Below are 141,142 nucleotides of genomic sequence, written 5' to 3' on the forward strand. Positions count from 1 at the left end.
AACCTTAATTTATATTTTTTTGTTTTTTGATAAATTTTTTTAACAAACTGAATTTAATTATATCAATTTTAAAATCTTAATTTATTGTTTATTTTCTAACAGTTTTTTTGGGTAATATATTAGATAATTACTTTAATTTGATATGCTCTATTGGATAATAAGTACGGATAATCCTTACCACATACGGATTTAAAACGTTAGAGGTTTGACACGCGCCTTATAAATACGACCTCTCTATTCGTCCACCCTTCACTCACACTACTGGCTAGCTAGCTCTACATTGCTTATCTTTCTTCCCCCTCTGCACACTGCCCTCATTGACTCGTACATTTTGTTGGAGTTGTGTGATCTGAAGGAGAAGCACCATGGCTGGCGGAGGTTTCGTTAAAGGAGGCGGCGGCGGCGATTTTGAAGCCAAGATCACTCCGCTCGTTATTATTTCATGCATAATGGCAGCCACCGGAGGCCTTATGTTTGGATACGACGTCGGAGTTTCAGGTAATTTCCCTCTCTTCAACACTTCTTTCCTTTTTCACTATCCCCACACTCCTTTTTTGTTTCGCTGAGACTGAGATGATGACGATTGATAAGAACTCTTCTTTCACTGTGACTGTAAAACTGATTGCCTTTTATTCCTGCGAACGCTAATTGCTATATTGAAGTTTGAAACAGAAAAACCTTTTACATTCAGCTTTATTCTTCTATGAAAATAAGAACGTCTGTTAAGATAAACCTCTACGGTCACTGTGTTGGCAAAACGGTCATCGTACCCCAGACCTGATTGCAAGTTATAACTTGCAACTAACTATGTACTTTATCTGTTATGGTGGAATGGATCAGGTGGAGTGACGTCCATGCCACCGTTCCTGAGGAAATTCTTTCCGGTGGTGTACAGAAGGACGGTGGAGGAGAAAGGGCTGGACAGTAATTATTGCAAGTACGACAACCAAGGGTTGCAATTATTCACGTCGTCTCTGTACGTGGCGGGTTTGACAGCGACCTTCTTCGCTTCCTATACGACGAGAAAGTTGGGACGGAGGCTAACCATGTTGATCGCCGGCCTCTTCTTTATCGCGGGAACCGTGTTCAACGCCGCTGCTCAAAACCTTGCCATGCTCATCATCGGTAGACTCCTTCTCGGATGCGGTGTTGGTTTCGCTAACCAGGTCCGTCTATCAAACATAATCTTCTTTCCTTCTTACAGTTAGACGAGGTTGCATGTGGAGCCCAAAAAAGCCATACACAGTTCATGGCTCTGCGGGCATTCTGGCTTCCTTTAATTAAAATATATATTGCTGATGATGATAACTATGTTATATTCAAGGGCTAACTATACATATATGGCAGAATTACAATTTAACAATATAGTAATATATATATATATATAAAAGCAAAATAGATATTTGATAACATCGTTTATTAGTGTTTGGCTAAGACCAAGACTTAGCGATCTTTGTACTCTTTGACTAGACAAACACCTGGTGACCTTTTAAGGGTTTTTGGGTCCATGTGTGGAGTTAACCATTTGATTAGTGTTTTTGAACCCGTTAAATCAAGTGCAAATGAGTGGAGCATTTTAAACCTACTGTAATATGTAGCTAACTCGTACTGCTCCGTGACTTCGAATACAGGCTGTGCCGGTTTTTCTTTCTGAGATCGCACCTACAAGAATACGTGGAGGATTGAATATACTGTTCCAGCTTAATGTCACTATTGGCATTCTCTTTGCTAATCTGGTCAACTATGGCACCAACAAGTAAGTCCTTTCCTTGTCTGTTTTATTACTTCAATTTTCCTAGCTATTTTAATTTCTTACGCAAGATTGGTTGAATCCTGGTGCTGACCTCGCTCCATATTCGGCAATAATGCAACCACAGAATCGAAGGTGGATGGGGTTGGAGGCTATCTCTGGGGTTGGCTGGCATCCCTGCGGGGCTCCTAACCTTAGGGGCTCTCTTGGTAGTGGACACTCCCAATAGTCTCATCGAGCGTGGTCGCTTGGAAGAAGGCAAAGCTGTGCTTAAAAGGATAAGGGGCACCGACAACGTCGAGCCTGAGTTCTTAGAACTCGTGGAGGCAAGCCGTATCGCTCAAGAGGTCAAGCACCCTTTCAGGAATCTTCTTCATCGGAGCAATCGACCCCAAGTGGTCATTGCCATCGCCTTGCAGGTCAGTGCCTCTTTTAATCTTTTACCCTCTTGGTGCTCTGTTTTGCTGAAGCTTGCTTTTCAATTTGTTTCCTTTATTCGCTTTCTTACATTTGGGTGCTGAAATCGAACACAGGTCTTCCAACAATTCACTGGTATAAACGCTATCATGTTCTATGCTCCGGTGCTGTTCAACACACTGGGATTCAAAAATGATGCTTCCCTTTACTCTGCTGTGATCACTGGGGCTGTTAATGTCCTCTCCACTATTGTGTCCGTCTATTCAGTGGACAAAGTTGGACGGCGCATGCTCTTATTGGAAGCTGGAGTTCAGATGTTTTTGTCCCAAGTGGTAATTGCTGTGATCCTAGGAATCAAGGTGACGGACCACTCTGATGACCTTTCAAAAGGATTAGCTGTCTTAGTGGTGGTTATGGTGTGCACATTTGTATCTTCCTTCGCTTGGTCCTGGGGGCCTCTTGGGTGGCTCATTCCCAGTGAGACATTCCCTCTGGAGACTCGCTCGGCTGGGCAGAGTGTGACTGTTTGTGTCAACTTGTTCTTCACCTTCCTCATTGCACAGGCATTCCTCTCCATGTTGTGTCACTTCAAGTTTGGGATCTTCCTGTTCTTCTCCGGATGGGTCTTAATCATGACCCTCTTCGTCCTTTTCTTGCTCCCTGAGACCAAGAATGTTCCCATAGAAGAGATGTCACAGAGAGTATGGAAGCAGCATTGGTTCTGGAAGAGGTTTATGGAAGATGATGATGTTGCGGAGGACAAAGTAGCCAAAGGAATAGATGGGCATGCTAGTGGATTTGATCCTGCTTCTCAATTGTAAATAAGAGGCCTGCCGCTCCATTTGGGTTTTGTTATACTGATAATTTAGCCTTAGGCATTACTTTAAATGCTTTAAAAACGTTGAACCTAGTATTATCGTCTGCATGTGTTAGGTTCTTAAGGATTCAATATAATAGGCTATCTCAATTGTTTCGTGGTCTTTTTTGTTCTGGTTACTGTAGGTTAATATAATGGGTTAGTTTCAAAGTATGCTAGTTCTGTTGGCTTCCATGTTCGAGAGACAAATTTGACTATGAATAAAACAAGAAGTCAATATAACATATTTCAGATAATTTTCTTTTGTTTTATTTTGTCTTTTCTTCCTTATATTCAATGATATAATGTCATTCCAATAGATATTTAAAATTTATTTATAGTTGAAAAAAGGTTTATAGTTCAGATCACAAATTGTTTGCAGACAGAATTTGCATGCTTATGCCTTCACTGCATTGGCAGACGCCCAATACATGTGAAACACCCAACAATCAGGCATAACATCATGTAACACATTACCTGCTTTTTGTTAACTATCACTGTTCAGACATATAATTTATACTTCGAGAACCCATTTAATTTAATGTATTCCTAAACTTTCTGTCCAAAATTTGCTTGGAAGACAGTTTTTAACCTTTTGCGGGTAGGTCTGATAGCCTACCCCTGGCATTGCCTTTAACCCCTTGCAATGTCCTTAGACTGAAACCCACTAATATTTGGGTTTAGGCCTAATTTCTAAAACTATTTTCAGCTCTGAAGACTCTTTGAAAATTGATGACATACCTTAGATAGGGACAGACACTGGATCAAACAAACCTTTATCCGCATGATTGCTTGGAACGAGGATTTGAAACGCGTATGCTTAATGATGGATATTTAATTGTAGCTTTGAAACAGATGCTGTCTAAAAGCAATTAAGTGTTGTGCTTAATGCTTGCGTCTCATGTAACCACCAAATGGGAACAACCTACGGTGGTTGCCCATAATGATGAAGCTTACCAATACCTTACAATTTCCAAATAGTAAATAGCAAAGATGGAGTGCAGTAGCAGCACGCACAACCACACCGCATTCCTGACATTCTTTCCTTGCAAGTCTGACAATTCACCAGAATAGCATACTTTGATAGGGAGTTAGATAAGCCAACTAATATATCTAATCTAATTATTCATAAAAAGTTGATTCAAGATTAAGTTTAACTTCAAGCAAGTCCTTTCCCTCAATTTTAACATAAAAATTGAACACGATCATTGATCTCATACATGCGATTGTGATTGTTTTATAAAGAAATTCTTGGACCCACAGAGCCCATCGAATCTGCCGATGCAATGAGAACAAGGGACCCACTTGTTCTTTGTTCTCATTGGGAAAAGGGACCAAACTCATTAACTTTTCCAACCTCAACCTTCAAAAGCTATATAAAACTCCAAAGAGGAAATAAAAGCCTTCATAACCCACAAAACTGAACTGAGCAAAGCTGAAGACAACACAGAAATAGGTATTGCAGACCTTAGAGGTACAGAGATGGGTATGGCAGAGAGATGTTTGGTTGTTTTATTGATGGTGGTAGCTATGGCGGCTGTGGAGGTGTCATATGGAGCAGTTTACAAGGTTGGGGACTCTGCTGGTTGGACCACCATTGGCAATATAAACTACAAGAACTGGTCTGCTACCAAGAACTTCCAAGTTGGCGACGTTATCAGTAAGTCCTCACACCTATTCCATTTATATACACAATTTCGTGACTGTTAATTTATGAGAAGAAGGGTTCAGAGTTTCCCAGAAAACGGGGTTTCCATTTTCAGAGTCAAAGGAGATATCAACCTAACCACTATTTTACAATTCTCGGTCTTAGTTTCTAAGACAGAATAAGAATACCCTGTTTTGAGGAGAAAAATTGATTAACGGGGAAAGATTTGGGCTAGCTGCTGCACTCTGTATGAATTTCCCTTCCTGTTTTACGAGAAGGAAGCTTCTGGAGTTAATTTCTCTGTTAAGCAAGCAAGTCCTGTTTAAATTATTAGAAAATGTGTGCCAAGGGCCCTACATAAGTGTTTAGTATCTTTCTCTCTTGAAAGTTTTTGTTCTTTTAGAACCAGCATGATGATAGTGTTCACTCGCGTGACCTACCCACTTCCATTGGCATTCATTTTTTCCCCAGTACTGTTATTAGTGCACCCACTTTTTCTGGAAGGGAATAAACTCATCAAAATGCAATGAGAATGTTGGGTTGGTCTCACAAAACACTATATCACGTGAATCTTTTTAGATACATCCCATTTTGATAAATAAATTCAATCAATAAACTTTGAGCATGGTTATTTATAGTTAATTCGCCAATATGTTTTATTTTGAATCGGCTCACGATACCCTATCCATTTTTCATAAACATGTAATATTCTAATTCAGCCTCATTTTAGAAAATACATAGGCGAAATTATTAACCGTGTGTTTGTTTTGGCCTTTGCACGAGTTCCAATGCATAGAAATGCTAAAAATGATTTCTAATAGCTTTTGAATAAGCACTTGTTTTTTGGGGGAGGAAAATGGTAATGCCATGCTTTTAAGGACTAAACAATACATTCATATATCCAGAATCACAAGGGAAAAAAAAGGGCATCCTTCTCTCTTTCTTTACTAAAAAACATTCAAGATTACGTGAGACTTAATGTTCGTAATCTTTTAACTCCATTATCCATGAAAGCTGATCATTAATGAAAGAAGAAAAGAGCTAAGAAATTGATGGCAATGAATTAATTCATGTTGTGGCCCTGATATCAGTTTTTGAGTACAACTCGCAATTCCATAATGTGATGAGAGTGACGCATGAGATGTACAAGGCATGCAATGCTTCGGCCCCATTGGAGACCTTCAACACAGGGAATGATTCCATAGTGATACAGAATCACGGCCACCACTTCTTCTTCTGCGGCGTGCCTGGTCACTGCAAAGCGGGCCAGAAGGTTGACATCAACGTCCCCAGGGTGTCTGCAACTTCTTCAGAAGCTCCCTCTCCTTCTGCTTTGGCCTCTCCTGCCGTTCCCGTACCAAACAACGGGCCTGCGCCTTCTCCTAATCAAGCTGCTTCACTGTTCTTTGCTTTCAAGGGAGGTTTTGCATTTCTGGGTTTGTCCATTGCATTCCTCTTGGCATGCACTTAATTGTTGCTTATCTTTCTCGCTGGACATGCTCAATGAGCATGCGCTTTTGTGATGAGAATCAAACTCAAGGTAATGGTGAACCAGTTAGATGTATAAAGACTTAATAAAAGTTCATATTTGAGTACGGGTGTTTTAGAACGAGTGTTTTAGATGATAAAATGTCTGGTCAGGTTCATTGTAATTTGTTGGAAATGGTCCGGCAAGCTTCTCCAAAGGATCAGTGTCAACATCATTTGCCGAGATCATTATAGGCATGCTTGCAAACCTTTTTGCTTAACAAGATTATGGGCATGTACTTGAAGGGCATTATCCATATCAAAAGCAGGATCATGGAAGAGGATGATTGCAATCTAAAATAAAAAGAAAAGTCATTATATAGTACTTTACGCTAGCCTTCCTAGTTTTGCTGATTTAATCTTACTTACTTTATGTTTCCTTTTCCATCTCACTTGGGTCAATCATCTTGATATCTGTGTATACGTTGGATTTATTCAAACAAAAATAATAAAAAGCATATTGGAGGATACGCGGCGTTCATATTTTTAAAAGGGGAATAAGAAAAATGGATTGATGGACGAACTTCGATAAAGAAACATAAAACCCTTCCAAAAATTAAAACCACGATGATGACTGCATGAATTGAATATGAACCCGAAATGACAAGCACATAAATACTCCTTTGCGGCCTCCAGTAGACATGGGGCAGCAAAGCATGCTCATTGTATTATTTGCTTATAACGAGACTTCGAAAATTTGAAGGGAACAAAGGGATCACAATAGGATTTTCAAGTGTGCGGATTCTCTTATCACATGGGAATTCTATACAGAGAGGCAAAATGAGAACAAGAGACAAATTTTATAAGATTTATTTACAACCGATGCCTACTTTTTGAATGTACTAGGAAAATAAAGCGAAGTGCCTTAACGTGGCGCCAAGGGAGTTTGGACCCAAAAAAACGAAAGGAGTCTGGACACAGGTTTCACGAATGATTTGACTGTAGGGGGACTACGCGATGGTAACTCTCTCACTCGATTTTCATAATGAAAGTTGCTGTGCACGGTCGAGAAATTGAAAAAACAACGTCGGCCATTTAAAAGTTATTATGTGATTTCGTGATACTCCGCATTTTTGAGATTTTCCAAAAACATGCACAGCTAAGACCCAAGTTTGTTTTATTTTCTCGATTTGTCATCATTCTTGCGCAGGGACCCAGCTTATTTTAGAGAAATTATAATAAAGTTCCACCTAACAAAATTAAATACAAAAAATCCTTTAAAATAATTAAATTATTTTGAAGCTCCAAAAGGCCTCAATGCAATATATTTTATTTATTTAATTATCAAATTGTTTATTTTTAAGTATGTATTGATAACTGAAAGAACAATCGTTAACAACTATTACAACATGTATTAACAATACGCTTTCTCAACATATCACAAAAATATAATGTATGAGTTATCAATATTTATTACAATAGTTGTTAATCTTTACGCCTTAAGTTGTTAACGAATATATTTTCAGTTGTCAATACGTATTTTTAAAAAAATAAAAGTAATTAGATAATTTAGCAAATATAGTTCCTTACAATGAGATTTCTCATGACTTCAAAATAATTTAATAATTTCAAGAAATTTTTTTGTATTTAACTTTCTTGGGAGAATCTTATTGCAATTTTATTTTAACTTAACTTAATTTTTCGAGCACAGATGAACACTGCGTGACGGAACATCCCAGTAAAAGCCAGTACGAAGCAAGGATTTCTACTGTTGGGGCAAAAAATATGATTTTCTAACAAAAATCTATAAGAAAATAGAAGCCAGTTAATTAAGCGCGTTCGCCTCTATATTAAAAAATGGAGACCATTGTCATTACACCTGTGTCCTTTCCGAAGCTACCTACACAATGCCAATAGGCGTATAATTGGAGGGGAGGGGAGCCCGGGGGGGGGGGGGGGAGAATATGCTATGATGTAATTAAAAAAAAATTTGAAAAAGGATATACGAATCCATCCCCCATCATATAGCTTGAGCTTGCCACTAAGAAAAGTAATCTCATGAATCAATAAACCAGCATGATAGAAAAAAATATTCACACATTTCCATTCGGATGCTAAATTCTGAGAACTTCGTCTTATCTATAGTCTATGATAAATTGCTAAACCACATTTGCCCAGTAGATAATATACAAAATTCTGGGGCATTGTTTGCTACCCCTTCCACTAAAGAGTAATCCCGACCAACCATGGGGGACCCATATCATATTTAGATTTAAATTTTAAAAATAAAAAGAATAAACTAGAGACAAAATCGAATGTAGATAGGCCTAATCTGTGGGAAATTGCAAGCAGCACTAGCCAGAAATTTGATCCTGAATCAGTAGGCCATTCAACAAAGGCCGCTCAGCATCTGCATTACTGGTCATCAATTTTTTATCGCGATTCTGCATTCTGTAATGGAGAAAAAATCATGGACAGAATATTAAAAAGTCAATTTATTGCGACTAAATATTTACTGAATGATTTAATGATGATCCCGGCTTGTAAGAGAAAATTGCAGCAATAGACTGAATACACAAGGACACAAGTCACAGTCATTAAAAGTCTCCCCGGTAGGAGACAACCAATACACGGCTCCTATTTAGGCTCTAACGCACTATTTGAAAAGAAAATCATTAGGTAACTGAATCTTGGAGATAAGACAAGTTCCATGGAAGCGCAAACCTTGGCAGAAAATAACAAGACCCTACAAAATATCAGAGCGACAATTGCAAAGAGGCAACAAAACATAATTTTATGGCATAGTGGCAATCCTCAACAACCAGAAACTCAAATTGCATTAGAATCTGAAAAAGGATGCCTAGCATAATTACTTGTATTCACTTTCACTAAAATAGATGTAACAAAAGTGAAGCATCAGAGACCTTACTCTAGTTGACTGGAGCTCCACTGTATTCACAGTTTCAGTGTCCTGGTCAAACATTAATTACATAGTAAGAAAACATTAAATAATTCTGCAGTTCCAACAAACTTAAAATTCAACAGCACCTGAGAAGATTACCTCAATCAACAAGTCTTTTCTGGTTATCAAGCCAAGTACACGAGATGGACGCGGAACAACAAATAGATGTCTCAACCCTAATTGGCGGAAAAGATTGTAAACCTGCACCATCAGCAAAATATAATTATTTGACATAAAAGGAGCATGGAAATGAAACTGTCTTCAAAGAATGGGGAAAAATCACACCTTTGTCAAGGACATATCTTCCGGCACAATATATGGTGATGGATTCAAAAAAGGGGCAAGATCTATGTACATTTCCAAGTCATCTGAACTTAAAAGTATATCGTCTATAGATATTCCCTTACTAGAAACAGGCTTCGCAAATTCATCAAAGTCATGCCTGGAAGTTCAAAAGAGCCATGAGAATAGAGGAGAAAAAGGACAAATCTACAAAAAGCTCCATCAAGCCTTACCTTATTGGCCTCACTCCACCTCTGGCATCAGAGGGTAAAGGACTATGCTGGAAATCGACCTTTGATTGCAGAATTACCAATAAATGACTGCACCAAGAGACACATAATGAAGGCTTTAGTTTTCCGGCAATGCAAGCTTCTGCCTACAAAACCAACTAGATAAAGACAAATGCAGGATAATGTAACATGCTCACCTTCGAAGTACTAATCCAATAACAAGTGGTTCTCCACTTCTTGTGTGATCAATCACCTTTGCATAATAATAAATATTGAACAGTTCGCAAAATGCCAGGCATTAAATTATTAAATGAAAAAACAAAGATAATATAAGAGCTAGAGGCATACGGGAAAACCATTGTGTTTGTTGCTCCGAAGGATAGAAACTACATCTGCAACCTTAGCAACACGGGGGAAGGATATCACCTGCAATATACAGTCAATAATACAATCAGTTGCTAAAAAGGTTAAGGCAAGAAGCACGCAGAGCTCAGTCCAATTAAGGGGGAGCCCTTATTTCATAAATGTTGGCCATTCACTAATATAATAATTTAATGCTACTTGTAGAAAGGTGGCATTTTGTTGACCAGCGCCTTTTCTTGATGTGACTGCACAATGACAAAGCTGCTGAAAGTAACACATACAGAAGAGGCCTAACAAAAGACGTCTCTTTCCCCCTCTCTTCTTTATAGTCCCATGCCCCCAATAACTATGCCAATACATTTCTCTCGATTTTCTGGAATAATATTCCCCCTCCCTCCCTCTAACTTTACAAGCTAGTGATGTCTGGAAAGATATGGAAATGGACCCATATTTCAATTAGGCATCCCAATTTTGGTGGCCCAAAAATACTTTCCATGTTCTAAATGGTTCCATGGTGGGAAATACTAACAGCCAAAAAACATAGACTAGTTGACCTTTGACACCAGCTAATTCATGAATAGGCAATTTCTGAAAAGAAATCAAAATCACCATTCCACTTCCGCAGGCCTCCCTTGCTGTCATATTCCGCATCACATATTTGGGCCTTGGTTCCAGTAATGGAATACCCCTCAGTCGTGCCTGCTCTTCATAGAGACCCTCATTAAAAGCATCACCAACAGCCTGTAGTGACACATATTTACTGTATTCAAACTGGCATTTCTGACTTTCGGTTAAGAAGTAAATTTTTATGCACATACCTTTGATATAAGAAGAACAAGCATAATAAGGGGTAAAAATTTTAAGTTATTTGTGATTTCAACCATAATAACACAGAGAGACACTGTCATCCGCATTGAACCTCCAAGAAAAGATGCGGCTCCCAGCAGAGCATACCTGGGGACAAGTACCGCAAGTACATTTCAGGGACAATAAAAGGCGCAGCAATGTAGTACATCATTCTAAACAGTATGGGCACCAACAGCCAAAAGTTATGTGCATTTTTCATATAAAAGTATGAATAGAAAAAGTACAATGGATATATTTTAGACCGATAACATTTTGCTCCTTTAAACATCACCTGACACTAAATCCAAGCATCCTGAACATACAATCCTAGGAAAAGGTGGCAAATTATTGGCTTATTGTTTCAGAAGTAACCTTAGCATCATTCTTCCTTTTAACGGTCAGATCTTCAAAGAGGGAAATATTAGTTTTAGGACATCAGAACAAAATGGAAAGACAATCAAGGGAACATGCATTATCCAAAAAGTAATACACAGGATTCATCAGTTGATTAACAAAGGATTCAATGAACAAAACTACATGCCCGTATATGGTATGAAGGAAAAAGATATATAGTTAACCATGATTTTAAAGAATAGCCAACAAGCAAAACACTCACGTTCCCTCTTCAATGTTGGGCTTCCTGTAATATCTTACAACAAACATGCCAACTAGGCGCCCATATGTTGATCCTATCATGATTCCAGGAACAAACTGACCAGCTGGAACAGCAGTACCAAATGTAACCACGGCTAAAGTATAAAACATAACCTGCCACATAATGGAGAAAATGATCAAAATAGGGGGGAAATAAGGTGTCACAACTCACACGTTCTTACTCCCCATATTATATAGAAACATGAAGATAAAGCATCGTATTGGAAGTCCTGATCAGAAACTTGGTCAACAAGGCCAGCATATTTATTCATGTCTGGCAAGGAAACATGCTCCTATGGAAAATGAAACAAAATTGCTCTATTTGTGCTATAAGTATCATCAGAAAATGCAGTTATGCAATCTAGAAAAATGTATCTCCAACTATGCTTGCTTCTCTTGGCTTGATTTCAAACTTCTCCCCTCCCTACAACACCGACAGCCGATAAAAAGAACATAAAATTTTCATCTTCTTTTCTGGACAATAATGTATCAAGCGAGATGGAAAACATGACTTGTGTCAATTAATGCATTTATTTATATATTGCAAATAAAAGGGATAGGTTGCGAGTAGAGAAATATACACTACATCATTTAAAGCTTGCAAGTTGCATATTAAGGACAAATCTTGAGAGTTGATATCTATATTCTAGCTAAATATTTACATAAAAGTCAGACATGACTAACAATGAGACTAACTAGCACAAAACAGTTTAACTATAGTATGAAGAAACATTACAGGTGAAAAATCCAATGTGTGAAAAAAAAATCCAAAACAGTAAGCAAAGAATGCCGTACCAAAAAGGTTAATAAACTTTGGGCGCTGAACTCATGTATTGTTTTTGCGCTGAACAAGTTCCTTATGGCATCATCCTGAAACAATAGAAAAGTAACTCAAGGTATTAAAGGAACTATAAATGAATAATATGTAACAAAGATCTCTAGACATTCATTTCAAACCTGCGTGTTAAAGAAAATAGTAGCAAGATCATTGTATTCCTTTTCCTTGCTACAAAAGAACTGCAAGAAGAACAAAAATATAACTGAATCCACAAGGACCAATTAAATCCAAATGAAAATATAACCACACATCTCTTACTGGTAGAAGAGGTCGAAGGTTCTTGCAAAGGGAAGCATTAGATAAAGAGAGCAGAGAATATTTTCTAATACAGGATATGAATAAGTTGTTATGCAAGCTGGCTTTCAGGAAAAAAAAACGCTTGTACGCTTCAAACTGTAAGGCTTTCACATAAGTGAGTTTCCTAGAGATAAAGCCCAAGCCTATATCTAATGGTTTAAGATTTTAGGATAGTTAGTTTCCTTACAACTATGAACTGTATATATACCATGTAACTCTTATATCTCACCTCATCCTAGTTTCGAGCATGTAATTGAAACTGATCATAAACACAAGTTCAAAATGGAAACTTATAACTAAGAAAACCAAGCACATCATAAAATTATATAGAACCAACCAAGACAATCAAGGGGCAGGATCTCAATGGTCTTACATTGACATAATTCCCATACATTCCAGGAGGCCGAGGACAATCAGGATCAGATTCAGGGCAAGGACTACATTTTCTGAGAAGTGGTAAGCAAAATGAAATAACTGACGTCAACAGTGAGACAAGGCATGCTTCAACAATCTGTACATGAGAAAAATACAAGGGGAAAAAGGTCAGGAATCAATTGTCAGAGAAACTGTGCTACTTGTAGAATTAACAATAACATATCAAAATGACAACTTTTGTTCCCTTCTTTTTCCCCTTCTTCCTCTTATTTTATTTACACTGAAGAAGGGACAGATGGCAACATTACAATCAATCAGAATTTAACAGCATACCTTGACACGGATCCCTTTTTTGTGCAGATAATTGCGGCGCCAAGAAGTAATATAAAGAGTAAGCTGGTTAAACAAGGCTCCTGCGGATCATTGGCACTAAGTAAATCAACCAACTGAAGTTAAAATGTAAGGTTCTGGACAAAACAAAGATATACAGGATTACCTAGCAAGCCTCCAATAACCCCAATAATAGCCATTGGTAATAACTCCATGAAGGAATAATCCTCTTGGCCACTAGAAAAATAAAATCAGTCAAGGTAAAGAAAAGGCAAAATCTTAAATACTGAATTCACAGTTAAGAAGGACAAAGCTTGGATCTTAACTCTGATACATCCCATATTATAAATCCACCCGAGCCAAAATGTCCACACGTCTCATTCTTACACCACCCCATTGCAGTACGCACCACAACAGCCACAACAGCTGATGTGAAGAAGACCCGCCACATCAATTGACTCCTCCACCTTCAAGAGCACAAGAAACAAGCTAATGCACAAAATGACGAATACAATTCTAACATATGCAAATGCACTAGAGAGACATGTGCATACAAATACAACTTATGAAGTAGGCATAGGTCCACATAAGCTGTTAAATATGTAACAATACAGATATACTATCTCTACTGCACATGCTCTTGGAAAATACAGTTGTATGAACATATTAAATCCCTACCATGATGTAACCTCTTCCAATGCAAACAATACACCACCAACAGGAGCTCTAAATGCAGCAGCAACTCCCGCTGCACACCCACAGGTTACCTTTTCAAAAATTTTAAAAATAGAAATGAGAACTTTCTTTGTCCTTGTCTTTTCTTCATTAAAAAAAATGAGATTGGAGCAGGTTTAGTAAAAGAGTGCTTGAGAGAGGTAAAACATGGAACCAAAAAAAAGTGCATTATGTGCCCTACTCAGTTATTTTCGCTGATTAGTGGATAAAAAGGAACAAGAAAGTTACAAGATCACGGCGGTCTCGATCACTTTTGAATACTTGAAACCACCTCGAACTTAGATGATACTTAGTGGATCCACCCTGCGCAAGACATGACATCAAAAAGATGATTTCAATTGGTTGCATGTAGGCACACATGTACACGTACATCATTGGAAGTTCATCTTCACATGTTCAAAGTCCTTTGGGATGATGGATAATGGATTTTAATACAACCCACATGAGAACGTGGACACTTTGTAGAAATATCCGCATGCAAAAAGCACAGACCTCAGTACCCCAACCTTTCAGTGTTTCTACTACAATAGATTATGAAGGCAGCCATAGGCCATGACAACAGTGCAATTAAACCTGTCAATACAGCCAAGCACTGTGACTGCTCAATAGTATGAAACCAGTATAGTTGCGTTCCATTTTACAATAAATTTACAAGCCTTTTAGGAATTCTGGGCGAACTCTTCCTTGTTATAGGAGCTAAAAAGGGTGGACATTTAGTTCTCAAGTGAAGATTAGAGTAGATATATGAATGATGTCACCAAAGACAAAATACAAAAGAGACAGTAACAATGAATAACTTGCACTTGTCTAAATTTGAGAAGTTCAGTTAACTGAACAAGATCATGTCTGCATAATCTGTTTACTTTTTCAATCTTTCCATAGTTTCTCTCTCTTCTGTTTGAATTTGAAGGGTGCATTAACTTAATAGTCCAAACATTCAGGGATGAAAACATACAGGCAACATATCATGTGTTCAATGTCTGAATATTCAGTCTTTAGTATGCTGATGGATACTAACACCACTGGACTTCTTAACCCACTCATCCCCGTATGATCAAAAGAAGAAAAGGAAAAGTTAGGATAACAAAAACATAACACTTAAATGTATATGCTTACTTGTCCAAGCAAAGAAGCAATACATGCACCAGTATGAACAAGAGGACCTTCTTTACCCAAAGCAAGGCCACCTGCCACTGAGCCGATGCTACCAAAAATCTGTAGAAGCAAGAAGAATCCAGAAATTAAGAGACAGACACGAAATACTAACTGAAAAGGAAGGGCAGTGCAATCCATCAAACCTTTCCAATCAAGGTTCTGAAAAGAAGGATGCCATGAACATCAATTCCTGCGCATAAATGAGAATCAGTTCTCAGCGCATACAAGACTTGTTGAAACCGAATGATCACATGTCCAGAAACACTTGAACTTACCATTCAAGTAGCCCTTGATTTCAGGAATACCAGATCCAGCTGCCGCTGGTGAAAATTGTGTGACAATATATACAGAGGAGTAGACCAAAACCAAGTTGATAAGGACATATACAATGAAACCAGCCACGTATGATTTTTGGATTATATTAAATGTCAATGAGTACTTCCAACCAGCAAAGTTCTCAACAGAAATATTAATGAAAATGGCAGCAAGTCCAGTACCTGCAAGAAACCAGAGAAAAACCAATATATGATGAAAATTGATTAGCTAATAAAAGAGGCAATCGTTAGTACAAAAAATTACAAACTTCAGTTTTGAGCTAAGCTTTTCATGCAGACTAGTTTTTCCTGCAACGAAGAACTGACATATATTAATTGCTAGTTCCAAATGTAAGTCTTCCTATTTGTGTGTCACCAATTCGGGAAGAGAAACGAACAAGCCTAGCAATCATCAAATGATGAAAAGTAACTCAGTCTCCATTTTATTTTTCACGTCCCTTGAGTTCAGTAGCCAAACTGCTTCAAAAAATGATACAAATCTACAAATCCCATGGATGTGGGAAGTAAATTATGACACTCTAGCATCACAATTATCAGCAAAAGCACATGAGTTTGAGGGGAAAACTTTCAGACACGAGTGGCTATCCTTAATCAGAATCAATGGATATCAAAGTGAAACAAAATGTGCGTTGCAGTTCAACCGGCGTCCGCATGCAAGTCAGATGAAAATCTGGAATTTACCGATGCCAATGAGCAAGGCAAAGAACCATTTCACGACCAGTAAGTAGCTCACGTATAGCTTCCCTCTTTGCGCCTACAAATTTCAGCGCGAAGCTCGAAATCGTTATATTAAGCCCCCCAAAAAGAAACATCCGATAAATCCATGGATAATTTATAACTAAGGGAAAACCTGTTCTTCTCGGTAAGCATAGTTCTCTATGACTTCGTAGTCAAGGCTCTCAACGCCACTTCCATCGCTCTTCTTCAAGTGGCCAACAGCATCATCCAGGTACTGCAAATCTTCCGAGTTTGGAATCCGCGACCAAACAAGCTTCGCCGTTTCGATGCCGTTTTGGAAATGATTGGACAACATCGTCAAAAATTGAACTCTAAAACCCCTAAAATCCCAAATCCAGCATCACAGAGTTCCAAGTTTCAAATTTGGAATAAAATTGGAGATTCAATGTCGTGTAACCATATATCACGTAGATCAACTATCGCTTCCAAATTCTCACAGTAATTGGAATTTTCTTTCACAAGGAAGAAGGGAGAGAATTAACAAAATCAACTGAGTGCGTAGAATTATGAGCGGCTGTGTCTCTCCTTCTCTAATTTCGTCGTTGCCCCTTGTAATGGTGTTTTGTGACTGTTAATTCCGGGTTCCTGATCGAGCAGCTACGAGCCAAAGTGCGAGGAAGGAAACGATGGACGACGGAAAATTTGTTTAGGGAAATGCTCTTAAACGGCGAGACTATGATAAGACTTTCGAGTTCGAGGCCCCACCTTGATGTCAAAGACAGAAAGTATTTACGATCAACGGTCCGATCTTTTCACACATCAGAAACTGATATTTTTGGCAAGAAATCACGATATGCCAATGCATGGAATCATAGCCTCTGGGTCTTTCTGATGTGGACTTACCGCCGATTACAGTTAGGTAGAGAACAGCATCTCAAGTCTTGCAGCTTACTGCTTACGAAGCTTCACTTTTTAATTAATCTTTCCCTCGCTATATATACCCATTCTTTAATGACCATTTTTCAAATATTACGTACTCCTTAGGCATTGAGGTTTAGAGGTCAGAATATTTCGGGTATATTTGGCATGACTTTAAAAATTACTTATAAAAACATTTCACGTAAGTTAAAATAAAATTCTTATCACACACTTACTTACTTTATACTTTTCTGATCTTTAATATAAGACCTATTTAACCAATTTAATTAGATTAAGAAAGTTAGATAATTTAGTTAATTATAAGAAATATGATATGTTTTTCCTAAAACATCATAATCATCTTTCTTAATATCTTCTTCCATCTTCTATTTGGTTATAGTTGAGACAGTATCTACAGGGATAATTTAGAAAAAATTGATAAATATAGAAATAGATCTTATATTTAGAACCAAAATAACTCAATAATTAGGTCATATATTAAGAATCGGAAAAATATTTTATAAATTACGATTGAAGATTATGTTTCATGGCGACTTACTAAAAAACTTACGTTGGAGAGTATTAAAACATGTTAAACCTAGTTAATAGTAAGAGGCTTATCTATATAAATTTAAAACATTTATTTTCAATTTTAAAATTTATATAACTGAGAGTTGATAATTATGGGCAATATAGTGAAACAATTATTTATGCATTCAACATTGAAGGCACACATTTCATTTCCAGGTGGGATTCAGCATTAGTGTGTAGAAGGCATTGTGTTTAGGACACAGTTCGTGGAATGTTGCCACCCGGACACTCCATGATTGAGGTTGACTTGAATAGGCCAACTTCCACCAGGCCTTTTTGAGGATCATCTTTCGCCACCTCATTCTCAATTATATAATACTACTAATTTATAATTGTGAAAAAAAAAAAAGAGGGACTTGAAACTTTTACATATGGTCCCAGTATCATCCAACTCGCTTAAGGTGGGTCTAGTGGCACCAATTTCCTTTGTTAGAAAGGTCACATGATTAAACATCTACTGGACAAGCGTGTGTGAGTGCGCTTTTGTTGTGATATAATGTATGTTGTATTTAACCCTTGTAAAACAAATGTTGGATGCCTCACAGATAAGATAAGAGAAGCTCTGTAATGGTCTCTCAAAAGCTACACAAAATTTTATTATATGACTGTATAAATTGATTTGTTATTTGTAATTGTAAGGCGTTTATTTAACTCTCTATTGAATGCATATAAGCAATAATTACAAATGCGAAATATTCAACGAAGTGGTATTTATCATCCGTTCATAATTTTTTTTCAACTTCTCGCTGGATTTTTCATATCTGAATTCATTTGTAAATTTGCCTTAATTACAAATGTTTTCTTGCACTTTCATATTTTAATACCAAATATTTTTTAATATACAAATATTTTATGAAACACAGATAAAACAACGGTTTCCAATTGGTCTTGTGATAAACCATCCAGCCCTCGGTTCTACCAAATAATCCGAATAAGCTCTTTTAATGCAAATCCCCCCACCCCCAATTCATGAAGTTCTAATTCAAAACTCAACTTAAAAAATATTGAATCGCTCATTCTAATAGCCGTATCTTGAATATTTAGCTTTGGAATTATGTGACTGAACACAGCACATAATGATAATTCTTGATAGAAAGTTTGCAGGCCTAGCCAAATGAAATTGATTGCTTTTTATTGTAAAAACATTTAAAGAACCTCGTAGCAAATAAAAACATGTAAAGAACTGTCATCGAGAGAATCAATATAATAATAGGATTCCAGCATTATTTTTTGTGAAACAATACAGCACCGTATAAGTTGCGTGATGCTACTGCTCCGAGGTGGGATTGTTACAAGGATGAATCTCTGGAGAGTTCACTATACATATTAGATATTGCTTCTGAGAAGTGTTCTTTCGCTTGAGGCCTCTTAATCTGAAAAAATGAATGCACACATTTATTCATATGAGTGTGTGTGTGTTCTTCACAAGCTCTATCCGGTTTATTCATGTGGATTAATAATGGATTTGGACGACCAAGACTGAAGAACACCTCCTTCGTTATTGAAAATTACTATCAAGTCTCGTAAATTCTAAACACTTACCTTGAATGTCGGAGTCAACAAACCGTTTTCCATAGTAAATGGTTCCACTGTCAAAGTGATAGCTTTTACAAATTCGAAACCTCTAAGCTGCAGGGCATTAAGTGGTTACAAATATTTAGATTTTAATACTGAGATTTATAAATGGGTAGTCACAACAGCATGATTTGATGAACTTGCCTGAGCTTCTCTTCCTACAGCATCCATTTCAGCCAAGACAGCAGCCCTTGCTCTTGGATCATTGCAAAGTTGTGCTAAATCATCATACTACATTCATGCACACAGTTGAGGGAATAAGCAAATCATTGTGACAGCTCAATGAATCAAAACTTGCAATCTCAGCAAAATAAGACTGAAGGATATTGCCTACATGGAAGTTCGATAAAATTAGAAGGTTTTTCTCCCTTGTAGTTAAAATTAAACAGATTTTCCTTATTTTGAGATTTGGAATAACTGTTAGGGTCTGCGGAAACAAGTTTTATCTAAAGAAAAAACTAGTTAAATTACCATGATGCCTTCAGAATTAGCCCATGCTTTCAAGGCATCAGGGTCCACGGAGACAATAGCAACCAAAAAAGCATTTAAGCTATCACCTAAAAAAGGAAAACTAAGCATCAGCAACTAGGAGAAGGAACAAGGAGGGATGGGGAGATAGAAGAGCACAACTACACGAATCAAAGTTGCAAGACCTTAATTGCTTACCATATACAAAGCATTGTGCCACAAATTTGCATTTAGCATATACGTTTTCAATCTTCTCTGGAGCAATGTACTCTCCTTGAGCCAACTTAAAGATATTCTTTTTCCTATATTTTGAAATGCAAAGATTTTAAGCACATGCTTGATAAATGTAATTATAATTGTGATGGGTATGCTGAGAGAAGATATGAAATATTCACAAACACTGGGAAGCAGAACCAGGAATAATACAGACACCAACTCTAACAGAAATCACACGTATCAAATCTGTATTCAGTAGTCGAGCATGCTACAGTAAACACAGCTTGTATTTTGGAGGATGATGACAGCGAAGAAATTTAATGTTCTTTCCCTCACTTATCATATTTTGCACAAGCAATGATTAATAGTAAAAAGTATTATTCTACTTCGTAAGTTAGTTATATGAATCATACCACATTATTGGAGTTTATAAACAACCAACTTCCCAGATATATCATTCACCTAGAGCCCGTGTTTAATAACTTTCATAAGTCCTTTTTTTTTTTTTTTGGAATCTCCCCCTAAATCTTTTTAGCACTAAAGACCATTTGCTCAACTTTTTTGTCACCATCTCCACTAGCAGTCCTTTTTACACATACCACCATCTTGATTTTCTACCATTTTCTCTTCAACATATGCCATGACAACTTTCCCACATAAATAATTATTATGGATCTTGTCTTTCATTGTAACATATCCATAGTGTAATCCATATAACTGATCCTATAAATCAATAAATCTAAATACAAGATTGTTAATTCAAGGAAAAGAAAACAAAATCGAACCCGTGCATTTTTCCAAGACTCGGTTGTGAAGGTAGTCCGCAAACTAGGGGTATTATTAAACTTTTATCTCGTTAAAAATAGCACCCATCAAACCAACAAATAATTGATAACAATTCTAGTGCCTGTTTGAATTAGTTATGGAGAATTGATTTTGTACTTTATGAAGTAAATATGATTACAAAAGTGATTACAAAAGTGCTCCTAAACTTCCCCCCACTTTAGAGTCATTTAAGTTGATTCAATGAACACAGCACGCTTGCAGCTACAGGATTAAGACGGTGGTTAGGATTTAGAGACGATAATTTAAGTAGCCATGTTTTATTTTAAAACACCGCCCATAGTTTTCTCACCTGTCAATAATTTTGAGACGGCCACCAGGCAACCACATCCCAATATCGCCAGTATGGAGCCATCCATCCATGTCAATCACCTCTCTCCTGCTCGGTTCGATTCAATACTCAGGTAATTTTAAAAAGAACAAGCCAAAATTAGTTTAGTAGAACCACAGAACAGGCCAAGGTGATTACGTCTGAGCCTCGTCTTTGAAATAACCGTGGAAAACAATGGGACCCCTGACACAAATTTCGCCACGGGGATGGGGCAGATCTTCAGATGTGTAGCTCATTTCTGGAACATCAACAAGTTTTATCTCTGAAACAGAAAAGCAAAACTGTTGGCAAAAGACACAAAAATCGACAACCTAAAAGAAACTGAATAGGACCTAAATTCAAAATTCTCCATTTTTTTGGCCAGATAATTTAAAATTATTTGAATGAGAGAAAAAAGAAGGAGCAAGTGTTGAAACATTTTAAATCTTTGTTAGATGATAAAAGATATTATTATCAACTTTAGTCAAAATATGTCCTTTAAATACTAAAAACAAGGATGCACTAAGGGGATAATCTAAGTACAAGACCATCAAAAGCAAAACATCAGCAGTAGCCAGCCAACTAGCCTTCACATTAGTTTATGCATAAATACTTGAACCAAGGATTGAAATAACACTTATCCGCTGGAATTAAGCCAATATAATCTTTCATCAGAAACTGACAGGATCACGAGTGTTTGTTCCCTGTTCAACCCCATGAAAGATTAAAGAATAATAACGGTAATCCACTTTTGTTTCCTTCTTATCCCTATTATTCATATCAACTCTCTCTCCATCTACACTTGTAATTCCGCTAAAACAATCTCCTACAACCCCATATATAAATTAATAATGACTACGACCTCAATAAAATACTATAGCTCTAAAAGTCAACAGAAAAATCAAGGGAGAGAAGAAAACCACTCTAGGCCACTTATAGTGGGATTTTGCGACTCCAAGGGAGGGGAGAGAAAGGAGAGAAGTGATTAAAGTCCATTTATTTATTTTTTTAATGATCAAGTTAGTCGCAACAAAATATTTATCCTACAAATGTATCAAACAGCTTAAACTATTGGTCTAGAGTAACTTATGAATCTGAAACTCACATCAATTACTCACCGCATGCCGCATTAGGAGAACCAACATGTCCAGAAAGGTTGTCGCCCTCATCCATATAGCTTATTACACAAGTAGTCTCAGTCATTCCATATCCTTCAGAAACTCGACCACCGAAGCAACTGTTGAGAGTTGTAAGTTGTGACACATGATTGGACCAGGAAAATAGTTTTTGTTCAAAAAATATATCACATTCAGCAATAAATACACCAATAATAAAAAGCTTACATCTTCAAAAAATCCATTATATCAGGTGATAAAGGTGAAGCACCTGACACCATCATGCGAACTCGTCCTCCAAGTTTCTCCTTAATCTTATTGAAAACCAATCTGTCCCATATGGGAGATGGGTTCTTACCTGAAATAATGAAAAATATGGTAGTTAAGTAGGTTTTGTTTTTAAGTGATACCAAAGTGCACAAGGACAATCAGACATTTGTCTCATAGATGAGTTTCAAAGAGCAAGGAACTTTTTAACACCATGCCATCAGCATCATGATAGTTGAACCTCTGCCTCACGCCCCATTTACAGATCTAGAAGTTTTATGCTAAAGATTCGAGTCTGACTCAAACAACTAACTTCTAATTTGTTGCCATTGTGAATGTTTTATAAGCAGTCTCCTGAGAAAAATAATATATTTTCCACAGAAAATGTAAGAAACTAGAAAATTCTAATTTGACCTTCCAATTGCTCTTTGCGAAGGTAAATGCAATGAAATTTACCTAGTTACTTGATTTGTCTCATATGGTCTTTCTTCCTCTTAGTATTTTGTATCAGCACTTGTTTCCGAGATAACTGATAACTATTAAATCAATTGCCCAGGCCTCGTCTCACACTAGGCCTTAAAAATTAAATAGCAAATCATTAAGATGATCAAAGTATAAAATCTTTAATTCTTCTCCAGTCAACAGCCACTCGAGTCAAATATTTTTTTTTTTTAAAATGAAAGCCACATAAAGGGCAATTGGCCCATCAACAGCACACGATGTCATTGTGGGAGGGATTTTAAATACAATATTGACAGGGCACAATCGTTGTCAAATTATCATCAGGGTTTACACAAAAGGAATCAAATAGCATAGCAAATATGTTGGGAAAATACACACACACACACACATATAAAAACATGTTCAGTCATAGTGAAAGCACTTCACCGTGCAATATTGCTTGCTTTTTAGCATTGTAGGCAGCATTAAATAGCCTCTCCCTCAGACCACCAGATGTTTTGACAGCATTAAGAATGCTGCAAAAGGAAACAATTCAATCAAATGACACAACAAGCACACCAAATACCAATCCTGGAAAGCACTAAATTATTGTTGTACCCAGCATATATTCTATTATAAAGCCGAGGAACACTACAAAAGATAGTAGGTCTTAGGACAGCAAGATCATCCATCAATTTCATATTGTCCTGCATGTGAATGTTTCAAAGAAGCATGTCAAGCTTACCAGAAAATATTACCCCATATGGTGAAAACAAAGCTAAGTATTTCTAGCTTCTTTATAAACTAAGCAGTAGTAATCACCAGATCCATGCAAACAAATCAAAATCAGAATTAAAATGCATTAATAATTTAGTAATTTGGAAAATGCATGATCTTATTTACAACAAATTAAGCCTAAAAAAAGTGAAAGGAAGAAAGAAGCTTAAATGATTCAGAATACTCGCCCCCTGATAGAAGCCAACTGCAATTCCAAAATATACTGTCATGACCTGGTTTGCTCGTTCATAAATATGTGCCAATGGAAGATAGGATATGTAACTGAAAATGAAAAGAAACTCTTGATTAAGCTAAAGAATGAGTTTGTGGTTCTTCGAATTCATGTAATTGATCTGAAGAAAGGAAACTCATGAAGGTTGGACACAGAAAACAACCACACACTCCTGACAAACAGAGACCAGAACCAAAAATTTAAAAAAAACAAAAAATCAAGTTTTTCCTTTTTCTTTTTTTTAGGCGTTTAAATATGAATATAACAGGAAATAAAGTGATGCTCTCCGTACGGAAAATGCAGATACAAGAAAATCTGGGTAAATCATGGGATTCCAACACTCTTCCTCAATCTCAACTTGTTCAATCCTGAGATGATGCACATGATTTTTTGCAATGCTAATAGTTCAAATAATTCACGGCAACAAAATTGTAATCAGTGTCTGAACCTTCCGCAGGTGCGTCACGCGTCATGTGCATAAGAGGAAGTTTCAATGATGTTTGCCCATCTTGGGCTTCCATGTCGAAAGCTAATCCCAGGCCAAATTGTTGAAGAACATGGTCAAGTTTTATGTGGCTCTATCACCATGAGAAACTTTTGGAGCTATTGATTCTCTATCTTCATATATGTATAGTAAGGGTTGGTGACAAAAAAGAGCCACTCACTCCAGACAAACAAAGCCCAAAAAATTACAAAAAATAAACGAGCAATAAAGATGAATAAAACAGGAAATAAAATGTTGAGATACAGCAAGTCAGTGACAATAGATATGAGAGATCATGAGGCATAAATCATGGGATTCCAACAAAGACTCGTAAGAATAATAAGCTGTTAAAGCAAAAAGGGGCAATAACTGTAGATGTTAAAAAGAACTCACACATCAGAGGGATAGAATTTTTCATTTAAAGTGGCCCCAGCAACACTTGCAATAAAGTTTCCATGGGTCAAGACAGCCCCCTAGCCAGAATTTGTTCAGAAAAAATATCAAGAAATGTTTATATAGCTACTGTAAGAAAAGAAAGCAACATGGGAGAATAAATACCATTTTCATCAATCAGCAATAATTTTAAAGGAACCTACACACCTTTGGGGTTCCAGTTGTACCACTTGTATAGCAGATGGTCGCTACATCATCAGGTTTTGGTGGGCAAAAAGGCATGGGATTGCTGCTTCCCTAGATAAAAACAGCAGAAAGAATGAGGCAGCAAAAATAAGTACAGCGAATCAAATCAATCACAGACATAATTACTTATGAAGCTTCAAAATCAATGTGCTCCAACATATGCATGTTCTTATCATTTCAAAACCATTTTAATTTAACTTACCACAATTAAAAATGAAAAAGAAAAAGTGAAAAAATAGTCATCGTGTTCACGGTTTAATTAGGCATAGAAAAAAGAAAAGGAAATTTGTGTGCAGCGACAATTCTTAAAAACATTTAAAAAGTATTCATGACAAGACAGCATGCAATATGCAAGGATTTTATATGCAAGCAGCAGCCATCATGTTACATGTATCTGTCTAAATAAAGAGACGAGCAATTTAGACCCTAAATTTGCATACTCAGATTATAACAGAAGCAGAAAGAGCTGTTGTCCTTTGAAGCAAAGAATATTTAAAGACTTGATTATTTGGGCACGATCGTATGTCAACAGTCAACTACATAGTTCTTTCAGACAAAAGAGTAAATATGGATGATCTTACATTATCTCCAATAATAATTCAAAAAATCGGAACAAAATTTGTAATATGCAACCACAGAAAGAAAACGCAGAGGAAACAGAGAATGAGAGAGGAGAACATAAGTAACATTTACTCACTAATCAAGGGAGGCATAAAGTAAAATATGAACAGACTTTATAATACATCAGAGAATCAACAATCTTCAACAGCAGCAAAAAATAGAGTACCAGATTAAGCAGCTTTGAATAACTAATGATCTTAACTCCAGCTTTGGATGGAAGAGACGGAATTTGATCATCCATACCTCCAACTACCTGTACAAGAACTATAACTTAGCAAATAATTACTTTATGCACAAAGATTTAATGGCAAGCACCGGGCATAAATACATACCACAACTAGACGTACAGTTGGAATATCTGATAAGTAGCTCAACAGCTGTAAGATCAAGCAACAAGATAAATAAATTTCACTAAAGAAAATTCAAATTCATGAATATGAAAAATAGTGGAGAAAAAACATGTAAAGCATCTTCCTTTTCATCTCAGGACAACCAATTAATTGATTCTAAACACATTATGAGTAACAAAATTGTTCCCTTCCTCATTTAAAAAAATGTAATTGGCCTCAAAATATAGCCAGTGCTTCAGTGTAATGTGGAAACCAAGCCTAGTACAAAATCATGAACCTTTAACTGCAACTCTCAATTTGTTATTAGCCATACGTGATTCCTCAAGCAAGCAAGAGTTTAGGGTTAAAATTCTAAAGAAGCTAGCATGCAGTAACCATTCTGCAGATTTTTTTTTTTTTGATAAGCTGGAAAAAAAAAACATTAACAGCCTGAAGCATGGTCTTTGTCTTCACAGCACTAGAACTTAGAACCATTCTGCAGATGATAGTTTTCCTGAAAATGCTCCTAGCCAGTTTCTTATTTTTCTTCACATATCCAATTGATTTCTATTAAAGTTAAACCATCATGGTAAACAGATATTAAGAAAATTGGAGAGAAAACTCCATCAAATGATATTCCTGTGTCTCTCAGGTCTCAACTTTGTGAATCTAACTCTGCATCAGGAGATTTAGGACCTCTTCTGCAGCACACAAGATGCAGCCACAAAATAAATCTTAATATTTTACACGCATATGCACCCTTTTTATTAGTATTTTCACTAGACAATATGCTTGGACAATTATGGTGCTTGCAACATAAGGAAGTATCATACTCTATCAAGCAAGGACCGAAGCCGACATAGTGACATATACTTACTGAATTTAATGTTTGAGGCACACAAAATATAACTTGTACGGTAGCATGGTTAACTATATACTTGACAGCATCAGGACCTACAGAGAAAAACAATGACGTACTCTTAAATTTAACACAAAAACAAAGCAAATATGAAGCATAACTGTTCCATAGTAAATGAAGAGCAACCAACCAAGCGTGTCATATAATGGTACAGATATGTATGAATATGCAGAGCAAGCATGATCAACAATGAGCCACTCGGGTCTGTTAATAAAATATAGCCCAATGCAGGAACCCTGTATGAGAACACAACGTTAATTACATGAAGTGATGGATCATGAATAATAGAAAACATTAGTCAGTCATAGAACTAGAGCTTAGTAGTCACCTTTGGGATTCCATGGTAAACCAAACCAGAACCTATTGCTGACCTGGCAGTACCTGCTTCTCCATAAGTCATCCATTTGTACCTTAAAAGCACAGGAAAATAAAAATGATGAGAACTTTGTAAAAGCAAGCTCAAATAGAAAATGCAAGGAAGAACTAGAGAGCCTCAAAGGCTAATCAATGAGATGCTCACTCCCCAACAGTTCCATCAACTCGAATCCGAGTTCCCAGATATCTGTAATCTCGGAAAGTTTCAACCGAGCGCCTGTAATGAGAGAGGCAAGAAACATATTTATCAACTTCTATGGTGAGAAAAATGAACTCATATGAGTATTGCCCACTGAAATTACAAGTCAAACTTTAGCAAACTGATGCCAGAATTTTCCAGAGAAAATCAGTAGTGCTCACACAAAGTTATCATGCAGTGAACCAATTTCAGGATGATCAGGAAACCTGCTGACCAGCTTCAATGGTGAACGGGCAGATCTGAAATAATAATTATAAATCACGTCTTAGCAAGGATAGAATGACATATAAAAAATAATATAAAGAAAATAAGAAGAGGCATACCTGTACACATTCCATTTTCCTGTCTGTAGTTTCTCTGGTAGTACAACACTGTATCCTTGCTCTGCTCAGAAGAAAACATCGAACTAGTAACATCAATATCAACAAATCATTACTACTAAAAGGCACATCAACAAATCATGCAGATGAAAGGATCAAATAGCAAATGGATTTAAAATTTACTAGATTCAAGGCAATTTAGAAAATAATCAGTTGTGGATAATATTAACATTGATGTTCACAGAAGCAGGCCAGCCTGCCCCCCATAAACTCACATTTCCTTATATAAACAAAATAAAGGATGTGCTACCAAGCAATGCACAAATGACATTCCATTGTAGAATCTTACGTCCTTTAATTGTCTCACAAAAGAAATGCCCAAGGATCTGAATAAAATATCAAGAAAAATAGAGCCGAAAAAGCATATGCAATGCCTTTTAAAATTCTAGATCCTTCTCTTGGTTTGATGTTTTGATAATACAAGTCCAGATTTATCATATAAAAGAAAAAATAGTGGCATTCATAAATTTCAACAAACTAGATAAATTTATTTCATTCAGCTTCATCTGACTAGAAGACAAGAAGTTCTTTCAATTTGGCTCAAAGAAGTGGATGCTAGGAATATGATGCAAGAATCCTCAAACATAGCCATACAGGTTTGTCCAACTTTGAGTGTCGCTCACCAGTACCTTTCTCCAAACCTTTAAAACATCATAGCACTGCCCTATACCGATAGGTTTTTTAATTGAAAAAGTTTCTTCATTACATTCAATTCCAAGAACGAGGAAAGAAAGCAGCTGACTCCTGTCAGTCACAACAAAAAGCATCCTCCGAGAGTAGATCGCTGGTGTTTGTACCTTTTTTTTTTTCCTAAATAAAAAAGCTTGAACCATCTTTGAAAAGCATATCACAACGTCTACCTCCAGAAATTGGATATACAGAGCTCTGTCATTTCATCACTCCAGAATTCAGATTTTTCTTCCTGCCTATCGCATATACCCAGAATGATGGAGTTCCACATCAAAGGGAAGTTGTAAGAAAAAAATGGAGAGGGAAAGAAAGAAAGTGCCCAACATCTAGGATCAACCAATGAAATACATAAGCGCACTTTGTTAACTTTGACGAGCTGACTCTGCCTTACTTTGGCATAAAGTCAGAAAGCCACCAATGAACTTATAACGGTATCACCACAAACTAAAGCATTAGATGCCGACAAGAGATATTCCTCTATAAAGAAAAGCGTGTCATTGGATATTCCACTAAGATTAAATTAAAAGTGGACCTACTTTTCTACACAGGAACACAATAATCCAGTTTCCGAATAAGCTCCGGCTGTGCAACATCAAGCATGGATAGCAACATAGATTTAAAATAGATGGAAAAAAGTACCGAGGACGAACTCGCCGGCGGTTAGATGTGGTCGAAGCTGGGAAGAAGAGTCAGTGGTGGAGAGAAGGTGGCCTTGAATGGCTCTGAGACGACGTTGAGCGGGAGAGGGATCCATGGGCGACAGAACAACAGCTCAAAGGAGGGAAGTAACGAAAGAAAGCCAATCCAACTCGCGCTCTCTTGATATTGGTGATAGTTTACAGGGATCGATCGAATATCCAAACGGAAAGGAAAATGATTGGGACCGAAATGAGAAAGGACTACGTGGCACACAGAACAAGGCAAGTAGAATGCGCTTTCAGGTTTGGATTGGATTTAGTTTATTTCGTTTTGCATTAAAGTCACAAGACACGAATTTTACTCTTCCAGTTTGATTAAAAAATTTTAATTATTTTATCTCTCACATTTAATACTATTTTATCTAAATTAATACGAATACTATAGTCACATTCATTACGATTAATTAAGTAGAACTTGCATTTAAGCTCGGGACTGCCGTGCGGGCGTGGAGGTGGGGGGAGAAGTGAACACGCAGAAGTCATGAAGCGCGTCGTGGCGTGTATGAATCGTGAAGAAACTGATTCATTTTTGGAATTTTATATGGCTTCATTCATAGTGGTAGGGTCCTTATATAATTTGTGAGTTGTGTACTTTTTACTGTATTTCAATCATTTTTCACTCATCCAAATAAAAAAAAACAAGATCCAAATTTCCTCATTTAGTTTTATAAAACTTATGTGACATTTGCAATTACTAATATGTATTTAATTAAACATAATCAACCATCAACATGCGTAACATTAAAATAATTTGAATTGATACTATACACACACACTCTTTATGATTGTACTATATCTGAATAATATTTAGCTTTTCCAGGTCAAAAAAGAATTACGTGTATTTTATAAGTTTTTGGGTACTACGTGCAACCAAAGGCAAAATCGATGATGTTAATTTAATTGCAAAAATTTAAAAAGAAAATATGATCTTAAAATGAGCAGATCATAATTCAGGAAGAAAGAACTAAAGTGGGCCCATCAACGCTTTCTTTTCTTTTTTTTTGGGATGTGACTGTAAAATGGGATCATCGTGAGAAACAATGTGGGGCACCTTTTTTATTCGTTTTTATATCTTTCTCATCTTAAAGATATTAAGATATTTTTAACATATCCGGCCAAAAATGAGGATATTTTTAAGGATCAAGCTTCGTATACGTATATAAGCAGGGCGGATCATTTCGCGCGAGGTGAACGTAACCTTGAGTTGACCCCGCAGGCAACCATCTGTGGATGAGAACAAACAAAAGCATGACCCAGTAAAACAGAAGCCTAAAGAGGGCCCAAGACAAACCTTCTTTCGCAATTATCCAAACGGAACCAAACAGACCCCAGAAAAAATCCATCAACGTTTTTCTTTCCCCCTTAGTTATGCTTTTGCACAAGAATAGTTTTTCTCCCAGGTCAGTCTTGTGACAAAAACTATTATCATGACATTTCTTCACAACTTAATTTCTCAAATAACCACGTACACATCGACAAAATTTGAAATGAGTTCACAATTTATAGCAATTTCTAGGAATTTTTTGTTATGTGGCGATTGATGATCCTCTGCATTGACTTCACTTATAAATATTTCTCAATACATAGTTCATGATGCAACGATATTAAACTATAAAAAACATATTTTTGACAAAATTGATTCCCATAATTCTAACCTCATTTATTAACGAATACATTTTTCAAGTTTCTATTTCCACATTAATGTGTGGGAACTAAAATTTTTGTGCTAAATTTAAAAAAATCAACTGTTTTAATATCGACTCAACCGATATTCAGTACCTCTTATAATTAGAAATTATCAAAAACATGTTAATTATTAACAGACACTATAAAATCCGTAGTAAAATGAAAAATGCACTATTTGAGAACCTAGGCGGACGGAGTGCAACTGTTGATCTTTCGTGGAGTAAAGAAACAATGTAACAAATCGTTATATAATAAAAAGGTAGATTTTCATAACTTTCTCACCTCAGAAAACAAGAGCCAGCGTGACTCAAGCAGGAAGCCTCACAAAAAGAGAATATAATTTACTGTAATATAAAAAGACAACACTGCCGAACATTCAGTATTTACGTATATTCCTATTAGGCAAAGAATGGTCCACGCCTGGGCCAACATTCATCATCTAATGAAGCAATCACTGGAACTTGCGAGATCTACACAATTCACAGATAAGCTAAACGCACTACCGAGTCGAGACATATTGATCACTCATTATTAAAAACCTCCAAACTTCCCTTGTCACCACTAAAATGACACGCCCCCAATCAATAAGTTCGACTTTTACGCCCCCACTAAGATGTCTTGTATTCTATACACGCTTAGAAGAGCTCCATTAATTGCTGTGTCACATCTGCGCAAAGGAACAATCATTAACTAACCATAATTATTAGAGAGAGAGAGAGAGATTAAATAAAACTTGTCGCATCTGCATCGAAGAAATTCATTTATCCAGTGCTAATGAACAAAGCATTTCAGAACGGAACAAATTCAACAATGTCGCTCGAAAGCAAATAGCAAGTCATGGGACTAGTACCTTGAAGAATGGATGGCGTTGTCTCGAACTCCTGCCATATGTTCCGATAAGCAGAAAGATCCATGTTCAAAAACTTGGCAGCAAGATGTGCTGCTCCAGCAGCAATATGATGCGGTTTAAACTGAAGCCACAGGGAGCTACGAAGCCTGCAAAACAACAATTTTCAGCTTCATAAGACCATAGAAGATAAGCTACTGCCCCGAGCACAGTAGCATTTCTCATCACAAGTGAGCTATATGTCTGTAGTCAAACTAACCATTTGAGGCAACATTAACAGAAGCAGATTCTTGTACAACTTAAGCATATATTCCCACCATGACAGAGATCATGCCAGCGACTAAGATGAACAGTTACATAAACTAAACAATAAAAACAGAATTGAGCATTCATACCAAGTGGTAAACACATTAACGTTTCCTTACCAACTAGAAAGGCAGCAACTCAGGAAGAATAATAATCCAAGAACCTCTGCAGGATTGCTGATAGTACAAAACTATTATGTTACACTCATCTACAGAATTTATCAGACTTCCTGGGCCAACTGTGCTGTGGGGGCTTTTGACCTGGACAGGCTTGCTAACATGCACATTGGAATTCTCATAACAGATGCATCTAATTCCAAAATCACAGAGTGATGATATCCAGATAGTGGATAAATGCTGAAACTTTGAGCATCATTACATGATATCTAGCATTAAAAAATCTTAAGTTTTGAATTATCCTTGCCCAAAATGACAATCAATATACAATAGTAGTTTGTTGATGAGTGCTGGACAGAAACAGTTTGCTTCTAAATAGCCAGCAGCTTCGTTGATAGTTAAGTGGACAATGGAGTCGTCATGCAAACATAAGTTTGCTTGCACAAAACTGGCACAGATCTTAGGTTTCCCCAATCCCCGCCCTCCTTTTGGTGAAGACAAACTCCCCAACAATTCTCCTGTGAGTACTTTTGTAGCTTATAAGAAGCTACTTCTTAGGCTCCCCCCCCCCCCCAAAAAAAAAAAAAAAAAACCAAAAATCCCCCCACCCTTTTATTTTTTCTCTCTTCTTTGAGGGACAAGAGGGCACTCTAAAAGAACAGCAAAAGGCAACTATCTTCCTCTGGAAAGCATAAGATACAGGCTCCGGTACATGTACACATTTGCATGGTTTACTCACAGGAGCCAAAGCTTTCATATATAATTGATCATTTGATCGACCCAGGTTTAAAAATCCCTTTACTCATTGGAGATATTGATAGATCATCAGGATGCTGTTGAAGACGAAAACAATGTCAAAAGAAATGAGAAAACAAATATGAAAAGAAAATTTCAAATAGGTATCACAAATTTACAGCAAATTAACAGGCCCTTTACTGTTGCATGAATGCAACATTGCCATACACCAAGGTTTTCAAAATCTCCTGTTTATGTGTCAAATACACACCGGCCCATGTGCTAGTGATAATCAAACACATAAAAACTTTATTTTGGTTCGAAAAGTACAAAAATATACATGTCCATATATTCATGTATATGTATATATTCCATACCAGTCATGAAAAATTTCTTTGTTCTGCTATTACAATAAGTTCAAATTTGAAAAGCACAAAATACAAATTCAATAACTTGACGCAAAGGACTTGACACCCCAAATGAAAAATGGTGGAATACAAAATGAAGTGGAAAAAATGGTTTTCAGGATGAAAAGTCACCCTAGTATCCTTTCAAAAACTGTCAAGACTTGAGATGATTACAAGGGCATGATAGACATTGCAAATAAACAGAAGAAAGCGAATCCACTTCATACACGTTTGCCAAAGGTGCATTAACAACACATTGAACAATTGAAAAAAAAAAAAAGAAAGGTTAATAATATAACCAACTTGAAGCCCTCAGATGCTAACACCTAGAATAAAAACCCAAGATCCATCTTTAAAAAACAACTATATCACTCACATTGTAAAATATTCCCCAAAAATAAAGATTTAATCTGTAGAACCCTGCCCAGGAACAATTTTCTTTTGAATCAAGTAAATTGGACCCAGTTGAGACACCCCCATTACTAAGATATTGTTTCCGGACTAAAGAGTCAGTTTGTCTTCAAATTTTGTTTGCTTATTAATTCATGAAAACAGAGGACCTGCCAATAGCCTTGTGGCCAGCGAGATGTAACCCATCCATGGTGATGGAAGCTCATGGGTTTAATCCTGCTATTAGCTCAAGCACTTACTTGCCCTATGTAATTCAAGGGGGAAAAAAATAGATGACCCACTACGCTTTCAAAATTCAGAAAATCTTATTCCCTTCTGTTGGTTTTTAATTGTTAGATCACTCTCTCAGCCCATTCGCAGCATGGTTCAGAGTTCATGACCTTCTTTTCACCCACATTAAAAAAAAAAAGAGCAACGATGAGCCATATGGCAAAAGGTCACCAGCATAAAAGCTTGGCCTAGAAAGTAAATCTGGGTTGGGTGTCTTGTGCCAGTCTTGGGCAACCCAAAAAAAATTGGATGGGGCATTTTCAGGGTAAAGCAATCCATTAGACATCAGCAGTACAACTTCAGATGTAAAAACAAAAGATTCCATGAGGAGCATATGAATCCGCCAGCTAAGATTATCAAACAGGCCAGCATGCTAATCTTGCGAAGACCCTGCAATTGTATGCATGCCAAAATAATCAATATCCCATGACAGAATAACTACACAGAGCTTGCGCTCTAAAGAAAAATACTGTGAGAATCAACACTATCTTGAACCAAAAATAGGGTGTGAGACACCAAGGTATCTTCCTCAGCCACTATATCTCCAGACCTCAAGAACATGACTTTGCTTGGATTTAACACCCAATGCCCCATATCCTGTCTCCTAGACTAAGTTTTCCAGTCCAATCACTGTGTTAGGTAATGAAAGCAAGGCAAACCAAAAGGGGGCCTGAACAGTCACAACAGGTCAGAACATATCAAAAGCATGTAAGGGAAAGAGATTGAAGGTAGGTATCAGATCAAATTTGACAGGAGCCAACTAATCTTCAAAATGAACGAACAGAACAAGCGAACATCAGTATTTGAAATACAGGATGCATGGGGTTAATTAACTAAGATATAGAGAATGATAACTCACCCTTCACTGACTAAGTTTAACGCCAGATTCACCAACACAGTGTGTGATAGACCTAACTTGTTAAGAACAGATGTCAGAGGAGCAAATGGATGCTGTACATTGAGCTCAAAGTTAAGAGTGGTCAATATCAACTGCTCAGCCTGAATTACTCGCTCACGATGCTGTTCAAACCAGTCCTGTAGACAACTCAACTCATGTTAATGAATATGAAAAAGACATTTAATATATTTAATATGCATGTTAATAAGCCTCCAATAACCAACTCACTAATAGCACTTGTATTTAACTTGACAGGAAAAAATCAAAATGAAGTTTTCATCAATCACATATCATATTGTCACAAGTCATCAGAACCAAAGCCATTTATAGTAATAATCCAGAACCAAGAGCAACTACAGGATATCAACCAAATATATAGACATATTGATAGATTGTATCTTAAGGCAATAGTTGTCTTCCACATGCAAATATAGTGTAAAAGAAGGGAATAATACTCACAACAGGAAGCCGATAGGACAACAAAGTAAAATCTTGTTTGTGAAGGATTTCACTGGACACCCTCAATACGTTATTCAATGGGCGTGGTGTTTCCTCAGACTTTGCAGCTAGAAAAAGAGACGCAGTAGCAATCAACTGCAGGAGAGGAAAAACAACACTAATAAAAACCCTGTTTGAATATACAGGCAAAACTTGAAATGGCATCTATCCTAACAGTAGCCATAACTGTACCATTTAGAGCAGGTGCATATTATAGTTTCAGTACTAGTACATTTCTAAGATACTTCAAGAAAATACTCAGAGCTAGAGAGAAATTAAAAACTCACAAATCTGTCATGGCAAGCATGTGACCTTCGAACAAAAAATCTGTGGCACAGGACCATAGCTGTTCCTATAGTAGTTTGCGGCCTGGAGAAAAATAAGACGTGGTTTTATTTACAAGTACCAAGATCATGAGCACTATTTTTTCAAGAGCACAAAATATGATCAAAACTTTAAACTAAGGATGGGAAAACATAATGAATAGAGAATTTCAGATCTGGATCTTACAATTCAAGCCGCATTCCAAGATTCTGAAGGAAAGCACAGTAAGAGTAACGCAAGTGTGTCTCATGAAGTACATCAATACCATCTTTTCTAGACGGAGAACATCTATCGATCTCGTCCCTTGACAAAAAGATGGGTGCGTCGTCTTCAAACCTAGAGATATCACGCTTGCAGCAAGCTGATGTAGAGGTATCAGCATTTTGTCTCATAAGAGGAAGAGGAAAATTATATGATGAAGGGACATCATCATGGATCGGGGGTGGAAGACAGTATCTCCAGCTTTCATCCCAAGTAGGAACTGAGTATTTTCTTCTTTTCAAAGATGATGGGACAGCATCATACTTCATATAGTTTGCATGATCCGTGTTGTAAAACTTGGAGTTGCCATTGTGCTCCCCAAATTTTGCCCAGTAGTTCTTGTTATAATTCTTATGAAAATAATTGTGCCTGCTTCTTTTCCTATTAGTGCTGTTATAGTTATTTCCATCAAATGTGGACCAATAACCACCATGAAATGTATGTCCTTCCCCCTGAAAATTTTGCGCAATAGACATTATCCCTGCAGCAGCATAAGTCAACGAAATTAGACGCGAAGTTATAGCTTCTCCATAAATGCCATAAGAATGACAAGCATACCAAAAAATAAAATAAAAACAATATCGACTATCAGATTTGATTATGTTCTCTTGAACTATTTTTGTTCACGATAAGCCACCTGCTAGCGCTATCAGCCAGCAACTCAGAAGAACGTCTGAGTTGGCCAACTTCTAGCTAAAACGAACGCGGTTCCTCATACGCACAATTTGCGATCCTCTCATACAATAAAATATTAATCTGAGGACATATTGCATACAAACGATACAATTCAAGGGAAATAAACATCAGCTCATAAAAGTTCCAGACCTGAGAACCCTGTATCAATCGTCCCCCAGGTAAAAAGCCATTACAACAAAACAATTTCTATATCAACCCTGATATCTAGTGCCACAAGAGACAAATCAATAAAAAGTAAGGACTTTCAAGCTTGGAGTTTCATCATGCAGATCTCGTCCTACGTAAATTTCGCAATTAAACAAGGTCGTAGGAGATGTTAATGGATAACCTGACTAGCAGCGAAGCCGATCTGATGAGGAGATCAAAGTTTAAAGATTGAGTATTAGGATGTAAATTAGGGTTTTGAAGGAAAGATGATGACTCCGAGTCTCGGTCCCTGGGAAGGTCAAAAACAACAAAGGATTTGTCAGGTAAGGGTTGTCTAGAACAGCAAAGCAACGGCCACGTTTAAAGTTCCTTCCCCGTTGCGTTCGGTGAGATTGGTCCCTTGGGGTTGGGGGGTAAGCCTACCCGATCCACGTTCTCAACCGCTTTTTCCACTTTGCCTCTTCCTTTTCTTTTATTTTAACTTCTGAATTTAAAATTGTTTAACGGACCCGGATGTGTCCTCTTCAACGGGCCAGCTAGATCCAGTTTATCACTGGCCAGATAAATTAGCCCATTTGATATTTCAGCTTCTCTCTCTCTCTCTCTCTCTCTCTCTCTATTTTCAACCCGGTAAAAAAATGCATTTTACAGCAGGAGATGATCACAATAATGTATGATTATGTTTCTCTCCAAATACCAGGTGATGAAATGGTTGTTGGCTATTGTGAAACTTGATGAGGCATCAACTTTTTGTGCAGCGAACCACAATTGGTGTTTACGAGATAGTTAATCTATGGGTTGAAAAGTCGAAGCAATTCCTCGTATTCTCATCTCAAGCAAGGGATGGTACGTAACCACGTTGTCCTATTCAGGATCTGAGATCCCACCCACGTACTATGTTGCTTTTGTTTATGCTTGTGAATTTCAAGAAACCGTGTTTATGCATTCCCATTACAACTGTCAATTCTCCAATCCCCCCTCGCTGTGGTCCTCCCTTGTCCCAAATTCTATACATCAAAGTGTGTACGAAGTACAGGGTGCGGTTTATTAAAAAAACAGTTATGTGAACTAGTATTTGACATTAAAACATCAGGGAACAATGGATCAAAATGCTGAGAATCATGCAGCGCTTTTGGGAGAATTGTCGAAAGTTCTCAAATTGCACAGTGTGAGTTATAAACGGATCCCAGAAGAAAAAGAAAGGAAACCTGGGATGCACCGAATACTGACGGAGAACATGAAAAAGGATGAGATTATCGAAGTAGTCCATGGATGATATAGCTTGTAGAAAAAGCATGAAATTAAAGTAGGGACGAGAAATGGGACGCATCCTGCGGTGAAAGCATATGATCCCATCTGGCATCTGGTTTAGATCCATGCCAAACTCAGCACGCAGTACAGAGAGGAGGGAAAAAAAAAAAAAAAGGCAGAGTGAAAACAAGATGAGTCAATGAAAGGGAATCGTTTGTCAGTGATCACGAAAAAAATCTACAAATCTAGTTATTTATAGATTCACTAGACTTTTGCTGAGCGCTTACATAATTGGTGTGTTTCTCAGTGAATGAGTGGTGGCAGTGTCACCACTTATTACCACACTCTCTTTATTACTATGAATCCTGAGCAGCCCCTTTCCTCAATCCCCTCCCTCTTATTCAGTCTTAAAGGGACACCTCATCGCGTAAAGCTAGCCTCCTTTCCCGACCCCTCTCCTCTCCATAATCTCGTTCATCCTCCTCCCTCCACGTTTAAACCACGTGACACATGATCCCTTGAGATCCAGTAAGCTCTCCACCATCATGCATGTGTGCACACACTTCAAAATTCTTACTTATAATAAACTCCCCTGCGTTATTGTGTCTGGTCTTAGAGGTAGATGTTCATTGTGTTTATGATCACTGTCAAAATTTACTCACCTTTACTGTTCATTTCTGTGTTGAGTTGAGTGGCTAATTAATGTGGTGAGGAAGTGGCGGAGCGTGCGGTTGACGCTCCACCGAGGAGAGTTCCTAAGTGATTTTTCTCCATTGGATCCTTGACTATTTGCTTTGAGTTAACCACTATAAATGGCGGCTCGTGTGTTCTAGCACAAAGTTTTGTTCTCAACACACCACGCATCCATTGACACAGACACGCACAGGCGCCCTCTCTCTTTTTCCCTGGAGCATGTAGAGCACCAAAAACGCAGAGATGGGTAGGAGAACAAGGAAAGACTCCAAATCTTACACGCTTCCTTCGTCTCCATCTCATTCCTTCTCGTCATCTTCTTCTTCCGACTTCGAGTTCACCATCTCCATTTCCCCTCGCAAATCCTCCGCAGCCCTCTGTCCCGCCGATGAGCTCTTCTACAAGGGCCAGCTCTTGCCTCTCCACCTCTCCCCCCGCATATCCATGGTCCGTACCCTTCTCCTCTCCTCCTCCAGCACTTCTTCCTCCTCCACCGACACCACCGCTACCAACGGCGGCGCCCGTGACTCCACCGGCAGCTCCGCTGACTCCCAGTCTTCCTTCATCTCCGACCTCGCCATCTTCCCGGACTGCGACTCATCCCGTCCCAGTTCGGTGACAGAGGACGACGAGTTCAAGCGTCTTCATAACCCCTCTTCCTCCGTTAATCAGCAAAGCCATGTCAAGAAGTCCAAGTACTTCTCTTTATCGAGATTCTCCTCTGTCTTCCGCAAAGACTCGGGTAAGAACCGTGACCCGGATTCCGTGTCCGGGTCGTCGGTCAAGCGGATGAGCACGACCGCAAGAGAGGTCATAAGGAAGTACTTGAAGAAGGTGAAGCCGTTGTACGAGAAGCTGTCCCAGAAGCAGCAGCAGCAGCAGCAGCAGAGGACGGTACTGTCGTCAGGGTTGGCGAAAACAGAGAGATCGGCGAAAGAAACGGAGAGGAAAGAAACGGGGGGTGGAGGTCTGCTTGCTCATTCCTTCTCGGGGAATCTGAGGTACCCGCGGAGGAAACGCTGCGCTTCCAGCTGTCCTTCGTCTATGAGATCATCACCCAGCCACTCCGGCGTGCTTTCTCGAAGGGGATGGCCGACCAGTGGAGCAGGCAGGGCGGGCGGGGAAGGAGGAGCAATGTATTGCGGAGACACGGCTTCCATGGAAGAGTTGCAGAACGCAATCCAAGGCGCAATCGCTCATTGCAAGAACTCCTTGAATCAGAACAAGGCAATGGTCAGTAACGAAATCTAATCTAATAAGCCAGCAGAAGGTTTTCGTGATCTCTGTCTCTGTTTTTCGTTTCTACCTTTTCAAGATCTCATTGACATTAACCGTACAGAAAAAAACCAGAAAAAAAAAAGGTCGCCTCTTTTTTCTTTTTATTTTCTTTGCTCTGTTTTCTCAGTGGGAAATTGACGTGAAAGGAGGCTAGCTAAAAGCTGCATGTGACTGTACTATCAATAACTTTTCTGATCTGTAACGATAACTTGGCAGCATCTGAATCAAAGTTTTCAGGGAAATGATTCGTGAGCGTTTAGACGAATACTAGTAGCTAGCATTTAAATGATTCTGGATTCTAGCAGAGTTGGTTGAAATCCAATGGAACGGGATATGTGAAATTGTAAACAGCCAGGATGATGCATGTGCGTGAGATGGAAGGAAAATTCATGGGATGTGTTTGATGATGGGGGATAAGACGGTGTTTTATTTAAATGTGCATTTATTGTGAGGAAGCAGCGGATGGGAAGGTTCATTTGAAATGCAGAAGTGCTAGCTCAGCCTTGAATTTGATTTCTGCCCATATTGTTCTCGTTGGCGTTGAATTCCAATTGAATCCATTATGCTACTTGTAGCCTTTATTGTCACTTCCTCACGTCTCTGTTCCATTCATGTCCACGACGTGGCCAGAAATTTTGTGATGAACTAATGATTAAACAATAGATTACCAGTTTTTTTTCTTTTCTTTTTTTTCCCCTTTTTCTTTCTTGGGCCAAAGATCTGATAGTGCTACATTGACGGGCAAAAAAATTTGCTTTTTAAATAAATAAATAAAACTAAAGAATTCAAAGCGCACTAGGCCAAAGCAAAAAACAGCAGTAGTATTTATTGCATAATCATGTGGATCTGTCCTTGAATGAATTGACTTAGATAACACTATATTTTCCGCCTCGTGTATTATTATTTTCCTCTATGCTATTATTACGTGTACTTTTGAAATCTACGTGCATGCCGTACTTATGCTTGGCTTTTGTTCGATGCTAAAAATTTAAAAATAGAAGCATTTAGTGCAGTCATCCAAGCAATGATCATGACAGAATACTGCAGTGGTGATTTCTAACTTTGATCCACGAAATTAGATATCTGAAAATTGCTGCGAAAGACAGAATTGAAAGAGGCGTAAAGAAACCGAAACCAAAACACAGCAAGCTAGACAAGAATGGGGGAAAAAAAGTGTTTAATATTGAACCTGGGATTTCAGAAGACTGGTTCGAGCCACCGGGCATATTATGGTTTTAGTGCCAAGCAGTTCTGATCAACCAAATCACATAAGCAAATTAACTAAAATATACTCTCCCCATTCTTATTATTACATTTCCTATGAGGTGGTTCCTGTTAATTATGTCTCTCAGTGAGATATTGGTTTGAAGTGAAATTAAATAAGCGAAGAAGAAGTTGCTTTCACTCACTCTCTCATTAATTAACCTGGATGACAAAAACCTCCCCTCCCCCGGAACTGGCATGCCCGTACGGCCCCGCCGCGCTAATATTTGCATTACTTCATGCGCTCGTATCTAATACTCCTCCAGTCTTTAATATAGGACCCAATTGGTGAGTTGGTTTTGATCCTAAATATAAGACCCATTTCTCATATTTATCAATTTTCACTAAATTACCCTTATGGATACTCCTTCAACCATAATCAAATAGAAGAGGAAGATGAGGTATTAAGAAATATGATTGTGGTATTTTAGAAAAAACGTGTCATATTTCTTATAATTAACTAACTTACCTAACTTCTTTAATCTAATCAAATTAATTAAATGGGTCTTATATTAAGGATCGGAGGAGTATTTCCTTTAATTTGTACTATGTTGTTCTAATAAAAAGTTACTCGTATAACAAGGCCATAGAAGAAAGCGCAGGAAGCAGGCGCGAGCTAGTTACTACAAAAATATTAGCTGCTGGCACGAGAGCCCACGAATTGGAGGGGCTTATTTTATCGGGTGGTCCAGTTTTGCATTTTAGTACACCCTTGTCAATCTCGTTTAATCCAGTTGAGACTTCTACAGAGTCAGTTATCCTCACTTTCCAACTGACGCTAACCCCTTTTAATTACGATTCCATACAATTTTGATTTAGCTATATGACTCGTGCATGAGTAGTTTTATATTAATGCTCATCCGATTCTTAATACAAGATATAATTAACTAATTTGAGTAGATTAAAAATATTAGTTAAATTAGTTAATATGATATGTTTTCTTAAAAATATCCTCCTTAATTCTCTTTTTTTCCTCTCTTTGCTTGATTATTGTTGAGAAAATATCGATAGAGTTAATTTTAAAAAAATTAATAAATATATTAAATATATCTTACATATAAAACTAATATTAATTCTCAAATTAGGTCTTACGTTAAGGATCGGAAGAGTACTATCAAATTAACTTTTCAATTAATGGATATACGATCAAAACGCACTACTATATTAAAAGACTAAAAAATTATTAAACTATGGCTTATCAGGAACAATCGATCTTTTTCGTTTTTTTGGAGTCAGTATACTTGAATAAAACATATTTAGCGAGTGTGTGGGTGTGTCTTGATCAAAAAAGATTATGTGGGTGTGTCATAATAACTATATCAATTAAATATGTTTTAAGCATCTCATAAACATTACTTGTCTAGTATTGATGAGTAATGAGCTCGAAGATATTCTTCGATCGCCAAGATATTCTTCAGTAGAGTGAAGACATTTAATCATGATGACATTATACAGCTATAGTAATTTAGTACAAGTCATCATGCACTTGTTTTACTCAACTAACAAATAGAAAAATTTATAGCACGTGGGGTTAGCAAGTTGAAATCGAACGTATTTATATCCTCATATGGCCATAAAAACGGAATTAGGAATTGAGGATGATATTAATTTATATATAGTTCATATATATATATATATAACTAAATTATTAAGCGTTAAAACAATGAGTTGAAAAGTTTAAGAGTCAAATTCGTCGTAAAATAATTGTCGACGTTTAAGAAATATGATTGAGAAAGGAAAGAGGGAAGTGGAGAAATCTGGTATAGTTTGGTTGAAGAAGTGTACAGCTTCATTGACTGGTACGTAGGGAGTGATAACGATATAACACAGCAGAGATTCAAATTAATCAATGTACGTGAATCTGTCAAAGCTGATGAGAGCATTCAATTTTATCACTAACATATTTGCCAAATAAAACACGTAACTAGTAGCCTGCCTTTATCCAAATCCACTCACATGTCTTTCTGTCCTTTATACACACTCGTCTAAACTCTGCCCAAACAAGGATCTCACTGTTTCTCCTCTATTTTCTCCCTATACCCATTTTGATGGATTCATCACTATTCTATTACTCTCCCTTCTCGCTTTTGGTTGCCTCAGAGTATGGCATTCATTCATCTATATACCCAAAATCAAACAAATAAAGTTACCCTTGTCATATAATAATTTTGGACAAGTCAATAATGTTAATTGCAATCGATGGGCGAGGAAAATAAAATCAGTCGTGGAGCTTTTTCCTAGTTTTAGGTTGAGTTTGAAATGAAACAACAGAAACAAGCCACGTGCCATTTGCCACATAGCAGGCTCCCTCCCAATAATTGAAATAACAAGTCCCCATCAATGCAATAAGCCCTTTTCCATCTTTCCTTTTCATACCTGATATCGATCGCCAGATTGCTCCTTCTCATTAATTATCATCATCCTGCTCGTCCTCTTTCATTTGTTTCTTGCCACCTCAAGCATCCCTCACTTTATCCTGCTTTCTCAATATATTTTCAATTAGCTTTGTTGCTTAAATATATACGCTGCCTTAATTAATCTTAATTAGGAGCCGAAAACTGAGTCTTGTCATATCTAGCATCGACCCAAGTGCTCGTAACAATCTGGCACAGTGGAAAACATGTATCATCTTGAAAGAATATATATCAAAATCTTAATTACATCATCATTGAGATAAACCACCTCTGGTCCTAATTATAAAAACTAATTGACTAATTTGAAGATATTAAGGAAGTAAGTTGAGTTAGTTATTTGTCCTAAATATGTGTTGTCTTTCCTAAAATATCCTTACTAATCAAGTATATTAACTAGAACTATAATTATTATAAAGATTATCTAGGAAAAAATTGAGTAAATGTGAGAGACAAAGTGGATTGGGGTCTTATATTTAGGATCAAAATAAAAGTCAAACAGAGTCTTATATTAAGGATCAGAGGTAGTAGTTAAAATTATAGATTATAGATATGTTACTACTAAATAGTAAGTTTCTTTTTCAAGAGCAGGGAAAGGCATTAACCATACAAATGACCGATAAGGTCAGGAGGAAGAACTTTTTGCCCGGGGCATAGTATAAATCTAATGAAAGCAAATTTCTACAAACCTAGGGAGGTGGGTCTTTGATAATCATATATAAAATCAGTCTCCATGCTGGCTAACTATATATGAGCGAATTTCGCCATCCAGTTTGCGTGCTTGCTTATAATTAAGCGAATTCCCAGTCTCTTATTACTTACAGCGTCAAATGCTGAGCGGTTTCTACCATGGACGATGTTTAAAATATCCTGGAAAGCCTCTATGAAGAATCCGAGCATGACTTAATCCTCTAATCTGAAACCCTGAATCTAACAGACCTCCAAACCCTGCGGTTTAGCTTTTCCATGGGATATTGAAGGAATCATGTATGGACATTGGCGGTACATATCAAGTACAGTATTTGATTGAAGGCCGTCGTTGTATTAGAAAATGATATGATGATGTTCAAAGGACAAAGTAGCTAGTTACGTTGGTGTTTGGAACTGTCTCTCCAAATGTCGGATCCATTATTCCCCTCTTCACCTTTATTCGGCATACGGCCTTATCATCTTCATATCACATCAAACATCAATCATTAATCAGCAATATAATATAAAACAAATAAATACTAACATAAGAGTTATTTGACTAATTTGAATAGATTAAAAAATTAATTTAGTTAGTTATTTATAATAAATAAATATTGTCTCTTCTAAAATATCCTTACTAATTAAATGTGTTGATTAAAATTAATATTATTACAAAATTATCTTAAAAGAAAATAGATAATATGATAGATAAATTTAAGACCAAAATAAAAATCAAATAAGTTTTTATATTAAGGAGTAGAGGTAGTATAATTTGCTAAGAGAAAAGAAACCTCATTGAAGGTTATCGGAAATTTATTCAGATTTTTTTTTCTGCCATATAACAGAAAAGAGAGAGGGTCAGAAAATAGAAATTGAACCTCAATGCGGGTCACACAATAATTTGGCGTCATATCCATGCACTGCTAAGTTCCAACACCAAAATATATTTAATAAATATATGAAAATTTTATCCAAAAAGGATACTTTTTCCATTTATAATTCGAAAAAAACCCTACTGTGTATGTGTTGAGTAATTTAAAAAGTAAGAATTATTTGTGCACATTTTGGCTTCATCGTGGCCGCTTTAGAATGGAACAGCGTGAGAATAGAATATTCTTGACTGTCAAGTACCATCGCCAAATATCGCTTCCATAATAAAATGGCCCCACACCAGATTCTCTTTTTTCCCCTAAATGATCCCCAATATAAATACTCATTATTTGATCATCATTTGAAATATTACAAGATAATCTATGAGAACCTATTGTAAAGTCATTAATTACACACACATACACACAAAGCTAACCGAACTCAAATAGCCAATTTTAAAAGAAATAAACCATCCCACGAATTCTTTTATCGAGAGAAATATAATATATATATAGTAGTGCAGTACTGAAAAATAATCTGATCAAAAGACTTCACTAAGCAATCATTTTTATTATCATCATTAATATTCCATGACCCATAAAATTTTGCACAAGGCTGCTCGAGCCATCACCACCGGCAATGATCATCACCACCATATATCACACAAATGAAGGAGCTCAAGCACATACATCTCAAAAAATATACTACCTTCGGTCCTAACTGTAAAACTCTATTTGCATATTACAAACGGAGCATTATAATTAGGACTGGAGGTAGTACTAATCAAGTCACAGATCTCTCCAAGCTTTATCTCAAGTTTAATTTGAGAAACCCCAAAGAGCCAGCAGTATTTGTTTTCTTTATTTCTCCATTTGTTCCTTTCTCTAAGGAATAAATGAGAGTATAATTTGCTCTGGATCATGAATATCAAATGACACCAAACATTTCCTTTGAGAGTTTTTTTAAGCATGGGGGTATGAGAAGAGTAATAACTGCGCGAGTTTGTTATGATTAAAGAATGAGAGCGCAATTTTGTCATTTATTATAAGAAATAATTTGTTTTCATCTGAAGTTCTTTATAAAAACTAGCCTTTATGATTATGCTGAATTCATTTATGGTTCAAACCATGATCTTTCCTCGAAAAGAGATTGAAACACGGGTGTGCGTGGGGTTCTCAAACATTTATTGTCAAAACAGATTCTGAGAACATTGTGTTAAACTCCCTCGCAGTAATAATTTCAGTTTGATGTTAACACTTAACACAGTTGAAAGTTGATTAATTCGTTGATGGCATCTCCATTGGGGTTCTCAAAGATTTACAAACTTGCTTGAGAAATAAACGATCCTCCATCCAGAAAGCATTGCTATATAATAATAATAGCAATACTTTCTTTCCCCAGTGATCAGTGACACACTGATACATAAATATACTTCTATAATTGAGTTTCAGGCTTGCAAAGAATTTGTAAGTTGAAAAGCATTTATTGTTCTTTCGAATTCAGTGCATTAGATTTTTTATATTTGCCACTATTTGTTTTCTTTCAGGATGATATCTCATTGATTCCGGTAAGAGTTAGTATTGCTATAATTCGGTCTCTTTCTATATTTTTTTCCCAAAAGAACAAAAATCAGTTAGGTATTTTCATATTGATCATCCAAGTATCAGGTGAAAAATCATTCAAGTGCTAAATTTGTACTCCGGTCAAGCCCCATTTTATAGTGTTGTTTACACTACTATTGTTTTAGAGAATGAAAAACTACATTCATGTAATTGATGGGACTCCTGGTTATTTCTTTATTCATTCATTTTTACCTACAAACAGTTTGATTCTGCAATGTGAAGATGATTAAACCAGGGTAACGGCTTACATGCTAAAGAAAAACAAAATAATAATTTAAGATTACGCAATGTGAAGACGATTAAACCCAGCTAGTACTATTCCTTGACAACATCAAAACTCAAATTTTTTAAGCACATTAACCTGGTCATGGTCAAAGCATATTGCTGTCTCCTTCTCTTTCATCTCAGAAACAGCTGTGTGCTGCGATTGACATGAATCTTAATAAAATACAAGAGTCTATGGCCCTTCCGCCAAGTAGTACAGTTCAGCCTCCTTGGTGTCTTTCCCTGTTACCAATAGCAGGGTCCTTCCTCTTAAAATGTGCACAGTGCAGGAGTTTAACACCATGCAAATTCCAAAGCCACCAAAGGGAGCCCCAAAAAAAAAATTTGTGGTCCCTCTTTTCCCTTAAAGCAACACATGTGGTTATCACATTTTCCATTAAAACCCAATGAATGAATGAGTGGGAAGGTGCTGTACAGTTTCTGTCACATTACTCTTTTAACCATTGTCTGTAACAGAGTAGGTTGGGCATGGTACAGAAAGTTTTTCAATTATTCAAGGGGCCTACTTGAGTGATTCCATTGGTCAACATGCTTCAGAAAGCCATGATTTTCATACTTGATTGCCACACTGTTCCTTTTCTCCTTGGTGTTTCTGCATATATCAAGAATGAGAGAAAGCCTTAAGGTGTGGTGTGGAAAAGCTCATTTCCTCGAGACCAATTACTTGAGCAACATGTACACTGTCAGAAGAAGAAACCAGTGTGAATCTAAGACTTTGAGTAATTGGAAACGGAGATTGATGGCTTGACGGAGATTTAAGTTGTAACAAATGATTAAGTGCGTGTTTGGAAATAAGTTTGCCAAAGCCATTATGTTTCAGCTTTGACCAACAAATTTCCAAACATGTACTAAATCTCATATCGAATGCCATAGGATGATCTCTAGAATATTTAAAGCAATGATTCTCTCATCGAGATAATTAGTTTTTGAGAGAGAGTCTCCTGTTCTATCAATAGATAAAAGTAAGAATAAGTAGTTATAGGATCCTTTTTTACATTGATCCCTATAAATGTTTATTTTGATCATGGGAGGAAGAGGTGCATGGCTAAGCTACTTTTCCTAAGGATGAAATGTGAACTATTCGCGACCTTTCTCCTTACAACCTAACCTATACTTTTCAACAAAATAGTACTTGGAGGGACAGTGGTGCATTTATAGTTAGGTGGTCAAAAAGTTTTACTCTCCTCCATTCTTGTTCTTGACAAGCAGCACATTATAAATGGCCGGAGGATCAATCTTGATAAAACCGTGAACATCATTAGATTTCATAGATTTTGACAAAAGGCTTTACCTTTTGTAGAGACCTGCATGGTTAGGCCTGTAAACTAATCACCCATCACATGTTTAGACTTTTGTTTTTTTTGTTTTTTTTTCAGGCTACTGGCTTTCAACATTATTGTCCACTTCAATTATAATCCAGGGGAGGACCACAGCATGCCCGAGGATAATGCACTAATAATTAAATAAAAGCAAACGATGCCTAGTGTAATAATTGAAAGATTTACCCCAATGTTCGTTAGCTGTCAGGAATTAATTAGAGCTGCCCAAATCTTAATATAAAAGGCTTTCGAGTGCTTGGCATGATAACAACAACCAGTTTGCTCTTTCCTCTGGACAATAAATCCATCTGCACATCGAAATAACACAACGCCACACCAGCTATAATCAACTCATTTCAAGGGCAAATTGGTCATTTCATGATGATCTAGTAAATCCTTTACCTAGTTGTCAGATGCCAAGAAACTACTCTCATGTGGCCACATGCTTGGGACACACTCCCATGTTGTAATCCCTGTATGCAGGCGGAGTCAAATTAACAATACCATCTTTCTTGACTAAGCAGTTTAATATATATCTTGTTAAGTGATCTAAAGCCCTTGTGTCTTTTCTGTATGCACTCTTCTGTAAATTAAGAGATACAATATAAAAGCCGCTGAGCTATTTGATTGAACAATGTCCATATGCATTCGCTTGATCTGCAATTGTTTGTCACGGATATCAGCAAATGAAGACAAGTGAAACAATCTTCTTTAAGAACCTTAGATACCACTACACAGAAAGCTGAAACTATTTTCCTCCTTTCCCTCCTTTTGATGGCAAATGGAAAGAGAAATGAAAATTTTTTTGGGGGGGGGGGGGGGGGGATGCAGAAGCACAACATGGGGTTTAGTTCAGAATTGCATGCAAAGACTGGCCAAGGAAAAAGCTTTTGTCTTTTACTTCCCAAGGCGTCCATGTGCTGTCCCTATATTCTAAAAAGAACCGTGGATCACTTGTTTCGGGTTTGCCAGACCATTAGAATTTTATAATCTCACCGTCCTAACAGTTATTAAAGGAGAGATTAAAATTAAACATAACATTGAAGCACCCCCTTCTCTGCTTTATAAATCTACCAATGTCATGTATGAGTCTAAACACTCCTAAGCTACCTCCTGGTCTGAGTCTAGAACCTCAATTTCATCTCTTTCTACCTCAACACCCAAAAGAAATGGTCTCTCCTGAACCTGTTCACGAAACCCCCAAATCCATTGATGCTCCTTCCAGTCCACGAATCTCTTTCTCAGCAGAGTTCCTAGATGAAAGGGACTTCATATCCATTAGTCCAGACTCCGAGGAGGAGAAAGATCAAGAAAAGCAACGTGAAAAAGCAAGGAATGCGGAATTTGAGTTTCTCTCCAGTAATATGAGTAACAATACCATGACAACTGCTGATAAGCTTTTCTTTGAAGGAAAGCTCCTTCCTTTTTGGCAGATGCAGCATTTAGAGAAACTGAGCAAGATCAGTCTGAAAGCCAGGGACGGAGAAGAAGAGGAAGAGCAAGGAGAAGAAAACAAGGAGGAAAGTAGAGTGAACTGGTTTGTTGATGATGACCCATCTCCGAGGCCACCAAAGTGCACAGTTTTGTGGAAAGAGTTGTTGAGGTTGAAGAAGCAACGTGCTTCTTCTTTATCACCCTCTTCTTCTTCCTCGTCTTCATCTTCTTCTTCCAGCTCTTTTGCTGATATAGCTGCCAAAGAAGAAGCAAAAGGAGCACAAGGAATGGAGAGAAGCATGTGAAGAGGCTAAAGAAAGGGTTAGAGAGGACAAGATCAGCTACTATAGAATTAGACCTATGATTAACGTGCCGATTTGCACTCAGGTCAAAAGCAGTGCCTTGCCGCCTCTGTTTCCACCTAAGAAGGGGAGATTGAGAGGTGTGAAAGAAGATTAGAAACATGGTGGAACTCAGGTTTAGTTTGATCTTCAGAGTTTCTCAAATAAGTTTAGTTCGCTTATTCCTTTTATTTATTCCTACAAATTATGCTTTCATGATAGGTTAGCGTTTATTGATGAGGATCTGTGAGATTACAGTGTAAATTCTGACTTCTATAATCTTTGGCTCAGGCCCTAGAGAAGAAAAAATATTATTGAATTGCGCATTCCCTTTGTATCAATAGAGGCACTTTTTGGTTGTCCGGATGTTATGTCAAAAGCAATGCTACAAGCAGATCTGAGAGTCCCACATGGGAATCTATCAACTAGAGATCTGATCAGTGGACATGATATTAATGAGCATTTAAGCTTTGCGAAAGGGAAAGCGATGAATGTATACCACCTAAATTAAGAATTAGAGAACTAGGATTAAGAGAGAGCCGATTCTTTATCGTTTAATCGTTTAACTTGCCGTCATGAGCGATGACGGTGACGTTAACAAAATACAACAAAAACTTCTTGCTTGTTCGCCTGAGACTTTCACTACTCACTTGAACGTCGAAAAAAGAGAGAACTCAGAAAACTATAGAATTATAACGGATTATCAGGGGGAGAAAGGATTTGTATACAAATGAACACTAGAATCAAAATTTTCTCGTAAAAAGGTTGCTCAGGGTGCTGAAGGTGACGAGAATCTATTTCCAGAAGTCTATTTCCAGAAGTCCTGTTGACAAAAACAGAACACTTAAAGCAAAGCAACTAATTATATATATATATATATATATATATATTCAGCTGTATGAAGAACGGAAAATCCTTACTCACCGGAGGTCGAGTCCAGGTTTTCCCATGAGGTTTCTTGGAACTTGACCAGTCAAATTGTTGTTTTGTAAAAACCTGCAATAGAATCCAGTCAGATGATTCAATGAAGCTGGAAATTGATGCGTGCGACAATAAATTCAAGCAACGGTTAGGCTTAAAGAATTTCAACCAAAAAAAAAAAAAGGCTAAGCTTAGGGAAAAAAGATCCCATTGCTTCTATTTAGTCTCTAATTCTACAACCAATTGTAATTGTAATAGTCCAAGAACTCCTGCATCATAATTGATCGAGATTTAATCTTATTAGAATTAGTATATTTCAAGTCCAGGAATTCGAATTCTTTTTATTATGCTTTTTTGGATGAGAAAATCAAATTAAGGTGTTCCGCAAATTATGTGTCTTTGATTGCTCTGAACATATATTGTATATATTTTAATTTAATTCCCATGATTTCAAAGAGAAATTTATTAAGAAAAGGTCCATAGTTTACTAACTCAAGGATTGCAGTTTACTTCTAGAGTGACAAAGGGAAAAATATTATTTTTCTTATCTCAGAGTGATAGAGGGAGTAAGTAACACATTCCATATAAAACGGAATGCATGGAAGTGACAACTGCACCATCAAGTTTATTCTCTCTCCAATGCACCAATAAACCACAAGCATTCTCCATAACATTCGATATCTGAGGTAAGGGTTTGACTTTGATTCGCTATGCTGGCTAAACATTGTCAAAGCCCAGAAATAGGTCATAATTATAGAAGGACAATACCTATGTATCAGGTTTCCAAGTTTTTATTTTTCTAGACAAATGCACTAATTACAACTAATAGCATACCTTTGAAGTATTTTTAATTTCCAAAATGCCGGCAATTTTCTGTCATCTCGCATCAAATTTCAGGGTTGTGAAAACAAACGTAAATTGCATCTGTATTTGCCAGCAAATGTGAATTTGAAAAAGAAGGAACAAGATAGTTATGAAACCCAACCAAGCTCCCGGTGTTTCTAACATTATCAGGTTCATCAAGAATAATTAAGCTTCCATGGTTCATCTTCGTAAGGATGAGAAAACAAGGAAAGAAACTTGATGAATCTCATTCAGTGTGAAAATACCTCTCTCGGCTAATATCTACTAGTCATTCAAGGTCCTACATCCTATGGTCCCTGCTACATTCTGTTGCAATCTTGCAGTTCTTGCCTTCATACTCTCAACGGGAAAGATCAAATTTAACACATTGAAAAGAAAAGGCAACTAGCTTGCATTCTTCAAAAGATCTCAATAAATTAGAACTTACACTTCATGCAAGCTGCTGATGTTCCCTAGGGACAAGGGAATCTCTCCACTGAATTGATTGTCTTCCAAGTGCCTTAAAATAATATACAGCATGAGTAAATACGAAAATCAAAGCACTAACTTAACAAATGCAGTAAGGCTCTTTCATATAACATAATCGCACAAACAATTGTGGAAACTGATTACAAGTTGAGAAATAAATCGTCTTACCTGATTTTCTTAAGAGGAAAAGATAAAAGGATAAACAACTTACAATGTTTCTAAGAACTTCAGCGAACTCAGATCAGGAATATGTCCTGACAATTTGTTATTCCCAAGCCAGCTGCAGGGCAACAATTTGACAATCAGCATAAAGTAAGAGCTAATTTTCATGAGCTCATAGACTTAACCTACAGACCTACATGTTAGTCAAGGCGGTCATATTGACAATGTTAGGCGACAAAGATCCTGAAAGACCCAAACCTGTCAAATTTCTAAAAATAACAGGGCATCATTAGTAATGTATTCATGTAAACAGAACAACAGTAACAAGAAAGGATAAAATGTTATAGGCATATAACTACTGCAAGTAGAGACAGAACTTACAAAGTCACTACACGAATCCGATGGCCTTCAGAGCAAGTGATGCCAGTCCATGAGTACTGGTGAGGCATACAAGGATCACCAATCCAATCAAGTGGAGGGTTCTGGAAACTACCTTTCAGCTGGTTCAAAGCAATAACTGCCAAGAGAAAGTTTAACTTTCCAAAGTCATAGGTGATTAAAATTAACACACAAGTATACTGTTATAATGTAACATGTTAAAAAGTTGAGATGTAAACTAGGTTATAACCAGTCAGCCGCATCTTACAAGTGGCTAATTTGAAATTTGCAACATTGACTTGATTTCTTTACGTATAAATAGTTAAGTGGCATTGTTGGCTGGCACTGGAGAAACGCTTCTCATTCATGTGCTCAACTCTAATAAAGTCTGGTTTACCAGAAATATGGTGCAGTGGCTCTAAAATATTTTAAAACTAGCTTTGATTTAGGAAAAGCATCAGAATATGTACCATCTCGTGTCAAAGTTCTTCCGCCTAATGGCACCACATCAAAAATTTCACCACCATTGATCATAGGACCCAAGGAAGAACTAGCAGTAGGGGTCACTGTTATTGTCGTAGGACCAAAAAGAGGCCACTGTCTGGCAAAGACAACAACACCATCTGAGGTCACATTCAAATCATGGTAATAAATTATCCCATTTACACTTATGCTAAAAATCCTTGAACCCGCAAATGATGATCCCTTGTTATTTGCGAAGTAAAGAGCAATGTAGAATTTTGAATTCTGAAGTGATTTTGGAGGCCATTTCAACTCCAAGGATTCCAACTGATCAGATCCCAACTGAGTCTCAAACATTCTCGAAGGTGGAAGATTCCAAAAACCAGAAACAGAAATGTTGCTGCTGCCAACTTGAGCGAAATTACTCTCCCCAAAAGGCTCCCAAAATCGGTCAAATTTATCATCAGGGTATCTGTTGAAGCCACAAACTGCACATTAGAAGGGGAAAAGTGGAAAGCACTTTGGAGAAAGATAAGTTTGAAACTCATGTCACACACCAATTATAGCTGCTGATAACTTGATCATAAAATTATGATCTCTGAGCTGTAAACTTACTCAAGAGTTTCTTTCAGTACCTTGTAATCTATTGCCCTTTCACTTGCTCTGAGTAAAGTTTCTATCAAAGATGATTGTAGTTTTCAACCAAACTATTAAAAGGGGAGAAAATCCTTGACAGAGACCACTTAATTTTCAGAACATTGTGGCATTGCATGATTGCAAAGAAACTTTTTGCACCTAGTAGGTTAAAGCGAACACGAGGTAGGATAACCGCTTGAAATCTAGTAAACTCCACAGCCACGTAGAGGGGGCAAAAAAAAAAAAAAAATCAAACAAGCACAATTTGGTAAGGGCAATTAAGCTTCACCACTAATTGCATTGTAAAGAGCGCAAGAATGCATCTCGTACTGACCGAATGGTAGGTCCAGAGTAGCCAAAACTGTGCCTTGCAACCAAATTGAGCCCAAAGTTGTTAAAATCGGTGGCATTGTAAAGTGAATCACTCAAAATCACAAGCTCTAAAGCCGATATAAAGGGGTCGGAATCCGTGTGAGTATTTGACCCGATGCATACAATCATAGTTTTACCCTGAGCTGAGAAAACCCCTTCGTAGAAGGTGAAATTCCCATTTGCATAGTCCTTCGTGGTGTTAACCACGCTCCATAAAGTCCCATCCACGATCTGATCAAACACCGGTGGGGAAGGATGCTTCGGGCCGTTTACCCCTCCATAGAAATACGTCGTCCGCACCATGTATCGTTTTCCGGGAAACACGAGAAAATTGTAGCAATGTTTCTTGACTCGAAGAGGGAAGGATCGAACGGAGGACAAAATGGGATCCCGAAGAGAGGTGGTCACGTTCTTGGGCGTTCCGGTTGATATAAACTCCCCGTCCGGCAGCCATAAAAAACCGCCGATGTTGGACGGCGATGTCGCACCACAATCAATCACGAGACCTACGAATCACATAAATTTTTCAGCAGGGTATCATACAAAACCGGATACGAATAAAAAGAAGCATTCTTGTGATCACAGTATCACACCTTCAAGGAGTGTCCGTGAGGAAGCGAGGCTGACAAAGAAGGGCAGAACGAGAAGAAGGAAGAGAAAACGCATGATGAAATGGTTTAGGTTGAGCATGAAACTGAGTGAAACCGAGTAGGTAGTAAATAAGTATTGGATTTTGTTATAGAACACAGATATGTTCCGATGGGTTCCTGGTGGGGCGAGTCGAGACAATGGAGTTAGAGGAAGGAGCGAAGAAAAGAAGAGACTTTGACTAGGTGACGCGGGAAAAAACTTGGAAACGGCCGACCTTTAGGCCAATCAGACTCTCAGAGATGGCAAACGACTTTTGTCAGGGTGCAAAAGCTAGTTAGTGCATTTGACATTTGTAGGGGGGGGGGGTCACATATCAACTTGGGCTGACTTTTATTATTTTAGGCTTTTATAACTGTTTATTTAAGACTTGGCAGTTGGGGCGGGTAGCAAGAGGCCACCATCCGCGAGTGAGTGATGATCATGAAGATGATGACTAAGGATGACGAACTATTTTTAAGTCAACAAAAATTACATCATATTTAAATTAAATTAAATTCCTGTTGGATCATGTATAAAAGAAATGGATAGTTATTACTATCATTTAAGTAATAAGCATGAGTCGTCACCCTCTGGTTCAATTAATGGGAATTATTAGTAAACAACAATGATCACTTTTTCTTTAAATTGATTCGAGTTTGAAAGTTCTGAGCATTTCATTTTTCTCACAAAACAACGTGACATTTTTATAAATCTTGAAGATTTTGGAAATTATTAGAATTAGATTAACTATATTTTCTCAATATTTCTCCTCATATTAGACAACATACTCTCTGTTCCCTAAGATTGCGCTCTCGCCTGTTCCTCTCTGAAGGCCAAAAGCAAATAATCCAGATCCGATCCTGTAGTATTCCACAAGCCACGTGGCATAAAAGGTTGGGGTTTCTGAAGAATGAAGAGCCATCTGAAACACTGATTTCAGTGATTTGGAAGGTCCTATTTTCACATACATAACAATAGACGCAGCATTTCAGCTCCCGTAGAGTTGCGTATGTTGGCTAATCACAGAAGCATTTTTAATTTCCAATTCCATTATTTAAAGGCTTTGGGTGGTTCACCAAGAGGCATCTTCAACAACTTCAATAGACGTGGAAGGAAAAAGAAACCAAACAAACGACTCTGCGACGTGATTGAATCGAGGCCAAGTTTGGGTGGCCGCTGCTTCCCCCCTCTGTGAGTCTCGGGTTTCGCTTGTATCAGTGTTTTTGTCTGTCAGTTTGATCACTGTGCAAACAAATATGAGAACTTGTTGGTTAATGACAAAGAGCACGTGTGATAGGAAACATGAGACCATGCCAAGAAATCGCTTTTTTCCTGGGTGCGTGTGTCTATACATGAATGCTTCTTCAGGATGCATCCAAGCAAGAGAGCACAATGAGCATGAGAATGTCAGCATTGATTTGTGGGGTTGATTGCAGAAATGAAGGCATTCATCGAGTTGCCTCTTCTCTCTTAATTGCTAGTGATCTGATGTGGCTTTTCTCCTCTTTTTTTAATCTGGTTTAGCTGGCCTTTTTTTTTTGGGGGGGGTCAAATCTAGAGTATTTGCCGTTGATAACAATATTTTCTCGCATTGTAGCCTTCTTTCTTAGAGGAACTGCTTAAAAAACTCAATTAAGCACCAAATGTGTTTACAGTCATGTTGGCTGGGCTTTGGATTTTTCTCCTAATGTTTTGCTTTTTATTCAAGAGAGCTGTTTGGGAAGGAAAAACAAAAAAGCAAGAGAGAGTCGTGGACCCAATATTTAAAAGCACTGTCAAGCACCTTTTTTTTTTTTTTGAACAAAAACAAAATGACATTCATCGTAAATAAAATTATTATAAATTATAATTTCTTAACATGTGACAAAATTAAAATCAAGAGATTCTTTTAACTCGCGAGTGCTGTAGTCTGGGACTCTTGAACCAAAAAAAAAAGTAAAAGGGTGTTCAGGTGCAATTTTTCAAGCCTATAGTGTGATTATTCTGCTAACCCCATGCTACTCCTATCCACGAGTAAACCTTTGGTCTTTCTGATATTTTAAGCTAGTGGCAGTGGATAATACGCCTTCGAACAACGGTAACATGATGTATCATTGAAATTTTAAATTAACAGCTTAAGCACTCGAAACTTTTAAATAGTCTTATATTTAAACCCTCCAAACTTAAGATTAAGTTGCTTATATTTATTATGTCAAGTTTTTTAATCACACACAGGCATATGTCTTTTTTTGTTTCATTCTGAACTATGCTTAAATATTACTCCTCCGGTCCTAATTATAAGACCCAATTGACTTATTTGAGGAGATTAAGAAAGTAAGTTAAGTTGGTTATTTATAATAAATAAGTGTTGTTATTCCTAAAATATCCTTGCTCATTAAGTATATTGGCTAAAACTATCATTATTAGAAGGATTATCTTGGAAAAAAATGCATAAATATAAGAGAGAAAATGGATTGGGTCTTATAATTAGGACCAAATAAAAAGTCAAATTGGGTCTTATAATAAGGACCGGAGGAGTATTTTTTTTGACCAGATATGCTTAAATATTATTAAATATTAATATTTCAAAATATATTATGTAAATGTATAATTATGTGTTATTGTAGACTTTTACATAATGGATGCCCAATATATTTTTTTTGGATTTCTCCCTCCGGTATCCCACATCCAAAGAATGCAGACTAATCTGGAGTCACCCCAGGCAAGGACTTCCCAGGAATGGATGCCCAATATTAAATTCAACGCCGAGAGTTAGAAAACAGTGATCCATTAAATTCAATCAGCATATACGAAGGACACCCCTGATCGGCTGAAGAATTAAACCTCTTGACAAAATTTATAGAGAGAAGAACTTGCTTGACAGTTAAAGGATAACAATCCATCCTTGCAAGCAATCTTAGTAATTACCACCTTCGGTCTTCGTGATAAAAGCTAATTAACTAATTTGAGGAAATTAGAAAAATAAATTAGTTATTTGTAATAAATAGATGTTGTCTTTCCTAAAATATCCTTATTTATCAAGTGTATTAACTATAACTATTATTATTAGTTTGACTAAATTGGAAAAAATACATAAATATAAGAGATGATTGAGGTCTTATATTTAGGACTAAAATAAAAGTCAAACGAGATATTATATTAAGTACCGAAGGTAATACTATAATATTTTAATATAAGATAAAGTTTGACATTTAATTTGATTTTAAATACAAGAATCAAATCAACTTTATTTCTCATACTTATTTATTTTTCTAAGGTAGATTTTGTAATAGTTATATATGTTAAATGTTTCATTAAATAGTAATTTTAAAAAATAACACTTATTTATTACTCCCTCTGGTCCTAAATATAATTATATTATAAAATGAGTATTATATTTAGTAGAGCCGGGAAAACGGGCCGAGCCCGTCGGGCCAAGCCCGTTTAAGTCGAGGGCCGGGCTTGTATTTTGAAGTATTGAAAGGGAAGTCGGGCTTAAAAGGGCCAGCCCTGTATGGCCGAAAAATAAACGGGCTGGCCTTGTAGGGCCGCGGGCCGGCCCGTTTAGGCCCGCCAATTTTTTTTTAATTTTTTAATTTTTTTCTTAACTTAAAAAAGAAACCCTAACATTTTAGACATAGCATAATCTTAATTTTACTTATTCCAACCGTTCACATAGATAGCATTCACAAAAAAAAAAAAGAATCATTATAGTTGTGGGAAAAATAACCAAAAAAACGTGAAAATTGCAAAATTTAAAACTAACATATTCACAAAAATATATTGTTATTTATAAGTTGTCAAAACTTGTTAAAATACTGTATGTGTAATTTTTATGGTCTTTATTTGTTATTCTCCCATATTTTTTATACTTGAAATATAATTGATCAAAAAATCTTTTGAACTAAAATAAAGATCTACATCATTTTATAGTTAGAAACAAATTTAGAACTAAAGATGATGGACTCTTTTCTTTTTTTATCGGTATGACAAATGATTATTCTTTATGTATACTATGTTTGTTAGTTAAACTTTTTTGTTAATTATTGATAATTAAACCAGATCATCTACATTGTAATTATCTACTGAACTTAGTGCTTATTTAATTGTTTACGTCTGTCTTCTATTTAGTTTGTTTATTCAATAGACTCTATTACACTGTGATATATGTTTAGACATGATGATGTTTATATTTGTGAGTTAATTTTATTTATATTTATATCTTTTATTAGTAATTTTATTGTTTTATTTTTATTATTTTGATAAAATATGCAAAAAAATTTAAAAATTTCATTTTAGTTAAAAGGGTTAAAAGCCCGCGGGCCGGCCTGAGCCCGTTATCTCGCGGGCCGGACTTGAAAAAATGAGTGATTTTTGGAACTCGGGCTTAAATGGGCCGGCCTGTTTTCCCAGTACTAATATTTAGGATTAAAAAAAATACAAATAACTAATTTGGTTAATTTTTTTTAATTTATTTAAATTAGCCGGTTCTCATATTAAACAGCTGAGCTGGCATTTTTTGCCCCAAATTCTCATAGAGCTGGGCGCCACAATTACCCAAGGTGCTGTCATGTACAGGCTTACGATTTTTCCCGCGGTCCCGGATTATGAGCCCACGAACCAGCACGCGCATGTTAGCAAGGTCCTGGAATTCCGGAAATACCCCTCTGATCTGCCATCTATTCAAATCCCAAATGGAATTTGGGATCAGCCTTTGTCTCTCTCTGAATCCGTTTCCAGGACGCACTGTCTCTGCGAGAGACCGCTCTCTTTTCCATGGAGCTTCATAAGCGCCAAGATCAGAGCCTCCCTGAGAGGAAAGGCCAGAAGCGGAAGCTGGAGGAAGATTTCGAAGACGAGCAAGAGATCTCGGCGCCTCCTACCGGCGACGCCCGAGACGCCCTTCTCGCTGAGGTTACAGCGCAGGTTGAAATACTCGACTTCAATTTTTCATGGCGTGAAGCCGATCGAGCCGCGGCTAAGCGTGCCACTCACGTTCTTGCCGAACTTGCTAAGAATGGTGAGTAAGTTGGCCTCGGAGCTTGCTCTCCGATCTCATCTCGCCCCGCCTCGCCTCGCATTTCATGTTTTTATTAAAGTTTCATTAATTACGATGCTTTTCGTTTTTTCTGTATCTTTTGCATGCGTGTTTGCTTCTCTAACGGTTTGAGACTGGTGTTTGAAGAGGAAGTAGTGAACGTGATTGTTGAAGGAGGAGCTATTCCGTCTCTAGTCAATCATCTTCAAGCGCCGCCTTCGAGTGAAGGCGATCGTGGTCAAAAGCCATTCGAGCACGAGGTCGAGAAAGGGAGTGCTTTCGCTTTAGGACTTCTTGCCGTTAAGGTAAATTCGCCTCCGTGCTTCCAACTATGGTTCAGGAATTTGCGAGAAATAAAAGAACGTTATAACTTGTCGCTTTAACTTATCTCACCTGTAATTCTGCAAGTTTTCGAGTATATGTTGATGGTGCTGCAAATTAAGGTTATGCTTTTACTTCCATGATAACGTCTATTATATTTCATGTATTAGTATCTTGAGAGTTAACTATGCTACTCATTTTATTCTTTTAATCCGTAAAAAAATTTAGACTCTTAACTAAGTACTCTAAGTAAACGCTTAATTAGGTGGAAATCGCACGTGGTCTTCATTACCTGCACACTTCCTGCGAGATGTTTTACGTACGCTTAATTACTTCCTACTCTTTTAAGAGAAGTGAATAAATAACTCAGGAAAGAAAGTGCAGTGGAGTAAGTACTATATGACGTTAGAAGTCACGACGCAAAGTGAAAAAGAAGGCTTTATAATTAGATCATTCATATGGCTCTATTGTAAATATCCTTATTTCACACTAATGCTCATGATTTCTCCCTTTTCACCAATTCTTGAGCTTACGAGAACCGATGAACTTATAGGAGTCATTTAAGATCTGTTTCATGAACATTTTGGTTTTAGTTAAGTTTCGAACATCCTTTTTTATACCTTCTGTTGACTTAACAGCAGGCTGACAGGATGTTAATAGTATTTCTTAGTATGGATCGTATCTTATTTTTTGTCATTTCATGCCAGTATGTGTTATCAGTACAGCTTGTCATTTTTAACCACACTATGCACAACACGTGTATAAGTGCTAAAATTGCCTTTTTATTTGAAATTTCTTCAAACAGCCAGAACATCAACAACTAATTGTTGACAATGGTGCCTTAAAACATCTTGTTGATCTGTTAAAGAGACATAAGACTTGCTCTGCTTCTCGTGCTGTGAATAGTGTCATTCGAAGGGCTGCAGATGCAATCACGAATCTTGCTCATGAGAACAGCAGCATTAAAACCCGTGTCAGGTTTGCTTTTTTCCACGAATATGTTACATTGAAGTTATAATTTGCAATGATTTTGTTATTTATATTCGGATTCCATATGTAGGATGGAAGGTGGAATTCCACCACTTGTTGAATTGCTTGAATTTAATGATACAAAGGTGCAAAGAGCAGCCGCTGGTGCACTGCGAACTCTGGCATTTAAAAATGATGAAAATAAAAATCAGGTAATTGGCCTGTCCTTAAGTTCGTCTGATTGAAATTCATGTAAAATACAATTAAATGTTACGATGTCATGACTTGGCAGATTGTTGAATGCAATGCTCTTCCAACTCTAATTTTAATGCTCCGTTCTGAAGATGCTGCTATTCATTATGAAGCGGTATGGCTTTTGCAACTTCTTTTTGTTACAATTTACATTAGATTTTGATTTGTTTTCACTCAGCTGTTGCACATCTCATACTTTCTAAATGTAATGTTTCTGTATTCTATTACAGGTTGGTGTAATAGGAAATCTGGTACACTCTTCGCCTAATATAAAGAAAGAAGTTCTTCTTGCTGGGGCTTTGCAACCCGTTATTGGACTACTTAGGTATGCATTCAGTTTAGGATTTGAGCAACTTGCAATATTATTTCCTCCGAGCTCCCTTACCCAAAATCTTCCATGTTAAGATTCTAAATCATTAAAGATCCTTTTCTAGCGGTGATGATGTTAATGCAATATATTGCTCTAAAGGGTATTATTTTATAATTTTTTTAAAAATATATTTTTAAGTTCTAATATTTAATGTAACAGCTCCTGCTGCTCTGAGAGCCAAAGGGAAGCTGCCTTGTTACTTGGACAGTTTGCAGCAACTGATTCAGATTGTAAGGTAAGCTAAAAATTTACTGTGCCAGCCCAATCTTTCTGGTTTGTACTGAAGGAGGATTTGGGATATGTAGATGACAAAAGATCCGTTACCTTTATAACTTTTCCTTTTGTTTTCCTGGATGATGGTGCTAGAAAATAAAAAGGAATGGCTGGTAGAATTTGTTTTATGGTTTCAATTTTTAATTATGGGAATAATCCTACTAGTTATGTTAAATATTGATGCTTTGGTCCTAGAATATTGATTAGGGTTAAGATAAAATCAGAAGTGTGATAATGCTTGGCAATGATAAAATACTAGTTCTTTCGCCTCTGATTAATATAATTTGTCTTGGTTTTTGTAGGTTCACATTGTTCAGAGAGGTGCTGTCCGACCTCTGATAGAGATGCTTCAGTCCCCTGATGTACAACTCAGAGAAATGTCCGCCTTTGCTTTGGGGAGACTCGCACAGGTTATCTTTTTTTACCTTCTTTCCAACTTGCAGTTTTTGTGTAAGTTGATTCGGTTAAGTTTCCCTAATACGGAGTAATATATTGCTATTGAGAATACCTTTCAAATAGCAGGTCTCTTATTCTAGTTTTTCCACCTGTAATAGTAATCTAATTATAGATTTTTCAGTACAATGCTCTGTACTTTTTCCATTTGTATTATCTTGAGTTATTTTGAGTGCGGCTTCCTTTGGCTTGAGAATAATTATTTTGACCCAGGACACCCATAACCAAGCTGGTATAGCACACAATGGTGGCTTAGCACCATTACTCAAGCTCCTTGACTCAAAAAATGGGTCTTTGCAGCATAATGCTGCATTTGCTCTTTATGGCCTTGCAGATAATGAGGTATGATATTAGTAAGATTTAATTATAAAATTGAAATCTTCTGTTTTTAAGTTGGTTTAAGTCACTTCGTCAAAGAACAATGTTAATTAATTGTGCTTTATTATTTCTTTTGTTAAATAGGATAATGTGTCTGATTTCATTAGGGTAGGTGGTGTTCAGAGACTGCAGGATGGAGAGTTTATTGTTCAAGTAAGTGTGCCTTTTTAATTCTAGCCATTAGCTTTGACTTCTAGCTTAATTTCTTCTCCCCTTTCTTGCTTTTGTGAATGGGAATAGAGTATGCCCTGATTGCGTGTTTCTACTTGTATTGTAAAAATTGGGAAATAGTGCCCTACCTTGGAAATATTTTGATTGTCTTCTATTGCAGGCAACAAAAGACTGTGTGGCAAAGACATTGAAAAGATTAGAGGAGAAGATTCATGGCCGTGTAAGTAATGTCACATAATATGCACATCTTACTTTATGGAGTAATTATAATTAATTACTTGAGTGTGCTACTACTTGATCAATTCCTAAAGTTTGTATTTTCCCCCCTTCATGTAGGTCCTGAACCATTTGTTATATCTTATGCGAGTTTCAGAGAAGGCTGTCCAAAGACGAGTTGCTTTGGCTCTTGCTCATCTTTGTTCTGCAGATGATCAGAGAACCATATTCATTGATAACAATGGTATACATCTTAGTTTATGTATTTATGCATATTGGTTTGTTCTGGACAAAATTAATTTTATGGCCATTCTATTTTATTTCACTGATTATCTCTTCTTGTAGGTTTGGAATTTCTTATTGGGCTTCTTGGCTCTACTAGTCCTAAGCAGCAACTTGATGGCGCAGTTGCTTTATGCAAGCTGGCCAACAAAGCCACGACTCTATCACCAATAGATGCTCCTCCTCCTTCCCCAACGCCCCAGGTTGGATAAGATCTAGTTGGATGGAGATTGACCTTGATTATTCTCTCACAAGTGTGTAGTAAAGCAAGTATTGCGATACAATCTAAACAGGCTACTTGTACCTTGATGTTGTTTGTTCACAAAGTTCAAAATTTTCCTTCTAAATGAGGGTTTAAAGAATTTCATATCTTTTATTAGATTTTCTCCTTTATATGTTTGGCAATAACTTCATGCAGCCAAAAGACTAAAATTTGAAAGCTGTGGGCTTTTAGGCTGTTTTGCATGCGTATTCATTGGTTCTAGTATCTGGTTACCGATTATAAATTTAATTTTGTTTTTCATCTTGCGGCTTATATGGTATTAATTTGCCAATGACGGCTTTTCATCATGTCTGCAAGTATTTGTATTTGGTGTGATGTCACAATGCCCTCTAGACTTGAAGTTGATGCAAATATCTCGTTGAAGATTAGTACTGGACAAACAGATGGTCCGTGTAGTTGATTAGTAAATAGTAATCTTATATCAGTTGATAATGATGGTTTATTTCCTTTATATGCCTGCTACTTGTGGCATGATAATTGTTGCATAGCTTCCACCTGCAGTATCTCACCAATCTAGAACATTAAAAAGATGGTCCATGAAGCTTGAATTTCTATAATCATGTGCCTGTTTTTCTTGCAGGTTTATTTGGGAGAGCAGTATGTGAACAATGCTACATTGTCAGACGTAACATTTTTGGTTGAAGGTTGGTCTTTTGCAGATTCATTGTTTCTTGGCTATGTTGTTGGGATATATTAATTTATTTAAAGTTTGTTGGTTGTAGCTTCAATTTGCATATGTAGTTAGCTGCGTAATCTTCATTCATCATTGCAGGGAAACGATTTTTTGCTCACAGAATATGCCTACTTGCGTCTTCAGATGCATTTCGTGCTATGTTTGATGGTGGTTACAGGGTGAGTATCTTAAACCCCCTTTCTTCTACCACACAAACCAGAGGGAAAAACAATACCATAACAAGCTTCTCTTTTTTCTTAATGAAACAGAGCTAGCCAGAAATAGCTGTTTACTCTAGTTTACAAGCTATATGAAGCACTACATATGATTTTAGTGTTAATTCTATTTGAACATCTCATGAATCTAGTTATTTGAGTCTTGACGGGAAAATTGATTGGTGAATTGGGTCACTTGGTAAAAACCAAAGCTTCTTTTTTCTTTTCTTTTTTTGGGATGTGATGTGAAAAATGATGTCATAGATGTATGTGTGTCCATATATATCTTAAATCTCAATTGAATGGGTCGTATGGCAGGAGAAGGATGCAAGAGACATAGAGATTCCAAATATCAGATGGGAAGTTTTTGAGTTGATGATGAGGTTTGATAAATTCTGCACTTATGTTTGATTAAATTTGTTCTTTGAAATCTTTTAATGATTTTAAACCACTTATATGGTTTAATTCACATAATTTTTTTCCAGATTCATATATACTGGATCAGTTGATGTTACTCTTGATATTGCCCAAGATCTCCTCAGAGCAGCTGATCAATATCTCTTAGAAGGACTTAAGAGACGATGTGAGTACACAATAGCACAGGTGAGCTGAGAAAATCAGTTGAGGCTTTTACGAAATTTCCATTGTGCTATAATGATAGATTTGGAGATGTATTCCTTATGTTTAGTTTTTGTCTCAGGATATATCACTGGAGAATGTTTCTAGTATGTATGAACTCTCAGAAGCTTTCAATGCAATTTCATTGAGGCACACATGCATCCTGTTTATCATGGAGCACTTTGATAAATTGAGTGCCAGACCAGGGTATAGCTGATCTCTTCAAGCTTGTCTTTGCTTCTCTGATATTTCTTTGCCTGCGGAATGCTGTGATAGATTCTAATCATAGGCTAATGAATTTATAACCATTATTTTACATATTTATGAAGAAATATCTTGAGCAAGTTGAAAGTTCTGGGGCCAGTTGCAAGTACTTTATTACTGTTCATCTTCTTTATGCTCCTTATGTTTGAATGTTTCGGTGGTATTACATAGAAATTAACGTTCTGGGAAAAGCCTGAATCATTGTTATTCAGCCTGTTAAATCCAGGAACTAATAAGATTTGGTATGGCTTTTGGGCACGGGGGAGTCATGTTTCTCAGTTGTATTTTGCACTATTGAGAGAGGAATGAAACCTCGAGTCGTTTACTCTTTTTTTTTTTCACCCCCTCCTCCTGCGGAAGGGGGTGGCAGCTGTAGAGAAGTTGCACATTTCTCTCTGTCTCTCTCTCTATTCTACAAATATTAAGTTCTTCATTTTTTTTTTGGGGGGGGGGGGTGTTTACTTTGTCAATTCTGCTTGGTTGCAAGTTGTTTTGGAAATCGTAGTCACGGATCACTAGCTCAATTACAGATGGGTGTTGAAAGTAGGATCCAATCTTTGACTTGAATAAGCATGCTTATTTATAACAATTCAGCTGGTTGATTGGACCATAGTTTTGTAGAATTCCGTTACTGATATATACTTAAATAATGAATAATTAGTAAAACCCTTGTCTGTTGGTCAATCATGTCTTAGAAGTATTTATTTCAGCTTCTTAATTTCTCGTATGCCAAATGGTTGCAGGCATTCTTGTCTGGTTCAGCGTATAATACCAGAGATCCGCAACTACTTTGCCAAAGCTCTCACAAAAGCTAACTCCCGTGACATCCGGCTGTAGCAGGTGGCCAACGATTCTATTCTTGACATCTAACCTATTGTGATGTACAGAACATGCAGATGTTCTTCCTGCTGAATCCGGGAAGGGGTCTCCTTTATTGAGCGGAGCAGGGCTGAGAGAAATATCTGACGAGTTATGCGTGATGCAGCGTAAGTCCCTTCTGTCTGTAACTTGATTGTTGCAGTTATTGATAGATATGACCTTCACGAACATTGATTTTTCTCTCCTGCAATATTGTGATGGTTGTATGATTTGAAGTTCGATAGGGGATTACGAATTGCTGAGTTTGTGCCGAGGGGTTTGGTGTTTCTTCAGGCACATAATATGTATATATGACTATTACGTAGTTGTCGGAAAGAAAATTATTTTGGTAGGTCATTTATGCCAGCCCATTAGATCCTGTCCCTTGATTTGGAAATTTATTTTGTTAATGTTGCTGCTGCTAATACGTCGTTTAGAGGCAAACCACCCGAGTAATGTAGTCAAGAAACAGCATTACGTAAAGCCGGAGTGAGGGTTACTCAATAACGATATGAATACTAATACGCAATTGAAGATAGGCGAATGCTTATAGGTGTGACTTAGGTCATGTTTGGCATTACGTTTAAAATTATTTACAAACACGTTCACATAAATTGAGATAAGATTTTTTATATATATTTATCTTGTATTTTGTAAATCATGACTGAAAAGTTATTTATTATAAGTCATTTTAAATGGGCCCTTAATAGGAGTAAAAATGGAAGGTAAAGTCAGCAACTGTGGAAAAAGATGGATGTATTTGAAAAAAAATAAACTAAATGGTCAAAAAGAAAAGAGAACTGTGAGCTTATATTTTGGGGTGAAGTATGTTTTTGCCCTAACGAAAATTGTGCAGTATTGTAATTATATCTTTTCTTAGGAAAAGGTACAATGTTTCCTTTTGTGTGGAGCTGGAATTTTTTCTTTTTAACTCAATCTTACGCGAACTGTTAAAGGAGTGATATTGTGAGGTTGATTAGGTAATTTGCGTTGGTGTGTAGTCGTGTGGGTCTAACGTGTGTAGTTTAGCTTTTCTAAAATGTAGTGATGTGGCAGAGACTAACAGAAAAAAAACAGGAAATTCAGTGCTGATAAGTAACAAAATTTGCAACTTGCTCAGCTTTGTGTTTGTTGGAAAATTTGGTCACAACCCTTTACTAGATGGTCGGTATATGGCTGCATTCTTCAGCTTTAAAAAGTGTTTTGTCTGTAGCCTGAGTCACTGCTCTTCAATTCAGATTCCAATGGATCAACCCCATTTACCTTACGTTTGGTAAGAGAAAAATGGAGTGAAGAGGAGAAAAATTTTAATGAGTTGAATTTGAAAAATTGGAAAAGTGGGGAATTAAAATTTTAACCCTGTTTTTTTAATTTTTGAAATTGAGTTTATTAAAATTTTTCTTCTCCATTTTTCTCATACCAAATGGAAGCTTAAGGTTTGAGTCAGTTTTAGGGAGTAACCCCTTTCTTTCAAAGCCCCTAAAAAATGGGGGAAATCACAAAGAAAAAAGAAGACTAGAGAAATTGTGAAATTACAAATAAAGTATTTCATAAAAAATGTGTTGTTATTTGTAATTTAATTGTTGTCAAAACTTATAAAAGTGTGTAATGGGTCCAATTTGTGATTTTGCAATTTCTATGGTTTTTTTTGTGATTTTCCCGGAAAATAAATCTCCTTTCTTTTTTTCTGATAAAAAAATCTTCTCTCTTTCTTCGCCAAATTCCAATTATACAACCCCCGTGCATCCGTTTGCAAATAACTCTTCCCATTCAAATTCTCGTGCATATGCGCGCGCTCTGTGGAAACATACTCTACTCATTCTTAGGGCACCAAGGACTAGTGATCCCATTTCGTTTACTTCTGGTTTACTTCCTTTTTTTTTTTTTGGAGTAATGGTCCACAAATATTTTAGCACACAAAATAACACTTTAATATTTTAGCACCGGTCGCCGCTTCTCTCTTTCTCCATTCCTAATACTTGCACCAAACATGTTGTCAGAGTTTGCCGACTCACCATGGAACCCCGCCGAGACGGCTCCATTGTGCCTCCTTCCCCACAAGACCCTACAAATAGAGTCTCGTTCCAAAGCCTGATGAAGATGATGACCAGAGGCTACCAAATTCGAATCTGCCTTCTCCGTTAATGGCGAGGAATTTGTGTGGCCTAACTCCCAATCCTTATGCTTTGTTCCCCCAAATTCATGCAACTTACTCCCAATTCTCTGAAGCATATGCCCAAACCGGCTTTGTTTAGTTCATGCCAGGACTACATTTTTAGTCCATGAGCCTTGTCGAAGCCTTTCTCGAGGATAAGTGCATGACTAAACTAACCTGCGATTTTCTTCTTAAATATCAGACCCCTTTTTTCGGCTGTTAAATTAACCAGAAAAGTCTTGGATTGTCTGCGGCAAAATAAGTTGCTGCAACAACTGCAATCCCAAAACTCAGCCATAAATGGAATCCAGCTGTTAGTATTTCGACATGTCTCTTTTTCTCAGCCTGAACGAGCTCAAAAGTTATAGAAATGAAGTTTCCGAATCTACAAGAATGGCACAGTGGAACGCCTCTACGGTTCCCCAAATGCGCCACCATCTCTCCATGCCTCCGAAACCGGAGTTTCATCCAAAAGACGTCGTCACCTCCGCTCGCCTTTACCTCCCAGAATCCTCCCAACCCGACGGTGGATTCTGCCTCTAATCCGCCTTCTCTTTCCTCGACCATCGCTTGGCCAGCATGTGGTGCTTGGAGCTCTGCTTGTTTACGTTTGTGGTAAAATTCAGCTTAGAGGCAGCGGGGTTTGGTACTACGAGGCTGTGAACAAGAGTGGATAAAAGGTGAAGTAGAAGGTTAGGATTATTGCCTCCCCGTTGCGACGGTCCAATCATCGCCGCCATGACAAAAGGGAATTGGACTTAGATTGCAGAGCACAAGCACGCAGTGCTCGAGCTTTAATTGGTTGTCTCTGTTCCCCCCTGTTGTCTCTGTTGGAAACAAAGAGTAGCATTACCTGTGAGGACATTTTCAAAGACAGAGCCATTTTGTTCCATAAAGGGGAATTGGAGTATTCTTAATGCTTGCTTCATGGCTAATCTATTAAGCAGAGAGGATTTGTTTGACCTGTGATCAGACGCTGTGATGCCTTGTCATTGTGACGTTAATATGCTATTGTCGGTCCCGCGAAGAAGTAAAAAGCTCGCATTTTAGACTTTCAGTTAACGCGTGTAGGTCACTCTTAACTACTCCTTGTCTATAATAGAAGAAGCCTTCTGCAAAAAAAAAAAAAAAAAAAGGGGTCAAAATATGATAGATTAATAAGATAATTGATTTCAATTTTCACTTTTATTCTTATTATAAGAAGATAATGAGATTTCAAATGAAATGAAAGAATTTTCCCATTACATTTTTATGATAGGGTCAAAGAAGTAACTTTGAGTTAACTGACATTACTTAATTTGTGAAAAATATTAACTAACGCCTCATATTATTCATCGAAGCCAGTGTTTACGAAGTTAGAAGCATAAAACCAAATCCGGTCGATCCGTCAACGTAGCAGCAAAGTCAAAAAAAATGGCCGCTCCAGCGGTGTTTTTGACTCTTTCGGTGGCGGCCACATTAGGCAGGGCCCTATTGTCCCATCTCGACTTTCACAAGGAGACGTTTTTGACCAACTAATTGCGGTTCCTCCTTATTATAAATTTACAATGTTTCATTACGGCCTTTCTTCACCTACGCAACCAACTTTCGGCTAAAAAATGGGGGGAAAAATATTAGACTGACTGTAAAATTCCCATCGGCGTGCGCACGGCGTTTCGACTTTCAAATTGATATCGCTAGATAAAAAAGTAGCACGAATTTTAAGCCACTAATTTTTTAAAATGATATCTTGATTATTATTCTTATCTGTAACAGAATCTAAGGCGAAACCTGAACTATCACTTGTTCCCCCGCTTCTTAGTTCTATATAATCGCCCTTGCTGTTTCTGACACCCTGTTTTCTCTGTACTTTCAATTTCAATGGCTTCCACTACCCCTACCCCACCAACTACAACAACAGAGATAGAAATAGAGTTTCCTAATCTAATCCGAGTCTACAAGGATGGCACTGTGGAACGCCTCTATGGGTCCCCAATTGTTCCCCCCTCTCTCCATGACTCCGACACCGGAGTTTCATCCAAAGACATCGTCATCTCCGACCATCCTTCCGTCTCAGCTCGCCTTTACCTTCCTAAATCCGCCCAATCCGAGGCCAGAAAGATTCCGATCTTGGTCTACTTTCACGGCGGTGCATTCTGCCTCGAATCCGCCTTCTCCTTCATCGGCCAGCGTTACCTCAACCTCATAGCCTCCGAGGCTAATGTCATCGCCGTCTCCGTCGAGTACAGGCTCGCCCCAGAGCACCATCTGCCGGCAGCCTTCGAAGATTGCTGGGAATCTCTCAAATGGGTCTCTTCCCATTCAGCCATCACCAACGCCGGCGAACCATGGCTCGCCAATCACGGCGATTTCAACAGAATTTACCTCGGCGGCGACAGCGCCGGAGGAACCATCGTCCACAACATCGCTATGCGAAGTGGGGCGGAGGATTTGCCTGGGGGCGTGAAGTTAGTGGGTGCCTTTCTTTCGTGCCCATATTTCTGGGGATCGAAGCCCATCGGATCTGAACCAAAGGAAGGGCGCGGAGAGAGCCTGCCGCTTTTACTGTGGAACTTTGTGTACCCATCAGCACCGGGCGGGATTGATAACCCGGCGATCAATCCCACGGCGGATGAGGCTCCTAGCTTGGCCAGCATGGGATGCTCGAAGCTGCTTGTTTGTGCTTGTGGCAGAGATCAGTTTAGAGATAGAGGAGTTTTGTACTACGAAGCTGCGAAGAAGAGTGGGTGGAAAGGCAAAGTGGAACTTTTTGAAGTGGAAGGAGAGGAACATTGCTTCCACATCCTCAATCCTGAAACTGATAATGCCAAGAAAGTTTTCAATCGTTTGGCTTCTTTTCTCGTTTGACCCCAAACTGCATTTTTGTCATATCTTGTGATTCACGGCAGGTTCAATCAGTTAAGCCATTTTTTGGGTCAAAATGAAAGAAAATGAACCAATGGGTCAAATTTGCGATGTGTTATGAATATTATAACATATGGATGTCCATCTCCTCTTCTTCTTCTTCCTCTTCCTCTCAACTTCATCATCAACTCCCACTACTTCCACTAGGCATTAATCTTCCACTACTCCATTACCTTTCCACTATGCCTTTAATCTTGTAACTCTCCCCACTCATATTCATGTAGTTTATTATCCACTATCTATCATTTAAGTACCAATGTAACTTATGTGTAAGACTATGCCTATAAATAAGGCATGTCATTGTATTGTAAAGCAAGTGAAGCAAGTAAAAGAATACAATATCATTCTCTCATTTTTTTGTCTACTTCTCTTCTCCAATCTACTTTCATTGTTGGTTAATTTCATAACACGTTATCAGCATGAGACTCTACCATCAGAGTTCATGGTTTCTAGTTGATGCACGTTGATGTTTTGTTTGTTGAATGAAGATAGTTTGATCCGAAAGTTTGGTAAGATTTCTCCAATTTATTTAGAGGAAATGATGGTTTTGCATCTTAACCATATTGATTCATTGGCAACCAAATATTTTATTTATCGTATTGAGATATGAAAATTTTTATTTCTTACTTTTCTTATATTTTTATGATCCTACTATCCTTAAGACTTATTGATTTGCTATGATGTTTTTGTTTATCTATAAAATTACTATATATGATTATCATCTCTGATATTGGTTAATCGTTGTCTTGGAAAGTAGAATGTTAAACATATAAATGAATGGCTAATAGCCATTATATTCTTGATTTTGTGATTAGATGGCCAGAAGCCACATCACATTTTGATGATTATTTAATAAAAGACTATCTTATGGTAGTAACAGATGGCATGACAAGACTGTCACAATTTGATAATGTATATCAAAGTCCTGAAGATTGATGGTTAAAACCTCACGATACAAAAGAACTTTGTAGTTCTGAAAATTTTGTTATAGTCCGGAAGACTAATATTTGAGAAAAATGATGATATGCTATTGAAAGCAAGGAATATATCCATAAGAGTGATAAAGAATATGATAACATTGTATCAGTGGAACTGATAACTAAAAGGGCAATAATCTTGGGACTTGACTATTGAATCATAATAGCAGAATTAGTAATGGCCCTATGATCAATATGATAAAATTATTAACAACTGTTATAATATGACCAGAAGTCATATAGACAAATATGTATTAGTTCATTGAAAAGCAAATGTTAAAGAAAAATGGTTGTGGAATCAAAAAGACCATGTGATATTATGAAAATATCGAAACTAATTTTAATGCCTGAAGGCAGTAAGTTGTGAAGAAAGATAGATATCCAAAGTATATATAAAAATAGAAAACATATAAGTATATGCCTAGAAGGCTATGTGTATAATGTTTAATTTCTACCGGTCTTTAAATTTATCATGATTTGTGATAAACAAATTGTTATAAGAATTTGATATTGTGATATTGATAAATGTGATATAAAACTAAATATATCAAATAAATCCAAAAGTTACTAGTTATATTTTGTTTATTTATATCTTATTTATGTGATCTGATTTAATATTAGTTTTGAACATTTTAAATGTCTATAGTACCTTGATTAATATTGAGAAGTTTTGACCATTAAGTACTTTACTTTTAAAAGTTCATTTTAAATGTTCTTCATCATTTTTGTGTGTTTTCTATGTGTCTTGTAAGTTAAATCTATGATACTTCTATGTGTGTTCTTCTATCATTTTAAATAAATACTCATAATTATTTGTTATTACGTTAATAATATATTGAAATAGAGTTGTCTTTCATATTCCTCTTAAATTATATAGTTCCTGAAGAACTAGATGTAATAGTATTAATATAGTTCCAGAAGAACTAATACTGATTTTTCTTTATGAGCAGACAAAGTATTGATAGTGAAAAATATGATCCATAGATCTACATCGCAACTTTGGTTCTCCAAAGAGTGTAAATATTATAGTATAATTGGATTAAAGTCCGTAACTATAGATAAACTAGGAAGTACTTGAGCTTCCAAGCAAAAGATAGGTTATTGGCTTTAACCTATTTTATGCTAGCAGCTATTTATGAAATATATGAATAAATGAATCATATTTGAATGACTCAATCTTGAGGGGGAAAACTGTTGAAATACAAATATGAGTTGATATTGGATATATTTTTCATATCAATTTCATAAATGGATATCATCAATCATATATTATATTGAAAAGTTTATTATTGGTAACGAAACATGATACAGTAAACCAGAAGTTTACTGATATAATTAGATTTATTGTTGGCATGACTTGTTTGATCATCTTAAACTATATAATTATTGAAGATTATGTATTGATATCCATTGAAAAACCAGAAGATTCTTCCGAATAGCCAACATTTTTAAGAATCCGTATGTGCTGCTTGTTCTCAAAGAAAAATTGATTATAAAATATCACTAGTTATGTTTTGTTTTCGAATGGATCACTATATTTCTGGAAATATATATGGGCCCATTTAGAAGCACATAAGCCATACAAGTATTTAATATTTGATAGATGCATCTACATAAAATGGTAAGATGTGTGATTGATATTAATTTGCAACCTGAAGTTTGCAAGATTATTTGGATAAATATTTTCAAACTATGTGATTCCCAAAACTTGATTTTAAAAATACTAGTGAATTTATATATCAGGCTTTTAATGTTGAAAAACCTGCTTAACAAATTGATCTAGCAAAATCATTTGTTGATGCCTCCGTGAATAGCTTGATCAATATTTATGAGAACAAATTTTTCCATTTTAGTGTTGTCATATTTGATATATTGCAGCACTTATAGACATCAAGGCAACAAAATTCTCCCAATGAAATTGGCTTTTGGTCAGGAGCAAAATATTTTCTATCTAAAGATTGAAATGTATAATATTTATTCTTACCAATCCACCACAATGCACATAGATGGATATTTAGAGAAAGTTGGGACATATGTTGGGTAAGAACCTCCTTCTTCTTGTTTGTTTTTAAATGGAACAAAATAATGTTCCTAAAAGAAGCAAATGGATTTAGGAGACTTATACTACATAATTAGTTGACTGTTATTCGACAAAGTTTTCCTAACATGAGGGGGAGAAATTGAGTAGCTGGAAAAGAGAATGCATGGAATGCATTATTACTATTAAATATAGATCCTCAAATATATTAGTATGGACCAGAAGTTCATCAAAATTGCATTTATGAAATATTACAAAATATTTTACTGACTTGAATGAAAATTTTTAAATCTCATATTCCAGCTAAAAATGCTCCAATTATTTTAAATATTAAGACATGCCAGAAGCATGAGAGGTTAATCGGTTCCAATATAAATATCTTGAATAAAGAGGAGCATACAACTTAGAAGTTGTATTGAGGAGGCATGTACTCTAGAAGAGTGTCAGGACATAACTAATTATAAAACCCCAGAAGAGATTCAAGTACCTGAAAAGGAAGAAAGAGATCTCAACAAGTTATGTCACAAAAGAAAAAATGGAACCGAAAAGGTAAAGTTGTCGACAATGATTTTCATAAGAATATCACATGATAAAAAGAGGATCTTACGTATAGATCTATCATACAAAGTAATATAAATTTGGCCAAGAAGAAAAGGAAAAGGAAAAGGATGTGATGAAAATATCATTTCAATATGTAAAAATGGGCCTGTAGTCCCAACACATGAAATATAAAGTTTCTATAAATATGGACGTTTATGTGAAAATATAAATTTTCACAAATGATTATGATGAAACATATTATTTTGTAGTGGATATAATTTTACATATTTGAATAGTTTGGCAGTTATGAAATGTACTTGTTAGATATTATTATGACCCATGGATGAAGATCATTAATGGTTAAATTTACATGATAATCCTTGAAGGATTCAAAAATATGCCAGGAGCATATATAAGAAAATCTTTTAGTATATAAAATATTATGAAGATTAAAATAATTTCAGTATGTATGATCCATTTTATAGTTTTGAATCAAAATATATGAAATTCCCTAAAGAATTTCACTTGCCAGAAGCATACAATTTAAGTTCTTGAGAACAAAGATTAAGTTAAATAAGTTGCCAGAAACAATCAGGGCGTATGTGGTATAACCGACTAAGTAAATATCGGTTGAAGAAATGATATAAAAATGATCCAATTTGCCCATGTATTTTTATGAAAAGATCTGAAAATGAGTTTGCGATAATTGCGGTTTATGTTGATGACATAAATATCATTGGAACTCCTGAAGAGCTTGCAAAAGCTATAGGTTGCTTAAAGAAAGAATTTGAAATGAAGAACTTGGGAAGAACAAAATTTTGTCTTGGATTGCAAATTGAATATTCAAGAAATGGGATCCTTTTGTATCAAGAAACCTATACAAGAAAGGTCTTAAAGCGTTTTTATATGGATAAATCACATCCATTATGTACTCCGATGGTTGTAAGGTCTTTGGAGAAAGATAAAGATCCTTTTAGACCTCAAGAAAATGATGAAGAACTACTTGGTCCAGAAGTACCATACCTTAGTGCAATTGGTACACTCATGTATCTTGCTAGTCACACACGACCTGATATATCATTTGCTGTTAACCTACTAGCAAGGTATAGCTCGTCACCAACACGAAGACATTGGAATGGAGTTAAGCACGTTCTTTGTTACCTCAGGGGTACTATGGACATGGGGTTATTCTACTCAAATGTACCCAAAACTAACCTCATTGGTTATGTAAATGCTGGATTCTTATCTGATCCACATGTCGGTAGATCACAAACAGGCTATTTGTTCACATATGGTGGTACAGCCATTTCATGGCGTTCTATGAAACAAACCATATCAGTCACATCATCTAATCATGCAGAAATTCTTGCAATACATGAAGCAAGTAGAGAATGTGTATGGTTAAGATCGATAATACATCACATACGAACCACTTGTGGCTTGTCTTCCAGCAAAATGATCCCGACAATTCTATATGAAGATAATGCTGCATGTATTGCGCAACTAAAGGAAGGGTACATCAAAGGAGATAGAACAAAACATATTTCGCCAAAATTCTTCTTCACTCATGATCTTCAAAAGGACGGTGAAATCGGCGTCCGACAAATCCGTTCCAATGAAAATCTAGCAGATTTGTTCACCAAGTCACTTCCTTGTACAACATTTGAAAAGCTTGTTCATGATATCGGATGTCGTAGACTCAGAGATATCAACTGATATTACCAAGAGGGGGAGTTAACACATGCTGTACTCTTTTTTCCTTGACTATGGTTTTTTTTTTTTTTTTAGTTTTCTAGTGTATCAATGAATGTGTACTCTTTTTCTTCTTCTAGGTTTTTATCCCACAGGGTTTTTCCTAGTTGAAGTTTTTTAACGAGGCACATATATTGTATAATGGACATCCAAGGGGGAGTGTTATGAATATTATAACATGTGGATGTCCATCTCCTCTTCTTCCTCTTCCTCTTCCTCTCAACTTCATCATCAACTCCCTCTACTTCCACTAGGCATTAATCTTCCACTACTCCATTATCTTTCCACTATGCCTTTAATCTTGTAACTCCCCCCACTCATATTCATGTAGTTTATTATCCACTATCTATTATTTAAATACCAATGTAACTTATGTGTAAGACCATGCCTATAAATAAGGCATGTCATTGTATTGTGAAGCAAGTAAAGGAATACAATATCATTCTCTCATTTTTTTGTCTACTTCTCTTCTCCAATCTACTTTCATTGTTGGTTAATTTCATAACACGATGAAGTTAATTTCTCATTTGTCTGGCTATGTACTTGCGTAACGGGGAGTGAGGAGCGAGGAAATACAATCTGGTGTACTTGGCTTATTTTGATGAGCAAATACAATTTCAAACCGGAGATGTTCTTTTTTTTGGTTGGAGCTATCTAGGTTATGTTTTCCCAAATCCACATTCTCTCAGTTCCAATTCTCTAAAATATCATAACTAATTAACAATTGATTAGTATGTTTACGCGCTCCCTTTGTTTAGGACTTACTTGGAGTCATTTTTAAGTATTTATAAGCATTTTAAGTCAAATAACATTTTTGTTATAAACTTATCTTGTATTTTGTAAATTACAAAAATTAATTTTAAAGATTTTATTCATTATTTTAAACAAATCCTAATGTAATCAAATAATAGTAGACCTAAAATGCTGCCATCGCGCGTATAGTAAAGAGATCCACTTTCCAACACCAATCAAGCCCATCCTCGCCGTTGGTTGGAATCATAAACAAGCACTCGTCATCGTTCCCCACCAAATTTATGCTAAAATCAAATTGTGAGGCGCTTCGTAAACTTAATTCCTGATCAAATCGTGAGGCGATTCGTAAACTTAATTCCTGGTGAGAAGGAAAAATATCCTATGAAAAAAAAAAAGGCAGCATTTTGTATTTGATAGAACCTCATATCATTAATATAACACCCAGTTAATTAATTTGAATAGATTAAAAAAATTTGGTAAGCTAGTTATTTGTAATAAATCAGTATTTCTAAAATACACTTGCTAATTAAATGTATTGACTAGATCGAAAAAATAGATAAATATGAGAGGCAAAATGAATAGAGGTCTTATATTTAAGATTAAAATAAAAATAAAATAAACTCTTATATTAAGAACCAGTGGTAGTATTATCACTGTTATATATTTATATAATCCATCCAAGCTTCAAGATTCAAAGCGGTGTTATGAGGCTATGAATTTTTTTTTTTTTTGGGAATCTTAGTGCTTCACCGTATTTTTTTAATCTCACCGAGCTCAGTAACGTTTGATTTAAAATATTAATTCTTATAATCCAATAAAAATTTGAACCATATTACTTTTTAGAAGGATGAAAATCTATAATTTGAAACTTAAGAGAATAAAACTAAAATGAGGGTAAATTTAAAATAGCAGGGAATCAGATCGGTTATTTGCAATTGAGGTTTGAGCTTTGAGATAGGTTGTTATAGTTTCTGGGGCTGAGGTGGACATGATGGCGTCAATATGAAACCCACACAGAGGAAGATGATGATCTCGACCTCGAGAGCCAGTTGCGGTGTTACGGCGGGAAAATCATCTCCGGCACGACCAGAGGTACTTGGACTGAGATTGCGGAGCCCAAGGGAACTGTCTCTGTTCTCCCCTGTTTTCTCTGTAAGAAACAGAGATTAGCATTACTTGTGAGGACATTTTGAAAGATAGAGCTAATTTTGTACTATAAAAAGGAATTGGCGCGTTCTTAATGCTCGCTTCATGTCTAGTCTAGTAAGCAGAAAGGATTTGTCGGAGACATGATCAAACGTCGTCACGCCTTGTCATTATAATGTTAATATGCCATTGCTGATCCCGAGAAGCATTAAAAAGCTCATATTCTAGGCTTTTTGCTAATACGTGTGGGTCACTCTTACCGATATACGACCATAAGCCATAAAAGCAGTAAGCACAAGAGAATGGCCGCTCCAGCTGTGTTTTTGACGGTTTCGGAAGCGGCCCCATTAGGCATGGCCCCTTTTTTCCATTTATTTTCGTTGATGATTTATGCAAAGCCCATAATAGTATCATTTTATTCTAAAAATTTTCATTTGGCTCATTCTCCGTTCAGCCAACAGTTGGATAATCTAACCCTCGACTCTGATTCATTTCAGTTGTGAGATATAGATGGATTTGATGACTGGACCCTTGCTGGCTCAATCCATCTATGTCTTGAAACTATAATCTAACAATTGCTTCGCCGTGTAAAGGACGGGACTTGTGAAGTAATAATCATCAAATATAGATAATATTCTGCTTAATCTATGATTCTAAATACTTGAAATGCTAAACTGTTGTGTTTTTTCTGGCTATTTAAAACACCGTGATCACTAAAGAGTTCAAGGCCAAGCCCTTGATGTGATTTCGACAAAACGGGACAAATTCTTTGCTGGGAGATAACATTATTTATTCACCTTCCATTATACCATATCTGGATTTATTCAATGCAATCACGGTACCATCATTTTCTCCTCCATTTCACCGCCTTGAGCAGGACTTTCCCCGGGAGACATTTTAGACCATACTTATTTGCATTTGCTCCTTATTACTCCCTCCGTTCCTTATTATAAGAGACAAATAACCGAAGTACGTTGATAAAAAAAACAGTTAAAATTAGTTAAGAACAATTAATATGTAAAAAATATTTTTTTTTTCAAAAATACCCTCATTAATAAGGAGAGAGAGCATGAGAGAGAACAATTAAATTATTAAAAGAAAGAGAAGTGGGAGGGAGAGAGAGTGTGAGTTGAAAATAATAAATATGGATAAAATAGTAAATCAACACAAAAAAGTAGAGACAACTTGTAAGTGTCTCTTATATATTGGAACATGCCATAAGCATCAAATGTCTCTTATAATAAAGAACGGAGGGAGTATAATACTACGTACTTCATTATTGCCCTCCTTCAACTGCCTAATTGACTTTCGGCCCAAAAAGGAAAAAGTGAAAAATAATAAATTGACTGGAAAGTCCCATCCCTATCCACAGAGGTTCAAATGGTACCAAAGTTGCACGCATTTTATGACGACTTTTTAAAAAATGGTATCTTGATGATTCTCATGTATATAAAACCTACGGTGAAACTTGAGCCATCACTTGCTCACCCTCTTCTCAGTTCTATAGAATCGCTGTTGCTGTTTCTGATACCCTGTTTTCTTTGTACCTTCAATGGCTTCCACTACCTCTGCCGCATCAACTGCAACAAAAGAGATAGAAATAGAGTTTCCTAATCTTATCCGAGTCTACAAGGATGGCACCGTGGAACGCCTCTTTGGGTCCCCAGTTGTTCCCCCCTCTCTCCATGACTCCGACACCGGAGTTTCATCCAAAGACATCGTCATCTCCGACCACCCTTCCGTCTCAGCTCGCCTTTACCTTCCTAAATCCGCCCAATCCGAGGCCAGAAAGATTCCGATCTTGGTCTACTTTCACGGCGGTGCATTCTGCCTCGAATCCGCCTTCTCCTTCCTCGATCAGCGTTACCTCAACCTCATAGCCTCCGAGGCTAATGTCATCGCCGTCTCCGTCGAGTACAGGCTCGCCCCAGAGCACCATCTGCCGGCAGCCTTTGAAGATTGCTGGGAATCTCTCAAATGGGTCTCTTCCCATTCAACCCCCACCAACGCCGGCGAACCATGGCTCCTTAATCACGGCGATTTCAACAGAATTTACCTCGGCGGCGACAGCGCCGGCGGAACCATCGTACACAACATTGCTATGCGATGTGGGGCGGAGGATTTGCCTGGCGGTGTGAAGTTAGTGGGTGCCTTTCTTTCGTGCCCATACTTCTGGGGATCGAAGCCCATCGGATCGGAACCGAAGGAAGGGCACGAACAGAGCCTGCCGCTTTTAATGTGGAACTTTGTGTACCCATCAGCACCGGGCGGGATTGATAACCCGGCGATCAATCCCACAGCGGATGGGGCTCCTAGCTTGGCCAGCATTGGATGCTCGAAGCTGCTTGTTTATGTTTGTGGCAAAGATCAGCTTAGAGACAGAGGAGTTTTTTACTCCGAATCTGTGAAGAAGAGTGGGCGGAAAGGCGAGGTGGAATTGTTTGAAGTGGAAGGAGAGGATCATTGCTTCCACATCTTCACTCCTGAAACTGATAATGCCAAGAAAGTTTTCAATCGTTTCGCTTCCTTTCTCCTCTGACGCCATCGAACTTCAAAGCTTGTTATTGTCAGTATCTTTTTACTTTTGGGGCCGTTGAATAATTAATGAGCCGAATCCCAAATTAGTTATGGAGGGAATTTGGCATTTGACTAGCTTGCTAGTTGCTATTTGTGCATGGCCTTCTTTTTTGTCTTTCCTATGCATGGGCGTGCGATCATACCTTTGTGGCTTTGTGTGGTTAATTCCTTCTATAATGATATTTCTCTTTGACCTGGGTTATGTTTCTACATTCCAGATCGAGTAGTAGGCCAAATGGAAACAAGAAAAGAAAATCAGATCTTCAGAATCACTTCCTCTTACATGAGAAAATAATTTATGTTGTTTTCTTTCTTCTAGCAGTGCCCTTCAGTGTGTTTAGAAACAATTGGATAAATCCACACGTTATGTTCCTGCGATACATCTAATGGTAAGAGGGTTTTTCTCAGGGTAACATGATTTTTTAAGGGCAAATCGGGAAAATCCCTATTTTAAAATTTTATTAGTCAAAACAACCTGATGGGTTTTTTTTTTTCCTTTTATAAAAACCTATTAAGTTATTCTAGCTAATAGGGTTTTCAAACGATTTTCTTTTGCTGAACTCGCCCCTTTTTCTAAATTTTCCTAGTTGCTAAGTATTTATGCATATATTAAAAATTGACTCTGAATTTCACATTTGTTCCACTCAGAAAAATAAAGGATTCCGGGCATTGCACGTGCGCTGCATTAATTTTTTTAAAAGTGAAAATAATTGGTTAAAAGAATGTGTCTAATCATGATTGATTATGTAAATTATAACTGAATTAAATAAATTATCGACTAGTGAGTAAAAAAGAATATGAGGATTTTCCTGCGCAAGATTGAAGGATGAGGTGGGTTGGGCGGTGAGAATTGAGATTTTCAACTGTAAGCATTTGAATGAAGAGAACGAAAAATAACCAAACAAAGGACCTGTTTGGTTCGATTGCAACCTCCTTCGCGATGCAATGCACTGTAATGTAATTCAATGTGACGCAATTTTTATTACCATGAGCATGTTTGGTATGATAGGCTGGTAATAATGTTATTTCATTATATTAAACTAAATAACAATATATACAATGACTAAATTGTCCCCATTAAAATGTCTCATTTTCCTTCCATCCTTCTACACCTTCCTATCATCATCCATCCCAAGAGGAGTAGTTTCAACAGGAAAGAAAGTACAGTGCATCACCATCTTCTTCTTCTACCCTAGACTTAGTTGAAGATGCAGACTTTAATGGAGAGGGAGAGGATGTTGCTGATGGGAAGATGAAGAGGGAAGAGGCCGCTCATGGCGAAGAAGATGCATGTAGATCTGTTCTGCTCCCTCCTCAATCTATTATTTAACAAACATCATCATCTTCTTCCTTGAACTCAAGAGACGCCACAGACATTAATGGAGAGGGAGAAGAGGTCGATGGTGACGGGAGAGATGAAAAGGGAAGAGGCGGCCGAGATGAAGATGGAAGAGGCCGCTGGTGGGGTAGATGAAGAGGTCGGCAATGGTGGAGAAACGCATATTTGTTATCCTCCACTTTAGTCTATTCTTTCAGAACTCTTTTGATGTATTGTAGACATCGCCATCTTCTTCCTTGAACTCAGGTGATGTCGTAGACTTTACTGGAGATGGAGGTGGTGGATGACGGTGGAGGAGATGAAGATGAAGAAATCACAGGTAGCAGAGAAGACGAAGATATTCACTGTGGTGGCATTAATGACAAGAAAGGCAGAGATTATGGTGCTTCATACGAGAGGAGGGAGAGGTTATTTTCTTATGGACAAAATAGACAATTTAAAACGGATTGCAGCCTTGTAATGAGCATTCATAGGCTCCTCCTTAGAAATAAACATTAATGAAAAATGTGCAATTCTCATCACTAGTGTCATCTTTGTTACCAAGTCTGACCAAGCTTGCTTGCTTTTTACGGTAATGCAGTAAAAATTACTCCTTCTAGTTTAAAATACAAGCTAACATTTGTTGAGGGGTTTGGTTTTTTTTTATTTTTTTATAAGACAACATTTCAAATTTGTCCAACCATTTAATGAGTATTTTTCAATTGTACCCCTAACATATATATTTAATTTTTTTTTGTTATTGACGTCGTTAATTATAAAAAGTGGCTAGTTTACGAGACATGGGAAGAAAAAATGTGTTTTAAACAAAGTGAATAGATGAAAGAAGCTTCAATAAATATTTTCTAACCCGCCTTGTTTTTTAAATTACATTTGGCTGACTTAGTTCCCTCTACTAATTCAATTTATTCATGACATACACTCTCTCTCATCTTTTGTCTCAATATATTCTCTTTTCTCTTTTTATTTATTTATTATTTTTTACTTATTCTCTTATTAATAAAGATATATTTGAAATATATATATGTCTTACACATTTATTGTTTTAAACTGTTCTTATTTTATTTTATTTTTTTGATAATCATAAATGAGCTAACTTTAGTTTATACTACCTCCGATCCTCAATATAAAATCTTGTTTAATTTTTATTTTGACTCTAAATATAAGATTTTAGTCCATTTTGTCTCTTATATTTATGTATTTTTTTAAAGTAGTCATTCTAATAATAGTAATTATGACCAGTATACTTGATTAGCAATAATATTTTAGAAAAAATAACACATATTTATTATATATAACTAACATAAATTTTTTTAATATTCTCAAATTAATCAATTAGCTCTTATAATTAGAATCGGGAGTAGTATTTGAAATCGGGAATACCATTACAAGCCTGCAATGCCAGTGAATCAAACAAATTCAAAGTTTGTTAGGGCGCGTGAATGGTAGGGGAAAAGAAAAACAGATAATTGAGCTTAAAACTCTCGTACGCGCCACGACATTCGCATTTATTGGGCGGAAAAGCCCCTCAGCTCCCGTAGAAAATAGCACAAATTTGACCACTTTCATCGCAACAAGCCTCCTAATGCACTTCGGCTTCATTGATCAATGGGACTAAATCTAACAAAAGAGTTTAATCTCTTATAACATGATAAATAAAATTAAGGTTTCATTTTCCAATTAATGCTTCCTCCGTCTTTTTTTATAATCAACCTTGAACTCCATGACATAAATAAATAAAAAAGTTAAAGACAATAAATAAGTAAAAATTGAAAGTTTTTTCTCAAAATACCCTTATTTATGAGAAAAAGAGTATAAGAAAGTGAATAAAAAAATTATGAAAGAGAGAGAATGTGGATTAAAAGAGATGATAGTTTGAAAAATGAGATAATAAATATATTGGATATTAAAATAAGTAACTAATCAGGACAAAATAAAAAATTTGCTACAATAATTTAAAACAATTTATAAATGTTGCTTATATTTAGAAATAAAAAAGGAATAATAGTTGTTGTTTATAAATAGGAATGGAGGAAGTAGAGGTATCAACATTTAGTATATAATCTTTTCTGGAATAAAATTACCTTTAACAAAAAAATACTTATGCTTGTCAAAAATAAAGCTCGGCCTCATTGTATACGCAATGATATATTGCGTTGTGGCTCTAGGAGGAGCAAAGGGGCTTTTTTTGGGGTTTCAGCAGAAAAACACTTCATGGGGCTATTATTATAGATGCTGAGTAATTAATTACAACATTCATATTAATATTAAAATGGAATAAAATTATCTATCATTGTGATGCCCAGTTTTATATGCCATCAAATGGCAATGAAATTTGTTTATAAGCACAAAGGAGGCCCTACAGGCTACAATGAGTAAGAAATAAGTCTCTTTTTCTCTAACCATCTAACTGCTTCAGAGATGAGATACTGCGAAAGGAAAGAAAAGCTCATTGCCTAATTATGAATTGATATTTTCCTCGCGTAACTGTTGCGATTGTGGGACTTTTCATTGGTTTATTAGATTATAGATTCATTTCTATCATTCACTGTTTTTTTTTTTAAAAAAAAGGAGAATATCACTCATTTTTGGGGCGTTCATTTTCAATATTTCCAGTATATATCGTTGACACGGATGGTAATTATACTATTTGCGATTTTGATCTTTTAAACTGGCTCGAGGTGGGGGACTGGTGGAACTCTTGATATAATATCATGAGTGTTCAGTGAATATCGACTGGTGAAATGACAATGCGGTCCATTAATTTGGTGAAATCTCTTAATTTACATAAGCCTAATATTCTGGCAAAAAAAAAAAAAAAAATCACTGCTTTACTCCCTCCAGTATTATTTCTCCAGTTTTGATGGGAATAGTATTTATGTTCTGAGAAAATTCTTTGTGATTTATCAAAATAGTCTTGAGGTAGATTTGTTAATATAATATCTTTCTTAATAAGGGTCAAATTGTCATTTTGCCAAATAATTAATGATTAGCGTGCGTGGGTGACGAAGCATAATTCCAAGACAAAGTGCAAGAAATTTATATGTGAAGTATTCAACATCTGTAATCATACATTGCATATTCAATCAAATAAAAATAAATTAATTGACCTCGAATACAGTACTGGATCGTTATTTAAAAAAAAAAAAAACATTGCGCCTTGATCAGGCTTGTTGTTCTAAATAATATATATATATATATATATATAACATTCTTTAAAATTAATACAAGTAGGTCATTGTATAGTACAAACAAAATAGATACAGATGATGAATACTTGAATATAAACTGCGTCGACGATGCACATCTAAATGGAATTCCATATAAACTAATTGAGATCCGAGACAAGCATCCCATGTTTTAAGGTGGCTCCAACTTGAGTCTCTGATTCCTTTTATTATACTACTACTACCCAGCATTTATTATTTTATTATTTTACTGTGTTGATTACGAAGAAGGCATGTCGTCCAGTGGATGCCACGAGCGGTGATCAATAAAAATCCAATACTATTTCTGCTATTTTGATATTTAATTTAATTTTAAATATAAAATCTTAATCACTTTATTTATTATATTTATTAATCTTCTTAAGGTTATTCTAGTAGTATTGTGTATATTAAGTGTTTTATGAAATAGTAATTCTGGTTAAAATACAAGAGTAGTTAAGAAAAAATAACACCTATTTATTACAAATAACTAATTGAACTAATTTTTTTTAATTTACTTAGATTAGTTAATTAGCTATTGTATTAAGAACCGGAGGTAGTAATTCCTAAATGAGGTGTTTTGTAAGATCTCGTATATGTGTGTGTATATATTCCTAAATATTCACTGCCTCTCTTTTGCTCGTGGTTGTTAAAGGATGTAGTACAATGTTTATTTGCGAGTGGTCCGTTTAAAAATTTTCAAGAGAATACTTCGGTTAATGATTTTGGTTTTTTAAAAAGGTATATTTCGACATGAAAACGAATAAATTTATTGAAAACAAAAGAAAACAGTATGATTACTTTCATATAATTCAAATAATTCAATTAAATTAATAAAGTGGCAAAATATTAAATTCCTTTCGATATATTTTCATCACACCCGATTAATAAAATTTATAACATGAATTATTATAATCTAAGCATTTTGATATCCTTATAATGTGACTCATTAGTATAATTAAAATAAAAAATTAATATTAGTCATAAATATAAAATATAAATTGGATATTGATCAATTTAGTTTGTTTTTCGAATTCGAACAATAATAGCATCTATTTAATTACTGCTAATATTAATATTATTCAGATTAACTCTTGCCCTCCCAAGTGCAGGGGTAAATAGTTAAAAAAATAAAAATTCAGCACGAAAGTACTAGCAAAAGATAACCGAACACAGCAAAATTTTATAAACACCATGCAAATAGTAACTTTCCAGCGGAAGTTATTTTAATGTAATAGTACTATATTATATAGATTCCATAATGGCATATACTCCAGTGATAATGATTCTTTATCTTCTAATTATAAAAGTTAATTGACTAATTAATCTGAAGAGATTAAGAAAATAAGTTAAGTCAGTTATTTTTAATAAATATGTATTGTCTTTCTTAAAATATCTTTATTTGCTAAGTTGATTAGCTAGAACTATTATTATTAGAAAGATTATTTTTTATATGAGAGATAAAATAAATTGAGGTCTTATAATTAAGATCAAAATAAAAATAAAATAAAGTCTTATACTAAAGATTAGTATATAAAATAATAAAATGTACTATAATATAATAATGATTGAATTTAATAAAAAACAAGCAAGAAAGTGCGTCGCCTAAAATGACGGCTAGGGTTTGTTTCTGTGGGGACTGCAGGGTCATGAAGCCCGGCCAGAAGGCCATCTAAGCTGACGTAGCAGTCACGGGACACGTGGCATCGCGATAGCGAGAGAATGAAAGGGTCCCCTAAACGACAAGATAGAGAGAGAGAGAGAGAGCAGTACCTCAGGAAGAAGGGAAAAGGATATATGGTGGGCCCATCCGACGTGGCACACCCTTCGTCCCGAAGATTCCAATGTGTGGACTGACGATAATTTCATTTACCTGTACTAAATTGACTTGCGCCATTGGCATTTCTAACAGTAATCTAACATCCTTTTCCCATTTGCCCCACCTTTTCACTTTTCCTTTTATAAATTAGGCCACATTTCAAGTTGATATTTATTTGCTTTCTCCAGATAATTAATTAAATACGCTCTATTGTGAGAAAGTAGGTTTCTGGCAAGCCAAGAAAATGGCATTCCCTTTCTCGACGAAGCACACCCAGCCGGGTGACCCTATCATCCCCACTCATTCCGCTAAAGATATTTACTGCCTGCTGCCCCCAAATGACAAGATCCAAGCCCACCAATGAGCATCAACCACTCACCACATGTTTCAACCTCCCCTCACCACGTCACCACCTCGTTGCCGCCACACTGTCAAAATGATTAATGCCATCAGCGCCTGCCTTACATCAAAAGTGCACCAGTAATTTTCTACTTATCCGATCTTTAATATAAGATTTAATTGTTAAATTGTTTTTATCTTAAATATGAGATTTATTTTTTATATTTATTAATTTTCTTTAAATTATTTATATGAATATTTCTTTAATCATAATTAAATAGGAGAGGAAGAATGATATTAAGAAAAATAATTATGGTATTTTAGAAAAAATGTGTCACATTGCTTATAATTAATTAACTTATTTAACTTTTTTAATTTAATCAAATTAGTTAAATGAGTCTTATATTAAGAGTCATAAGAGTATTAAAATATTAATAATTAATATAATATTAATTTAATTCAATATTCTAAGTGGATACTCCTATATTCGATGCATTAAAGAAATTGTAACTCATCGAGGTCAAAAAAATATTAAGGGAGTGTTTGGATAGAAACCAAATCATGGTTTCAGAAGTGCTTTTACGGATTACGAAGTAAATATGTGGAGGAGATTATCTCGTTTTGCAGAAAAGTGCTTTTAAAACCACGATTTTGAGACACCCAAACAAGCTCTAAATGTAACTTTTATATATGTGCGTGTATATAGAGTAGTGCATCTAACTAGTTTGTCGTTTCTTGCCGCAGATACTTTTTGTTTTTTAAATCTTTGCAATAAAATATTGTGGGACCGTCTTCCACATCAGCACAAGCTTCCACATCTCTCGAACGTGACAATAGGCATAAGGCACAAAGCCACCAACACAGAAAATAAAAATAATTTATTAGATCGGTAGCTAATATGGGACCCACACTTCTCGGAAGTTCCGTGACCGCGACTCGGGGTTTCTCCCTGCTTCGGCTATAAATTTCATTCGTTGCGTAAACCGGTTTCGCCGGTGAAGATAACATTGCTCCTTCGGCGACGCGCACGCGCCTCTGGGAAAATCTGCTTGGTTGGGTTGAGTGATCCCCTGCCACGTCGGATATTAATCCAACGGCTTCAAACGCACATGATGCTGATCATGCGGCGATCGTGTCCGTAGAATAATATTTAGGGTTAATTGCCACGTGGTCTCACTAGTTTCGTTTATATATCTGAAAATAGAAACCAAAATATGAATTTGACCGGATGGAGCGATATATTCTGCGGTCACCCCAGATTCCTTGTGATCGTCATGTTTGCTTTTACCGAGGCCCGGGCAACCGGTCATAGCCAGTCATGAACTTCTTTGGGAAATACAATGTCCTTTTTTAATTAATCAATATACTTGGAACTTAACTTGATGACCATTATTATACTTATTAATTGAAATTGAAAGTGTTGTGAGACAAATGGGCGCACAGAAGCTTGTGGAGAAAGAAATGAGGGCGACACGTGGTGGTGGTGGTGAGCAGAAAAGGTTAAGGGAAAAAAAGAATTTTCCAAGAGTGGGGTTTTCAACGGTGGCGATGCTCCCAAGTTGGCATCAACGATTGAAGGGAACGGTGGGGATGAGAACATGTAAAGAGGTGGAGAATCGTGACCGTCCACGAGGGTTGGGAGTGGGTTTGGCGGAGAGTGAAATAGCGGAAAGAAGATGAGATTGGAGCACAAAAGGAGGGCGCAGAGAGAGAACGGAAGGGAAAGGGGAGAGCGAGGACTGGAGCAGCAGCGACACACAAAAGAGAAGATAAGAAGAAGAAAGAGGAGAAGGCGTAAGATCTCTCAGAATTCTTATAACAAACACTTCTGGCGAAGGAGGATCTTCTTTCTACAACCCAATAAATCCACCTGCGAATTTCGGTGGCCGTGAATCTCTTTACCGGCGATTATGGTTCGTTTTCTTCCTCATGAAAGATGAGGTGAAACTTGTGGTTGTGGTTGATTCGGTGGTGTTTGAGAACCAAGGCGTCGAATGGATAGAAACAGAGAAGCAAGGAGAACAACTATGGCTGCGAATGGTTTGTCCAGAAGAAGGCACAGAAGTAACAGTCTTAGAGACTCTCCAGGTTCTGAATTCTATCAGATCTAAACCCTCTCAATATCTATTCATTTTCTTAATTTCGAAGCGAACCCGTGTTGTTATTCGATGATTTCTGATGGCTTTTGTTTTTATGCCTTCTTTTATCTTGGAGTTGCAGAGGAAGACGGACCGATGGAGCTTCAGGAGCCGTCCAGGCTACGAGATCGAGGGAGTGGGAAAAAGGATCGAGATCGTGAAAGGGACCGAGACAGAGACAGGGAACGCGACAGAGATCGATCGAGTCGCAGCAAGAGGAGGAGAGGGGATAGGTTGATGCACAGCAACAATAGAGAAGACGGTGGGGATGATAGCTCAGAGGAGAGTGTTAACGATGACGAAGAAGACGAGGACGATGATGTTGGCGGTGGTTCAGTGAGAATGCTTCCGCTCAATCCATCGCCGTTGTCATCGTCGTCCATATCGAACCATCGGAAGAGCTTTCCTCCGGCGAAAGATTTTAGAGCACCGCCGTGGAAGGCCGCCGACGAGATGATTGGGGTGTCGGTTCCGAGGAAGGCACGGTCAGGTAGAGTGCTTCGGATTTGGAGTGATCAAATTATCTGTATTGAAATTGATGATCAAAATTTGGGATTTCAACATGTTTCTTCTCCGTTTATTGCTCTTCTCAGCGTCCACGAAGAGATTGCATGAATGTTGGGCTTTGAATGGTGGAATAATTGGAGAGCAATTTTATCGGCAAGCTTCAACTTCTCCGGTGAGAACAAGGGAAGCAGCAATGGGGATGGGGCCTTCTCCGTCTCCGGCTTCGCCATCTTCATCTAATGCTTCGGGACGGAAGAAGATAGTGAGTTCTTGCTGTTCTTCTCTTTCTCCCGTTGCCCTGCAATTACTTGGTCTTGCGATTGCTCTACTAACCAATTCTTTTGCTGCTGCAGAAGCCCAGTGGACCCAAGCTTCGACCCCCAAAGTCCTCATCTAAATCTTCTTCAGCTCAAGATGACATCGAAATAGAGATAGCCGAAGTTTTGTACGGCATGATGAGACAGCCTCAAGGGATTTCCAAGCAAGAAACGACGGCGAACGATTTATTGAAGTGCGATTCCAAAGACATGAATAAATCTTGCGGCGATGGCAAGTTTTGGGTATCTTCACCGATCTCAAACTCACAATCCGCACCGTCTATATCATCATCGGTTCCTCCCCAAAATTCTCGCACTTCTATCACTATCTTATCCACTGTTGGTGGGTATTCTTATCTTTGGAAGTTCAAATAGTCTCTAACATTCTTCTACATTCTATGCTTTCATTTGGTCAGCAAGAGAGGAAGAAAATTCTGTCATACTTCCTTTTTTCCTCCAGATGAAGCTCATATGCGCTTTTTGATTGCACTTTGCAGCAGCACCTAAGAGGAAAAGGCCGCGTCATTTCAAGTATGAGGACGAGAATCCGACGAATTTTACCGCCCGTAATAGCAGCCCCATGACATCAACAACGAAGGCCGAAACTGACCAGCCTTTAAAAGCCGAAACTTGTTCGCTTGATAAAATCGCGGGATCTACATCTGAAAGCGCTGGTGTATCATTCGACTTGGCCAATTCTGAAGTGGTTCCGGCTTCATCGGAGCCTCAACCGGAGCCAATTAAGTTTGAAAGCAACATTCCTTCGGATTCTAAGCCGCTGACAGAAGAATTGGAGAGGCAGGATGCGGGATTGAGTAAGGAAGAGCCTGAGTCTCCCAATAATGAATCTACTGTGCCAAAGTTAGATGACGACCGTGATGATGTGAAAGCGACTAAAGCGTGAGTAGCATAAACTTCGTTGTTTTTCGCTCCACTATTAAACTTTTGGTGAATCTTTGATGTGGCTTGGTTCTTCAGGAATCCAATCATGTCCGGAAGTGGGAACCTGCAAGAAGAGAAGTTGAAGATAGATTTGATGGTAGATTTTGTTTCCCTTGCTGCACGATCGACCTCTTTCCACATTCCAACTTGCCTTTTGCTTTCCTTCTTATTCTTTAATTTTTTTATTCTGGTGGGTTGTTCAGGCCCCACCTCCTTCATCGAGATCCTCTCCAGAAAGGGACGTGGACATTAATGCTGGAAATCCTAAGCCTTTGGCGGCAGACGCTGAACTGGTAAGTGGTTCAGGCCTATGCTAGAACCCGTTCGCTCTTGCGCCAGTTGTGCTTCTGCAGGGGGAATAAATTTATGTTGTCTTTCGGTGCATGCAGGATGCCAAGGCAGTGGGGGTAAAAGCTGATGATAGATCACTGAAAATGGACAAGGATGATGGCGTGGCTGAGGAAACTGAGAAGCATAGAGCGGTTGCAGAAGATGCTGATACGCGTAAACCCGCTACCATTCAAAAGAATACGAGCATGAGCCTACAACTTGATATGGAGAAGGTTGACAAAGATATTGGAAATGTCAATATGGTTGGGAAGAGGCAGCAGCAACATGTACAGAAGCAGCAGCCGAACGTAGAGATAGCTGGTATGTGTAGTTTTTGCTAATCATAATCTCTCCAGTGTTTGCTCATCTGGGTCATCTTATGCGAATTTTTTCTCCTCTTGCAGTTCAATCCAGCTCTGTTCCTCTACCATTGTCTGTTCCGAGTTGGCCTGGCGGGCTTCCTCCCATGGGGTATGATCTGATTAAATATCATTTCTCTCCTGTCTGAACACTTGTTAGCCGTGTGTGTGATATGTTGCTATGTTTTCCTTCTATGGGAGTATGATCCTCTTCTCATCAACAGATATATGACGCCTCTTCAAGGAGTTGTATCCAAGGATGGGACTACCGTATCTTCTGCAGCGATACCCGTGAGTGCGCTTTCTGTAGATATTATATAGTACTGGTTAATATCATGATAGCTTTTTATAATTATTTGACAACATGCCCACTAAATATAAATTTTTGACATTTTCAGCCACCTCATCTGCTTTTTAATCAGCCTCGGCCAAAAAGATGTGCAACCCATTGCGAGATTGCTCGTACTATATCGTATCACCAGCAAATTTCAAGGATGAGTCCATTTTGGCCAGCAGCAGCAGGTTCTGCATCGTTATATGGGACTAAGCCCTGCAATCTCAATGTTGCGTCATCTACTGAGTTACAGGGCAGTGTTGTTAGCAGGGCTCCAAACTCTGCACAGGACAAAGGGCACAGTCTTGCCATGTTTCCAGGTCCCATTGGAAAGGAAAAAGGCTCTCAGGGTGTCAGCATGGAGAGTGCACAGAGAAAGCAAGCGTTGCTTCAGCAAGCTCTGCCAGCAGGAGCACCGAGTAATATCCTGGTACGAGTTCTTCACTTTTCCAGCGGTAGTTATTCCAGTTATTTTTAATTTTAATGGTTGCTTTACTCTTCTTTTGTGAGTAAAATTTTGCCATTTAATGTTTTTTTTTAATAAATTCCAGCATGGTCCTGCTTTCATCTTCCCACTGAACCAGCACCCGGCTGCTGCTGCTGCTGCATCTATTCGACCTGGATCTATTAAGTCTTTGACTCCGACTGGCAATGTAGTATCCTCATCTGGCACATCTAACGCAGTCCCTGCAACTGTTGCTGCTACTGGGGGTGCCACTGCTCCAACAATGAGTTTCAGCTACCCAAATATGCCTGGCAATGAAACTCAGTACTTGGCTATTTTGCAGAATAATTACCCATTTACAATACCGGCACATGTTGGTGGTTCCCCTGCATACCGAGGAACACATGCGCAGGCTTTGCCGTTCTTCAATGGATCTTTCTACCCTTCTCAAATGATCCATCCTTCACAGCTTCAGCAGCAGCAACTTCCTTCTCAATCACAGCAGAATCAACAGGGGCATCAAAATGCTAGTATGTCTAGTGGATCCTCTTCTTCGCAAAAGCACTTGCAAAATCAGCAACAAAAGGCCAATGCTAGTGGCTCAAATGGTGGCGTCGGCTTGCAGGGTTTTCCCGCCTCCTCTAATAATCAGCCATCACAGTCACTACAGCAGCAGCAGAGGCAGCATTTATCTAACCACCATGCTTCTCATCCATCACGACTTGAATCTGAGATGTGTGGTGAAGATAGCCCTTCTACTGCAGATAGTCGGTTGTCTCGTGCTACTATGAGCTTATATGGCCACAATTTTGCAATGCCAATGCAGCCACCTAACTTTGCCATGATGACGCCTGCAACAATTGGGGGTGTTGGTGCTGCTACTGTTGCTAATGGTAGTCACAGTGAAAAGAAGCAGCAGCAGCATATTGGTGCTAAGGCTGGAATTGAAGCTTCTCAGGCATTTGCCATGTCATTTGCATCTGTCAATGGTGCAGCTGCTGCCACTGGCCTTGACCTCTCATCAATACCCCAGAATCATCCAATTTTACAGAGTCATAACTTTCAAATAGTGGCAGCTCAAGCTGCTCAGCAGAAGAAAAATTATCGTGTATCTGAAGAGGGGAAAACAGGTGATTCTTCAAACCCAGATGATGACAGAAAAGCAGTAGGTAAAGTTCCTGCAACCATGGGGCAATCCATTGCCTTCTCAAGGCAGGATGCGTCTGATCCCTCTATATCTGCAATAACTGGTAACACTGTTCTTGATAGCTCTGCTAGGACTTTGAACCTTGGTTCTGCTCCATCCCGGTCTACAGCTTCTGTAATGCCCGCTGGTATCAGCACCAGTGCTGTCACTTCCCAGCAGCAGCTGCAACGAAGCCAGCAACAACAGCCACAAATAATTCAGATTCAAAAGCATCAGCAATTTGTAGCTGCTGCTGCAGCTCGAAGTAAGACGCCATCCACAAGCAACGGCAATGTCTACTCTGATCACCTTCCGGCAGCATCTTCAGTAGCTACGAAGTTTACTAATTCTGTGTCTGCGTATCATCAAAACCTCTCACAAAGCGGCAGCACTGCTGCTCAGTCACCTCAGTGGAAGAATTCTGTGAGGCCAACTGCTTCGCAGGCTCTTCCATCTATGACACCAACACCCTCGGCGTCTGTCAAAACTGTTCCTCAGCAGCAGGCTCGATCTCAGCAAGCTCACACACAGATATCTTTTGCGGTGAATGCAAAATCATCCACTGCAACCCAGGGGCAACCTTCGGGTTCCAACCATTCTTCATCTCCTCCAGTTATGGTCGCTTCACCTACGACTTCCTCGATGTCCAAAAGTGCTGGTAGCCCAAGGACAACATCAACATCAACCGTCAATAAGGTTGGACAGGCCTCTTCCTTATCAACTCAGCAAACCAAGAATTCACAGGCTGTGCCAAGTCGGAAGTCCTCACCTGCTGGTGGGAGGAATATACCATCCAACCTCAGTGGCCCTCAGCTGACTTCGTCGTCCAGTTCTGGGATGAAACCTCAGTTGCCACAACAGCAACAGTCTCAGCAAATATCTAAGCAAACATCACCGCAGTCACAGCTGTTCTTCTCCAATGCTTATGTGCATCCTCAAGGATCACAGTCAAGTAGTTCTACCTCTACAACTTCAGCTGCAAGTGGCTACTACCTTCAACGGCGTGGCCTTGATCCTCATATGCAGCGGCAAAGCCCTTCGGGCTCTACTTCAAGTAGCATGTTGTCCTTATGTCCTGCTGTTACAATTATTAATACCAGCTCTGCCGATTCTTCCAAGGTTGCTGTTAATACTGCAAACAATATGAAAGGTGGTGGCTTACCAACCCATGGTTTCTTGCATCCTGCCCACTTTGCTGCAGCACAATCAGCAGGCAACCACCATCAGCTTGTTCACAGCAGCTTCTCTTACGCTGTACCTGCTGCAGTTCAAGTGAAGCCAGCAGAACAGAAACAACCTGCAGGCGAGTAAAATGGTAGCTCTTTGTTGTTTACGGAGCAAACATTGTGCATACAGCAAACAAGGAGGAAAACCTATCTGAATAAAGTGATGAATTGGAGGAAGGTTCCTGCCGAGAAAGATGAATCCTTTCAATGGAGGCAGAAGTTTTCTTGCTATTTTGCCCTTGGGCGTTCAGGGATGGAAGGGCAAACCCAGCAAAGCACGGCCAGAAGATTCAAATGGCAGTGGGGAAGGGATTTCTCAAATTTTGGATGGAAAGTAAGAAATTTATGGGATGTGTCTGAAGTGTGTAGTAATCTTTGTACACTTGTGTTCATAATCTGACCAAGTTGATCTTGAAGTCGGATCAAAATTCAATTTGTTCTTTAGAGGTGGTTGATGGTGGGGGAGGTTGCTTTGGACGCATTCTTTTGGCAGCTTACTAGAGGATGAAAAATGATGGAGGAAAGGAAGGGCAAGAACCACCTTTCCTTCTTCTGGGGACTTGATGGAAGTCTTCCTACGTTTTCCTTCTCCTCTTACTTGTCCTCTTTATTTTGTCATTATTATTAATTATTATTTGTCTCGTAGACTAGAAAGAGGAACAGTAAACATCTTTCAATATATCTGCAAGGAGGAGCAGGAAAATATGTATCAGATTAGCTCAATACAATAGAATTCCACAATTTTTAGTTCTGTCTCTTAAGTCGCTGTTGTGACTAGGCATTCCTATTTCTTTTCAAGTAGTTGTGGAAGTAACAGCGGTGGAGCAGATGATGCCTTTTGAGGGGTTGGAAGAACCCCATCGTTGTTTTTGCAAAGTGAGTATGAATAGCTATCCGGCAGAGGCAGCCGGTGCCGTTGCTGACGGATATTCAAAAATCTTAAAACGCGGCGTTCCAGCTTTCGGGCATCTCTGGTTGGTTCTGTTTTCTGATTCTGGTATGGTTCAGATTATGGAGTCTCTTGATTTTTCCAACGTTGATTTCACGATGCTTGCTTCTTTTTTTTAGTCAAAATTTCACGATACCTAGTATATGCATTCAGCGAGTCGGTTCAGCTTGTCATTTATTTATAATAGTAATAGGTTTTTTTTTTAATTTTTAATTGATTAGATTAGATTAGATTAGAGGCACTGGAAAGTATACGTGGAATAGCAACAGCGGCGGCGGCACAATATGTGAAAGTGGTTTATTCCGAAAAGTGTGCTTCGCTTTTATTGCGAGTATCTTACACGTGGCATAAGTCTATTATGTAAATATCATCCCTTTGTCTTTTCTATGATTGTTATGATAGCTTATTATCTTAAGCTATTGCTCTAGATCATGTTGAACCTCTGGTCAGGGGAAAAAAAAAAGAGATCATGTTAAATCAGTTTAAACAAAATGCTTACCATACATGTATGATGATGTGTCTATCTGTGGCTTCATCTAGCCGATAACGGGGAATGGAAAGTCCGGTCTTGCCCTTGATAGCATGAACAAAACACCTGGGCCCCACCGAGAACTGAGGCTCTGAGAGCCGTTAGGCCACTCAAAAATCAAAAGTAGCATCAAAGCATGGGGGTGGGTCCCGGGTCCTGAAATTCCCATGTGAGGCTGTCAAGGATTTTGGTTCATTAAGATGTGAGATCTAGGGATAATTTTTCCCACCGTTTTAACCTCTCTTTCCACAGCACCGTTTTAAACCCCTTTTGAAATGAAAAGACCCGAATGACACTGCAACCACATTTTTGTTTTATAATAATGTGCAATGCAAGTGGCAGGAGCAAAGGCAAAGCTCAGCCTCTTGCATATCTATCCTCATCTTATCTCTTGGGAGCTCTTTTGACAATGTGGAACGGACCACCTTTATTTTGCATATTATACAATTTAAAGTCACATAGGTACGCATTGAGCTATGAGGATGACAAAGGCGGAGATTCTTGGACCCCTTCAATTAAAAGTTATAGGTGCTCATGACGTTACTCTTTTTTTTTTTTGCGTGAATAAATTATTTCTTATAAAAAATATTAACCTGCATCCGGTGTTGCTGCCACCACTATTACTGCTCTTATTCAAATAATTGGTCACGATTTAATTAATGATTCATGTTTTGGTGGTTCTCTTTCCCGTATGAATGTGCCCCAACGTGTTTAAACTCAAATATGCATGAGTATTTTTTAATAAATTAATTGCTTCTATCTTTCTGGTTGAGGTATAAAAAATAATGAATTCTGTGAGGAAGGGAAAGCGACATATATGTGATGCAAGTATGCTTTTGCAGCGGCATAGCCATAAAGTGAAAATAATAATAATAATGATAATAATGATGATCATGATGATAATAATTCACTTTTATGTGTTTCTTTTTTTGAGGGGCCAAAATATAGAAAGCAATGCAGATCTTGTTCACTTGGTTTCCCCCCCACTCTTCACAAGCTGAAAAGGGTATTATTTCATTGTCCTCCGTCTGCCCCTCCCCCAGGGACCCATCTATTAATGGAACAACCAAAAGTCCCCCTGCCTCCTTTAACGCCTTTGCCTTAGTCTCCACGGAATAAACTAGTCTCCACGGTATGTTTATTCTGCACAATTTTAACATAGCATAAATCAAAATGTGATAAAAATTATCTTCACAATCTCACATAATAATAAATGTTTTGTAAACAAGATTTCTTTCACTCTGGTCCCTCGCATCCCTCAACTATCTCCTCTCCTATTATGTAACCATTCACTATTGTTCTCTTAACATTGTCTTTTCGACTCTTTTATACATTCAACTGTGTTGCATTAATTTAACCTCATAGTCATATTAAAATTGGGAATCTCTTGCCATTCTTAGCACAGGAAGGTAAGTAAGATGTGTGGCGGAGGGTAAAGAAGTAAACCTAAAAGTAGTAGGTAGTAGGAATAAACTAGGAAGAAACAATCTCATTGAATATATTATGAGATAGTATGAAATCTAAATTGAAGGGTCCAAGCCTTTAGGCTTACAGGTGAAGCCACCAACATAATATGGTGAGAATTAACAAGTACTCTTTCGCTCTTTAATATAAGACTCATTTAACTAATTTGATTAGATTAAGGAAGTTAGGTAAGTTAGTTAATTATAAGAAAAGTGATACATTTTTCCTAAAATACCATAATCATCTTTCTTAATACCCCTCCCTTTCTTCTACTTGTTTATGGTTGAAGGAGTATCCACATGAGTAATTTAGAGAAAAATGATAAATATGAGAAATGGGTCTTATATTTAGAACTAAAACCAACTCAAGAATTGAGTTCTATATTAAGGATCGGAGGAATATATTCAAAAACATGACATTGATTATAGTACAGATACATACCCCATGAGACAGCAAATTGTGGGAAAATAACTGAGGCCATTTACAGTTAGAGATGAACCAGTGATGTGGGATTGGAGTTGCCAAGTTCTATTGCTCAACAACTAGTTTGCCTTGGACCAAACTCAAAATGGGGTGGCGGGTTCCTCCTTTTTTAATTCACAGTGGGCTCCATGCTGCTATATTATTATTACTTTTTTTTTTGTGTGCCCACAATATAATATAATTCTTCCTATAACAAAATCTATCACCACGCTGTCCTCCATAATTTATGGTGCCATAAATTGGGTTGGTAAGTCTGTTATTTAATAATATAGATATAGTACCAAGCGGGATGTGGTTGACCATCACTGTCCCAGAGCCAGAGGACAGCGCATAATTAATGCTTATCTTGACTGCTTTGGAGAAAAATCTTTCCGATTAGACTTCTCTGTCTTTCAATTTTTATATTATGTAAATTATATTTTAACCGTTTAAATTTATTTATTTTTAAAATTTAAACACCTTTACATTTAACTATTAAATTTACATCATTAACATTTAAGCATCCATTCATTCAAAAGAAAAAAGAGAAATCCAAGGATGGGGGGAAAGAGGTGAGAAGCTCATTTCTCCTTTTCTAATGTGAACGAATCATTGAATCCATTAGAAAAGGAGGAATGGAAATGAGTAAATGATAATTAGTCAACTGAAATTGAGCTTCACTCGATGCTGTTTTGACTCTTTCCCACTCATTTTCCTCCTTTCTTCTCTCTTTTTTTTCCTTTTCCCTCCCTGAACACTTCTCCCTGTATTTCAACATGGAAATCAACTTGCAAATTACCCAACAATGACTTTGAAGGGGCAGGAGGCTCTGTGGATATGATTACAAGTCAGGGCACCCACTCATCGTTCCAAGCGATGGATTCAAATTCTGAAACAAAAGGGAATTTACAGAAAGCTAACCTCCAAAGGAAAAAGGCAGACCAATTTCATGCATAAGAAGTTGCAGAATACTAGTAGGGACAGAATTGAGGGTATGAGGTGAACAGAGATGGCCAAATTTGCCCCCCAGAAGTGGACCTTCCACTCTAGGATTTGAGATTATTCGGAAGCACAAAAGCCAAAACCAGAAGCACCAGAAATGAGAAACTGATTCAGGAATGAGAGGAGGTACCTTTAAACGTGCTGTTCTCCCTCGAGCACCAATCGAAACAGAAGAAAGAGGGGAGAAGGCGATTGAACAGGGAAAGAGACAGAATCAGGAGCAAAAGAGAGAAAAAGAGGCAAGTACAAAGCTATTTGATCCATCTATGTTCCCAAAAACCGGCTTTGATGCAATGCACCTTTTTCACCTCACCTCTTTCCCATCTCGCGCTGTTCATAAAGAAGAAGAGAGAGCATAAAAACAAAAGATAAAGAGAGGAAAAAAGGGTGTGGGGTTGTCTCCTACTGTGAGTAGCGTTTGCTGGTTTAGGATTTCTTTGTTGTCTGAGGTTCCACGCCAACACTAGAAAGGCCCCACGTGAATAGAATCCCACCGATATTGCAGAAACGTCGTTATAGTCGAGAAGCGATAACAGTATAGAAATAAATAAATAAGTAATAAATGATAAGTAAAGGAGGAAGATAATTTAAAAGCAGGGAATGGTGGTCCCTACCAGCAGGACCTGTGCAGATGGCGAATGCGATGATTACGATGTTGATGGGCCCTACCAGTTCCCGCGTTCTTCGTGCTACATGGACATAGGACCATGACAGTCCTGTCCCTTTACAGTACTGTCATCGATTCCCTTCGGTTCCCCCTACGGCCCCGTTGTCATTTAATTTTACTCTTTTCCAACCCACTTTTTTATTAGTTTTCACCCCTCAAACCCCCGCCGGGGGCAAAAAACCTTGAAGAATTGGGAAGTGCCCCCATATAGCAGTATATTTCTTATATTGCTGTAAAAAATTACAACTTTAACATTATTTAATTTAACTAGGGAGCTTAACATATAAATAGGTCATTTTCCCTTAGGCGGCAGCTTCTGGTCTTTGATAACTAGATGGGTGGGGATGGCAAGTTTTAAGTTGTAACCACAAATGAAATCTAACTCGCGAAGTGCGATGAAGTGTCAAATAGATTGCACAGTACGCCCAAAAAGTGGCGTTGGATGAATGAGTTGTTGCCTTTGGAATTGAATAACCTCTTTCCTTTTTGATGGGTTGTCCCTACTTCCTTTGGTGGTGTTGTTGGGTTGGCCCCCTCCCGCTTCACATCCAATTCCAAATCAAATGAATGATATCTTCCTTTCCCTCCATATGGACCCCACTCAAATAATTGTGGAGCTTCCTTGTCCTTCCATTTCCCCATCTACTAAATCTTGTGAGCTTTAACACTCAAAAATAATCCACATTCGTCACTTTAGACATTTAGACTTCCCATCTCCATCACTCCAGAACATTTCCCACCTACATTTTCCCAACAAAGTTCCTGCTTTTAACGTTCTTAGATTTCAAGTACATCTCTGCTCACCACCAGTCAATTTTGCTGCAATATCAGATATCTTTGCTGTAATTACCTGAACTTGGAAGATGATGGTGCCGACCTCGGCGTATTGGAGCAGCAGAGCAGTTTCTCACCAAGTTGAAGTTTTGAACCTAGCTGAGAGTGAACTCGAGTGAAAGAGCTTTGCCAGGTAAGCCGGGCATAGACCCTGGTGCAAAAGGCTGGGCTCAGGTGTGCTTAGCATCAATGGAAATTTTCGCTGATTAAGGTATATATTATGTGAAGGATGCGTTTCAAAATATCCTGACACCTTTGGTCCTTTAGATGATCTGCTTTCGGCTTCTGTGGCACAACTTATCTGAGCTTCTTTTTTGTATTAATTAGTAGGTCATTATTTAATGATTGAGCGTATGAAAAATCTGGAGATTAACCATGGTGATCTTGTTCTCTGTGCTTCCTTTCTTCTATGTGATTGTATTACTTGCAGTTAAATCTTCCTAGTCGGGTCACTAGTGGTCAGTGCATCAAACTTTTAAATATATGGTTCATTCAAGCCTCATTTTGTTTATCTTTTTGGTATGTCCTGATGAATTGGAATATAGATATCATTCTGTTACTTGTACAGAAATGTCTAAACAACTGAGAATATATATATATATTTATTTATTTATTTTTCTGTTACAAAATGGAACGTACAACACAACAAATACTCAGCCAGAGCACATCCTTGGGAAGGATATTCCATGTAGCTCGTGGTTGAAATATGTGCAACCTTAATGCTGAACCTGGGTTCACCGGACAATGTCTAAGTCTTATTAATAAAGTTGACCAACACTTTCGAGACTGGTGCACAAGGCTTGAAGACTGAAGTCGACCAATTTCATCAAGGACTGATAGGCTTATAGGCAACAATGCTTTTAACAGAAGAACGTCTACAGACAATTACCAGTAGCTATCAAAATTCAGAAATAGATGGAGCTCTAACGAGATACCAAGATAGAGATACGCCTAAAAATGCCGAAATGAAGATATATGCTGTAATTAATGATTTTGGGAAAATTAATTTTGATCTTATTTTTAATTCAGTCATGACTCACTCCACTCAACTCAATAACTTTAAACTGGGTTAAAACTTAGTCCTAATATTTTCTTATTTAATAAACTAATCCATGTTATATATGACTCATCATCTAGCTATCCTATGTGGCTTCCAAGTAAGCTTCACATGGATTGAAAATTAAAATAAAACGGGTGCACAGATCGCGTATCTGTAAGCAACAATTTAAGATGAAGAAGCTTCTGTTCTGATTTGTGTCGAGTCGGAGAAGATGAGTTTGGGGATGAGCAAGAGGCCATGCTCGAAAGGTTCGCGCCTAGGATGAATAACGGTGCTTGGGTCTCTCGCCGACAATGAAAATGAAGAGGATGTAGAGGGCTCAGTTGCGTTGTTCATGGCTGGAAGAGGAAGAAAAAAACAATGTGAATTAAGAGAGAGCGCAAGATAACGAGAAGGAGAAAGGTGAAAGTTAGAGATCTTCACCTGACGGGAATTATGGAAACGAAGGAGGAGATAGGTGTGTTCAAATGAGGTTAAATATACGGGAACTACCCGCATGAAAACTAGTTGACCTTTTTTTTTTTTTTTGTTTAATTTTGGAAAAAAGTCACTTCTATAGAGTCTGTGTAGAGCTTGCTCGAAAGTCACATAGGATACAAGAATTAATTTATTAAATACAAAAACATTAAGGACTAAGCTTCTCTTAAATTAAAAATTCATAAACTGAGTTCCAAGTCAAAGTTAAGAGGTTAAGTTATAATTGAATTCAAAATTGAAGAATAAAAAAAATTAATCTTTCCAATAACTTTTAATAAGCCGCTTCGTTTTAACCTGATTAAAAGATTAATTAAATAACTTTCCTGCATTCCTTCTCCGCTTAATTTTCAGCTTTTGATCTACGCAACACTTCATTTTCAGTTAAGTGGCTAAAAAGTCAGGTCAGATCACCCGTTTTTAAGAGGCCAATCCCAAAACTTGAGCTTACAAGATCATGAACTGACATTGGTGGATATTACATTAATGCTGATAAACAAATTACAAATACCAGGATGAATTTGGCGGAAATGATCATTTGTTGATTGAGCGTCATCCAGCAAAAGATACTGATAAATTCCTAGGGCTAAAAGCAGAATCACAGCTTCATTGCTATGGTAAAGATTGGCAGACATGGCACATCAGCTCCAATTCGATCTTCCATTAGAACTCTGCCCCCTAGAATCAGATAACGCCGAGCTCTGAGTAAGACTGCTTGATCTTTTCTTTCTATGGGTATTCCAGGAAAACACATGCTCAATCAAACCACTTCCTCTGACGCCCTCGTATTCATGTTTCTGAGTGTTCATTCCTTCCTGCCTGAGTCTTTTTGGGGCAGGACCCGGATTGGTCACATGGAAAGAGCCTTCATTTGATCTCTCTTTCGCCATGGAGAAGCTTTCATTTTGTAATTCAGAAAAACTTTCTTCCGCCCCGACATTATCACCAGAAATTGTGTTGCTGTCCAATGGCAGGTGGTCTCTTCTTCTCCCTTTAACTGAAAGCCTTGACACGTCTTCGCCATTCTCCACAGCTTTCATCCACTGTAGATCACTTAATGTATCAGCATATACCACTTCTTTTCTTTTCCGCTTTCCTGTAACACTGCCAAAATCAAAAGCTTTGACCTTGTCATCCTTGTTAGCTGCTGCAGAGTATACCCAATCTGGCACTTCATGTTCTTCCATTAGACGAGATCTGTAGTTCTCCTTTTGCCTTCTCTCTTCATCCATTCTCTCAAACAACCAAAATTCTTCATCTGTTCGAGCTGCAAGACGGTTGATTTCTCTCTCACTTGGTACATCAGTCCCAAGTGAGCTTGTGCCTCTGCGCATAATCTCCTCCAACATTTCTCTCCTGTCCTGAGCTGCAAGCGCGCGCACACAGTTTAAATACATGACGGACTTCAATGACTCAATTATTTATCTCAAACTCTTCTAAGATTTGTTATTTTTCTAGTGCAGCTTGACAAGTAACGTGTTCAAACATGGTTATAAACAGCATAAGCAACAGTGTCAGAGGGAGACTGGTTCAGTGCTGCTGAATCAGTCAACCACAGGCTATTTTCTCACCCTGTTTTACTTTAAAATTTAAACAAAACCCTCTGCTTGATTAAGAAAAAGTGAGCACAGATATTCTAGTGTCATGATATATCAGGACTACAACAAACCTGTTGAAGTTGTGTTAAAAAGCCCTGCCTGGATGACTTTAGCATCAATGCCCATCTTTTGTTTTGCACGCTCCAAAATCACCTCTTCAATTGATCCCACACTAACCAAAACGAAAACCCGAACTTCTTTTTTTTGTCCAATGCGATGAGCTCGATCCTCGGCTTGTTGATCCATTTGAGGGTTCCAATCACTATCAAAAATTATAACAGTATCTGCCGTTTGCAAGTTTAGACCAAGGCCTCCAGCACGGGTGCTCAAAAGAAACATAAAGTATGGAGAGTCAGGAGCATTGAACTGTCGCAGTAGAGTCCCTCTTTCCTCAGTTTTTGTTGAGCCATCAAGTCTAAGAAACTTGAAATCATGAAGCCGCAGATAAATCTCAAGAATGTCCATGAGACGAGTCATCTGTGAGAACATAAGGACTCTGTGCCCAGTTCTACGAAGTTTTGGTAGCAAACGGTCAAGTAGTTCAAACTTCCCTGATGCTCGGACAATCTCATCTTTGTTCCACATATTATGTTCCCCCACAAAGAGGTAGGGATGATTACAACACTTCCTGAGTTGCATTGTTAAATTCTGTAGACTCTTGGATTTCCCAGTGCCTAAAAGTGTTCTCCAATTAGATAAACGTTTATGAAAGAAACTATTTACAGATCTTATGTAAGCACAAAAAGCTTTGAAAACAACCTAAGTATCACTGGGGTTAGAATATTTGAAATCTCAATTACATTCATTGAAAGAAAAAGATTTGAACATGTACACTTTAAAAAAAAAAAAAAAAAATCAACACATCAAGTGATCAGAAACCATTTCCATATTCAACTACCACGAATGGGTTTTTCAGGATTCGCCAATCCAAAAGAAAGTTGCAACTGGTAAAACATAACAATAATAGGGAATTTCTTGTTTAGGTGATCAGAGGGACTAACAGCCCAAACATCACTAGGGAAATTGCAGGCAACTAAATAGCACAGAAAAGGTTCGTAGCTCTATTTTTTGAAGATGGGCTTATCTGAATCATAAGCATCCATTGAAAAAGGTTGTTTTTTTTTTTTGTTTGGGGGAGGGGGTGATTAAACACTTTCAGTTGACAAACAAACATTAAATTGAAAGCATTTTGAAACAATTTTTTTTTTTTTGGGGGGCGAGGGGTTGGTGATGTTAAGTTGTTAAAAAGCAGAATCGGCCAAGGAGATAAATGGAGAGCATGACCAAAAAAAAAAAAAAAAAACAAACAAACCATTGTCCAAGCCAACTCTGCCCAAGTCAGTAACTTGTTGATAATATACTTTCTGCCATGATGACATATCACATTTGAGGATGACCTGAGATTTCCCTGGAAGATATTTTTCCACCTCATCTTTCTTCCTTCTTAATATGAAGGGTCTTATTACCTAAGAGCGAAAAAGATACATCAGAAAGAAGTTGGAAAGGGCCAGAACAACCGAAACTAGAAGAGAAACCCACTTGATGAAGACGACGAATGATCAATAGCTGTTCTTCGTCTGTTAAAGAGACATCAACTCGATCCGCAAAGGGGGCATTAAACCAGTCCTCAAAATTCTGAACTGAGTTAAAAATGTTTGGAAGGAGAAAATTAAGAAGGGACCACAATTCCTGCAAACTGTTCTGAATAGGGGTGCCAGTCAGCAGTAGCCTACGTTGGATGTTATAGCTGCACACAAGTACAATTTCAATTAGAGAAGTCATACAATCTCATTCCATTTAAAGTCATCGAGATTTGTTTAAGAAATGAAACTTTTCTGCACGACCAAAGAAAATCAAGATGACGTACAGCACAAATAATTTTATTTTGGGGCAGCTATCACGCATCCAATACTACGAACTAATCCATATTCAAGTGTCATTAGGCTTCAAATAAGAGGTAGCTCTCCCCAGTAAAGTTTGTTTCTTTTGCCACATCTTTAAGGCTCAATTTGAAATCTCACTTATAGGCATCACATTTGTTCCACTTGACTCAACCGTTATTAACAACGCGATTACTAGAACAGCTCTCAAATAAAACAACAAAGTAGCAGGCAGAATCATAAAATAGGAAAAAGGAAATCCTCATAACAAAGTCATCATGTTATATAAGTTATATTCAATCTCAATGTTTCAAAACTAGGCCAACATTAAATTGGTGAAAGTACTAATTCACGGTTCCATATTGTGGTCAAAATGATGACAGTTACATATTTATATATTAAAAATATTATACAATGTTGAAAAAAAGGACTAATATGAAGAAGAAAAGCCTTTAGGAGTCATTCTGTAAAACTAACATAAAATGTTTTAAAATAATTTATAAATTATAAATAGCTTCAGGTTAACGCTCCTCTTGAGCATGATACGTCCAAATAAAAGAAAAATTGAATGAAAAAGTGTATATTTGAAGATAAAACACAAAAAAGCTCAAAATTGAGATAGTAAACATGCATGTTTTGAAAAATAAAATAAAAGGGCGCATCAAGTTTTACTCAAAAAATTATTCAAAATGGAAACAAAATCACCTCAACTGGATCATTAGAATCCAGAAAGTGTACACCTTGAAAAAAATTATTCTAAGGAAAATATTGGCCATATTGGATCATACCCAGAATCAAGAGTTCTTGCTAGAGCACACTCATGATTCTTCAACCGATGCCCTTCATCCACAATCAAGTAGTACCAGTTAATTTTCTTGAGAAACGCCTTATCTCTCATTATAAGGTCATAGTGTGTTATCAGAACATTAAACTTCCCCTCTCCTGATAACTCCTCCTTCATTGCTTTTCGCTCATCCAGCCGTCCATCATAAAGAACAGTTGTAATGCTGAATACACGAAAATCCACAAGTGATTTGAAAGTGATTCTGATCTACATAAATCCAACAAACACAACACCCCTCCCTCTTCCCACTAGGAGACCAGGGGAGGTTGTAGCTTTACAAACTCCAATGGACATACCTTGGAACCCATGTCGAGAATTCACTGATCCAATTTGGCAGAACAGCCTTTGGAGCCACAATCAAGTGGGGACCAGTCACGCCCTTGTTCTCCATAAGATAAGCTATCAAAGAAATTGTTTGTATTGTCTTCCCCAGCCCCATTTCATCCGCCAAAATTCCATTTAGGTTGTTATTGAACAAGGAAAGCATCCACTGAAGCCCTTCTAACTGATATGGTCTTAACTCTCCACCTTGAAGAGTAGAAGGTTGCTCAGTTACCTGCAAATATACAAATTGTTAGCATACCGCATTTAACTTTCATAGAGAAGGAGCCATATAAGGCACACTATTACAAGTGACTAACCGTGCAACATTTTCACTACTGGAAAACCGATAAACGAAATGAGATTGGTTTCCAATCTCCCATCAAATTTTGCATTAATTTCAATAATGTTAAACTCGTATAGTTTATGAGAACCTTGTAAGACAAGAACTTCTGATAATTATTCTACTACATAGAAGGAACAAAATTCCAAGTGTTTGACATGAGCAGAACCAGACTGACAGTTGTGCAAGGCATATGAGGTGAAATCAGACCACTAGAATTTATTCTGGAAACAGTATATAGGATACCCCACATTTCATGCACATTCTAACGTAACTATTAATCTCAGGCAACATTGTGATTTGTCCTGAGTAGGATACAGATGGAGCAAAATCATTTCTTTACCCCTTTTTTTTGTTGGCGGGTAGGGCGGCTAGCCAGGGAGAATCAACCAAAGTTTCTCTCTTGCATCAGAAGGAATGTTATTATCCATATATTGTTCAGTAACAAGTCATGAATTGACCCTGGTATAAGATCATCATTCATCCAACTAAAGCATTCGCTATACCAAATGTCCAACAAACATTAGAAATAATGCACGTGCTGGCTAAAAGTCGCACCACCTCTGACAAACACAACACATCTTTCATTGGGTCAACTATTTATTTTAAAGACCTTTGGTGCGATAAAATTAGCCGACATGTACCTTTTCTTGAATTGAATGTATGGCAGAGTTGTATTGCCGTTGACCTTCAAGTAAATCACTAGTGTCACCATTGTGATCAGAATCTACCATGTCAGCATATTCCTCAGCAGGTGATTCCTTGGATATTCCATTTTTTGAACCATCTGACTCTGGTAGTTCAGCTTCTGAGTCTTCCAAAGGTTCGATGCCATCCATTTGTTTTGAGTCCTTTTGACGTTGAACAGCTGCTCCCAAATTTACAAGCAACTTATTTGTTTCTTCAAGAAGCAAAGTCAATCTTTCATTCTTACTCTCTTTGACCATTCTCATATAAGCTTCTTGATCATCAGCCTTTAAGGCTTGAAACCTCAATTTCTCAGCCCTTGTTGCACGTTGTCTTTGCCTTCCATGCCATGCCTGAAAATCACCATGAGAATTCACAAGTAATTTCAAATTTTATATGCAACTTATATCCCGAATTTAGATAACGTATTTTCTTCCACATAACAAATGCTTGGTGACCCATGAAAGACTGGAGAAGGAATTTTATACCTGGACACCATCATTTCTTTGTTTTCTTCGTTTCAAAGAAGCTTGAATCTGTAATTGGAACTCACGGACAGCATTAAGTATTTCCGCGAAAAATTTTCTTTTTCTGGTCTCTATTTGATTCTTCTCCTCCTCTTCCAATTTTGACAATCTCTGCATAGGAGGTTTTAGAGGCAAAGGTGAAAAGCAAACTTTAGTCCATTCCAAGCACTGGCCGTAAACCATCAGAATAAACCATAATAGGAGCATAACAACAGTTGGAGGAATCCACCAAAAAGCTGGCACATTACCAATGCGGCAATAAGGCCTCATCATACAGAGATATGAACTATAACATATGTTATTACATTATACGGAAAGCCATTTCAAACACAAACAGAGGAAGAAAATATTAATATATATAATCACCTCAGCGTCCCTTTTCTTCCTTAACTGATCATCAGCATCCATGGCAAATGGATCTCCAACACCATACATAGGACGACGCAACCGCATCATTCCCCAATCAAACAACTGCCTGCCAGGATGTGCACATTTAACATTGAGCCAGTATTCAGCACTCACATCAGATCGAACCTTCTTCTGCAACTCTCCTAGCTGCCAAAAAAAGGTCCTTGCCAACAAGGACACAATTCATGTCATTTCTCGGCTCTAGTTAGAAAAAACAAATACATATGCGCTAATTACCCTCACTAGAAAAGACCCTTTACCCACACATTATATTACAATGAAGAGAAAGCTAGATGTTGCATCTGCAAAATGTTTGACTTCATACATTGGATAAATTTAGCCACATTTAAGGGCAACACAACCACAAGAGTGTTCTAATTTAAAACTAGTCAAAAGACATAAGTGCCGACTAGCTTCTAACTTCTAACAAAGGCAGAACTTGGCCAAACTCAATGACAATTCAAAAGCCACAGAAACAACAGAAGTTTCCAACTTCACATTGCATAAACAGACATAAAGTCTGTCTATCTTCTAGGATAGGCCAAAGCCCACCTATAATATATGCATATATATAGCTTCTAAGATAGACATGAGCCAAAATACAGTAAGTGTCAAAGAAGGATTTCAAGAATCAAGTTTACCTTCAGTCCATACAGTTCAAGTAGGCACTTTGTCTGCAGGTCCTCTCCCCTGCTTGAAGGCAATCCTGGTTCAAAACAATACTGCGTCTAAGTAAATTTTTTCTAAGATCGTTGATATAACTTAGGCCAATCTCAGTCAATGCACAAGACAAGTGAGTTATGTTTAGCATCATTGGCGATAAGGCATTTTTCTTGTGTGATAGCAAAAAAGGCCTGTGGGGTTAGTGAAAGCTTAAGTTCCTTTGATGTGGAAGGGCTTTCTCGGCAAGAGTACCGTTATGAAGGTCTGTAGAAGTCATTCCAAGTGCTATGATGGGGAATAGATGGATGGAGGAGGGCGTTGATTGGGTAAACAGGAAAGCTGAAAGGTGCTGGCGTCCTTACAGGATGAATCTGTATAGGCCCTTCCCTCCTATTCATTCAAAGTGGCCAAGATAGATGGTCTTACGGAAGCTATAGTTCTAAAGGTCATTAGCAGTATGACAACATTATAAAGACAGGTTGATCAATCTATCAATGCTATGAAAATTTGAAAGGATTCATAATAGTATTTCTTGAATGAATTCCCGTACTGAGAGCAGGGATAAGAAATACACACTTTCTACCATGTTAACATAGTGCAAAATTTGTAAGAGAGAAGGTGGTGCTTCTTTTTTACTACAATTGTCAACCTTCAAGTTCATTTAACCGATGCTGAATCTGACTTTTATAACGGCTTTCCCTTTCTTCCTTCAATTTGTAACCTGACACACAGCTTGGTCGTTGTTTCAATAGTGCATCTTCAAGATCCGTCAACAAATCTTCTCTAGAATTTCCTGTATTATCCTGAACAAGGAAAAAAAAAAACAATCGCACAAATTTGCCAAAAGTTAGAAGCTTTATCAAAAACAAAAGGAAAAGGAAAGCCGGGTATAACTGAACAAGAACTGTAACAAAGAATCAGTCAAGATAACAAAATTGTGAAAGACAGGCTAATTGCCCATGAATTAAGTTCCACCTAGGCTGCATGTAGCATGCCCCCAAACACGAAGAACTCATAAATTTTCCCAATTCACAGATAATTCCTGGAGAAAAAACCAAAACTTGGCAAGAACCCATTACAAAGAAACATCCCTAGCTTCACAAACTCCGCCAATTACCCCAAAAATCAGACACCATGAGACAAAATTAAACAAAAATTTCAGATAAAACACCTACCAAAACCTTGTCAGCATGGGCATCCCCCTGTTTCTCCTCAGATCCGGCTCCACCCCCACTTCCATCAGGGACCTCGCATTCATGGTCATCACTAGAAGCATCTTCGGCGCCGTGATAGATGGAAGAAACGGTGTTGAAAAGATCAGGAGGCAGAGGGAGGTTACGGGAGACAAGGTTCAGAGCACAAATGAGGGTCTTGGTCTTCTGGGCATGATCAATGGGTGGCTGCTGCTGCTGTTGGCTCTGCAGCTGAGCCATGAGCGTGGCGGGAGCGAAGCAACGGTTTGCTTATTTAACGAATATTTGAAAGAGGGAATTAATCTGTGCTTGCTATGCCTTTTGAGTTTAGAGTGACAAACAAAAACACACTCTTCTTACAAAGACAATACAAACATACGCACGCTCACGCCCTCCTATTATCGTTTCAATGTTTCACTACTTCGCCCAAAACCCTCCCTTCGCCGCTTTCTCTCTCTTCGCTTATAAACGGGGATGCCTCGAGGGTCTTGTTGCCAAGTGCCTTCTATATGTTTATTCCAAACACGGCTCTAAGTTTACATGGTAAGACATTTATGCCCCTCCAAGTCCCGTTTGTATTTTGTTGGCAAAAAACACGTCCCGTTTGTATTTTAACTTCCTTTGTTTTGGCTAAAAGAGTATTTAGATGAAATTAAAATTAAAATTTTCAAAATAATTTTACAGTATGCGAAATAAATATATAAAAAAATTTATCTCAACTTAAAAAAGATGTTTTAAAAAAGTACTTTTTAAAATACCCAAACACTTCCAAATAATTATAAAAGTTAACTTTTCTAGCAGTTCTATAAAATTTTATGTATTTTGTATTTTTAAATCACAATTATTTCTATTTTAGGTCTAAATGGTTTAATTGTGAAGTACAATTTCAAACCATTAATATAAAACACTTAAAAAGCGTCAATTTCTTGATTTTAACTCTAAGAGTTACTTTTCAAATGGTGCGAGAAGTTTAACTTTCAATTTTCAACTTCTTGAAAATTTTATATTTTTATTTATGAGTACGGAAACAAATCACATCTCAATAAGTTTTACTCATCCAATAAAAACAAGCATCAGAATAATTATAATGTACTGTTATCATTATTGAAAAATTAGATTTTATGTTTAGAAGACAAATTATTCATTACCATGTGTCTGAATTGTATATCTTCTTAATTTCATCACATGATATAGACTTTTATTTTAAATGTAAAACTATATTAAGTCAAATGTTAAATACTTTTTATCGAATATCTCCTATTAATTTAAATATACACATCTAATTTTCTTACTACGATGCTCTCTCATACTTCTTTAGAGGGTATTTTACTAAAAAAAAAATTGAAATAAAAAACGTATACTATAAAATTCTGAAAAAATGTGAATAAGTTGGGTTCAAGATAAACTTTTTCATTACTATTTATATATATCACAGAAAAAAATTATTACCTTTCTATCTTATTAATAAATACTTAATTTAAAATATAACATCCAATTATTTCACTTCGTGTTCATTGTAATTTTATTATTTAAGATATTATTATATGGCACTTAACAATTGTATCCATTTTCAGTCACGCAAAGTCACATTCTCAATGGAAGCATCAACTCGTAATGGCTTACGGGCATTGTCCCCCCAAAATCCAAACACAAACAAAAGCACTGATGGGTCAACACTAAATATACCAGAAATGATTTTATTTTTATAACATTTTGATTTGTTCATGGTTAAATATTTCATCTTTTATCACTTACAGATATCTTGATGATCTTGCAGTGAAGTATTCAAACCCTGTCGACGTAAAAACATACCGTTAGTCAAGTCTTAAACCAACTATGTTATGCCACGCACGATAAACAGAAAGCTTGAGGATTACAATTACGAACAAGTAATACTCCTCCGGTCTTTAATATAGGACCTATTTAACTAATTTGATTATATTAAGGAAGTTAGGTAAGCTAGTTAATTATAAAAATTGTGACACATTTTTCCTAAAATACCATAATCATCTTTCTTAATACCCCTCTCTATCTTCTACTTGATTATGGTTGATGGAGTATCTATAGGGGTAATTTAGAGAAAATTAATAATATGAGAAATGAGTCTTATATTTAGGACCAAAACCAACTCACTAATTGGATCCTATATTAAGGACCGGAGGAGTACTAATTATTTAAAAGGAGAATGACAATTAAGAATTCTATAATAAGGTTAAAACTAAATTAAGACCTCACCACAACTTGGTTCCTAAATTTAGTATTTATTTCTCTATATTTCAGCACTAATTTTTTTTCCTAAAAAAATTATTTTATAGTATTAACATTCTTATAAAGTCCTTAATTGCCATTCTCCCTTATTCAGACCCTCTAATGTACATATAAACACCATCTTATTTCCACATTCTCTCAGGTTATCTTTAAACCAATTATTCTCTCAACAACTATTGTTTTTTTCTTTCGGCGTTAACTCTATCATTGATGCCGAAGGATTACGTCCAGAGCACTCTTCTACCATCCCCAAAACTTCCAAAATTACAAATTCCTTTCTATTAGTTTGATACCATCTTTTCAAGGCCTGGACAAGAAACAAAAGCCCTTCAGGAAGGACTAAAAAGTTTAACACGCTTACGCAAAATATTAGTTACAACTGTCATGCATAATACTTTCTGCATGTACTTTTCTGATGACGCAGCAGAAAATCCAGCATAACCCATAAGCAATTATAAATGGCATATACAGATGGGCCAGCATGGAAGCTGCTAGTTAAGGTAAACAAGGTGCCGCAACAATTTCACAAAGGTCCTGAAAAGAATAGTACAAGTGAGCAACATAGTGTTCCCTTTAGAATGTAACTGTGTAAGTACGGGGCGAGATTCAAACTAGGCTATTTCCCCTGTCAAAGAGCAGAAAACCATGGACCCCGTCCTACTTTTAGCCGGAGTTTGCAGAATTGTCGCCTCAACAAAACCTGAGGGATCCATGACTAGGAAATAAAGCCAATGCAATGAATGTTTGATGGCCACGGGTATTCTCCACTAACTTAACGTTCAACTCTGCAATGCACGGCTGATTGGTTCTTGGAAATACTGGAGAGAGATCAAGATAGCTTCCTGTATTCAAAAAGATGGAAATTTAACAGTGACAACATTCTAAACAGGTAAAAACTTTTTTACACTTTTGGCTAGCAAAAGACAAAAAAGGTTAGGTTGATAGTACCTCAGTCCGGATTGTCCGGCTCCCCTGATGAGGGCATGTGTTCAAGTATAAATGGAATACATCGCCTGCATTTTTCCCCTTTTTTAAAATTAATACAAGGGGCGGGGAGCAGCGAGGAAATTTTATTCAGCACCGTTGTACATCTATGATAAACAATCACACGCAGCTCACAAAGACGTCCAAGACTGCTAATTGTCACTATTTATGAAACTATGAAATTCTGTACATGTAACTCGAGAAATTTAGAAGAATGAAGACAAAAGAGCTCACAACAAACAAAAAATCAACCCAAAAACACAGAAAACATTTTTCATGAACTGAAAGGGCATCCCGCAGGAGTGGTTTTTGCAACTTCTAGGGAATCTCGGGTTGGCAGTTGTTTTGAGACGGGAACCACAGGTACCACATAGATATGATTTATTGAACAAAGGAATACCTTTAAGACATCATCTTCTTCAATGCATTCTTCTAACCCAGCAAGTCCACCAAAGGCAATCAGTAAGTGCCTACCAAATTAGACAAACAAGCAAATCATAAATTAAATTTGAATGGAAACAACTTTGAATCATCGCAAACATATAATTTTATTTAACGTTCACACTTCACTGCTTCAGACATACCCAGTTTGTGAAGCTTGAATTAAGTAGAAGGACTTCACCAGTGGATTTTTTTTTCTCTTTAAAGAAAAAGAACACTAGAAAGAAGACTCTTTAAGCTCCAATAACATTTACATAATAAGATGACAAATTCACAAGGAATGAATCAATAAAGGAAACAAGTTCAATGCAAAACTACCGTAATTATTTATGCGTAAAAACAATTATAACGTATTGTAGAAGGTGAAATATATGATCTCCCTGCAGCCAATACAGAGGCAAATTTTATATTTTTTGTTTGCTTGAATAAGCAATCTACATAGGTTAGAATTAGCACGTAAATAATCTATCTGATATAAAGAATTTTATAACTGGTAATACGCCAAATACCTGAAGGATGGAATTTTAAGATCAGATGACTTGATAATCTGACCGTGCTCAGAGGTGCCAATTATATGATCATAGCCACCCTGTCATAATAACACAAGTTAACACGAGAACAGGCATATGAATTAAAGTAAAACAAAAATTATGGTATATGGATGTTAGAAGGAAAAGTCCAAGATGGAAAAAAAAAAAAAAAGGGAGAGAAGGGATACCTTGTATGTGCAATCTTTAAACACTGAACTCAGATTATGCGCATAACGCACTTGATATCCCCAATATAGTCCTTCTTCCCTAGGCTTGGATGATGAGACAATCTGATGTGGTAAATCTAGATGAATGAAAAAGATCGTTGTAATTCCTAAGCATCGAACTTGGTTTCAAACCAAAGAAAGATTACACAAGCAATCAAATAGCCAAATAGTAAGCATCAGCAAGCCCCCGTCTATAACTGAAGCTTCTTCAGAACCACACTTCCTCAATAATCACCTTAGCCTTTACTTTCTCTTGCACTAAATGAAATTTTTCTTGTTTTTATCAAAGCCTAATATGTAAGAAGGGCAGATGATTCATTTCAAGAGAAGAAGAATAGAGCTTAACTTAGAACATCTGTGAAACATTTTTCCCACTTGCAGATTAAGTATTTGGCCAGAAATTGCTTTTGGAAATTATATTTAGTTGACCTCTGCAATGATCTCTTATTGTGCATAAAGGCATGCTATAAATATGGAAGAAAACTCCACCAACCCTCCCAAAAAAATCTTGAAAGGAAAAAAACATTGACAGAAATTCTGGGATAGAACAAAAAAGAACAGTACTCTAAGGAAATGGCATATCAGAATTAGATTTTAGAACCTAAAATTTGTCATAATGAGATAGCAAGAGAAACAAATGAAAACCCAAGGCTGATAATGAAAGGTTGCACGGGAAAGGAAAGAAAGTCGGTTTCCCCCACTCCCCAAGGATAAATACCAAACAAAAAAGCCATCTCTTTAAGTGAGAAAACAAAAGATTAAGAAAATGGTACTGCATTTGACCGACTCACAGTTGGAGGTAGGAAGATGGGCAATAGTTTGAAGAAGCTGAGATATATAACATAACAGCAAGAAGGATGAAAATATAGTTTGCACAGTCCTATAAGGATGGCGTGGTTTATGGTGACTATCGTGTGACACAATTTATACCAAAAAAAATGATTGTAAAACAGCTTAAGCAGATCAAAATAAGGAAGATAAACAAAGATCAATTTATTACCAGAATCCAGATTGCGGTTGGCACCCATTGCCACAGTAACTCTTCTTTGTGGCTCAAGTTCATGGTCAACTATAACATGCTGCAGGGGTTGTGTGCTAAATTAGAACGTACACAAAGACACTCAATACTTTCCATTTCCAATGACCAAGTGTATTTGGTAAATGACTTTTGGAGAGAGAGAGAGAGAGAGAGAGAGAGAGAGAGAGAGAGAGAGAGAGAGAAATGATGAACAAACAACGGATGGTCAGGAGTGTTTCCATCTATACACAATAGTTAACAGCCAACAAAACAACATTGAGATTATATCGGATCAAATGTCTTCCAGTGCTAAAAAGAGGTGAATATCAGGATAATGCTTCAAGGCACTCACTACTAACAAACGTCAGAAGAGAAATAGGGAAAGAGAATGAGTGAAAGATAAAAGAAAAGGAAACAAAGGAGTGTTCAACGAAATGAAAGCGACTTGCTGACTGATGCCAAACAAAAATTGTTTAGCTCCACGTTAAGTAAATTATGAGATAATATGCCCATACCTTATTCAAACCCACATCAACTAGTGTTCCTCCAGAATTTGAATCTTTTTCTTTTAGGGTGACACCTATAAAATTAAGGCAATATATCAAAAATCTGGCCAGAGTAACCATGGCAGTAAAACAATGAACGATGCAGTAAATGATCTTATTCTACTTTTTTAACCAGAGAGAGGAGATATTTTATCAAAAGGGGCGAAAAGTGCCTTCAAATAAAGCGAGGGATAGTATGCCTGTATAAATGGTAAAAAAATATAAAAAGAAATAAACAAGATAATTAACACCATAAACCTTGTCAAACAAGAGAGGCTCAGAGGGCATGTACACAATCATACTACTCTCAAGTAGTTACTATCACAATAAATCTTGTCATATCCATCAACATATCACGATGTAATTAGCATATAATTAACATATATAAAATAAAACATCATGGCCCGATGATAATGATCATGTTCGTAGCAACTTAACCTCTCCTAGCATGAACAGTGTATTGCAGCAAACCATATCAAATCTTTGAGTGCCTCACTAAAAAGTCAAAATTTCAGGTTGTGAAGTGAGAGCAATAAGGTGAGAAAATATTCCTGATAGCTTTTTTATTTTTTTCTCCCTTCACAAATAACTACTATTTCTCTTTAGATGCAACCATGTTTCAACAGTCATAGACAGCATTTTCATAATACAAAAGGACCCCTATGGAGCTACCCATTGATATGCTGTAAATGCAGGGTTATAATATCTCGCATAGGTCGGTCAATGACAAACGAAGATTAAAATCGAGCTTCCATGAACGAAGAATTCTACTTTTCATTTACTAGAAGACGTGGCGTAGAAATTTCAGTTGAACATGAAAGCCTACCTTCTCGATATGGACCCCATTCATGTTTACGCAAATGGTGTGGAGCATCAAGGGGTGGCAACAAGCCCTGTTAAGCATAATACAAATTGCCAAAGTTAGACACGGAACAAAGATTGAATAAACAAATTTAAGAACCGCAGTTACTAGCTGTAGTAGTAGGAAAGCTGCATTTCAGTGAATTGGTCGAACCACAAATCTCAAGCTGTTATGTTTTGGGAAGAGAGCCTTTCTTAGATACTGGGGAGTTTCAAGATACTGTAAGATTCTCATGAGGAAAGCTGCACCACTTTCTTCATCTGTGTTATCCGGTTTCGCAACATTGTAGTCTTTATCTGCGTTCCTTTTATTGTCAAATACGACAACCTATTCGGACAACAAGACTGATCTATATGAGCAATATAGCTTAGTCAACTTTTCATCATACTATAGAACATCGGGAGGAATCAATAATTTGAAGCACATCTAATCATAAAAATTGAAAAAGAAAAAAGAGTAGCATCCTCAAGCAATTAATGCAGACAGCAACCTCGTGGATTCGGAAAATAGTGGCAGCACGAGCTATTTCACCAGCCAACTGAAAAGGGGGAAATTGAAAAGAATTCTCAGAATTAAAGAGAAGAGAAATAGAACAGGGGCATCTTGAAAAATGCTTTCTTCTTTGGGTCCTAAACAAAAATGCAGGAATTTCCCGTTCTCTGTACTTCCTTAGTAATCAAACAAAACCCAGACAGGGGAGAAAGTGTACTCGAGTAGCAAGCTCGTAAGATTGTGTATTGTCAATGATAGAACCAGGCACGGCAATGCTGACAGTAGGTATTTCCTTGGCTTTGTGATCCTCCTCCTCAATGTTCCTTCTCTTTTCCTTCTTCCGGAGCTTCTTCTTCATCTTTTGAGCATCATCATTAATAAGCTCGCAGTCGTTTTGTGGCTCTTTCACTTCTTTTTCTGCCTCTGAATCCGTTCTTCTCTTCTTTCCCATTTCTGCTGCGTCTCTGCTCGGTCTGGAACCAGAGCGGAACCCGACGTCCCTCTGGCCCTGGAGGGTTTTAGCTTAGGTGCAAGAACCCTTTTTTTTTTCCCCCGGGGGGGGGGGGGGTGGTTATGTGCTGGGACAAAATTGGAGCTTTAAATATTAAACTTCTCCAAATTGACATTTACAGAACACAATCCCAAATCAATAAACATAATAAACATATATATACGTGGGTGTACGCATGTATATGACGGTATAAAACATTTCATAAATTTATGTTATTTGCTCTCTAATTTTTCATATGGGTACTGTGTTTTCGCATTGTGAATCTATGGATTAGCTGCTTAATGATAAGGTGGTTGTGAGTGACGGGGAATCGTGTCGTGTTAGTTAAATGGTTTTGCTATACGCATATTTCAGTTTTTAAAAAAAACAAAGAACAAAAAAGGAAAAAAGTCTCCTGCATATTTCTATATTCCATGTTAAACGCTGAATCGATCCATAAATTTTTTTGATTACAAAGCTTAAAATTTTCATAATATTGTATTGAAATAAAATGTTGTGATCCTCACGCAATTTAAACTAATTACAACTTGAATTAACTTTTTTGTTGTTCGATGCTCATTTGGCAAGAAATTTACTGCACGTATTAATGTCATCACAGAAGGAATATGATAACATTCAGGCCAAAAAAAAAAAAAAAAGAACGAACATGACAACGAATCAAATGCCATTATACCGCAACAACGTCATCAAGCATGAACACGATTTTGCAACCCTTTTTTTGGCCTAGATATTGCCTTAGAGTTAAAGGATTTAATTTAATACAAAAAAAATTTAAATGGGTTACGAATATCAATTCATATAATTACAGGCAGTAATATTAGTTATATAGTCATATTTAAATTTTAAATGTCTCAATTGTAATTGAGAAATTTGAATTTGCAATTATTTGAATTATTTCTTGCAATTTGTTTATATAAAAAACTTGTTGGAAACCTAACTATCATAAGTTCCCTCTCTTAGTACTACCTGCCATTCATGATTCACCCTAGCCCTTTTTTATTTTTCTTGTTAATTCTTTTGGCGCCAGTTTTTGGACCCATGCCTCACTTTCAAGCGACACAGTGAACTGAAACGCCTCACTAAATTTTGTCAAATTATATGAGTGCTTATTGTCTGATTCAAGTTATTATATGATACCAACCTCCTCCCTTTACTGTGTGTTCTCTTCGCATTGTATGATTCAAGTTTAAAACCGAAATGTCAAACATCTGAAATGGCGAAGGACGAGGAGGAGAAAAAGAAAAGAGGGCAGGAGAAGTAATTGGCGAAGAATTATTGATTCCGCAGATTGAGCATGAGACGACACAGAAAAAGGAAGGCGATCTGAGGAAAGCACCACATATACCATTTCCTGTAAACACAAACTCCTAGTTTATATTAACACTCAGCTTTATAAGAGAATCTGGATAAGGTATCAAAACCTAAGAAAATTACTGAGGTGTTATCCTTTGTTCTGAGTGTTCTAGCCTCACTCAACAGCAAATTTGCAATCTTTTCCGCTGAATTATCATCATCTGTCGAGTACTTGTCTCTCATCTGTGCAGTGCAAAAAGCAATCTGTTAGAGCAAGTTAACGAGGAGGCAGCTGAAATAAATTATCGCCAGAAACTTCGAGTTTCTGTACAAGACCTGAAGCACTAGCTGAATTGCTTTCTTCCCGCTCATGACATCCCATAGCCCATCACTGTAAGATTGCAGATGCAAAAGTTATATTCTAAAGGGTCAAAGCACCATGCTTGCGTTTTAGGAAGCGAATCACATTAATTTGATCAACTGGTCCTGGGTTCTTGCAATGAAAATTGAAATTTTATAAATGCATGCATCAGCAAGTAAATTTACCTTGCTAGTATGGCAAAAGCCCTGCTTGCCTGATCAATGTGCACAACTTGACTTATATAAGGCTCTGAACTGAAACGAGAATCCTGCTGTTTAAGAAATTTGTCTCCAAGCATCCTCGCAAGATTTATACCTGTATAGAGGTGAGAAGCAAGATTAGATTGCTGATTCAATATCAAATCCAAAAAAAAGTAACCAATAGGCGTTGGTCCGAGTTGAAGGAGCTTTGGCCACTTAAACACGAGGCCTTGAGTTCAAATTCGTGTATATACAAAAAATACCTTGGGCCGAGCAATACTCAAACCTGACCCCGTCAGCTAATCATATTGGGGAAAAAAATCCAAGAAAAGTACATTTGAATTTAAATTGATACCATATAGACGTGTTTCCCCATCTCTCAGAGGTTCGCCTGTCTCTTCAATTCGTAGCCTTTCAGAACAACTTGTCACCTTATGATCTTCCGTCATCCTAATTTCTTTATCATCAACACTGCCAGAAGAATAAATTGACAATTAGTTCATATTGGCATGAAGGATATGGTCACAAAAATTACAGTCCACATAAGCAGTAAGCCAAAATAATTACATATAAATCATACTTAAGTTCAAAAATCAGAGAAAAGTCATTAGGAAGGTGAGAACAAGGCCATTATTGGCACTGAACTTGTTGCAAAGACGAGAAGGAGACACCCTAAAATGCCAGAGAAACTCGAAGTAGACAATTTTATAAATGTAACTGCGATCAACTGCAAGTAAAAGAATATGGCATTATCTGCTTTCATTGAGATTCTTGGCTATTCTTGTAGAAAACTATTATCTAACAGCGTGGTCTACACATCTCAATGCCACATCATCATACAAGATGTCTATTATGCTTCTTGCTTTTTTGTAAGTTTCGTTGCATGACAGAAAAGGAAAATGAGATAATGTGATTGGGAATGATATCCGTACACTAATTAAAAAATAATAAAAAAGAGACACAATTACCGGATGATGATGATGATAGAATCATAATAGACATTTTACAAAGAAGAAGAAGTAATTTTCATTTTTTGTGCTTTCCTTTTCCAATTTATTTCTTTTGGCCAATCAAAAGTTTAGTGAGGATGGCATAAGCCATTAACCATATTATAAATGATAAACATCTGATAGCCTGCTAGTCATCTTGCCTACAAAGGATATAAATTCCACATGATTTATCTGAACATTTATTTAGTTCAATAATAGAGAAACATACTTCATAACGCAGGCAGAGTCTCCAACATTTGCACATTGTGCAAAGAAATTTTCATTGCCATCACCCCAAACTAGAAGCACTGTAGCTGTACATCCCTGAAAAGCGTTTATTGTTAAAAAGAATAAAGCAAAACATTCAAACATCCTTGATGGACCCAATGTTGATGGGCCTCGGATTTTCAAAGCTTATAGCAGGAAAAAGACAAATAGAATAAAAGAGAATCATAGAGAGGAATAATGTGTTCCCCTTAGTAAGGTGCCTAAGAGTAACTAACTCGTTCTGTGAGAGGAGCGCACAAGCAGGGTGGGAGATTCAGAGAAAGAATGAGATGTCGGTATAAGATTATAAGGATGTGCCTTTTGTGGCCTGTGGATGATAGGAAAAGGTTGGAGGCTTGGAGTAATCAGAATTCAGAGGTGGGGGCTGAGTAATCTTCCTCCACTTTTCCTCTTCTTTCACCACTCTCATAGAGTTGGCAGAGATTTAACACTCTTGATTTGCCCCCTTAGTTCATCAAAACATGAGTTTAAGGTGCAAAAGGCATCTGAAGATCTTTTTCTTTTCAACCAACTTATAATAATAGGATGCGTCCTCTAAACATGACCAGTTGCAGCACGAAGGCCCTGCTGTGCTAGTAAAAGTGAGCAGTTTAAAATCATGAATAAGTTCTTCCACTTCTAAGATGACGGCAGTGTGCTCTTTGAAGGTGTGAGATTCTCAGACATTTTCCCCAGATCTCCTTAGCAGATTTGCAAAGGAGACATGTCTTCCCAAAAGAGGCGGTCACTGGTCCTGGTCCTGGAGTTGACCAACCAAGACATCAACACATTGTTTTTCTCCTCCCCACTAAACTTTGGAATACTGATGTTTAAGAAAATCAGAATGTGATGATGGCAGGGTCAACCAATACCATACAAGTAATAAGAAGATCCAGAAAGCCGAAGACAAGTTCAATAAGATAAATCAAAAGGGTAATAAATATACCTCATAATAGTGATTCATGCAAGCTTCTGTTTGAGAAAATGCATCCCTTAGAACATCTGAAGCATCACAGAGTGATACAACCTTCTCTCTTTTTAGTGAATCTGATAATATATTTGCAACTATCTCAGGGAAAAGTCTGGTTAAAAATTGCATAAAAAAAGAATGCGTTAGGTTTCAAACTTAACTATCTTGAATTAGTAAGTAAAATCCGTAAAGAAAACTACTTAAAAAATACAAAGGCTGGGATTTTGAAGATCATATATCCCAATACACTCACAAGTCACATTATAGTAGCTTCTACTGTCAGAAACTACCAGCAAGAACAGGGTACGGGAGCTAGTTAATTACATAATTTATGGCAACGGAGAAAAGGGATCCAGAATAATTTTAGAACAGATACAAACATGATCTGCTCAAAGTGTTTAACCTCGTATATTTTGTCATTGGATAATTAAGTTTAGATGGTCTGACCAATTATTTCATACAATGATTAAAGGAAAGCATGTCTCAGCTACAGTGTCATTAGGTATTGGCCGAGTCAGAACCTTCGATATCCACTGTTAAATTGATACAGATCAAGGTGACAAGTTAGGTGGGCGCCCATGTATTGCAGGGGACCGAGGGAATGAGCTGCATCGTTCCTATAGACTTCATATCTTATACTGTTATATTGGTATCAAACTGGTGTTGATGATCTGTATGTTACCAGATCGTAGTGTTTTACAATGTGGGGGAAAAATACTAATGTGAAATGAAGCTTTGTCACAGCCCACATTCATCAGACCATAGGGCAGAGTACAAGCTTCAAAACAAGCAGCAGACAACAAATGCAGCATAGAATACTAACTTGCTAGCAGATCTGGCAGCCCCATCTCCACCATGCCCATCACAAACGCCAAACAGACCAAACTGCAAGCTAAGCATCTAGATGGGTTAGCTACCAACAGGGATGTGCACAATTTTGAATATACAAAAAAATGGAAGAAACCTTGACAGAACAAGCACTGTGTATAAATCCAGAACCTTATCTAACCCAAGTAAAGGCCATTGATAATAGCAAACATCTTCCATGGCCAGCTTTTTCCCTCCTCGACGCCTAGACATGGGATCTGATGCCATACCAACTCCAAAGGGAATGTGAATCTTATTTTGAGAAGTAATATGAACCTAACATACATGAAAAACATGTAATAAATTAAATAGGCAGGCCCAAAAGAAGAAAGATTCACATCATGGGCTATAGAATTTGAACTTAACAATGTAGCACACTCATTCTGAGTAATCCTGAGCAAACAACTTTGTACAGAAGGAAGAAGTAAGATTTATAAGAGAGCTTGGTAAAACTGTACATAAAGTTGAACTTTGTTACCATCAGATAATCACTCTCCCCATAACAAAGAAGACAGAAACATGCATTCCCTAGTTCCTTTCTCCAAAGGAGTGCAGTGATATAGTTTTTCTGTTTCTTGGGGTATCAAAGGAATACAAAAAAAGTACAGCACAAGTCAATCTAGCAGGAAAGGCTTCCATGGTACGAAACATCAAATCACTAGATCACAATAGAAATTACATCATTTAATGAAATTAGTCAAATTGTCATCTTGAATATTCATGCATAAAATAGTTCCAATGAGTTTATATATTTTAACATCAAAACTAGGAAAAAAAACATTCTTGAACAGCAAATGAGAGCAAAACACTGAATTATATTCAGCAACTAGATCTATTCCGCCTTAGACTTGCAGTTAATCTCTCAACAGCTAATATCATGCACACATTAGTGACAAGTTTTGAAGGTGCTGCATTTTAAAAATGCATTACTTACAATTACTTTTGATGTCATTCCCAGTGTTATGATATCTCCATTAGCAAGCTCAATTGGATTACTCCATTGCCTGCTTCCGGGGTCTAAATGTTTGATTGGTTGAGAATTCAAAAGTGTCCCATTAAGGCTACCCATATCTACCAACTCCCATTTCATTTTCTGAAAGCAATTCAACAATAGTTAATGTACCATATACATCCTGCAAAATCCACCCGCAGGTCCAACAGCCAACAGATAGGAAGAGGGTTTACCTCCAAATTCCAGTTTATTAGGGCATGCTTTCCTGACACTTCTGAATCCTTTATTAACAAATCACTTGGGGAAACTCTTCCCAGGGTCAGCGGTAGCTTGGATGGAATTGCTGATTGTACAGAACAACGGAGTCCACGAGAAGGACCAGTGATCACCTCTAGAGTGAGGCAACTTCCTGCACCTCTAATAGAGACATATGATAACATGCTTTACACATTCGGCAAAAATGCAAATACAGAGAAAATTGACAATAGCCTAACTGAAAGAAGAAATTACTTTGATCTATTATATCTCTCTGTACAAAGTCTTGCAGTCTGTCAGTTTCAAAATTTTTATTATGCTTCTGAAACTCTGCAAACTGGGCTGGGGACAGTTTAAGTGTCTGGCCAACAGCAACGTCTTCTGAGGGAACAGAAACTACATCTAAAGCCAAATTATCACATGGGGATAATTATGTAAGCGTATTACAACATTGCAAAGTAGCATAGGAAAAATAGGATAAAATAGCTTGACTGCACGTTAGTAGCATTAAGGTAGAATACCTTGAGGCATGTGGCAAGAAGCAGCAGAAAGCCTTTGCTTATAAATAAGTCCAGGGGGTCGCGGTGGGCGAAAATAACCTTCATTGGGGATGGATGCACCCTCAAGATCATAGTCTATAGGCAATTCACTACTTGGGTTATGCACCAAATTTGCATCATCTAAGACAAGAGGCCTCTCAAGTTCATTACCCTACGAAAGTAACATTCATCAAGAATCATATGCACAAGGTCATGAACATTGTTTGAACTTTGAACTATGGAGTACAAATCATCAAACAGATTTATGAACAAAGAAGTGGTCAAAGCATTTTCCTTTGATCCTGAACCATAACCATGGGATGTTTCTTTCAAATTACATCCACTCCTACGTCACTAATCAACTCATATCACATAAAGGAAAATATAACCAAGATTACATCGACAACAACCTGAAGAGACACATCACGGCTGCAACCAATAGGGAAATATGTGTGGAGTTAGAATTGGCGGCTAAGATATACGGTTGAACTTAAAGTTCAATTAACTCCGAGCAAATATTTTCTAGTTTAATCCGTCAGCTCGAAATTTGGAAATAGCCAGAACAAACAGGAAAGAGGAAATAAGTAACCCCAGATCAATACTGAACCAAAATATGTTTGTAAACCACAACCTCGAATAAATTACGTCATAAGTTTCCGAGCAACTCAATGGACTCGCACGAGACTGGAAAGAACGTCAAAGGCTAAACCTTTACGCAGTTGTTTCTTTCTGTGGACCATAGAGGAAAGGCTGAAATCAAGCCTCCCCATCACTCCTCCTCCCCCCCCCCCCGGTCGACCTGACAAAATAAATCAACATACACGGAGAGCATGGAACAGAACTTCCAATATTCTGATTGGGATTCCCGGAACCAAACAGAGCTTTCTATTAAGAACATTATTTTGAAATTCGGATGACCAGTTCTTTTCATAAATGGACAATAGGAAAATAACGAGGATAGTGATAGTAAGAATAAAAACCGGAAGTACCTTGATGGAGGAACGGGGCCGGGAAGAGAAAAGGAAGCGCCATGGTTTACAGGCAAAGAAGACAAGGACGACGATGAGAATGAGCATAGTGAGAAGAAAGAGACTGACAATGCTGTCTACAATTGCCATCTTCTTCGTTCTCTCTCTTCTCGTCCGAAGAGAGTCGTGATTGGCTCGGGGGTTGCGGGAAGCTCGCTTCGAAAGAAAGAGGTCGCACTATAATTTTCTTACCATTCCATCGAAATCGAATTTAACCGCCGGATTACAACGCGTATTAATCCATGCATCGTAATGGTTTTAGTTTTTTTTGTTGCCCCGAGACCGTGACTTAATTAATTAATTTAAATAAATTAAAAATATTAATTAAATTAGTTAATGTGATATAATTTTTTAAACATTCTAAGTATTTTTTTATTTTTACTTAGGAAAATATTAAGGAAGAATCATAATTAAAGATCTTAAAATTTAAAAAACAAATAGGAACTCGTGACAACTTTATTATGGTTTTTGGCACTAATAATATATCATGAAGTTATCAAAACCCATAATGAAGTTATCACTGGTCCTTATCTGCGTTTTTTAAATTTTAGGATCTTTTTTTATGATTTTCCCAGATATTAATAAGATTAATTTAAAAAAAATTAATAATTATATAAAATAGATCTTATATATAAGATCATCATGAATTTTCTAATTAACTTTTATATTAAGCAGCGGGGAGTATTATTTACATTTTACAATTTACACGGCTGTCAATTCCTGCCATATATACATGTATCAAAATTGATATCCGTGATAACTACTTTTTCAAATGCCATACGTATTAAGTAATGGGACAAAAATATGATGATATTTGCTTAAATAATACTTATTTGGTTCTTAATATAAAGCTTAATTAATTAATTTGAATAGATTAAAGATATTAGTTAAATTAGTTAGTATGATATGTTATTGATTATTGTTGGAGGAAACATCAATGGGGTTAATTTAGAAAAAAATTGATAAACATGTAAAACAAATCTTATATATATGACCAACATTAACTTTAAATTAGCTCTTATATTAAGAACAATAAAAGTATAATATTATATACAAGTTAACTATAATTTTTAAAAGGACACGTTAATGTTAACTTTAAGGAATGAATTTTTAATGCTTTGAATAAATACATGCATGTGCATATAAAGTGATTGAGAAATTAAATGATACAGTGTGTGATCGAAAAAATAGTTTGGGTTCTATGTTAAATAAATTGACATGTTTTTGTCCATTTGTGGATAATTTTGTGAGGCGGGCGAATTAGACGCATCATTAACAGATAAAAATTTTATTTCAATGCCCAGTAAATGGTAAACATTCTTTTTCCTAACAAGACTAATGTGGATTGCTTACTCCGTCGGTATACTTGGATTACTTAGCATTTTGGTCATGTGTCTCTGTACATGGGGGGATGTGAATGTAACTTGGTGGCGACTAAGTTAGGGAAAATTGCTTTGAATTTTCGCAAATACAATTTAATTATTTAAAAATTTTACATCTAGGAAATATCATGTCTCTTAACTTGTTATTTTTATATTAAAATTCGTCATTATACGTTACGCACTCACTCGTTGTAGGATTTTTTAATAAATAGGTTGCTTATATAGGACTGTACAGTGATTTTTTTTAAGAAGTGAGGAGAAAAGCACATTTTGAAATAATCAACCTTGTAAAAAAAAATATATTAAGTCCTGCGTTTCCGAGAATTGAATCAAAATAATCTGCAACAGTAATTGTTATTTCGAATTTACACAGGACACGTATGGATATTATTTTAAAGTGATGTTATTGTTAGGTTCTAGAAATGTTATCAGTCGTGGCAAATATATAAAAATGGGCGAGTTTGGCAGCCAAGGGCTAAATAAATAAAGAAATAAATAAATGTGGATTTTTTTTAATATACATAGTTAAATATTCAAATACTTGTGATGAAGTTGAATCTTGGGCGAGAAGAATCAGCTGCTAATTGGGGGGAGAGATGAAGTGAGGGGTAGGTGGGAAGTAAATAATATTTGCTGGGAAGACAAGCATAAGTTTCTTGAAAGAGGATTAAAAGACAAGTTTACAAGACACTTGGTGATAAAGCAACTTTTTGTTTCTCTCTTTTTGGGGTTTTCTCTCATTTGTCCAATGCTTAGGAAGTACTACTCCTTTAGAGTTATTGGCACGTGAACACGTTATAACCATAAGTTCATCTGTTGTGATGGATAACTTCAATGACTTTGGTTTTGACCTTTGCCATCCTACACGTAAGTTCTTCTGTGTGCCTTTTTTATTCAGATCAGAGCTTAAACTCCTGCAATTGATAATTTATCCATGGTGTCATTTTATATAGGTAATTTTCCACAAAATGTCCTCTGGCGTGTGTGTATAATGATTTGAGTTTTTTCAACGTTATTAAGGCGTCAGGTGTGTGCAAGTGCGCGTGTCCAATGGCCAGTGGCATTGCTCTTAATTGAGCCCATTAATTAAGGTCACTAGTCGTCTTAGCTTAGGCCCGCAGTCTCAGGGTTTTGTTCTTTCCGCACGCTAAGGTCGAAGACCATAAGGACGGGCTTTACCATTTGGTGGTCTTCTAAACAAGGCTTGACAAAAAGGGCAGGGACTTTAGAAAACCCAATGTCTCCTGCTGCTCTATAAAGGACCCAGCTTTGCAGAAATGAAACGTAAGTGGAATTTGCACATTTTAAGTAGCTATAATGGTAATTATCTATTTAGTTTTAAGTGGATATGATGATTCTTTAATTTGCGGAGGCAGATGTGCGAATAAGTAGAAAGGAGAGGTGGTAATAATAATGGAGGGACAGATATATATATTTTGAAAGTTGTGGTGGCTGGTTGGGCGATGCATGCACAAATAAAGAAAGTGGAAGAAGGAAATATGAGTATTTTATTTTATTTTTTAAAAAAATGTTTACATTAGTTGGTGGGGGAACTGAGTTGAGTGGTATGCTTATCTATAAGTCCAATTAGTATTCGTATTAATTATGAATTGCGGGCATGGCGACTAGTAGTAGTGGAGCACACGAGGCATTTGCTGGTTCATTATTTGTGGAATTAACCAATTATATATTTGGCTGAGGCGGAGCGCCTTGTTCATGCCTTACACCGCCACTATATTGGATGACCACCTCATCTAGAGCACTCAAACTTTTTTTCTGCTCTTAATTTACATTTTTTTAAGAAAATAAAACGAATAAGTTGATTGAATAAGGAGAATTTTTGTGGGGCTTTGGAGAAAAGAGAAGGAAATTCAGCAGCCGATCATGTTGCTGTGGAGGTCCGAAAAGAGGTGTACCCGACTGGGTGGGTTAAAGGGCCACCACCTCTTCTAGCTCAAAAGTTTTCTTGCCAAGGACTAGGAAGATGCTCAGCATGCTACATCAAACTTGGGTAGTGGCCTGGTGTCGCTGTTCATGATGGAATTGGCTGAGTTGTGTCTTGCTCTACTGTTTTAAAATTTTCCCCTTTTTTTTCGTGGACCGCTGATCTTTTTTCTTGTTCTTGCTTGTTTTCTTTTTTTTCTTTTTGGGTGACTAATTTTTTTTTAAAAAAAAAGGTTTGTCCACGATCTAGGGTAGGGCAATTAACCCTTGACCTCAATCCTACCCAGTGTTGTAACAACTAGGACTAGAAAAGCTCCATATGGGGGATCATCACATATTACGAGCTGAGACCTTAACTTTAAAGATGTCTCTTCTACCGTCGCAACATGCTCCAGGATCCAACCCACTCCCTTAGTAACCGTGTCCAATCCTTTTACTTGCTGAACCCACAAACGCGAGGGGTTATTTTTGTTTGTTTTTTGATTGGTCTGTAGTTCTGTATTGACTCTCTTTTTTACGTCAATAAAATCCTATATTTTTTTGTTTAAAAAAATCCTATTTTAAGAGTATAAAGTCTCTACACTAATAAATAAAATGTAAAATTATATATTTATATTAAAAAAATTGATGGTGTGATTTGTAAATAGGATAGAGAAATCTTCTTACCTACTATGTAAATAAGAGCTGAGGAGGATATTATAATTTTTTTATTATAATTCACGAACTCGTTAAATATACCTTTCACATATAGTTCAAATTCACGACTTCGCACTTAATAAATTTTTAAGAAGGTACCTGGTGTGATTTGGATTACACTTATTATATTATTGCTGCTTCGTGAGAATCATCCCACTTCTGTAAATATATATATATATATATATATATATCCCTTTCACCATCCATTTATAACAAAAATACCTCTTTTATATATGACGTCAATCTCCATTACTACTTCTCACATTCAAAATGAATGAGTGAGATCATCCAGATTAAGAATAATTAGTTGATCCCATAAGAGGGATGTGAGGAGGCCGCCGGCCAGCAAAATAGTTGTACTTATTACATAATGTACCTAATTAGTGTAGTCATTATTATAAATTAAGTAAGTTAAATTGAAGGAAGAGATTAATTGAGATTTCGATTAAGAATAAAAGGAGGGCGTGGTCGTGAACAAACTGAAGTGCGTGAAAGTTGAAGAAAAATATATAGATCAAGCCATGTGAGGGATGACTGGGCTTTAATTTGTCTATTGGGGTAATGCTTAAGGTTGTCATCATAATTAATGTTTAAGGTTGCAAATGTCCTCTGCCAACCCGACTTTTCTGCTTTGCAACCTTGCTGACACATATTTGTTTATCACTTTCAGCTCATTTCATTATACTACCTGCGCTCCTAATTATAAAAGCTAGTTGACTAATTTAAGGAGATTAAGAAAGTAAGTTGAGTTAGTTATTTGTCCTAAATAGGTATTGTATTTCCTAAAATATCCTTGCTAATCAGGTGTATTGACTAGAACTTTTATTATTAGAAGAGCTACTTTAAAAAAAAAGTATAAATATGAGAGATAAAGGAAATTGGAGTCTTATATTTATGACCAAAATAAAAGTCAAACAGGGTCTTGTATTAAAGACCAGAGGTAGCATTATTTTTCTAATTTCCAAAACATTTTGACTTGAACATTAAAGAGTATGACTTTATAAATAAAACATTTTTCTATTTATATATTCCTCTATCGGAGAGAAAAATATACTAGTACACTAAAAAACTTTCATGTGCAAGACTTGACTCACATAACCCGTAATTTATCTCTATAAATGAAGCTGGTATCCCATAACACAAAATAAAATTTAATTATCTTAATAAAAACAAAACATAACAAATACATAAATATAGTTATTATTATCTCTTATTTCCCCGATGAGCATGCTGCCAATTACGTCTGTTTAATTACTTTAATTTATGGTTTATATTATGGTGATAGTGCATGTTACATATAATAATCAGCTTGAGAACTGCAGAACTCCCTACAAAGCGGGAAAAAAAACAGAAATAGAGACCTCATAGAATGCAAGAAGTCGGTAGTTTATTCAGAAATATAACGCACTAGCTTAGAAGCGTAATAACACATACCAGTTTTCATGTGCTTGTATGCCAGCCGAGATTAGCCAGATTTGAATAAATTAACGCGCGCGCGCGCGCACACAAACGTATCTCTCCTTTGTTAAACGCTTGTCGTTTTATTATTGTCTAGAATGCACAAATGGGGTGATGGCGATGCTGCGGTGCAGATTCTAATAAAGAGCATTTCGTGTGCTCGATGCAATTAATCATCACTCACTCACTGGATTAAGGATAAAATTTCGGTGGAATATTTTATTCCATGACTTAAAATATTTTTATAACTCTGCAATCATGTTATGTTAAAGACCATTCTAAAGGTATATGTGGATATATGGAAAAAAAAAAAAAGAGGAAAGAAAATAGAAGAGAAGCAAAATTTAACCAGCCTGTATATATATATATATATATATATTGTAGAGGAAACTGGAAATGAATATTAGTCTGGTTTGAGTCGTGTCGGTAGACACTGTCCTTAAGAGTTATTCCGTCACTGCCGGTAAATATAAATGCGATAGCACTCTCTAAGATTAAACGAATCCTTCCTGTAAGAAATAGGGTGATAGAATAACAGAAATAGAAATATAACTCAGCAACACAGAGGGGGAAGAAGCAGAGAAACGCAAAGGAGAAAGGATACTCAAAAGCTCAAGAGCGGTGTACTCAACACTCTGTCCCGAACTGCTTTATATACGCCTCAAAGGATTTGAACAGTAGGCACCACACTATAACCATAAACACAATTAAATCGTCAGTTTCACACATTATCACCATAAACTATATTTACACCTTCGGTTATGAACGTTATATGCAATCAAAACTTGAATTCCTAGAGTCACCAAGCATTAATCCATGAAAACAGAATAATCCTGGTTTAATAACAAATAAAACTCTCTAACGTCCAGTAACCTCCGGCCAATTAAAAAATAAACGGTTAAAATAAGGATTTTCTTATAAGCTCTATTCACACAATTTTATAATTTATTTTTGCAAAAGTGTTTTGTAAAAAATATCCAGGGGGAATCACTAATTTTCAACTGCATTTCCCTTCAGTGAGCCGTTGTCATGTACACGAGATCCTCCTTCTCCTCTAAGCCCATTCACTAGCCCAATAAAATATGATGGCATATATACACTTGAGCTCCCTCTCTCTTGAGTAATGTAGGACTTCACTTTTGACACGCCCACTCATATTCTCAACATATATATATTTGTTAGTTAGTGAGGATTAGATGGTTGGCATGTTTGCATGGTTACGTAGCAGAATGTGATTAGTTTGATGAGTTGAAAACGAGGAAGGGGGTTTCAAATATATATATATATTATATATATATATATATATAAAGCGTAGCCTCACACATGGTCAAAAAGGCATAGGTAGGGAAGATCCAACAATATTTCCTTTAATTTGTTCTCATGTGCGTGTGTAAGCCATATGCACATGAATTGGATTCTCTTCGGGTTTCGGTGCCCCACAATAATTAAAGTCCCCTTTTATAATATAATTAATCATACTCCTCTTGTACTTAATATAAGAGATAATTAGAAGGTTGATGTTGGTCCTAAATACAGGACCTATTTCTCATATTTACCAATCCTTTTCTAAATTACCCTATTAAATAACTAAACACCACAATAATACTTATTACTCATTAATAATATACCCATATATATTTTATAAAGTGAATGAGTACTTATTACTTATTAATTTTACACATACATTAATTCTATCATTTTATATTTTTAATAAAATAATTTAAAACATTTTTCAAAATGTCAGTTTTTTAAAGAAGTTTTAACTGAGGCCAGGTATTTTGGGAAACATATGTCATATTTATGATTATTACCTAACTTAACTAACTTTTTAAATTTAATCAAAGTACTTAAATATGTCCTATATTAAAGAACGGAAGAGTATATAATCAAGGGGAAATGAAACAATTTGAGGGTTTGAGTAGCCCCAACTTAGCTCGGGTTTCACGTACCTGAGGCCAAATTAAGGGCGCACATGACGTATACTCGCTCAAAGATTCTCTATTAGTATTACTTAATTAAAAGAACATGCACTTGTTTTATGTACTTAAATATGTCCTATATTAAGAACGGAAGAGTATATAATCAAGGGGAAATGAAACAATTTGAGGGTTTGAGTAGCCCCAACTTAGCTCGGGTTTCACGTACCTGAGGCCAAATTAAGGGCGCACATGACGTATACTCGCTCAAAGATTCTCTATTAGTATTACTTAATTAAAAGAACATGCACTTGTTTTATGTATGGATTCTGATGCAAATTTCATTACTCGCTTTTCTCTCATGATCAACTGGCTGGTCGTGACTCATCATGACCTAGCTGGGGTGATCTTTACACGTAGGTAGCTAGCTAGGGTTCTTTAATATCTCTCTCCCAGATACATATATAGGCGTACATTATGAATTATTCATTATATTAATAAATATGGAAACTTGAGTTCAATCGTGAAACTAGAGATAGTTTTATTATGTTTAAGACAAACCAAAGAGGTAAAATATATGGTAATAAGCTTCTTGGAGTTTCAATCGAAAATAAAAGGTTGGCAGATTGTAGTTCTGTAGCATCTACATCTGGAAATATATGAACAAGCTAAGTGAGGCATGTATATGTGATACGATCAAATACTTCATCATTACTGAGCTGCATGTGACCCTTGTCAAGATATTTAGAATCTTGTCTTTTTTTAAAGTGGCCAACGTACCAAATATTCTCGAGAGTCGGGACAAACACACACACACGCTATAATATGATTATTTCTCCCTAAAAGCAGCACAACTCACGACCTAACACCCGATCGAATCCAGAAACCTCATCGTTTCATTTAAATTCCATCAGGCTCAGGAGAAAGCTATGTGCTTGGGGCTGCCTCTCCGCTCTTCACTTAACTCGATCTTGTATTACCTGAATTGTTGCTTCCAAGTTTTAATAATAGCGCCTTTCTGCACTTCTGACGACGCATTCTGATGAATCAACCGAAGCATAGAAAATTGCCTTAATTCCCTTCTGGACTATGTGTATAAACCAAAGCTTCCTTTTTTATTGCTTTTATTTGTTTTCATTATCTATTACGCACTGAAACCGAGCGCAAAACATGTCGGCTAATTAAACAAACGTATTTGTTGTTTGTCAAGGATGTTCTTGTTGCTTCAGTATGCTCAACTACTCACTAAACAAACTCTTAGTAATTAAACCGATGAATTTTGTTAAGAGCAATTTCAAGCCTAAATAGCTTTAATCAACTTAGGGGGTGTTTGTGAATTAGGAGAAGTGCTTTTAAAAAGCATTTTTTCACAAATCGAGATAAACTCCTCTACATATTTACTTCGTATACGTAAAATTACTTCTAAAATCATAGTTTAATTTTCATCCAAACACCCCCTTAATCCCTTAATTTACAAAGTACATAGTCAATAATAATTAATAAAGCATTATTTAAAGAAAAAAGTAGCACAAGAAGGTGCATATATAATTCATGTTGTTATTACTAGATCCGAGGTGTGGGAGAACATCAGCCATCAGGTTTTGGCGTTTTGGAGATAGACATGAACGCGCAAATGGTAATGGCTGAGCACGAAAATACGTGCATGGAATTTTGTGGGCAAATTGAGGAGTAAAATTAGATGTGCAGAAAACCAGGCAACTTGTTTCAAAAGATTTTGGAGGATCAAATTCGCAGTAGGTATTAGTATTACTCCTCCGGTTCTTAATATAGGACCTAATTATTGAGTTGGTTTTGATCCTAAATATAAGACTCATTTCTTATATTTATCAATTTTCTCTAAATTACCCCTATAGATATTCTCTAAACCATAATCAAGTAGAAGAGGGAGAAAGGTATTAAGAAAGATGATCATGGTGTTTTAGGAAAAACATGTCACATTTCTTATAATTAACTAACTTACCTAACTTCCTTAATCTAATCAAATTAGTCAAATGGGTCTTATATTAAGGACCGGAGGAGTATATATATATTATATGGCTGTGGGAAGCTTGTTTAGAGCTGTCATGGTTCAACGTACCCGCCACCATATTTTATATGGCACTTTTGTTAATTTTATAGCATATGTCTATCTGGAGAAAACTCTCACGCCTAACGTACTCCTACTTTATTCACTTGCACTGTTATGTATATCCTTTAAAGATTTCAACTTGTAGGGTAGGCCTCCCTTCCCTTCCCTGTCTACGTATAATCTACCACTTGCATTATTCTGGCTTTCTCCCATTTCCCTCTTTTGCCCTTGTATTCTCATTCCACTCACAACCTGTCCTCTTCAACTTCCCACAAATATGTTAATCTGCAAAGGGGTCCTTTTATTTTTTATTTTTCCTTTTCTTGTGGTGATCATATAATATATATCTAGTGAAAAAGTTCATGCATCCATCCATTAAAAATGTTTTCTAAGTTCATCAGACACACGTAATGCTTTTTCAGCATTATATATATTCTTTATATTTTAAAATTAATTCCTTTGTATATATGTATCTATTCGTACGTTAAAAGTAGCTTTCAGTTCCTATCAACAACAAAAAAAAAAAGTAGCTTTCAGTAATGGATGTGGTTATCACCGACTAGTAGAATATAAATGTAAATAACTGATGTAATTATATGTTAAACCACATATTAGTCTATGGCCAAAATAATAAAAATTTTGGCATCTTTTGAAAAGATGGACATTGTTGATAGAGATTCATGGGTTAAAACTTGTAGCCGGCGAGAGCACAAGAGTGACTAGTAGGGCGCAGAATCACTTGCCTGCTTTTGAAATAACTTTTGGTCCGTACACTACATCATCGTCACTTGAAGGAAGAGGGAGATCAATTAACCCTAATCCCAACATAATAAAACATAATTAATAATAATGATTCCCTGAATCCTGACGCTTTTAAAACATTACTCCCTCCGTTCCTTATTATAAGAGACGAATAACCGAATCGCGTTGATCAAAAAAACAGTTAAAATTAGTTAAGAACAATTAATGTGCAAAAAGTATAATTTTTTTTCCAAAAATGCCCTCATTAATAAGGAGAGAGAGCATGAGAGAGAACAATAGTAAATTCTTAAAAGAAAGAGAAGTGGGAAGGAGAGAGAGTGTGAGTTGGAGACAATAAATATGGGTAAAATAGGAAATTAACACACAAAAATAGAGACAACTTTTAAGTGTCTCTTATATTTAGGAACATATTATAAGCATCAAATGTCTCTTATAATAAGGAACGGAGGGAGTACTATTCAAGAAGGACATGGTATTTAAGGCACAAGAATATGGCGGCCTCTGTTTTTTTTCCCCCCAACTTGCCTCTCTTTGACTTGACTAACACCTTTAGTAGGATCCCAAAATTTGCATAAAACTTGAAAAATGTATTGTATTATTGGCAACCTGTAAATAATAGAATAAAAAACATAGAGAGTTCACCAAAAATATATACAAAAAACAGGGAATATATATAGATAAATAGAGAATGGGACAAGTTATGATAAAGGATTGAAGGTAGTTGAATTGGAAGCTTTTTCTTTTTCTTTCTTTCTTTGATTTTTTTTTTTTGGGGTGGTGATTGAGTCAGAGCAGGTCATACCGCGTGGGATTGACTATTGCATATATGTCATTTAATTTCTAAACCTATTATGAAAAACGAGGCCAAGGGATTCGGATACTGTATTTCTCACCGCTGAATTTCCCCTAACATAATCATTTATAGTGGTACCACCTAGTCTTCCCAGCACGTATCAGCCAATCAATATGTTGCTTCATAAAGTTTTTTCGTGTTAATACATTCTGATAATCTAGTTTTCATTGTTTTTCTAAGGCTGTGGGCTGATTTTTGTTTGGTTTCAGTGCCAGCTCTGCTCTTACTCTACAGGGTATTTGAACCATGGATTAAAGATATAGCTCAGAAATCAGAACTATGGATTATATTCAAATATACTGCTTATAGACTGGGAACATGAGCAGGCAGAGCAATCGCTGTCAAGATATATTTGGGAGAATCCATTTGTGCTCTGCCCTTTTGTTGGCTTTCTTTTGGAAAAGAATAGGAAATTGAAAACCCAATTGTGTCTCCTTTTTTCATGTTCATTTCCCCACAAGAGCATTCCTAAATCCCCTAACTCTGCCTACATCACATGTGAGGAGGAATCATTTTTCATGTCAATTTCAGTCATTCAAAATATACCAAAACGGTGTCTTCTCTTTCTATCTCTCACATATTTTCTAAAAGTTGGTCTTCGTAGTGTGTGGTGGATTAAGAATTCTATAGTTCAAGTGGCACCAGTGAAATTCCCTTCCTGCCTCTCTGCAGGACATAATCCCCCGGCCACTTTTTGGCACTACAAATTCACTCGCCCCGCTCCATTTCTCCAACATGCTAATTCCCTCAATTCTTATTATCTGTTACCTATTCGAAATTCCCAAAGATCTCATCTTTTCCCCGTCTACTTCTCTCTCCTTCGCAGAACAGAGCACTCTGTTTCCTATTTTTTCCCCGCCAACTCCTCTGTTGTAGCCTTGAGGTATTCTCTCAGGTTTGTTCTTACTACAACTAACGTGTGGTGTTCTGACCTCTCAGATTCAAGTTCTGTTAATCCATTCCATGGCTGCAATAATGTTCCGTGGGTTGCAGTCATGTTACGAGTCTCACCTCCTCGACTCGAGAGCAAGTACAACACTTAGGCTTACTTTGCCTTGCTCAAAAACTCTCACCCCTCCTACTCCTCAACCCATGGATTTTACCTTCAAATCTAGCTTCTGCGATTCAAATTCCAAAACCCGTTGTCCTGAAGAAATCAGCAGCAAAACTGATAAGGGTGGGTGGAGCTTCCTTCAAGCCCTTTCCAATGTCCACCATGGCGGCCTCAAAGAGCCATGGGAGAAGGAAAGCATCTATGTCCATCCACAAGCCAAACGCTCTTCATTGATACTTAGCGAGAAAAGCCTCCAACTTTGCACTGAGAATCTGGGGAACGAGACAGGCACCGACATTGTTGGGAATAGCATTGACTTGCTGTGTTCATCGTGTTCGTCGTCGGAGCACGGCAGTGCCGGAGATTCTCAGACAGTGGAGCAAACAAGGGCAGCGCGTCCTGTTTTGGGAGGTAAGAAAACGAAAACCCAGAATTTTCCGCCTCCTTTGACGACCATAAGGGGTTCGGAATCTCTGCGTGTAAGGCCCCACCGCGAAGAAGGTCGACTGGTGATTGAGGCGGTGAGGGTCCCATTAAGTGCTACGTGTTTCAAAGCGGAGAGAAGCCATGGCCGCCTTCGCCTCCGCCTTTTGGAAAATGAGAGCACAAGCTTTGACTCGGAAGATGGTGACGCAGATGAAATAGAAGAGGTTGAAAGCGAAATGAAGGAGGAAGAAGTAGAGGATGAGGAGGAGGAGGAGGAAAGAGATGGAAGGATAGAGGGGTTGAGAGGGTACGATATGCCGAGGAGGTGCAAAGAGGGAGAGTGTGAAAATAATGAAATGTTAATTTTCGAGTCTCTTTGGGTGACCACTTAAAGCTGTGTTTTGTATTTCCGTGTGATAATAATAAAATAGATTCGGTCTCATTTTTCCCCTTCATCTTGAGGTTTTCATACAAGCTATGGTTGTGGTCGGTAGTTATTATCGTTACTCTCTCTTCCTCTCTATTTCTCTGTAAATATATCTACGTCTTTCTTGGAAGCTAGCAATCCCCAACATGCTTAATAACAGACACTGTACATTGTGCAAACATCTGAAGTGGGTGAAAACACATATACTACGATAGACATGTACTAATTAATCAGAGATGTCGTGTTTAAATCCTAAATATGTAATTGCATTGGAAACATGTTGGGAGAGTTTGATACCCGCCAGAGTCATACGTTACTTAATCCAAATTAGTTGAATCCTAAAAGACTCTAAATATTAGGTTCTACTAATATGCATTCATACATATATATATATATATCATCATGATTATAAAAATTAGAAGGGCTATTGTAGGC

The 141,142-nt window shown here is 37.0% G+C and overlaps 15 protein-coding genes, 1 long non-coding RNA gene and 1 pseudogene across 22 annotated transcripts; 9 read left to right on the forward strand and 8 right to left on the reverse strand.

Moving 5' to 3' along the window:
• The first annotated feature begins 365 nt into the window (after positions 1-365).
• On the forward strand, positions 366-2,988 carry LOC114731017 (sugar transport protein 13-like). Its single transcript, XM_028918141.1, has 5 exons — positions 366-498; positions 841-1,166; positions 1,632-1,756; positions 1,878-2,169; positions 2,284-2,988. Exons 1-5 carry the CDS (start codon positions 366-368, stop codon positions 2,986-2,988), a joined length of 1,581 nt encoding a protein of 526 aa, XP_028773974.1.
• Positions 2,989-4,444: 1,456 nt separating this feature from the next.
• LOC114731019 (mavicyanin-like) lies at positions 4,445-6,587 on the forward strand. The gene is made up of 2 exons (XM_028918142.1): positions 4,445-4,683; positions 5,763-6,587. The coding sequence occupies exons 1-2, from the start codon at positions 4,506-4,508 to the stop codon at positions 6,140-6,142; spliced, it is 558 nt and encodes a 185-aa protein (XP_028773975.1). The 5' UTR covers positions 4,445-4,505; the 3' UTR covers positions 6,143-6,587.
• A 1,593-nt stretch (positions 6,588-8,180) lies between these two features.
• LOC114731021 (chloride channel protein CLC-d) lies at positions 8,181-16,573 on the reverse strand. The gene is made up of 23 exons (XM_028918143.1): positions 16,391-16,573; positions 16,222-16,294; positions 15,481-15,702; positions 15,349-15,395; positions 15,167-15,265; positions 14,279-14,353; positions 13,994-14,082; positions 13,642-13,782; positions 13,482-13,552; positions 13,319-13,398; positions 12,984-13,121; positions 12,433-12,492; positions 12,271-12,345; positions 11,438-11,589; positions 10,794-10,929; positions 10,585-10,716; positions 9,961-10,038; positions 9,810-9,865; positions 9,616-9,702; positions 9,386-9,542; positions 9,200-9,301; positions 9,063-9,109; positions 8,181-8,589 (listed from the first exon to the last, which is right to left on the reverse strand). The coding sequence occupies exons 1-23, from the start codon at positions 16,571-16,573 to the stop codon at positions 8,493-8,495; spliced, it is 2,397 nt and encodes a 798-aa protein (XP_028773976.1). The 3' UTR covers positions 8,181-8,492.
• Positions 16,574-18,807: 2,234 nt separating this feature from the next.
• LOC114731022 (long chain acyl-CoA synthetase 6, peroxisomal) lies at positions 18,808-29,513 on the reverse strand. The gene is made up of 23 exons (XM_028918144.1): positions 29,247-29,513; positions 27,861-27,921; positions 27,699-27,776; positions 27,484-27,555; positions 27,292-27,373; positions 27,094-27,199; positions 26,922-26,998; positions 26,048-26,092; positions 25,882-25,968; positions 25,056-25,145; positions 24,849-24,928; positions 23,928-24,021; positions 23,581-23,669; positions 23,410-23,498; positions 22,483-22,612; positions 22,258-22,376; positions 21,299-21,422; positions 21,122-21,208; positions 19,969-20,072; positions 19,774-19,859; positions 19,447-19,533; positions 19,270-19,356; positions 18,808-19,100 (listed from the first exon to the last, which is right to left on the reverse strand). The coding sequence occupies exons 1-23, from the start codon at positions 29,359-29,361 to the stop codon at positions 19,017-19,019; spliced, it is 2,073 nt and encodes a 690-aa protein (XP_028773977.1). The 5' UTR covers positions 29,362-29,513; the 3' UTR covers positions 18,808-19,016.
• A 1,788-nt stretch (positions 29,514-31,301) lies between these two features.
• On the reverse strand, positions 31,302-37,314 carry LOC114731023 (cyclin-T1-4). Of its 2 annotated transcripts, XR_003738872.1 has the most exons (8): positions 37,089-37,314; positions 35,990-36,545; positions 35,767-35,848; positions 35,441-35,575; positions 34,943-35,118; positions 32,264-34,473; positions 31,842-31,987; positions 31,302-31,658 (listed from the first exon to the last, which is right to left on the reverse strand). XR_003738872.1 is itself a non-coding variant. In XM_028918145.1 (7 exons), exons 2-7 carry the CDS (start codon positions 36,538-36,540, stop codon positions 31,627-31,629), a joined length of 1,122 nt encoding a protein of 373 aa, XP_028773978.1. In that variant the 5' UTR covers positions 36,541-36,545; positions 37,089-37,309; the 3' UTR covers positions 31,302-31,626. The 2 variants fall into 2 exon arrangements, 1 of the variants encoding a protein (XP_028773978.1); XM_028918145.1 differs by lacking the exon at positions 32,264-34,473 and having other exon boundaries at positions 37,089-37,309.
• A 1,490-nt stretch (positions 37,315-38,804) lies between these two features.
• On the forward strand, positions 38,805-40,812 carry LOC114731024 (probable membrane-associated kinase regulator 1). Its single transcript, XM_028918147.1, has 2 exons — positions 38,805-40,084; positions 40,257-40,812. The coding sequence occupies exons 1-2, from the start codon at positions 39,095-39,097 to the stop codon at positions 40,281-40,283; spliced, it is 1,017 nt and encodes a 338-aa protein (XP_028773980.1). The 5' UTR covers positions 38,805-39,094; the 3' UTR covers positions 40,284-40,812.
• Positions 40,813-47,345: 6,533 nt separating this feature from the next.
• LOC114731026 (uncharacterized) lies at positions 47,346-49,246 on the reverse strand. The gene is made up of 3 exons (XR_003738873.1): positions 48,992-49,246; positions 48,776-48,897; positions 47,346-47,862 (listed from the first exon to the last, which is right to left on the reverse strand). It is a non-coding gene; the product is annotated as an uncharacterized LOC114731026 (long non-coding RNA).
• A 172-nt stretch (positions 49,247-49,418) lies between these two features.
• Positions 49,419-50,838, forward strand: LOC114731025 (uncharacterized; annotated as a pseudogene).
• A 147-nt stretch (positions 50,839-50,985) lies between these two features.
• Positions 50,986-55,416, reverse strand: LOC114731009 (probable LRR receptor-like serine/threonine-protein kinase At1g67720). The gene is made up of 9 exons (XM_028918130.1): positions 55,221-55,416; positions 54,590-55,133; positions 53,628-54,091; positions 53,161-53,296; positions 52,977-53,048; positions 52,829-52,897; positions 52,577-52,648; positions 51,289-51,360; positions 50,986-51,173 (listed from the first exon to the last, which is right to left on the reverse strand). Exons 1-9 carry the CDS (start codon positions 55,315-55,317, stop codon positions 51,134-51,136), a joined length of 1,566 nt encoding a protein of 521 aa, XP_028773963.1. The 5' UTR covers positions 55,318-55,416; the 3' UTR covers positions 50,986-51,133.
• Positions 55,417-59,966: 4,550 nt separating this feature from the next.
• On the forward strand, positions 59,967-66,990 carry LOC114731008 (ARM REPEAT PROTEIN INTERACTING WITH ABF2). The gene is made up of 19 exons (XM_028918129.1): positions 59,967-60,256; positions 60,422-60,579; positions 61,401-61,573; positions 61,656-61,776; positions 61,857-61,931; positions 62,047-62,141; positions 62,346-62,421; positions 62,762-62,869; positions 63,126-63,254; positions 63,375-63,443; positions 63,622-63,681; positions 63,798-63,921; positions 64,023-64,162; positions 64,823-64,886; positions 65,015-65,094; positions 65,449-65,513; positions 65,616-65,733; positions 65,831-65,955; positions 66,756-66,990. Exons 1-19 carry the CDS (start codon positions 60,013-60,015, stop codon positions 66,847-66,849), a joined length of 2,118 nt encoding a protein of 705 aa, XP_028773962.1. The 5' UTR covers positions 59,967-60,012; the 3' UTR covers positions 66,850-66,990.
• Positions 66,991-70,780: 3,790 nt separating this feature from the next.
• LOC114731010 (2-hydroxyisoflavanone dehydratase-like) lies at positions 70,781-71,974 on the forward strand. The gene has a single exon (XM_028918131.1). It carries the CDS (start codon positions 70,886-70,888, stop codon positions 71,870-71,872), a length of 987 nt encoding a protein of 328 aa, XP_028773964.1. The 5' UTR covers positions 70,781-70,885; the 3' UTR covers positions 71,873-71,974.
• Positions 71,975-80,624: 8,650 nt separating this feature from the next.
• LOC114731012 (2-hydroxyisoflavanone dehydratase-like) lies at positions 80,625-81,914 on the forward strand. Its single transcript, XM_028918132.1, has one exon. It carries the CDS (start codon positions 80,688-80,690, stop codon positions 81,672-81,674), a length of 987 nt encoding a protein of 328 aa, XP_028773965.1. The 5' UTR covers positions 80,625-80,687; the 3' UTR covers positions 81,675-81,914.
• Positions 81,915-90,139: 8,225 nt separating this feature from the next.
• On the forward strand, positions 90,140-96,957 carry LOC114731007 (protein TIME FOR COFFEE-like). Of its 2 annotated transcripts, none has more exons than XM_028918127.1 (12): positions 90,140-90,500; positions 90,633-91,040; positions 91,144-91,319; positions 91,411-91,717; positions 91,872-92,274; positions 92,353-92,413; positions 92,520-92,609; positions 92,706-92,967; positions 93,051-93,117; positions 93,230-93,296; positions 93,404-93,769; positions 93,891-96,957. In XM_028918127.1, exons 1-12 carry the CDS (start codon positions 90,407-90,409, stop codon positions 96,279-96,281), a joined length of 4,692 nt encoding a protein of 1,563 aa, XP_028773960.1. In that variant the 5' UTR covers positions 90,140-90,406; the 3' UTR covers positions 96,282-96,957. The 2 variants fall into 2 exon arrangements, with proteins under 2 accessions (XP_028773960.1, XP_028773961.1); XM_028918128.1 differs by having other exon boundaries at positions 91,875-92,274.
• Positions 96,958-104,021: 7,064 nt separating this feature from the next.
• LOC114731013 (probable ATP-dependent DNA helicase CHR12) lies at positions 104,022-112,554 on the reverse strand. 2 transcript variants are annotated; one of them, XM_028918133.1, is made up of 12 exons: positions 112,084-112,554; positions 111,558-111,711; positions 110,887-110,951; positions 110,204-110,392; positions 109,799-109,948; positions 109,268-109,663; positions 108,256-108,515; positions 107,904-108,122; positions 106,775-106,982; positions 106,548-106,701; positions 105,307-105,909; positions 104,022-105,003 (listed from the first exon to the last, which is right to left on the reverse strand). In XM_028918133.1, the coding sequence occupies exons 1-12, from the start codon at positions 112,339-112,341 to the stop codon at positions 104,279-104,281; spliced, it is 3,381 nt and encodes a 1,126-aa protein (XP_028773966.1). In that variant the 5' UTR covers positions 112,342-112,554; the 3' UTR covers positions 104,022-104,278. The 2 variants fall into 2 exon arrangements, with proteins under 2 accessions (XP_028773966.1, XP_028773967.1); XM_028918134.1 differs by lacking the exons at positions 111,558-111,711; positions 112,084-112,554 and having other exon boundaries at positions 110,204-110,408; positions 110,887-110,909.
• Positions 112,555-114,683: 2,129 nt separating this feature from the next.
• Positions 114,684-120,004, reverse strand: LOC114730995 (putative methyltransferase C9orf114). The gene is given in 12 exon segments (XM_028918120.1): positions 114,684-115,194; positions 115,197-115,211; positions 115,318-115,395; positions 115,754-115,823; positions 116,304-116,383; positions 116,513-116,628; positions 117,552-117,630; positions 118,085-118,149; positions 118,941-119,007; positions 119,130-119,303; positions 119,467-119,514; positions 119,686-120,004. Coding segments are annotated over 12 exon segments (1,161 nt in total). The 5' UTR covers positions 119,920-120,004; the 3' UTR covers positions 114,684-115,059.
• Positions 120,005-121,080: 1,076 nt separating this feature from the next.
• On the reverse strand, positions 121,081-127,860 carry LOC114730994 (protein phosphatase 2C 70). 4 transcript variants are annotated; one of them, XM_028918116.1, is made up of 14 exons: positions 127,662-127,860; positions 126,655-126,844; positions 126,389-126,535; positions 126,112-126,293; positions 125,861-126,019; positions 125,024-125,202; positions 124,883-124,951; positions 124,036-124,171; positions 123,052-123,146; positions 122,189-122,304; positions 121,819-121,948; positions 121,609-121,663; positions 121,414-121,515; positions 121,081-121,330 (listed from the first exon to the last, which is right to left on the reverse strand). In XM_028918116.1, the coding sequence occupies exons 1-14, from the start codon at positions 127,788-127,790 to the stop codon at positions 121,166-121,168; spliced, it is 1,854 nt and encodes a 617-aa protein (XP_028773949.1). In that variant the 5' UTR covers positions 127,791-127,860; the 3' UTR covers positions 121,081-121,165. The 4 variants fall into 4 exon arrangements, with proteins under 4 accessions (XP_028773949.1, XP_028773950.1, XP_028773951.1 ...); XM_028918117.1 differs by having other exon boundaries at positions 126,112-126,287; positions 127,662-127,859; XM_028918118.1 differs by having other exon boundaries at positions 124,883-124,944; positions 125,059-125,202; positions 127,662-127,859.
• Positions 127,861-139,763: 11,903 nt separating this feature from the next.
• LOC114730999 (protein FANTASTIC FOUR 3-like) lies at positions 139,764-140,672 on the forward strand. The gene has a single exon (XM_028918122.1). It carries the CDS (start codon positions 139,764-139,766, stop codon positions 140,670-140,672), a length of 909 nt encoding a protein of 302 aa, XP_028773955.1.
• Positions 140,673-141,142: the final 470 nt, after the last annotated feature.

The sequence above is a fragment of the Neltuma alba genome, unplaced genomic scaffold, assembly GCF_004799145.2.
Source record: "Neltuma alba isolate B1F8T4 unplaced genomic scaffold, ASM479914v2 tig00012795_pilon, whole genome shotgun sequence".
In the NCBI taxonomy this organism is placed as follows: Eukaryota; Viridiplantae; Streptophyta; class Magnoliopsida; order Fabales; family Fabaceae; genus Neltuma; species Neltuma alba.

Bases quoted from the DNA above. Each gene is read 5' to 3' on its own strand.
- LOC114731017 (XM_028918141.1), top strand. From the start codon at position 366: ATGGCTGGCGGAGGTTTCGTTAAAGGAGGCGGCGGCGGCGATTTTGAA. The intron at 1,757-1,877 runs GTAAGTCCTTTC...ATGCAACCACAG, and splicing joins GTCAACTATGGCACCAACAA to AATCGAAGGTGGATGGGGTT. The intron at 2,170-2,283 runs GTCAGTGCCTCT...AATCGAACACAG, and splicing joins TCATTGCCATCGCCTTGCAG to GTCTTCCAACAATTCACTGG.
- LOC114731019 (XM_028918142.1), top strand. From the start codon at position 4,506: ATGGGTATGGCAGAGAGATGTTTGGTTGTTTTATTGATGGTGGTAGCT. The intron at 4,684-5,762 runs GTAAGTCCTCAC...CCCTGATATCAG, and splicing joins CCAAGTTGGCGACGTTATCA to TTTTTGAGTACAACTCGCAA.
- LOC114731021 (XM_028918143.1), bottom strand. From the start codon at position 16,573: ATGTTGTCCAATCATTTCCAAAACGGCATCGAAACGGCGAAGCTTGTT. The intron at 14,083-14,278 runs GTAACTTTCTTG...ATTTTTGAAAAG, and splicing joins ATCGAGACCGCCGTGATCTT to GTAACCTGTGGGTGTGCAGC. The intron at 13,399-13,481 runs GTAATCCTGTAT...AATGATCCGCAG, and splicing joins GGTTATTGGAGGCTTGCTAG to GAGCCTTGTTTAACCAGCTT.
- LOC114731022 (XM_028918144.1), bottom strand. From the start codon at position 29,361: ATGGATCCCTCTCCCGCTCAACGTCGTCTCAGAGCCATTCAAGGCCAC. The intron at 25,969-26,047 runs GTATGTATTTAT...GTTCTTGTACAG, and splicing joins CAACTGTACGTCTAGTTGTG to GTAGTTGGAGGTATGGATGA. The intron at 25,146-25,881 runs GTACTCTATTTT...GTTTTTATCTAG, and splicing joins ATTCAAAGCTGCTTAATCTG to GGAAGCAGCAATCCCATGCC.
- LOC114731023 (XM_028918145.1), bottom strand. From the start codon at position 36,540: ATGTCTATTGCGCAAAATTTTCAGGGGGAAGGACATACATTTCATGGT. The intron at 35,576-35,766 runs GTGAGTTTTTAA...CCTCTCCTGCAG, and splicing joins ATGCTTGCCATGACAGATTT to TTGATTGCTACTGCGTCTCT. The intron at 31,988-34,942 runs GTGAGTTATCAT...GTTGTTTTGCAG, and splicing joins TTAAACTTAGTCAGTGAAGG to GCTTCGTAGCTCCCTGTGGC.
- LOC114731024 (XM_028918147.1), top strand. From the start codon at position 39,095: ATGGGTAGGAGAACAAGGAAAGACTCCAAATCTTACACGCTTCCTTCG. The intron at 40,085-40,256 runs GTCAGTAACGAA...CTGTTTTCTCAG, and splicing joins TGAATCAGAACAAGGCAATG to TGGGAAATTGACGTGAAAGG.
- LOC114731009 (XM_028918130.1), bottom strand. From the start codon at position 55,317: ATGCTCAACCTAAACCATTTCATCATGCGTTTTCTCTTCCTTCTTCTC. The intron at 53,049-53,160 runs GTAAGTTCTGTC...TGTTATTTTTAG, and splicing joins CGGATTCGTGTAGTGACTTT to AAATTTGACAGGTTTGGGTC. The intron at 52,898-52,976 runs GTAGGTCTGTAG...GTTGCCCTGCAG, and splicing joins ATGACCGCCTTGACTAACAT to CTGGCTTGGGAATAACAAAT.
- LOC114731008 (XM_028918129.1), top strand. From the start codon at position 60,013: ATGGAGCTTCATAAGCGCCAAGATCAGAGCCTCCCTGAGAGGAAAGGC. The intron at 63,444-63,621 runs GTAAGTGTGCCT...CTTCTATTGCAG, and splicing joins ATGGAGAGTTTATTGTTCAA to GCAACAAAAGACTGTGTGGC. The intron at 65,095-65,448 runs GTGAGTATCTTA...GTCGTATGGCAG, and splicing joins TGTTTGATGGTGGTTACAGG to GAGAAGGATGCAAGAGACAT.
- LOC114731010 (XM_028918131.1), top strand. From the start codon at position 70,886: ATGGCTTCCACTACCCCTACCCCACCAACTACAACAACAGAGATAGAA.
- LOC114731012 (XM_028918132.1), top strand. From the start codon at position 80,688: ATGGCTTCCACTACCTCTGCCGCATCAACTGCAACAAAAGAGATAGAA.
- LOC114731007 (XM_028918127.1), top strand. From the start codon at position 90,407: ATGGATAGAAACAGAGAAGCAAGGAGAACAACTATGGCTGCGAATGGT. The intron at 90,501-90,632 runs GTTCTGAATTCT...TTGGAGTTGCAG, and splicing joins CAGTCTTAGAGACTCTCCAG to AGGAAGACGGACCGATGGAG. The intron at 91,320-91,410 runs GTGAGTTCTTGC...TTGCTGCTGCAG, and splicing joins CTTCGGGACGGAAGAAGATA to AAGCCCAGTGGACCCAAGCT.
- LOC114731013 (XM_028918133.1), bottom strand. From the start codon at position 112,341: ATGGCTCAGCTGCAGAGCCAACAGCAGCAGCAGCCACCCATTGATCAT. The intron at 110,952-111,557 runs GTTGACAATTGT...GTTTTGAACCAG, and splicing joins TCGGTTAAATGAACTTGAAG to GATTGCCTTCAAGCAGGGGA. The intron at 108,516-109,267 runs GTACATGTCGGC...GTATATTTGCAG, and splicing joins TACATTCAATTCAAGAAAAG to GTAACTGAGCAACCTTCTAC.
- LOC114730994 (XM_028918116.1), bottom strand. From the start codon at position 127,790: ATGGCAATTGTAGACAGCATTGTCAGTCTCTTTCTTCTCACTATGCTC. The intron at 126,845-127,661 runs GTACTTCCGGTT...TTACTTTCGTAG, and splicing joins GGCCCCGTTCCTCCATCAAG to GGTAATGAACTTGAGAGGCC. The intron at 124,172-124,882 runs GTTAGTATTCTA...ATTTTTAACCAG, and splicing joins GCTGCCAGATCTGCTAGCAA to ACTTTTCCCTGAGATAGTTG.
- LOC114730999 (XM_028918122.1), top strand. From the start codon at position 139,764: ATGGCTGCAATAATGTTCCGTGGGTTGCAGTCATGTTACGAGTCTCAC.